General features: G+C 32.9%; 9 protein-coding genes and 1 long non-coding RNA gene across 14 annotated transcripts in view; 4 read left to right on the top strand and 6 right to left on the bottom strand.

The window, feature by feature from the left end:
* Positions 1-5,067: 5,067 nt before the first annotated feature.
* LOC100792060 (2-hydroxy-6-oxononadienedioate/2-hydroxy-6-oxononatrienedioate hydrolase) lies at positions 5,068-11,908 on the top strand. Of its 2 annotated transcripts, none has more exons than XM_003516316.5 (10): positions 5,068-5,602; positions 6,913-7,007; positions 7,091-7,188; positions 7,288-7,337; positions 7,942-8,037; positions 8,156-8,245; positions 8,758-8,850; positions 10,617-10,712; positions 11,371-11,436; positions 11,598-11,908. In XM_003516316.5, exons 1-10 carry the CDS (start codon positions 5,411-5,413, stop codon positions 11,751-11,753), a joined length of 1,032 nt encoding a protein of 343 aa, XP_003516364.1. In that variant the 5' UTR covers positions 5,068-5,410; the 3' UTR covers positions 11,754-11,908. The 2 variants fall into 2 exon arrangements, with proteins under 2 accessions (XP_003516364.1, XP_006573146.1); XM_006573083.4 differs by having other exon boundaries at positions 5,476-5,602; positions 6,918-7,007.
* A 9,721-nt stretch (positions 11,909-21,629) lies between these two features.
* LOC100789955 (PLASMODESMATA CALLOSE-BINDING PROTEIN 4) lies at positions 21,630-24,101 on the bottom strand. Its single transcript, XM_003516314.5, has 4 exons — positions 23,660-24,101; positions 23,110-23,349; positions 22,954-22,990; positions 21,630-22,284 (listed from the first exon to the last, which is right to left on the bottom strand). The coding sequence occupies exons 1-4, from the start codon at positions 23,709-23,711 to the stop codon at positions 21,966-21,968; spliced, it is 648 nt and encodes a 215-aa protein (XP_003516362.1). The 5' UTR covers positions 23,712-24,101; the 3' UTR covers positions 21,630-21,965.
* A 17,800-nt stretch (positions 24,102-41,901) lies between these two features.
* LOC100784647 (pentatricopeptide repeat-containing protein At1g26460, mitochondrial) lies at positions 41,902-47,653 on the top strand. Of its 2 annotated transcripts, XR_003266500.2 has the most exons (8): positions 41,902-42,697; positions 43,998-44,220; positions 44,327-44,806; positions 45,178-45,384; positions 46,106-46,243; positions 46,336-46,524; positions 47,261-47,414; positions 47,572-47,653. XR_003266500.2 is itself a non-coding variant. In XM_003516309.5 (7 exons), exons 1-6 carry the CDS (start codon positions 42,081-42,083, stop codon positions 46,519-46,521), a joined length of 1,851 nt encoding a protein of 616 aa, XP_003516357.1. In that variant the 5' UTR covers positions 41,902-42,080; the 3' UTR covers positions 46,522-46,524; positions 47,261-47,653. The 2 variants fall into 2 exon arrangements, 1 of the variants encoding a protein (XP_003516357.1); XM_003516309.5 differs by having other exon boundaries at positions 47,261-47,653.
* A 3,914-nt stretch (positions 47,654-51,567) lies between these two features.
* Positions 51,568-55,253, bottom strand: SGF14e (14-3-3 protein SGF14e). Its single transcript, NM_001251494.2, has 7 exons — positions 55,065-55,253; positions 53,555-53,861; positions 53,035-53,122; positions 52,816-52,925; positions 52,578-52,726; positions 52,170-52,216; positions 51,568-51,928 (listed from the first exon to the last, which is right to left on the bottom strand). Exons 1-7 carry the CDS (start codon positions 55,135-55,137, stop codon positions 51,923-51,925), a joined length of 780 nt encoding a protein of 259 aa, NP_001238423.1. The 5' UTR covers positions 55,138-55,253; the 3' UTR covers positions 51,568-51,922.
* Positions 55,254-60,795: 5,542 nt separating this feature from the next.
* LOC100811377 (probable arabinosyltransferase ARAD1) lies at positions 60,796-63,758 on the top strand. The gene is made up of 2 exons (XM_003517784.3): positions 60,796-61,770; positions 63,204-63,758. Exons 1-2 carry the CDS (start codon positions 60,796-60,798, stop codon positions 63,756-63,758), a joined length of 1,530 nt encoding a protein of 509 aa, XP_003517832.1.
* Positions 63,759-64,863: 1,105 nt separating this feature from the next.
* Positions 64,864-80,450, bottom strand: LOC121175277 (uncharacterized). The gene is made up of 3 exons (XR_005892532.1): positions 77,441-80,450; positions 77,194-77,346; positions 64,864-65,307 (listed from the first exon to the last, which is right to left on the bottom strand). It is a non-coding gene; the product is annotated as an uncharacterized lncRNA (long non-coding RNA).
* Positions 80,451-82,035: 1,585 nt separating this feature from the next.
* On the bottom strand, positions 82,036-93,558 carry LOC102660841 (uncharacterized). Of its 2 annotated transcripts, XM_026127858.2 has the most exons (5): positions 93,174-93,558; positions 92,906-93,061; positions 89,460-89,581; positions 89,219-89,342; positions 82,036-84,063 (listed from the first exon to the last, which is right to left on the bottom strand). In XM_026127858.2, exons 2-5 carry the CDS (start codon positions 93,041-93,043, stop codon positions 83,869-83,871), a joined length of 579 nt encoding a protein of 192 aa, XP_025983643.2. In that variant the 5' UTR covers positions 93,044-93,061; positions 93,174-93,558; the 3' UTR covers positions 82,036-83,868. The 2 variants fall into 2 exon arrangements, 1 of the variants encoding a protein (XP_025983643.2); XR_412685.4 differs by lacking the exon at positions 82,036-84,063 and having other exon boundaries at positions 88,824-89,342; positions 89,460-89,613.
* A 1,234-nt stretch (positions 93,559-94,792) lies between these two features.
* Positions 94,793-97,837, top strand: LOC100810305 (putative pentatricopeptide repeat-containing protein At1g26500). Its single transcript, XM_003517783.5, has one exon. It carries the CDS (start codon positions 94,946-94,948, stop codon positions 96,428-96,430), a length of 1,485 nt encoding a protein of 494 aa, XP_003517831.1. The 5' UTR covers positions 94,793-94,945; the 3' UTR covers positions 96,431-97,837.
* Positions 97,838-98,869: 1,032 nt separating this feature from the next.
* On the bottom strand, positions 98,870-107,829 carry LOC100781425 (probable methyltransferase PMT5). Of its 2 annotated transcripts, none has more exons than XM_006573078.4 (10): positions 107,594-107,829; positions 106,595-107,398; positions 106,278-106,413; positions 105,858-106,098; positions 105,418-105,643; positions 105,109-105,269; positions 104,696-104,999; positions 104,472-104,604; positions 99,550-99,730; positions 98,870-99,185 (listed from the first exon to the last, which is right to left on the bottom strand). In XM_006573078.4, exons 2-9 carry the CDS (start codon positions 107,104-107,106, stop codon positions 99,581-99,583), a joined length of 1,863 nt encoding a protein of 620 aa, XP_006573141.1. In that variant the 5' UTR covers positions 107,107-107,398; positions 107,594-107,829; the 3' UTR covers positions 98,870-99,185; positions 99,550-99,580. The 2 variants fall into 2 exon arrangements, with proteins under 2 accessions (XP_006573141.1, XP_006573142.1); XM_006573079.4 differs by having other exon boundaries at positions 107,502-107,605.
* An 11,632-nt stretch (positions 107,830-119,461) lies between these two features.
* Positions 119,462-121,691, bottom strand: part of LOC100780351 (COBW domain-containing protein 1) — a 4,127-nt gene continuing 1,897 nt past the window's right edge. The window contains exons 5-9 of the mRNA XM_003516303.3: positions 121,511-121,681; positions 121,302-121,421; positions 120,509-120,619; positions 119,678-119,759; positions 119,462-119,580 (exon numbers count right to left, since the gene is read on the bottom strand). Coding sequence (XP_003516351.1) covers positions 119,522-119,580; positions 119,678-119,759; positions 120,509-120,619; positions 121,302-121,421; positions 121,511-121,681 — 543 coding nt within the window. The 3' untranslated portion in view covers positions 119,462-119,521. The remainder of the gene's footprint in view (positions 119,581-119,677; positions 119,760-120,508; positions 120,620-121,301; positions 121,422-121,510; positions 121,682-121,691) is intronic.

Below are 121,691 nucleotides of genomic sequence, written 5' to 3'. Positions count from 1 at the left end.
ATGATTTTTAATTAAATTTTCATTTATCTCTCATATTTATGTTTGTTGCGATTTTTATTTTTATTTTTATTTTTGTGAATCACTAACTTAAAAAATTCTTATAACACGACAAATTCTTTTTTTTTTTTAAAAAAAAAGGATTTTCGATATAGCACGTGACTTGGATCGCCTGCAGGAGTGATGTGATTAGTTACAGGAATTACTATTTTATTTTTCCTGTATCTTTTTTCTCACACCACCACATAGTGTTAAAAAAAAAAGAAAAAAAAAACAGGAAATCATCTAACATCATTAATAATTTACTATAGTTGTTTACATCAAGTGTACGTGGAAATGACAAAAAAAAAATACTACCAAACCAAAAAAAATAATATTAATAGTAAAATTATAATACTCCTTATTTAAACACACTTTTTTTTCTTTTCATTTTTTTTACTCATCCTATCACATTTTATTATTAATAATTATGTTTTCATTCTCTCAATTTTTTAAAATTTTAATTTTAGTTCCTTAAATTTTTTTTTACAACATTTAATCTTTAATTAATTTGTTGTTAACATTTTTACTCTCTAAAAACATTTACTCATTTTTAATATCTTATTTATTTTTATTACTCAAAATTAGTTTTAAATATAAAATAAATAAATAAAAAACTAAAAATAAACAAAGATTAATTTTGAATAACAAAAATAAATAATCAAATGTCAGAAGTCACCATTCCCAAGGTCTTCTCCATTCCAATTCACCTTCCTAAACCCATTGCTATAAGGACAATAGACTAGACGCTTCTCCTTTTGATATCCTTAATAATTCGTTTTGGTTTGATATGAGAGAAAGTTAGAAGAAACAAAATAAAGAGAAAAAAATACGATTAACGAAACATTTTTTTTCTGTTTGTTTGGAAACAAATAAAAGCAAAAATTATTTTTGTAGATAAAAAATTTAAATTTTTTCTTCGAACCATTTTCTTTGCCATTCAAATTTTAAACTTCTCCCTTTTTTTTTTGTTTTCCTTCCATCCAACCAAATACCATAAATGCAATTGGGATGACACAGCTAGGGGAGCTCCTGGTCTAGCGGGAAGTGGAGCAATTTTCAGAGATTCTTCTGGTGCCACTATTTTATGTTTCTCCGCGTTCATTGGAGTGCAATCAGCTCTTTATGCTGAAATTTTTGTAGCAATGTTGGCCATTGAGATTGCTGCCAGCAGAAATTGGAGGTCTATTTGGCTGGGGTGTGACTCACACCTGGTCATTAATGCTTTTAACAATCCTAATATTGTTCCTTGGAGGTTGCGCAGGAGATGAGAAAATGCTGCTCTTTTTATTTTTTTTGTAAAGATTTGAATTTGTTTTACTCGCATATTTATAGGCAGGGTAACACATGTGCTCATTTGTTAGCTAACCGGGGTTGTTTTCCGGGTTCCTTTTTGTTGGTGGAATTTTAGGCAAATTATCCCGGTGGGTCTTTTTACAAACTATTTTTTAGAATGGGATTGTTTGTAAAGATTTTTTAATGAGGGGCTATTTTGGACGTGGAAAATGTCACCATGCATGTATATCACCAGCATGTATTGTGAGATGTAGGTGGGAGGGGATTTGTCATTTCTTCTGGCGATTTGGGAGGAGATTTGTCATTCCTTCTGGCGATTTAGGAGGGGATTCACCATTCCTTCTGATGATTTGGCATGTCTATGTCATTACTAGGTCTGGCGATCTGGCTTTGACCTGAAGAAGACGCAGGTTTGTGTGTAGAAGAGATATGTTGAAAATACGATTTTTTTTAGAAAGAAATACGCTTTAAAAAATGTCATTTTATTTAATTGTTATAAAAAAGGAAACATTAAAAATATGCTTTTTTTAAGAAGGAAATACGCTTAAAAAACGTTATTTTATTTAATTGTTATAAAAAAGGAAACATTGGAAATGCGCTTTTTTTAAGGAGGAAATACGCTTAAAAAAATCGTCATTTTATTTAATTGCTATAAAAAATGAAACATTGAAAATATGTTTTTTTTAAGAAGGAAATATGCATAAAAAATGTCATTTTATTTAATTGCTATAAAAAAGGAAACATTGAAAATACGTTTGTTTTTAGAAGGAAATATGCTTAAAAAAACATCATTTTATTTAATTACAATAAAAAAGGAAACATTGGAAATACACTTTTTTTAAGAAGGAAATACGCTTAAATAAAATGTCATTTTATTTAATTGTTATAAAAAACGAAACATTAAAATTATGCTTTTTTTAAGAAGGAAATACGCTTAAAAAAAAGTTATTTTATTTAATTGCTATAAAAAAGGAAACATTGGAAATATGCTTTTTTAAGAAGAAAATATGCATCATTTTATTTAAGCGTATTTCCTTCTTAAAAAAAGTGTATTTCCAATGTTTTCTTTTTTATAGTAATTAAATAAAATGATGTTTTTTTAAAGCATATTTCCTTCTTAAAAAAAGTGTATTTTCAATGTTTCCTTTTTTATAGCAATTAAATAAAATGACATTTTTTATGCATATTTCCTTCTTAAAAAAAACATATTTCCAATGTTTCATTTTTTATAGCAATTAAATAAAATGACGATTTTTTTAAGCGTATTTCCTCCTTAAAAAAAGCGTATTTCCAATGTTTCCTTTTTTATAGCAATTAAATAAAATAACATTTTTTAAGCGTATTTTCTTCTTAAAAAAAGCATATTTTTAATGTTTCCTTTTTTATAACAATTAAATAAAATGACATTTTTTAAAGCGTATTTCTTTCTAAAAAAAATCGTATTTTCAACATATCTCTTCTGCACACAAACCTGCGTCTTCTTCAGGTCAAAGCCAAATCGCCAGACCTAGTAATGACATAGACATGCCAAATCATCAGAAGGAATGGATGGTGAATCCCCTCCCACCTGCATCTCGCCATGCATCCTGGCGATATATATGCATGGTGACATTTTTCACATACAAAACAGTCCTCCATTGGAAAATCTTTACAAACAACCTCATTCTAAATAGTTTGTAAAAAGACCCCAATGGAGCAATTTACCGGAATTGTACGCTGTTTTTTTTGTTAGGAGTGAATCCCTTAGAAATAGACGATCTCTCCCTAAGTATATAGATTTTCCCGAGTTTGTTTCTCCATGGGTTTTGTCCTAGTCCCGTCCTAGTCTCTCCATTTCTTCTCCTTTCTTATCTAATCTAATGTTTTTTGGGGGATCATAAGTGGGGATACAAGAGAGTTTCGTCCTAGTTGGAATGCAGTTGTCCCTTAATGGTTCTCATTATCTTTTTAGTTACCTATTAATTTTTATAATTTTTAAATTTATTCCTTTTATTTATTATAGTTAATAAATAAATTTTTTAGTTTCTGAACTTTAATAAGTAAATTTTTTTAGTACCTAAATTTTATATTTTAATTTTCAACATATCTTTTTTCGTTAGTTTAACGTAAAAGGAAATTAAAAAATAAATTTAAGGAACTAAAAAATTTATTTATTAATAATAGAGACTAAGATAATTTTAGAAATTATTAAGACTAAATGGATAATTAAATTTTTTTAAAAAAAATGAAAAATCTAAAATCTTGTATGAGTGGAAACATTTTATTTAAAGTAAATTATTATTATTATTATTATTATTATTATTATTATTATTATTATTAAATGAAATTAAAGAGTTAGAATGAGATAAAATAAATATCCATTGAGGTGAAAATGAAATAAAACATATGAAAGAAGCTACTTAAGCTAGTTAGTAAAACACAAAATTTGATAGTAAAGAAATGAGGACAATAAAATTTGATAGTAAAGAAATGAGGACAATAGGTTCAAATGTGTAAAAAAAAAGTAACAAAATACAAAAATTCTAGATTTATATTAATATTTTTCTCAAAATAAATGATTAAAAAATTCAGCATAGATCCACCACCGCAGGTCTCTTCGGTGGAGTAATAAAAGTAAATATAAATAGCTAGGGTTTTCCATGCCTTAAGACTAGATATCATCTCCTCCCCCAAATTTTTTAACACCTAACATCACATTATTTTTCACTTCCCCTATTTATATCTTTTGTACAAAAATAGCTGTACACACAACACTTGTCATTTTCCAAATTAAAATGTTGTATGTATAAACACATTATGAGCCAAGTTACTTTACATCACCTGCCATTAAATATAGCAAAGAAAAATATTTGAACAGCACCGGGGTGGCAAAATCACCAAATTGAGTTTCTTTTACAAATTAATTACTAGAATGGGTTTGTTTCATTTTTATTTACCAAGGGGGTCTGTTATTTTACTACAAAACGCTTACCTGAGGGGCGCGTTCCACCAGAACGTGACACGTGGCGTGACTTGACAAATTGACCGGGAACGATGGGACAGGGGGGGTAGTGGTGGCCTGCCAGGCACGACCACTAGTGGACGCGCCTGACAGGCTACCACTAGTGGTCGTGCCTGGCAGGCCACCACTACTGGTAGCGCCTGACAGGCCACCACTACTGGTAGCGCCTGACAGGCCACCACTACCCCCCTGTCCCATCGTTCCCGATCAATTTGTCAAGTCACGCCACGTGTCGCGTTCTGGTGGAACGCGCCCCTCAGGTAAGCGCTTTGTAATAAAATAACATACCCCCTTGGTAAATAAAAATGAAACAGACTCATTCTGATAATTAATTTATAAAAGGAACTCAATTTGGTGATTTTGCCGCACCGGGTAGATGAAAGTTAGTTTACTTATCAATAGTACCAATAAATACTATTGAACAGGCACTGCTGTTCATTGATGTTGTGTTGGCAGAAGAAGAAAAAGGAGGATATAATAAGTGCACGTTGTTTTAGTACGTGTCTAAATTTAAGTTTGATTTAAAAGTATTTGGAGTCTTATTTTTTTTCAAAACTGGTAAAATTTTAGTACGTGTTTAAATTGCTTGTTCCAACCTCCATTTAATGCCAACTTCTGTTTTCAAGAAACATCATCTTTCATGTTTTTGCGGTATATAAAGGTGTGTTAGATTTTGTGTCACCGCAATTAAAACAGCAAAGCAAACGCATTTTTATTTTTAAACATGTTTTTGAAAAATAATTAAACATAATCTTAAATTGATTATACTCTTTAACATACTTTTGGACTATGATGCCGAAAGTTAAAGAGAAGGAGGGAAGTGGCTACTAGCTGGAACTAGAAGGGGTAGACCCCTACGCATGATGAGACTATAAACACACACACCCACATGAGGCTCACCAGTCACCACCTCCAAACACGTCTCTATAGTCTCTCCCATGCGTTAAGTACACACCAGAAAGAAACTCTGCATGTCTGACACAAACCACTTCTCTCTCACTGTGTGAGTGTGTGTGAATGTGATCTAAGACACGACAAAGGACAAACGCATCCTCGGTTCTCTCTCGTCCCTGCTGAATGAACATGTTTTTTTCTCTGTCCATTGGTTCTTCTGCTGCATTGCCCCTCAGATGCACCTCCAAGCTCACTTCTTTCAGGGTTGTTGCTGATGCGGATGGCTTCCCTTCATTTCTTCCCAGAGAAATTCACAACATTCAAGACCCTTTTGCCAGAAAATTCGCCTTGCGCATTCAGAGGCTACCCGTGCCTGTAAATTATTTATCTTTTTTAGTTTCTTCAATTTCACCGTTTCTTCATTTGTTCTTCTACATCACACCACAGTTGCACTTTTGTTTGCATAATCTACATTGCGTAAAGTAAGAAGGGTCCTTGAATCTATTATACTTTATTTAAATCAAAGGTGACTGTTATTTTTATTTATTCACTTTATTTTTACTTTTGGAGTGTAAATCTGTGTTTATGAGAAAGCCAGTTATTCAAGACTATTGTAAACTATAGTGTTGAAACTTGAAAGGTTTTTTTTTTTTTTTAAGTTTTTAAGTTCCCCCACAACTTTCTGTAATCCTGTTAGAGACACTGTTCCATTTAAAATATGTACACCTCTTTCAGGAGAATTCAATTTTTATAGTAAGAGACTAATTTCTTCTATTAAACTCAACCTTCATTTGTTTTTTATTTTTATTTTAATATAAGAAGGGTATACTTTGGGTCAGCTTTTTGGATATGAAATTTGGTTTAGTTTCAAATAATTTTTGCAACGAAAAGTTGTTTGGAAAAATTAGATTTGGAGAGGTGGAGGGGATTGGTAGGGTTTGTGATTTGGATTTAGTCCCAAATGATTCGTAAGCTACTATTGTGTTGTGGTTGTTTGAAGTTTTTAATATTATTTATGATTAATTAATAATTGTTGTGGGTCCTTTGACATTGCTCTGTGGAGTTCTTAACGATTAAAAATGTTTGTGCCTCTAGAATGCTTTTTTTTTGCATAATTTATTGTGTGATGTTGTTGGGTGGACTGTGATACCATGTTGCCATGGTCAGCGATGTTATTATACTTGATTAATAAAAGCATTCTCCATTAGAGGAGAGGTCTTCGCTTCACTTGTTATGATCACTGAATTCCTCTGTTTAAAATTGTGCTACTAGTTCTAACTTAATGCAAATTTTTCTCATACCACCTAGCATTCATTCCAGCAACTTTACTATTTAAGATCAGTTTTCACAAACAATCAAAAGCTTCAGAAAAAAATATTTACATAAGTTTCGGCACAGATTTTATTATTGTTTTAATGCATTTGAGATTTATTGTGTCTTTTGGGCACTGAACTAATAAGAAATGTTCCATTCATGAACTCAGTCTCATTCTTTGTTCCACCATGATGCAGATTATCTGCCAAATTTGCTTAGAGTACCAATAAGTCTTCCAAGCTATTTAAACCTTGTTCAGTTTCAAAAATTTTGAGTTGTGCACTTGTGCTTATAATGCAGAGCATAGGGTCATCTTACATTCATATTTTGCTGCTTATAAGTATCTGATTTATTCCATATGACTCAATTAGGTTAGGTTCTCAGAAAATCCCATCATGAGTAGTTGTGTGAAGCCACTGGTGCAGACCAAGGAAACCCCAGTTGTTCTTCTACATGGTTTTGACAGGTCCTCAAAATATGCAAGATACTAATTTAGTTTATACATTTTATGCTCAAGTTATCCTTGAATCTCACTGCATTGTTTTTCAGCTCATGTCTAGAATGGAGATATGTATTACCATTGCTTGAGGAATCTGGTATTGAGACATGGGCCATTGACATTCTTGGTTGGGGTTTCTCTGATTTAGGTTTGTTTTATTACTTTTCCTATTGTATGTTATTACTTTCCGCTTTGTTCATGAGATTTTTAACATGCTTTCTTCTCTTTTTCTTCTTCTATTCATCAGAAAAACTTCCTCCTTGTGATGTGGTATCCAAGCGTGATCACTTCTACCAGGTACTAATGTATTAATGTATCTGTTGTATCCCCCAGTAATAGTCAAACCTGAAAAATCAGTTGGAATCTGACCAAGTATAAGATGGTAAATGTTAGATTCCTTATTAAAACTAATTGGTATTAAGTGAAGTAAAGTTTCCTAACAAATAGATAAGCTCCACCCTAAGAATTGAGCCAGACAATGTAGGACTTTACAACACCCCTCCTTGCCTGCCAGAACAGGTGACACCCCTCATTGGACTATAGGCTCTAATAACATGTTAGATTGCATCTTAAAATCAATTGTCATTAAGTGACATTGGCTAACAGATATATAAGATGCACCCTAGGAACTGAGGCAGACAATGTGCAACTTTTCGACGGTAAATAATTCTGAAAAATGTACTTCACTTAGTAAATTGTTTCCCTTAACCATCAAACTGTGTGAATTGGAGTAACAACAGATCAGTTAAATTATAGACTTTGACTTGTTTATCAACTATGTTCTGAAGAAATGGATGTCTTCAATAGTTATTTAGTTTCTTTCCACATCTGTTTTGGTTTCCTTCCAATTGTTGAACACTTTGACACTGTGTTGAGGCTGAATTGGATATATCTATAACAGTTTTGGAAGTCTTACATCAGAAGGCCAATGATATTGGTTGGACCAAGCCTTGGCTCTGCTGTTGCCATTGACTTTGCGGTCAATTATCCAGAAGCTGTATGTGCCATCCAATAATTTAACTTCTAAATGTCCACCTTGACCCAGATTGCGTTAAAATTCTTCATCAAATGACTCTTGTGTGCTGTGGTCATTTATTTGCAGTTCATCTTTTCAGGTGAAGAAGCTTGTTCTGATTGGTGCTAGTGTATATGCAGAGGGAACTGGAAAGCTAGCAACCTTACCCAGAGCAGTAGCCTATGCCGGGGTGAATATCTCTCCAATTTACTATATTATTTCTGGCGATTATCAAGAAAATCACACAATATCCCATCTCTCTCTAGGCAATGTCTCCCTTGCTGAATAAGTTCATTTGTATATTCAATTATGTAGAAAATTATTTTCAAAATATTCATCAACCCCCTAAAGTAGTCAATGGAACTTTTTCTGCTTGTTATTTTTGGCTCTTTATGATGATACCTTTAAGTATAAAATTTCTTAATATTTTTTTGGTACATGTTCCTTTTTCTTTCATACATATAAAATTTCTTAATATGACATTTAACTTTTGGAAGTGGCATTTTTTTTTTCTTTTGGTTTACATTGGTTGGTGTAATTATGCCTTCCAAGTAACATCTCATAAGCCAATAAATATAAAAAAATTGATCTTTCACTTGAATTTTCTACCACTATTATGGGAGATAAAGAATGGGAGCATAAGGATGTTGAGGACTTCAATTACTCAAGTTACAACTCACTACTGGTATTCTTTTGCATCAGGTTAATTTATTGAAGAGCCTTCCGTTACGCCTATATGCCACCTATTTGACCTTCACAAAAATTTCCTTCAGCACCAGCCTTGATTGGACTAATGTGAGTTGCCTGATTCTAGAATTACTGTTTTATTATGTAACCCAGTGTACATATTTTTTTATGCATTTTTTGCTTCAAAGTGGGCCATTTGGCACATGCACTCTTGGATATCTCCACATGACATGGTCAAGCACTTTGTACAAGGTTGGTTGCAGGATGGCTGAAAATTCTAACAACTATTATCATGACACCTGTCACTGTTAAGAGCTGAAGATTACATGTCTATTGTGTGATCCCAATGTGCAAGCACCGAAGAAAAATAATTATAACTATACCTTTTCACAGGAATTGTTGGTAGGAATGAATCTTTGAAGGGTAGAAGAAAAAGAGATAAGAAGGAAAATTGTGCATCATGCCTTCAAGACATGGATAAGCACTTTTCTTTAGGCTTAATTTGCTCCCACCAATACCAAAACCTTAGATACAACTTGAGTATGATTTACATTCTCAAAACTCAAGCTAAGACAAAATGGTGTCTACAAATTGATAAAAAAAATTCTTTTGTGCACTCAAAGGTAAAACCAAACAAATTTATGAGTATATTGAGTGAATCTTGTGTATGGAGAATTTTTTATATATATGCACAGAGACATTTTTTGTTTATTCATGATTCATGAAGAGTCACATCAAATCATTATTCTAATCTATGTCATTCATGAATAGTCACATCATTCGACTTTATGTCTATTACTGTAGGAACATGTGTTGAAAATATGCCTAAATATTTTTAATTTGAAAATCAATAATTTAGTTTTTTTAGGAATATGTTAATTAAGGCAAGGCGCGTTAAATTATGCCTAAATATCTTTTGTTTGAAAGTAAATAATTTAGTTTTTTTATGAACTTTTTATTTATGTTTCAAATCATTAGGATATTGGTTAGATTTAAATATATCATCAATTTGTTTTTAAGAGTAGGATGTTGTTAGTATTTGAATTTTGTAATGGAGTTTAACTCTCTATATTGAGCCCAAAAATAGAAGTTTAACAAGCTCCTCTTCATTCGACTTTATGTCTATTACTGTAGGAACATGTGTTGAAAATATGCCTAAATATTTTTAATTTGAAAATCAATAATTTAGTTTTTTTAGGAATATGTTAATTAAGGCAAGGCGCGTTAAATTATGCCTATATATCTTTTGTTTGAAAGTAAATAATTTAGTTTTTTTAAGAACTTTTTATTTATGTTTCAAATCATTAGGATATTGGTTAGATTTAAATATATTATCAATTTGTTTTTAAGAGTAGGATGTTGTTAGTATTTGAATTTTGTAATGGAGTTTAACTCTCTATATTGAGCCCAAAAATAGAAGTTTAACAAGCTCCTCTGCATTATATATCTTCTCTTCTTTTAAAAAATATTTTTTCTACAAAATAGTTCAAGATGTTCCTATATTCAAATGATGTTTATAACTAGGTTGTATGAGGCGTTATATTTATAATAACCATTGGATTGAAACGAGACAATTCTTCAACTTGAATGAAGCAAGATAACTGTTCAATTTGAATAATTAAACAAGATGACTTTTCATGTTTTGGAAATATCTCACAGGAATTACATGTATAGCATCTCAATTCTCAATAGTCATTTTCTTACTGGATATGGGCATACAGCCATTTGGGAGCATATCTTGTCTATGCATCTCATGTCTGTCCAAGGATATGTACAGAAGTCCCTCAGGCTCATACACTGGACTTCAAATACTTTGTGATTTTGATTTTTGCAAGAATGAAGAGTGCTAAACAGTCTTCATATCATTTGTATAGGTGGGCCGCTTGCATTGTTTCTTGCCTTGGTGGGATGATGCTACAGTGGATTTTATGACAAGTGGTGGTTACAGTGTTGCTCCTTTGATAGGAAAGGTACATTAAGCTTTCCAAGTTGTTGATGAGTGCTGTATTTATTATGTTATTTTTATGGCATTTGGACATAATTTCATTAATAAATTTTTGTACATAATTTCAATTTTTCACTCATAAATCTTCATATATTGTAAGGAATATGCTTATGATAATGAATTCTACAATCAAATTTTTGTTAGTAAATTTTTGTATAAAGAATTATTAGATGGAAACAGTAAGGCAAATTTATCCATTTTCAATATAATTTGAGCTTTGTTGGATTTAAATGCTACATCTACATACACCAGGTTGTTTCTTGTTCGGAAGGTTGTCTGCATTATTATGATCACTGTTGAAATTTGCTGGCATGATCTTTTTAATTATAATTCAAGTGAAAGTATGTCTTTATTCATTGGGGATGTAAAATGGGCTTAACAGAGATATCAGTTTGCATAGAAAGCTAAACAGTGTACTTGAAAAATCCATTGGATGGGTTGTTCCCACCCATATATGCACAACTGTTAAAATCCATTTGTCTTGAGCGAAGAAGTTTCATTTCCTTGCCTCATATTGTTTCCAGTCCATATTTTGAGCCATGCTTGTATGGAAAATTCACACCTTAGATTGCATTTTTTTTATGATTTCCTTCTCAACAAGATGTTTTTATTTTGTTTAACAGGTAAAACAGAATACACTGATAATATGGGGTGAAAATGACCGCATCATCAGCAATAAGTTTGCAGTGGTTAGTTACCTTGTGACACTATTTTTACAACATGTTACATGATATGCTGGAAAGTCATGATCATGAAGCATAATTCTGTCTTTGTTTCACTTTATTGGATTGCTAGGGAACAATATTCCATGCAAATATTATAAGTGATGTTTACTTTTGAACTCTTGCAGCGACTCCACTGTGAGTTACCTGATGCAATTATACGCCAAATACCTTATTGTGGACATCTTCCTCATCTTGAAAGACCAGATTCTACTATCAAACTAATTGTTGAATTTGTGCAAAGAGAGAGTAAGACATTCAGTCAATGTGTTGCACAAGTATGAAGATTGAAAATCTGTTGGTGATATATAGAACTAATTAAGAATGCTCCTTCCCTATTTAGATGAAGATAGAAACAATGCTGCTGCAGTAACCTAATATTGTTAATATGATATGTCTCTTATATTATATACTGATATTGACTCTTTTGAATGTTAAACGAGTTTTACTTTAATTGGCTCAGTGAGAGAGAAAGAAAAAAAGAAACACACTACACCTTTCTGATATTGAATTGTTTCTGTGACACCCTCTACCCCTCACATATATATTAATAAAGGAGTAAAAATTCAAATATTAATTAAAAGTATTTTTAAAACATTTTAAAATACAAGCCTTTCAAATGGGTAAAAGGCTCACATTCACTTTCTTCTATATCATATTCAAACTTGTCCAAATAAATAATAAAGTCATCTCGGCTCAAAGAAGGTCATCTAAGTTTCATACAATTAATATATAACCTATATCCTAATGTCACATCCTATCAGAGCGTGTTGTTCCCGTGTCCTCTAGCATGAGGTTCTTCATAGTCATCCACCTATTCATCTGCTCCCCCGAACACAAAGTTCAAGATCATCACAGGATCCAAACACAAACACAAATAGCAAACCGGGAGTGAGTTATCACATTTCTAACTACTAGAGAGAAACAACACAACATATAGTAGCCAAATACAATTTACTTAGCATATCTCACACTATTTCATCACCTTGTCATTCATCAATCACACTTTTTAATCATCAATCACAATACACAGGAACCACACACTCCGATCAAGACATAATAACACATCAATTTCATAATAAACAATTAGCAAGCGTATGCAACAGTTATGCTAAGACTCAAGCCTATATGTAATGTGGTACCATGTCAGTGAAAAACCTCGTCGGGCGCCTAGGAGTACATGACAAGACAAACCACACACTAGCAAGTCAAGTCACTCTCACTAGGTAATATTATAGGGAGACCAGTCAGGGTCACAGTGTTTTGCAAGAATGCTCCAACCATATGGGATCAACATAGGCTTAAAGGAACACTCAAACCGTGTAACCCCCAAGGCCTACACTCCGAAGAGTCCGTCAGAGCCTCTCCCTCCTGATTCAGGTCCAACCCAGAAAACATTTTAGCACACAGACTCTATCTATGAACTGTACAAAACACACGACTCCTCAATTGTTCTCAAAATAATTTTAACTCGTCGCCCTTTAAGGGTCTTATCATTAACTCGTCGCCCAAAAAGGGACTTAGCATCAACTCGTCGCCCTAAAAGGGACTTAACATCAACTCGTCGCCCTTGAAGGGACTTATGATCGTGTGGTTGTACAATTCATAGTTCACAACTCAATGCACATATATATCTCAATCATATATATACTCAATTTTATCACATACACTTAATCCCAATCACAATGGTATAATCTCAATTTAACATGTTATCACACCTCATGAATCATATACACTTTACCTATGAACTATGCAATACACACATCTACTCAATTGTTTTCAAAATCATTTTAACTCGTCGGGTTCCCACAGTGGATCCCATCACAATACTCGTCGCCCTTAAAGGGTCTTACAATTGTGTGATTGCACAGTTCATAGTTCACAACTCAATACACACATCTCATCTCAATACACATGTATTTCATCATCCGTCACATGTTCAATTTATCACATACTCACAGTTTGAATCATCATTTCATAACCTCAACATAACAATTTATACAAAAGATTTTATCACAACATGGGATGTAAAACCTCTGAAATAGTTTCTCACAATTATATCAAAATCAATTAATCAAAATCATGGGTTAACACAAAGACATCAAGAGCACTCAAGTTTATCAATCAATTCTCATCAGGACGTCAATTGGTACATAGAACACAATAATATTGTATTCATAATCATAAAGAAAAATTATAATTCAATCAATATCCCAAAATAAACCCAAATTTAGTTCTCTAAGAATCCCTACACATGTTCATTCTAACCCCCAATTGCGATAAACCCATCCCTTACCTCTAAGAGGATTCACATGTCTTTCCATAGCGATAGTGTCATCTCTAGCGGTTCCCTAAAATTTCTCCAATTTTTCCTCCGACTGCTCCAGAGAAACGGAGAAGGGATTAAAGCCTCCATTTGGACTATCTTCATGCGATTCCTTTTTCTCCCTCCAAGAACATTATCTCGCAAATCTCAACGGTCAAAGCATGCGCAATTGAATTTCGAACAACATATCCAAAATTCACAACAATCCAACGGTTAACGAAACCGGGATCATAATTTTACCAAGACAGCTCTGGGTTTCTGCGGGAAAGGAAAGGCTACAATGCGAGTGGTATTTCTCTTAGCTCAGACATGATATCATAATTCCCAACGGTGAGAATGCTCGGAATCGGGTTGCAAATATGGTACTAAAATTTCTCGACGATCCAACGGTGAACGAGTCTGAGATCGTCGTTTTTCTGAGACAAGTTTGGTGGGCTGCGGGAAAAAGGAAGGGTTTTGAGAGGAGAAGGAGAAAAACGAAAATGAGGAAAAGAGAAGGCACCGTCAGTGTGAAAACTGACCTAACGCTATTTATAGCTAGGTTTACTCTATTTATTTATTTATTATTTTATAAAAGCAAACTTTATTTTATTCTCTATCAAACAAATAAATAAAATACCCTTTTTATTTTCTCTCAAATCATTATTTTAATTAACAATTATATCTCCTTATTTATTTATTTACAAAATCTTATCATTTTTTTTAAACTCTATTTATTTATAAATAACAATCCTTTTCAATCTAGTTTACGAAAATTGGGATGTTACAGTTTCCAGTGAATAATATTCTTCAGTGGCCATCCTTAAGTAGCCTAACTAGCACACTAGCATCACTTTATCATCATGTTTCCAAACTCGACCTAGTGATGATGCTTGGTAATCTTTTGTTCTTTTCAAGTGATTTCATCAACCATCATGATTTGGTAAGAGTAAAGTGCTATGATTTTTTATAAAAAAAAATACAATAGTACCAGAATCCTGGAAAGCAACCCATCAAAGGTGTGCTTATTACGTTGCTAACATGATTATTCGTTGATAGTGATAAAACAATTTAAAATTTTCTGAGTGTAGCTTGTGTCCCTTTTATTCAATTATTATTCTCTAGCTAGGATGACATGAAAGTGATAGTGTTTGGTGGCTAATATCTAACTCCAGATAACCAGAGATGTTGGTTTGTGATGAGAATCATGAAACTGGCCAAATACAGGCTAAAGGCCTAAGTGGAGAAGAACAAAGCCCCCAAGTGGAGAAGGATGAAGGCCCGGAGGCAGAGACACTATCAAGACTATTAATTGTTACTGAAGACCCAAACTAATTTGAAGACCCAAGTTAAATATGTTTTTTAGTTATAATTTTTATTTATTGTAATTTTGGCCCAAACTATTTAGAAGACCCATGTCTATTTTTATCTTTTGTTCAGGTACACTATAAGTATTGGTTTTTGTTTTCAATAAAGAAACTTTTGACATTTGATAAAATTTGGTGAGAGCTTCTCTCTGGGTTCTTTGTTGAACCAATCTCAAACTTATCAAGGTAATCTTTATGGCATCTATCCTGACTTATCTTCCTTCACTGGAAGTGGCGTCATCCAAAACTCCGTAGTCTGTATCAAACGATCCGCTCCTAGTCAGGTTCACATCATCTGGTATCAGAGCTTCGGCTCTTGATACAGGCTTTATCCTATCCAAATCTTTTTTTGTATTCTGTCCAGGTTTGTGTTTTTGTCCTTGTTCTGTTATTTGCGTTCTTGTTTACATCTTGTTTGCATCTTGTGTTTTGTTATTTGTGTTCTTGTTCTTGTCACACTCTTGTTCTTGTTGCTTGTGTCTTTCACACTGTGTCAAAAAAAAAGTTGCAGAAACTTTGAAAAAGAAAAAGTGGGTGTTTGTTCTTTGAATACGAAATTGAGGCATTTAGAGGTATTTTTTTTGGAAAGAAAATCGTGGATCAAATCCCCTATTCCAGATTCTCCTCTGAATTCTGAGCATTTTGATATATAGTGGGCCTCAAACAAACAACCGTAGCAAAAGTTATGAGCATTTGAAGTTCACTGGTCATATCTGTTATCTCATTTGTTATCTTATTTGTTATCATATCTATTATCCAAATTAAATCTAATTTGTTATCCAAATCCAATCTAATCTGTTATCCAAATCAAATCTAATATATTATCAAAATCCAATCTAGTCTGTTATCCAAATCAAATCTAATATATTATCCAAATCAAATCTAATCTGTTATCCAAATCAAGTCCAAGTTGTTATCCCAAATCAAATCTGTTACTCAATCTGTAATAATTATATTGTCTTTCCTTGTATTTTATATTACCTTGTGTGTCTAATTTGGTTCATCCAGGAACTTAAGAGGGAACACGAGTGGTAAAAGGCAAGAGTGAAAACATCACACAAAAGCCTATACTGAGAGCATCAAACACGAGTTAACTACCATCAAAGAGAGAAACACGTGAGTAGAGTGTGGTGAGGTCCTGAATCTTTTTTTAAATTACTGCAAAATTATTTGCTCCTTAATCATGGCAGGAGCGGGTGACAATGGTGGTGTATATCATCAACTGGACAGATCTCAGCGCTTATTACTGGACACAATGACTACACAAATGCAACGTTTGTTGAACCGTAACAATGAAGAGCTCTACAGGCGAATAACCAACTCTTCCTTGTTTATTCTTAAACCTTTATCCCTAGAAGTGTGTGATGACCAAATCAGAATGAGAGAAAAGAGAGAACAAGAGAAAGAAAATAGTGAGACACCACAGAGGAATAGGAAAAGAGTGAAACACCATAGAAGAGTCATACACCCGAGGGAAAGAGTGATACACATAAGAGAGAGAGAGTGATACACATGAGAGAAAATTTAATTATTTTGCAGAGGCGAGTGAAGTGAGGAAAGTGTTACCTGCTCATGAACCACTTTGTCTACAGTATTGCAAAGACAGTAAAATTTCTATTGATAATTCTAATGAGTTTACTATTTTTATTCCTCCTAGTGTTCAACCCTTATTGCAGGAATTTAAAAATGTCTTTCCTACGGAGATTCCTGATGGACTGCCACCTTCAAGAGGCATAGAACATCAAGTTGATCTCCTTCCCGGAGCTTCATTGCCTAACAGGCCAACTTACAACAGCAAGCTCTAAGAGACTCAGCATAAGGATGCACAGGCCAAAGTTGAGTATGTGAAAAAATTGTATGACCAAGTGAAGGTGCAAATTGCAAAGAAGAATGAAAGCTATGCCAAGCAAGCCCACAAGAAAAGGAAGGAAGTGGTAATTGAACCCGATGATGATCTTGGACATTTGAGGACAAATGTTTTCCAAGAAGGAGGGAATGATGAGAATCATGAAACTGGTCAAATACAGGCTAAAGACCCAAGTGGAGAAGGACAAAGCCCCTGAGTGGAGAAGGACGAAGGCCTAGAGGCAGAGACACTATCAAGACTATTAATTGTTGCTGAAGGCCCAAACTAATTTGAAGGCCCAAGTTAAATATGTTTTTTAGTTATAATTTTTATTTATTGTAATTTTGGCCCAAACTGTTTAGAAGGCTCATGTCTATTTTTATCTTTTGTTCAGGTACACTATAAGTATTGGTTTTTGTTTTCAATAAAGAAACTTTTGTCATTTGATAAAATTTGGTGAGAGCTTCTCTCTAGGTTCCTTGTTGAACCAATCTCAGACTTATCAAGGTAATTCTTGTGGCGTCTATCTTGACTTATCTTCCTTCACTGGAAGTGGCGTCATCCAAAACTCCGTAGCCTGTATCAAACGATCCGCTCCTAGTCAGGTTCACATCAGTTTGACATATTCGAGTAGACAATTTTTTTGTTTTCTATTTTCTAATACTAATAGCCTTGATTAGTTGTTAGATACTTATTTGACAGGGTACTATTGTTACCTCGGAAAAATAAAGGTTGGATGGGGGAAATCTCATTCTTGATATATATTATAATAGGCATCCCATATGCCTAATGTTAAGCTATGTGCATGCACCCATGAAAGCATTAGATATCTAGTAATCTAGATGGGAGTGTTGATCACATATACGATATAATTATATAATCTATAACCTATAATTATATTAACAATGAGATTATAATAGGCATCTCATTCCCATTCTCTTTCATCTCATTTCTTTATTGTATTTTCTTGTTGTTTTCTTACCCATCATATCATCATTGTATTTTATCACTTTTTTTTTCTTATCTCTTATTTATAATCTATAACCTATAATTATATAAAAATTATGCAGCCTTGGCCCGGACATAATGCAAGATTATTTTTTTTTTCTATTCACTTTTCTTTACTCTATCTTTCTCTCTTTGATTTTTTAAAAACAGTGCAACAGCACGGGTTTCACACATAATTTACTCTACTACGCTAAAAACGTGGTCAACGTTTAATAATTAACCATTATTTCCCTTCATTGGTTCTGAGTGATTTCTCCCTATTACGAAACTACAGATACATATAAAATAATAACTGATAAAATTGATGCATGATAATAAAAAAATATTTCATTAATTTATTAATTACTGAAGGAAAAAAAATAGAATAAAATACATTGATATCTTTTAAGGTTTCTTTAAATTACACATAAATTTTTTGATTTTTTTAATATTACAACAACCTCATTTACAAGCACTGCCGGATGCACCCACAACACTGCTTATAAGGATACACAATTTAATATTTTTAAACAAAATAATATTTTTAAACAATTAAGAAAAATTAATGTAAAATATAAAGCATATGAGTATAATATTTTTCAAAGAATTAAGCTAGTTAGTGTAGGAGTAAAAAAATGATAAATATCATACAAATTTAACGAGATCTCAAGCGTTTGTGTAATCTACTTAAAAAAGTTATTTATTAAAAATAAAAAATTTACCCTTATCTCCCTTCTGTAACCCAACTCCTAATTAAGTTCGAGAGTGAAATTTTAAAGAAAGAACATGAAAACAAAATTTCTATTTCTAACAAGTATTCTCAAAATTGATAATTTATATGAAATGAAAATAAATAAACTAATGTAAATTTAGTGTCTCAATCTTTTGTTTATTTTTATAAATGTTATATAATTTTTAAAAAATAATGTTCTATTTTTTACTTTTCTAAAATCTTGTTTTTATACAATGTTCACACTAAGATTTAATCTATAACTTCATACTAACTACTCAAACTCCTTTTTCATTTTTTATGGAATTCATTTCATTCATAATGTGTGAGAGAAGTGGGGATATAGTCAAAGACATGAGAGCTAGCATAACTCCCCATCATTATGCCTAATGTATTTCTAAAATCTCACTACTTCTTCCAGTTATACTTTTTTATAAATTCTCATTCTAAATGTTTCCTTTGAAGGGGGGCCAAGTTTACCTAAATCTCTCTGGTTTGAATACAATCTTTCCTTATTTTGATGCTCTACAAAAGGAATACATGACAGCCAAAGCATGCACCATTATTTATTTCATATTTGTCGGCCATGCATGTTGAACTCAATTATTCTCATTCACTCATTCGGTGGCTGTTGACATCTTGTTAAAAAAATAAAATGGTCCTCATCATGAATGATCATAACTCACAGGGGAAAGGGAAAAATATTAAAATCGCAAGTTATATTTGTACTGTTGCTATATTAAGCAAGTGATACTTAATTAGACCCTTGAATCACCATCACTTTTCACTCATACGTATTTGATTCTGTTGTGTTGGAGCCTTTTCTAGCACTAAAACGAACTAGTAGCAAAAGATGCATGGAGTAAAAATAGAACTATGAAACCCAACATTTTATTATTTTTTTTATTAAATATTCCACATATTAAGTGAAACACGTACTCTCACAAGTCACATCAACGTTATTTAATAACTTAGCTAAAAGAATATAGTGTATACACGTTTTTGTCAATTCAGTGTGTAGTGTACAATATAAATTTATGCAAGTATAAAGTTATAGATGCCTCAAGAACGCAGATTTATCTTTACTTTGTTGCCAAACTGAGAGCTTATAAAGAGTGTACACACTTTTTTATTTTTTTTTAATTCAGGGAGTGTTTGTATTAATATAAATTTTAGGCTTAATTTTTGTTTCGGTAAGTTTTTTTTATTTTTAATCTTTGTAAATTTATATCTTTTCAATTTTAATCACTTTAGAATTTCAATTTTTTTTATTTATAGTTTTCTCGTATTTACATAGATCAAAATTATAAAAACATAAACTTACAAAAGATTAAAAATAAATAAAATATTTTATAGAAACTAAAATAAAAAAAAATACAAATTTACATAGACTAAATGTGAAAAAATGCTAAGAACCAAAATTAAAAAATTATGATAAAAATCATATTTAAGCCTGAATTTTAAGCAAGTTTATTAATACCTTAATAAGACATATTTATAAAAGCCTAAATTTTAAGCAAGCTTATTGATACCTTAATAACACATATTTATCTTAATTTGTTTTGCCAAAATAAGTAACAGAAAATGTTTTTAAAACTGGATGGATAATTAAAATCAAATCAAATACGAACCACAGTTAAATGGTTAAACCATCAACTAAAAAAAAATAGTTTAACCATCATTTAAGTCAAACTGATCTTATTTAAATACATTTTTCAATTTTAAATAAATTATTAACTTAAATATATTTTTATTCTCATAAGTTTATGTTTTTTTTTCAATTTTAATTATTTTATTTATAATTCCTATAAGTTCATACTTATAGAGATTAAAATTAAAACGTAAATTTATAGTAAGTAAAATTAAAAAAATAAACTCGACAAAAAATAAAATAAAAATATTAACCAAGAATTAAAAAATCTACATTTTATTTATAAAATTAATACTTGAATATGTTTTTTTTCTTCCCTATAAGTTAACACATCTGTAAGTTCATTTAATTTTGGTTCCGATAAAGATATTTTGTCATTCTTAGATTTTATAAACTTTTGTTTTCTCCATTATGATACCTGTGAACACAAACTCACGGGACTATAAATGAAAATTAAATTTTAAAGAAAGTAAAATATAAAAAATATAAACTTGCAAGAAATAAAAATAAAAAAAATCAAAATTTTTAAAAAATTCTAACTTACAAGAATTAAAAATAAAAAAAAAATCAAATTTTAAAAAAAATATTCTAACTTACAAGAATTAAAATTAAAAAAAATGGACTTACATCAATTTTAACATATTTGCATGATTCCATTGGGCCACATTATATTCCAATTTTTATTTTTATGAAGACTAAATGGCTTATATAATCCTTTATCTTACTTTTTTATTTAATTTTATTTTTTATCTTTTCTTTAATTTAATCTTTTATCTTTTAAAAAAAAATATTTTGATCCTTCATCTATTTTTAAAAACGGAAGAAAAGGGAAGAAAAATGAAAAAAAAAATGACCAAAAATATCACTCAATCTCTTAAATAGACTGAATAATCAAACTAAAAAAATAAAGAACCAAATAAACTTTTTAAAAAAATAAAAAAACTGAACTCGGTATAAAAAAATTAAAAAAAAATGAAATTAAACTTTTCAAAATATAAAATAAAAGATCAAATAAATCATTTCCCTCTTACGAATACGAATATGACATCAGTGTCAAATGGAAAACGACGAACCAACTCACGGACTACAAATTAAACATATGAACATCAAATTTCACCATGTCGATTGCTGAAAACGATGTCAATAAATGCAAACCATGCCGAAAAAATAGTTCAAGAAAAAGAAAAAGGCATAGGGATCATATTATAGATTAAAAATTCAAGAAGTAAATATCACATATTAGCATATAATATAAGGAGCAAGGCTCAGTTAAATAATTAAAAAAAATAGTGCTTCTCATAGTGATAGATAGATAATATACAATGGAAACCCATCAAGTTTCACCCCATTAGTAGCTATATATTATCAAATATTCACCACTCAAAAGGAACCAAATTCCCTAACCTTTTTTCATTCTTTTTTCTTAGGAGTAGGAACAGAACAAAAACAAAGAGGCTAAAGTGGGGGTTTGCTTCTGGATGATTCCAAGCGATGAAATTACAAGAACACCCCTTCTACAGTGTGGCAAAATCTCATCCACATATAAAAACAAACCGCCCCAAAAGTGTGTTTTTTTTTTTTTTTACTTCCAAGAACTGTACCACTTGTTATTAGACCCTCAACAGCACTAGCAAAAGGGTGAGAACAAGGGACACTAGCAACATGCTCGTGTCTTGCAAATGAACCACTCCTTTGTTTGAGTCATTGAAGCCTCCTCCTGTTCCAGTTGAAGATGTTGGGCTCATTCCAAACACATTAGGGTTACCTGTGGTTGTGCCCGTGCCCGTGCCCGTGCCCGTGGTTGTTCCTGTGCCGGTGCCAATGCCTGGGGTTGTACTAGTGGGAGTGGTTGGAGTTAAGGTGGTGGGTGGTGTGCCTGTTGTTGGTGTAGTGGTTGTTGGGGTTGCTGTGGTGCCTGTTCCAGCATTGCTGCAAGTGGAAGCCAAATGAAATCGGCTTATAAGTTGTATTCTTCACATAGACTATAGTAGTATATTAATAATTTGTAACATAAACTATATGCTAATCATAGAAATAGTTTCATTAAATATTTTATGATCATAGATCAAGGATCAAGTTTGTGGGAATGAAGTGGACAAAACAAAAATAATTATGGAACATCATAATCATGGCAGCTAATGTATAAAGGGCAATCATGATGTCATGGTTCGTGGGTAAATCTGATTATTCAGGCGGTGGATACATGAACCCCAAAAATTGGTCTTTTGGCTTTCGTCTAATGTAAACTAAAGTATTGATTCAAAAAAACTAAAAGTATGTTGTACCAAGAAAAAATATCATAGGTTGCTTTTGCAGATGATCTAATCCAAGTTGAATCTAACCAAAGCCCTCCCTCTAAGGGCACCAAAGCAAAGTAGGCAAATTGGTTATGAAAAGCTAACTTCAATGGGAAAAAACAAGGACAAGGTCACCTTCATAGTCTGTAAATGGAAAAATTGGGTTGAATACACCATGGAAGCAGCCAACAACTTATCACCAGTGTAAAAAAAAATCTTTAATTTCAGAGAATTAAGCAATCATTGAGGATTAGTATATATGTATATAAAGCAAGATCTATTATAAAGAAACAAAACATACCTAGGACTTGAGGGGTAAACACATGTAGATGCTGCAGCTGTGGATCAAAGAGGCAGGAACGAGAAGAGAGAAAATATATATATATATTAGCAAAAGGGGATTTTAACAAAGATGTCCAAAGAAATTGAAGGTGGCTAGAAAGTGCAGCACACTTACTAGGTGGAGTTTGACTAGGGGTGGCAGCACCAGAAAAATCACAGCTTCCCTGAGCTTGACCCTTTCTCTGGAAATAGCTATTAACAGCATAGTTGCAGTGATCCTTCACAGTGTTGGGTTGAAAACAGGCTCCATTTTGGAGAATAGGGGTACAGTCAGCTCCAGCACCACATGCATAGTCTATTGCTTTCTGAAGAGCTTGATCACCCACACCATCTTTGCATACACAGTAAAGAGCACCTATTGGAGAAAAAAAAATAGAAAAAAAAAATAACAACAGAAACAGAAAAACAGTTAGTCCACACAAAATCCAATCTTTTTTTCAGCACCACTAGCTTGAAGTAAAACACAACAAAAACAGAAAAGATTCCTTGAACAAAATCCATTTTAAAATCTCAAGCTTTGTCAGAAAACCAAAACAGGAAAATCAGTAAGGCGAAGTAATCATGAGAACCCTTCTAAGAGATGGGATGTCATGATTAAAAACCCCATTTAACCAAAATTTGAACCAAGAAACTTGAAACAAACACAAGCAAATCCAGGTGCTTACTTGAATGGCCAGCGAGGGCAAGAAAAAGCACAAAATACATCAAAAGAGCCATGATTAATGATGATGATGATGAAGAATATTCAGAGGGTATAAGAGAAACTTATTTGATGGGATTTGAAGGAAATTGGAGAGGGTACTCCAGTGCGAGGCAGAGAGAGAGAGAAAGAAAATGAGAAGAGTTGAAGCAGTTTTGGAGAATGGAGATTTCAGTACAAGGGGGAGGTGGTGGGAGCCTGTCTGGTACACTACTTTTCAAGCATGAACATAACTATTATTGTATGTATTAATATAATCATAATAATTTATATAGAGTACTAAGTAATGTAACTATAATTTATGTGTGCTTCACTGGGGAGAGTGTTCTGTTATGGGGAATTGTACTAAAGCTGAAGCTTTTATTATTTTTTATTATTTATACTAACGTACAATATAATATGTCAAGAAACCAAGTGTAAGTATTTGATGATATCTAGTAATATACTATTTATACATTCCTCCATACATATTTTTTATTAAAATATATTAAAAATTATAAAATTAAAAAAAATTATTAAATAAGATATAAGATTCTATCATTTCTCATCTAAATAAAACACATTTAAATACAAGTCATAAGTTCTTTTGAGAATTATTTCTGAAAATATATTTTCAGAAAAAATTATTAAAAGAGTTTATGACTTTATCTATATGGGCACAATTTATTTTTATCTATTTTCAAACGGTCCTAAACATACAAGGGTAACTCACCTTGGTTTAAGGGTGGTGGTGGCATTGTGAACGAGAAATGGACAAGTGCCCCTGTGGGCCTAGGTACAAGGAAGATTCTCATAGATCTTTTGTTCTGGTTGTGCGTTGGCTCTAGAACCATCCAACAGCTACCAGTCCCTTTGGGGATGGAGTTTGTAGCAGCTGTTGATTAGCATTCCCTGTTTTGAGTTGGAACTAGTTATTGTTATTTGTTAGGACACGTTTAGTTAACTAGACTGTTCAACCTATTTTTTTAGAGCGTAAATTCAGTTTCATAGTACCTTTAATTATTATTAAAAATACGTTTGCACGTCAAAACTTTACTTAAAAACACAATTCAATTTTATAGAAGTAAGATTTGATTGCTTTTACAAACTTAAAGATATGTTTGAGTTGTTGTTCATTATGTAACGACACATATTATTAGATCAATCCTACGGACCAACACAAAAGACACCCTTCATATCCGTTCAGAAACACTTTTTTGAGGTCCGCAAATGGTTACTCAAATATATACTAAGTTCAATTCAAATCTCAAAACTTTTATCCAAACATATACTTATCATCACTTGATGAATCAAATCTCATTTAAGGTTGCAAATGGTAGTATTTGATTGTGACTTTTAACTGCAAAATTAAGATTTTCCAAGATTATTTATAATCTTATCTTGCATAATTGTATTAATATGTATTAATATATATTTTCAGATTGATCCTTTTGGGTCTTTTTCATAAACTTATTTTTAAAATGAAGTCCGTTATGAAACATATTTTAATTCCGTTGTTTCATAATGCATCATTAATTTGTTATTAGTTCATTATCGTATTTTACCATTGCAGTTTTGCTAATGAAATTGGCAAAGTTGAAAACACAATTTGCAATTGTTGATTAAGTGGAAGTCATATCCTTATTTTGCTTAATTTTTTTGCGCAAATAAAATAGCTAATCAAAATTGTTGATTCACCTGCTCTTTAGTCTAAAACATGCCCATATCAGTAATATATTTCATAACAAACCCATTTTAATAATAAGTTTATAAAAAAAACCCAAAAACTAATCACTCGTAGAAATTACTATGAAATCACATAACGACTGTAATTTAAAACCTGTTTATATTATTGCTATTTGTTTCAACTTTCAAGGAATTTTATTTTATTTTTGTTAAGAGTGCCTTTTGGTTGCACATTTTTGTTAAGTAAATTCAAAATTTACGTAGTGGATTCTTCAAATAAAAAAAATCTCAAGCAACATAATATCTTCAGTAAAAGAAAGAAAGAAAAAAAAAAACCTACGTTGTTTCCAAATCAGAATCAAAATATAGAAGAAAGATGACAAAAACATATGGAACTCAAAAACCAGCAAAACCTGTTCAGGTCGGCGTGAATGCTTTTTCATATGTTGATTATTAGCAATAATGAGATAATGGATTCGTTATACACTATTATGAAATGTGGTAAGGACTTCAAAAAGGAATAAGGAATTTTCTCCTTTTTGTGACGAGGGTCAAAGAAGCATTCCTTGGAATTTTACGGTTGCTTTTAGATCACTTTATTATGTGTCTCTAAAGTGCTTAATTGGGTTTAATAAAAAGGTTCGTGATGAATGAAGGGTGTTCACCCTCCAGGCTCTACTGTGTAAAGTCTATCCTTCTACTGAAAAGTCCATAACGAAAGTTGCTACTTTTCTACGCTTCTTTTTATGATCTGTACACCTATATTCTGATTTTTTTCCTTCAACACACTTTCTCTTGTTTTTTTTTTCCGATGTATATCACTTTGTGCTTTTATTTTCAATATACACCATTTTGTGCTTACTTCCGTACGTGATCCTTTTTTTTAATTTAAAATATAAATATTATATTATATAAATTTATGTTTAGTTGATTTTAAAATTACTTATTTATTAAATTAAATTTTATGATTTTGTTTTTAATTTTTTTAAAAGAAAAATATACATATAAAGAAAAATAAAAAATTAGATAAAATTAGAGTATAATTTTTTAGTTAAGTTGTATATAATTTTGTAGTTAAATTTATATGTTGTTGATATTTCTTTTGTTATGTTCATTAATTAAAAAATAAGAAAATTAGTTAATAATATTAAAATAAATTAAAAAACGCAGTGAAAAAATAATTGATACATCTATCTTATATAATGGATATAAAATTTTAATGTGTAATAACTGAAATGATAGTCGAGAATAATAAAATATATTAAAAAATATAATTACAACGTAAATATGACAAAACTAATGATGATCTGAAATATGTTGTGTAAGATACATGTCTTTTTCTATTTCGATTATTGGTTTGTTAAAAATAACCAAAATTTCTATCATGCAGAATCGTGTCCAAGAGTTGGATTGTGCTAACACCTTTAGGACGTCTTCGTCATTTTTTCAATTCTGTTATTTCATATTCAATTAAATTTTATGAATACTCAGCATGACCTGGTTTTCAAAAGAACAATAGTCTAACCAATTGTTATTCGTGAATTACATAAGGGGGAATCCCTATAGGTGTAACTTTCTTGATTAAATGCTTGAGTTTGTCCATGAATCTTATTGGATTTGTTCTAGTAAAGGAGTAACCCAAAAATCCACCTTGATGTGATATGTTCCACTTCCTGTTGTAATACATAATTACATCATGAATAGGAGTGATAGTTGATTGACGCAGGTTGAGTATAGCATCTGGTGTTTTAATGATGGTGCATAATAATTCTATAGAGCCAACACATGAGTATTGCTCATTGCACATAATAAATTCTATAGTTGATTGAAGTATGTTACTCCGCGAACTAACATTTCTCTCATTTCAAACAGACACCCGCAAATAGAGGTTGAGTATGTGACTCTGCAAATTAACATTTCTCTCATTTCAAACAGACACCCCTCAATTATAAGTGCCTACAACAACCCAACTAACTTATGGGTTCAGGACACATCCCATTTCTTTTGCCTACGCCACATTGCACAAAACTTTTTTTGCGATAACTCAAACTGCAAACATTTAAAGAAACCACTCATGCTGGCGAGTGAGAATCTATTTTATTTATTTGTTAAACTTTACTTTCAATCAAATTTTATAATGTAATAGATTGATTGAATATTTACAGGTTACGCATACACGGAGAAGATTCATTGGCGACATCTCGAGGATATCTGTGCAAATAAGCCAAGTGCAGCTAAATGGATTGATCAGTTACCCAAACAAAATTGGATACAATGCTTCGATGAGGGGAAACATTGAGGACATATGACTACCAATTTGTCTGAGTCTGTTAATTTCATGTTCAAAAACACAAGACATTTGTCGGTGTCATCGTTGGTTGAGGAGACGTATTTCAAGACCGCACAACTCTTTTCTATTAGAGGTCGACAAACTCAAGTAATGATCAACTCCAGCTCACAGTATTCTGAAGTCGTCTCTGATGCAATGAATAACAGTCAACAAGAATCTAATACACACATTGTAAATGAATTCGCCAGACACAATCACACTTTTATTATAACAGAGATCCAATCTCCACTTCAAACTCTCACACCACCTGGAAGGTTTAGAGTAACGTTACAATCCCAAAAGTGTGATTGTGGTGAATATCAGGCTAAACACTTACCGTGTTCACATGTCATGACTGTCTGTAAATCTGTCAATCTTGATCCCATGAATTATTTGTCGATGTTATTCACTTTACAACATATTTTGCACGTCTACGACAACTCCTTTTGTTTACTGTCACACAAATCAATGTGACACTAATATGAAGGAAATCAGAGGGGTCCTGATCCAAGGAGAAAGAGGACTGCAAAGGGTCGTCTTGTTTCAGCTCGCATTCCTACTGAGATGGACGAAGACAAAAATGAATGGAAAAGTAGAAAAAAATGTGAAATTTACCGGCAACATGGTCATAACAGAAACAATTATCTTAACATATCTCCATCTTAAGCTTTTTCCTTAGCCAAGTGTAATTGTTTAAGTATTTGATTGATAATGCAATATAATATTCTTCTATAAATAAATTGTTAAACAAAAAATTTTATCATTTTTAATTAAATCTAATGACATAAACAAACTAATTATATTTAGTAATATAATTATATTAAAAATAATTATATTAGAAAATTCATATTTTAAATAAAAATATTCACCTAAAAAATATGTTAAGTAAATTAAATAATAAAACAATAATAATTATATTTAATAATATCATTTTCTTTTAAAAAAATAAAAACAAAATTATAAATTTTAATTTAATAAATAAGTAATTTTAAAACTAATTAAAAAATTTATATAATATAATATTTATATTTTATAATATTTTAAATTAAAAAAAATAAAACAAAAAGGGCCACGTATAGAAGTTGGTGGCGTGAATAAAAGTACAAAGTGGTATACACTGAAAATAAAAACACAAAGTAGTGTACATTAAAAAAAACTACAAACAAAAAGGTGTATTCACGGAAAAAAAAAATCCTTTATTCTCGCCTAGATCCATACTTGTCCAATATCATATTTGAAAACATTTTTTTTTTGTTTTTTTTTTTAATCTTCAACGTTTCATGTTAGGATTTGCGATAAGTTACGTAGAATCAATGTTATAAGTTGATGTAATTTGACCTAAAAAAATTAATGTAATTTTAGATAAATATTTGCATATTTCATTTCATTTTGTGAAATTAATTATGAGTTTGTAATTGATTTTGAGTTAAAATAATTTAGAAAATTACACTAATATTTCCTTAGGTTATCACTTATTACGAGACATTCCCTCCTTGTTTTATTCCTATGCAAACCTCTTCTACCTTGTACAAGTATGTTACATATGCATCCCCTGTGCCATAACGGAAATTTTTATGTTAACTCAAACCCATCACATGTCAGGCACGTGGTTCTTTAATAAAATTTTAGTACCAAAAAGTCCTCACTTCTTCACTTTACCTACCCATTAAAAGCATTTAGCAGTATTTTCTTGAAAAATTGGTGTGCATGACAGGTTCTTCTTCGTGGGTTTCAAGTTGTTGCTGACAAAGGTTAGTTCTGAAGCACAGTTTCAGCTAAGTCTCGTGACGCATTGAAGGTTTGTTGTCAAGTTTAAGATTTCAATTTTCTCTTTTTTTTTTTCTTCCATTGAAGCACACTTTGTTCTTCAAACAAATAATCCTCCTTTCCAAATTTTGAAACAGCTAAAAATCTTCACCTTTGCACTCAAACCTCCACTGCCTACCAACAAACTCCTTCAAACAATTGCCCAAGAAATCACAAAACACAAAATTGTAGTGTCGTCGTCGCACCACTTCGGGATCGAGGATCAAAGCCCTCCTCAAGGTTCACTGGAGCTACCATTTTCGCAAATCATAACATAGCAAATTAGGACTTATGAAATAAACTCATAATACAACACGATAAATGAACGTGTGTGCTTAAGTGACAAGGCTAATTTCTACAATTAAAACAATTAACGGTAATGGTTCAGAAGAGACAAAGGAAATATAAATTTTAAGTAGGAAGTGTCTAAGTAAAAAGTGCTAACCTGAGGAGAGGGGAATTAGCGTGATTTGCTCTAATTTTTATGTTGGATAAAAAATTTATACTAAATTTTATTATTAATTTATTTTTAGAATAAAAACTCCAAACATAAATAAAATTACTTCAAAATGAACTTTACAAATATTCACCCAAGCATACATTTATAATTAATTTAGAATAAATCGTGTCAATTTATTTTATAATTGAATGTCATAAAAGTAAATATAAAAAAATTATAAAACTACCAAACCAATCCAATAGTAATTTGGTTAGATTTCTATCAGATTTAATATTAATTTTCATCAGATTTAATACTAAATTTAAGACACACAAAACTAAATTACACGTTATTTTTACATTTAGCTCGTATGATATGATTTTTCAAATTCCTACTTTTGTGTTGTAGTTTTTATTGTTACCATTGAAAGAAATGGGACTGTTTTACATTGCACACTAATTTTTGTTATTTGTTTTTTTTTAAAATATCCTTCACAAAAACTAATTTCTGTTATTTATAATCATACAACAAAGAGTTCAATAATCATATACCCACAAACTATTTTACACTATCATTCAACCATATCATTAATATGATTTTTAAAATAATTATTGTAGATTATAATTGGATAATAATATAAAATTATTTTGCATACATAACTTTTTTTTTCTCTACAACAAAAACTAGTTTTCGTTTTGCTGTCATATACAATGTAAATTGATATTCTTTTTTGTAAAACTTACAAAAAAATGGATAGCGTGAAGAGTAAAAAGGGGGCTTGATGTATGTTTTTTTATACAGGACTCAAACTTAGCATAGGAACCAAGGCTCGGGTTTAGTAAAAATGTGGTGCGAATAGCTACCCTAAGAAGAAAAAGAGAGAAACCTGAATTGTTAAAACCGTCAGGCTATTGTTCCTCCACTTTCCAGTTGTTTCCCGTACTCCAGTGCCTTTTGCCTTCGGAATAATCAATCTAAGGATTATTCTTTGGGTACCATTTAATTTTCTTTTACATTCAAGATATTTTAAAAAATTTAAATTTTATCCCTTTTTACTTATTTTTCTTCATTTATTTCTTTTTCATTTTCTTCTTACACCATTCACTTGCATTGGTTGTTAGCTAAGCTCTTCCTTCCATTGTGGTTGATTTCGTTAGGATACATTATTATGATGATTGGTTACCTATTGCATTGAGTTCATCATCATGGTCGGTATTGTGGTGGCAACGGTGGAGGAAATTAGTTTTTTACATCTGCCATATGAATTGACAATCTGGATTGGTAATTTATAAGAAACATGCAATCCGTATAAGTTAAAATAAATTATAAAAAAAATTATTTTTAATGTATTTTTTATAAATTTAGTTATATTTATTAATATATTTGTATAAATATTAATTATTACATTAAATAGTTTATTCAAGTGTATAAAATATGAAAATTTAGATACAATTTATTATATATATGCTTATCAATTTCAATGTAATATATTAGTATATATAGTAAAAAAATAATAAAATTGTGTATAGTATATGTTAAAAAACATATTTATTGATATATCTACACATGTTTTTGTCTAGTGTAGAAGATTTTAAAATAAATTTCAACATTGAAGTTTTTTAAAATAAATAAATTTATTTATAAATAATTAGAATAATTAAAAGTAATAACAATTCATATATTTTATTAAGAGATAAATTATTATTTTATGTATATAGAGGTATGAATTATTATATTTTAATCCGTATAGGCTATACGTATGGAATTTCATTAGTTGTCATTAATTTTTTTTTAATGTTTTGTTAAAATGGAGGAAGATCAATGAATATATGAGAACATTATGTCTAAAGAAATTAATATGAAAGAAGACAATGGAGATGAACCTGGTGTGTTTGAAAATATTGATTGTTCTGATGCCTTTAATATTTCTCAGGTATTAATATAATTTTGTATTTTGTTAAAGTAAGTAAATGAATATCCTAAGAAGACTAAACATGTATTATTTCTTTTGTAGGTGTTTGCTACCCGTGAAGACGTATTGCAATGGGCTCATACTATTGCGTATGATATTGGTTTTGTGACTTTAATAATGAGGTCATACACATCAACTAGAAAGAGAGGAAGAACCTCATTTTGTTTTAATTGGTTGTGAGAAGAGTGGAAAATATAGAACATACAAGAAAAATTTAGTATGAATAATGACTAGTACTAAAAAATGTGGGTGTCCCTTTAAGCTGCGAGCGAAACCAGTCTTGAGAGGTGAAGGGTGGATGGTGAACTTAATATGTGAGACTCATAATTATGCATTGGCTAAGTTATTCACTAGACATCCATATGTTGGTTGACTAACTGAGGATGAGAAGATTATTATTAGTGATATGACAAAGTCAATGGTCAAACCAAAGAATATTTTTCTCACTTTGAAGGAGCACAATGCCAATAATTATACAACAATGAAGCAAGTCTACAATGCAAGATATGCATATCGTTCTTCTATAAGAGACAGCAATAGTAAAATGCAACAATTAATGAACTTGAACGCGATCAGTATATTCATTGGCATAGACTGAAGGATGAAGATGTTATACGTGAAATATTTTGGACACATCTAGATGCAGTGAAATTAAACAATGTTTGTAATTTGGTATTTCTCACAGATAGTACATACAAAACAAATAGGTACAGGTTGTCTTTAGTTGACATTATTGGTGTGACACGTACTATGGTGGCATTTTCAATTGCATTTTCCTATTTGGAGGGAGAACATATAAACAATGTTAGATTGGTTCTTGAACAATTTAGAAGTATTTTTATGAGATGTGATGCGAGCCCTTGTAACATCCCAATTTTCGTAAACTAGATTAAAAATGATTGTTATTTATAAATAAATAGAGTTTTAAAAAAATGATGAGATTTTATAAATAAATAAATAAGGAGATATAATTATTAATTAAAATAATAATTTGAGAGAAAATAAAAAGGGTATTTTATTTAATTGTTTGATAGAGAATAAAATAAAGTTTGTTTTTATAAAATAATAAATAAATAAATAGAGTAAACAATAGGTCGTAAATGCCTCTAGTTATAAATAACAATATGCTAGGTCAATTTTCAGACAGCCTCCTCTGCCTCACAATGTTGTTTCTTCTCTTCTCCCAAAACCCTCTCTTTTTCCCGCAGGCCACCTAATCTGTCTCAGAAAAAACAACGATCTTGGACTCGTTCACCATTGGATCATCGTGAAATTTGAGCACCACGTTCGCAACCCATTTACGAGCATTCTCACCGTTGGGAATTTCTATATTATGTCTGAGCTAAGAGAAATACCCCTCGCATTGTAACATTTTCCTTTCCCGTAGAAACCCAGAGCTGTCTCGGTAAAACTATGATCCCGGTTTCGTTAACCGTTGGATATTTATGAAAATTGGATATATTGTTCAAAATTCAATTTCGCACGCTTTGACCGTTGGGATTTGCGAGATAATATTTGTGGAGGGAGAAAAATAAATCGCATGGTGACAGTACAAGTGGAGGCTTCAATCCCTTCTCTGTCTCTTTGACGTTTAGGAATTTTATCGGAGCAGCTAGAGGAAAAAAATTGGAGGAATCTCAGAGAACCTCTAGAGATGCTGCTATCGCTGGTTGAAGACACGTGAGTCCGCTTAGAGGTAAGGGATGCGTTATTCACAATTGGGAATTAGTGAGAACATGTGTAGGGATCCTTAGAGATATCAATTGAAATGAGTTTTGGGGTATTTTTGCAATTTTCATTTTATCCTTATAATTATTACAGTGAATTATATATGTTTGACAGACCAATTGTTGTGGAATTGATATGCTATTGTGTTGAGCGTGAATCTTATAAATCGAGTACTTTTTCTAATTAATATGAATTGATGAAATAAAGGAGAAATTTAGAGAGAGATATTGATTTTGTATTTTCTCTTTTTCTTGTTGTTTAGGTTTTTATATATAATTTAAAAAGTTAATATCATAATTGAAATTGACCAAAGTGTTCATATAATTATTTAGAATTTGTGCATTGAAAGCTTACTTTGTAATTTGTGATTCAATATGATGTATGCTAGCTTATATATATATAGAGGTTGTTATTTATATTAATAATTTATGTAAATAATATTGTAGAGTGTTATAGTATGATTCCAAAAATTATTAAGTGTTGGAGTTTGAAAATATTATGGTTAAATTTGATGAACATGTGTATGTTGTTCCTTATGAATATCATTATGAATGTTATGAGATGGTTGATGTGATGTTATGAAATGTTAAAGTGTGGACATGACATTCGATTGTAAATAAGTGAATGTGTTTAACACTTGATGTTACATTAATTATATCGTGAGCTATGAATTATACAATAACCCGACCAGTGTTTATGCACAGTGTTAAAGAGAAAGTATAGGTTCCTAGTTAGGAACCAGTGTTAAATTGTAGCGCAATTGTGTTAAACATGTTTGAAACATGAGTGTGAGGTCGTGGTATTGTATAGTTCATAAGCAGTGCTTATAAATGAAATATGTGATGAATTGTGGAATAATATGTTGCCTTCAGATTATAATATTGTTATTGAGATTGAGTAAAAGTGTAAAGTAGAACAGGTGTTGAAGTATGAGATACGTGAAAACATGTGATGGTGGATTGTGACATTATGAGATGTGAAATTGTGAATGAGTTTTGGTTGTGAATAAATGTGTGATTAATTCTTGATGTGACATTATTTGTGTTGTAAGTTGTGAATTGTACAATAACCCGACCAATGTTATCTTGAGAAAAGTGTAAATGCGCAGTGTTAAAGAGAAAGTGTAGGTTTCCTATTTAGGAACCAGTGTTAAAGAGAAAGTGTAGGTTCCTATTTAGGAACCAGTGTTAAATTGTAGCGCAATATGTTGTACGTGTTTAAGACACGAGTGTGAGGTCGTGGGTATTGTATAATTCACTAGCAGTGTCTGTGTGCTAAAATGATTTTAGGGGTTGGACCTGAATCAGGAGGGAGAGGCCCTGACGGACTCTTCGGAGTGTAGGCCTTGGGGGTCATCGGGTTTGAGTGCTCCTTTAAGCCTATGCTGATCCCATATGGTTGGAGCATTCTCGCAAAACATCGTGACCCTGACTGGTCTCCCTATGATTTTACTTAGTGAGAGTGACCTGACAAACCCATTGTGTGGTGTGTCTTGTTATGTACTTCTAAGCGCCCCAGGGTGGTTTTTCATTGACATGGTACCACATTACATGTAGGCTTGAGTCTTAGCATAATTGTCTCATGCGCTTGCTAATTGTTTATTATGAAATTGAGGTGTTATTATATCTTGATCAGAGCGTGTGATTCTTGTGTAATGTGATTGATGATTGAAAAGTGTGATTGATGGATGAAAAGTGAACTTTGAATGACAAAGTGGTGGAATTACGTGAATTACATGTAAGTAAGTTTTATTTGGTTTATATGATATGTATATCTAGTTGTCTTGTTTCTCTATTAGTTAGGAATGTGATAACTCACTCCTAGTTTGCTGTTTGTGTTTGGATCCTGTGATGATCTTGAACTTTGTGTTCGGGGAGCAGATGACTAGGTGAATTGCTTTAAGGAATATTGTGTTGAAGGACGTCGGGACACAACGCTCTGATAAGATGTGACATTGGGATATAAGTTTTTATGTTAATTTTATGATGTTAGTCTATTTTATTTCACCTCACTGATTTAACAAAATATTTTTGTAAATTTGACGGCCTTATTTTGAGCCGAATATATTTTTAATGAGTTTATTTGGTAATTAAAATGAATGTGAACCTTTTACCCATTTGATTTTTGTTTACCAATATATTTTATTTATTTATATATATGTCGGGGTAGAGGGTGTCACAACCCTCAAGTTATTGTTACTGATAGAGATTTAACATTGATGAATGCAGTGAAAACTATATTTCCTGAGGCGACTAACTTGTTGTGTTGGTTTCACATTGATAAGAATGTGAAGGCAAAATGTAAAATGCTTATGGATCAAAAAAGCGCATGGGGACTATATGATGGAAGCATGAGGGAGTCTTGTGGATTGTCCTATTGAGATAAAATACGATGACTGTCTTGTGAAGTTTGAAATTGCTTGCTCACCATGACCAATGTTTGTTGATTATGTGAAACATACATGGTTGATTCCCTATAAACAAAGATTTGTTAAAGCATGAACGAATAAGGTGATGCAACTAGAAAACACAACAACTAACAGGTATAAAATTGTAAATGTATATTGATTTTAATAAGAACACATTAATAGATGAAAAATAATTGTTTCTGTTTTTAAAATATAGGGTTGAGTTTGCACATTGAACCTTAAAGAGACTACTGCAAAATAGCCTTGAAGACCTATGTAGTGTTTGAGAAGTCATGAACAACATGATTACTCTACAACACACTAAAATTAAGGCATCTTTTGAGACAAACAAACATGTGATCGGACATGTTTTTAAAGTTACCTTATGTAAGAGACTAATTGACATAGTATCAAGGTATGTGTTAAACCAGATTATTGTTGAGTTTGAGCAAGTGAATTATGATGACATTGACAATTCTTGTTGTGGATGTATTATGAGAACTATTCTTGGTCTTCCATGTGCATGTGAGCTAGCTAGGTATGTTGTTGGTAGTATACCACTTGACACAGTCCATATGTTTTGGTGGAGGCTAAATTTTTCAGACCAAGGTTTATCTAAGCCTGAAGTCTGCATAACCGAAGAGATGGAAACTATATCCAAGCGGTTTGAAGAGCTTGATGTATGTGGCAAAGTGACTCTAAAGAATATATTTTGGGAAATTGCCTACCCTGATCTAAATTTGATGTGTGATCCTCCTAAAGAGGTCAAAACAAAAGGTGCTCAAAAGAAATAGATGACCAAACAAGAAAGATCAATGAAGTGTGATCTTTTTTACTGGTAGTATGTGGATGTATTACATTCGGTGCAAAATAGCTCATCCACACTGAAACGTTTTGCATCTTCATTTGAACAAACAAAACTGAAGAGGGAGATGCCAATGTTGGATCAATTTCATCCATGCATTCAAGATTTCATTAAAGACATTGTCTATGTCAAAGCTAATGGTAATTATGGATATCATGTAATTGATGTCTTATTAGGTATGGGTGAAGAGATTCATGGTCTTTGGTTTATAATCATTTGCGGAAAGAACTTGGGCAATGGTTTGATGAGTATATAGACCTGTTTGGTGGCATAGACAAATATGAGTAGTTAAAGCGGTCCCTACTTGTTGATGAATTATCCATGGTATATGAGTTTTTTGTTATGTATTCATGGATAAATATTTTTTGAATAATACTGCTTAAAGTGTTACATGTCGGTAACCATAAATAAGTGGATGAATATTACCAATATGGGTTATGTTATTGTATCAAGGTATAATCTCATCCTTGTTTCTCTTTTCCTCAACAAAACATGATGTTTTTTCTTCTTAGAAGTCAACCACCAAGAGATAATTTTGTTTATCTCATTATATGTATTGGTCATGTGTATGCCAATCATTTTGTTCAGGTATAGCAATGATAACGACATTCGTTAATTTTTGTATTATAACATGTGTTAGGAACATTTGAATGTGTACTTGTCATTGTAACAGGTATTTCTAAGAGATGGTTGTCCTATGTCGCCAACAACTTTGTTATGGTCAGCACATTCTCATTATATGTATTGGTCATGTGTATGATAATCATTTTGTTTAGGTATAGCAATGATAACAATATTTGTTAATTTTTGTATTATAACATGTGTTATGAACATTTGAATGTGTACTTGTTATTCTAACAGGTATTTCTAAGAGATGGTTGTCCCATGTCGCCAACAACTTTGTTATGGCTAGCACATCGTCATTATCAAGCGAAAGTGACCTACTCCTTATATTATTTGAATGCACCAATATAGTAATTACATGAGGTTGACCACACAATATGTTGATTTAGCATAAGATTGAACATTTTGTTATTGTTTACTTGTCTGTAACTTACATAGTTGCAATGTCATGGATAATGCATGTAACACTTTCTAATCATATTTGCATAATGAACATAGTGTTTGTTTTCGATTGAACATAATAGTCAATTACAAAATAAACACATATATTAACCATAGTTATATAGATAGTCAATCAAATAATATAAATATTAAACAATGCTCAGTCATAGTGTATACAAATATTAAACAATACTCAACCAATCCCTACTATTAAAATCATCGTCCACCACCATTTGTGTCTTGTGTATCCCTCATTCGTCTTAAGCGAACATAAAAATTTCCTTGCTCAATGAAAGCCTTGGCTAATGTTAAACAATGCTCAATTATAGTGTATGCATCAGTTCCAACAGTGGTCATCCTTATACTTATTATGTGTTCCAAGCTTTATGTTATCTTTTGGCAAGCAACCTACAAAATTAACAACAACATCAATATAATTACTTGGATTATGTAACAAAAAAGTATATTATTTGATGTGAACCTGATTAAGAGCATATCACTTGATATAGGCTACGAAGATTTGGATGACACCACTTCTAGTGAAGGAAGATAAGTCAGGGTAGACGCCACAAGGATTACCTTGATAAGTTTGAGATTGGTTCAACAAGGAATCCAGAGAGAAACTCTCACCAAATTTTATCAAATGCCAAAAGTTTCGTGTTCAAAGATCAAACACCCAATTTTTTTTTCCAAATTTTTTGCAACTTTTTTTTTTGACACAAAGTGTGAAAGACACAAGAAACAAAAACAAAAACGTGACAAGAACAAGAACGCAAATAACAGAACATAAGACGCAAACAAGAATGAAACAAGATGTAAACAAGAACGCAAATAACAGAACAAGGACAAAAACACAAACCTAGACAAATTACAAAGAAAACAAATAGGATAGGATATGATAGAACCTGTATCATTATTGGAATTGTAAATATATTATATCACTGCATGTCGAGGCATGTCTGTATCAACAACTACAGTTGGTTGTAGCATAGTTGCTGTGTGAACAGGCAACACAGGTGGATTTGGTATAATATATGTATCATGATGCACCGTGAGTGGATGTCTAGGAGGCTCCCTAAGATGTGGCGGACTCATGAATGGGTGAAATATCTTATAAAAGCACTCCATGTAGCCTACTGCACACTGACAAGGAAAACTACAAAACTCTCCAACCGATGCAAGGCATTGAGAAAATTGAAGCCATTTATCGTCTATCTCCTTTGTGGATAGAGATAAAGCAATAGGGAGTGGAGGAATGGTCTGACTAGGCGAACATATGCCCCTCTATGTTGCTTAGTCTTCTCTTTTGCGTCTTGTCTACTGACTTCAAGCAACTCAACTAATAAATCAACAACCTCTTCTACATCAATTGCATCAAAGGTATGGAAGGCGCCTGTAATAAGGATGTCACATCATCGAGGATTATAATCAGCTCTCCTATGGGTAGATGGAAATTGTTAGTTTTCTTATGCCACCTCTCTGCAAAAGTAGATAAAAATCCTCTGTCACCTGTCTCCAATGAACATGTAATCAAAGAACTTAATCTTGTAACAGCTACTATACCTTCAATCTTAGGTGCAAGCCTTCCAACTTTTTTCACCTTCATCCCATGAGAGGCCAACTTCAACTTAGTACGTTCCTGCAAATAATTAAAATTAATTAGGTAAATTAAAATGACAAAGTTATTTAAATATGTTATAATTAAACAAATAAGTACCTCTCCTACCTAAACTCTGGATGCCACATAATCAACATATGACGTCAACACTGATGTATCTTGGGGCCTGCCTGGAAAACCCTTCGTATCGGCACCTTCATGATCCGTAACTGGCTTGTGAAACTCTTCATGAACCTTGTCGGCAGCATGATCCATATGGTCAATATCCTCGACAACAACTACAACTACCCATTATCTACGTGTCGATGCTATCGGCCTTTGACGCTGAGGGGCTTCTTCCTTATCACCACTAACTTGTCTACCTAAGGCTCTACCTAAAGCTCAATGCAATGCTCTAGTTCTAACTATAATCTACAAATTCGCACATTAATATAAATTAATGTCATCATTCTATTACTCAAAAACTAACTAAAAAATTTACGATATTTTTAAACATATTTCGATTATGTTTTTCTTCTAACCTAAACACTTCATTCACCAATAATACACATTCATTTCAAATCAATCCACAACTTCAACCAAATAGTCTTAAATTAAAAAATAAAATCATATTAGTAAATATTCTAAAATCATGGTAGTATTCATTAAATATAGTATATTTAAGAAATGTAATAATTTTTTTAAAATTAACTTTAAATGATTAATCAAGCAAATTAAAATATAACATCAAAATCAATGTACAAATTTATTTTAAATATATTATAAATAACTATGTAATTATTTTATAAGTAACTATTTTAATACTTTTATATATATATATATATATATATATATATATATATATATATATTTAAAAGTCAATGTATAAGTTAATCTTTAAATTTTTTATACTTGAAATCACTATTTATAAAAATATTTAATATTATTAATGTAATAATATTTATACAAATATAGTCCTCATTAACATTTTTCTTATACAATAATACCTATTTTTGTTATTTAACTAAAATTTCAAAAAATAAATTATAAAAATTTCCGCATTTTCTTATTTAATTATTTTATATATAACTATTTTAAATATGTAAAAGTATTACAATAATTATTTATAAAATAATTAAATAATATAATTATTTTATACATTAATTTTTAAATATATAAAGTATTAAAATAGTTATTTATAAAATAATTAAAATATATAAAACTATATGGATTAACAAATCTGTATAGGTTCAATAAACTAAAAAAAAGCACAGAGTTACAACGGAACTCACGACGGCTTACGATGGTGATAGCGTGACGATGACGGACACAACAACAACCATAGACGGATTGGTGAAGATCAAGCATAGATTGAAGAAAAGAGGATGAGAGAATTTCAGAGGACAAAACTAAAAGAAGAAAATGGTGTAAGCGTGAATGGTGTGAGAGGAGAAACAGATTGAGAATTTGTATTTCACATTTTAAATGAGGGACAAATTTGGTTTTCATTTCGTATGCTGAGTGTAGAAGAAATTGGGCTAAAGCAGGAAAAAATTACAAAAATGTAAAATTAGATTCCAAAATGCATTCCTGTTTTGATTTTTGGAAAGTAAAAAAAAACATTATGAAAAATGTGTAGGAAGCAATAGTGGAACCATGATTTCCTAACCTTACCTAACCCAATTGTTAAGGGATTTTCTTCTTACACCCAACACCATTTCTTCTACACCCAACATTTTGAGTGGAAAACCAATTTTGTCCCTCCTTCATTGACACTTAAATGTGAAATACGAATTAAGAATCTGTCTGTTTGCACCATTCATTCATGCATTTTTTCATTTCTCCTCTCAAATTCTCTCATCTTCTTCTCTTCAATTTGTGGTTGTCTTCATCAATCCATGGTTCATCTTCATCAATCCGAGTGTTGTCGTCATTGGTGTTCGCTTTCGTTCCGCTATTGTCACTGTGAGTTCTGCTATCTGCGTTTTTTTTTGTATTGAACATATATGGATTGATAATCCATATGATCCAAACAGATTGTTAATCCGTTTGGTTCATACTGATTAGGCAAAAAAAAAATAAAATTTACTAATGACAATGCAACGCTACTTATGGTGGAGGAGAAGAGGAAACTCGCAGAGGATGACAAGGAACTGTTGGAGGAGAAATTAGGGAGGAACCACGAACAACAAACATACACCATGAAAAATACCAACACCAACTTAACAAAGGAAAAGTAAAAAAGGGCAAAGTTGGATGTAAAAGAAATTTGTCGGGTGTAGAAAGAATAACCCAATTGTTAAACTTGCAAGGCAGTTAGGCTTTGGCCGAATCCAATTCGAAAGGCTCAACCCAACCTGCAATCCGTGATTCACGGAAAAAGAGGGGAAAAAAACCGCCCATCAAATTTACCATTTCTACCCTCCATCTTCTCTAAAGTCTAACCCAAACAAATCTCAGCACACAAAACAAAACCCTAACTGCATTAAACCCTAACACACTCAGTTCCATCCATGGCGTCGCAAATGGCGATCCTCTTCCGCACGCGCACCCTCCTCTCTTCGAAACCCACCACCACCACCCTCATCAAAACCATAACCACATTCCCCTTCCTCTCACAAGAGCCCCAATTAGTGGACTCCACCCCACCACCTTCTTCCTCAACCACCCCTCTCCCTCCCAACCCCGCCTCCGGAAGCCCCCTCTACAACGAAAACTGGCGCAGCCCAATCCCGCCGCCACCGCCCGCTTCCTCCGCCGCCACCTCCCACGCGCTCGCCCCCGTGGGCTTCTACAACCGCGCCACGTCGGAAACATACGACCCCCGCGCCCTCCTCGACCTCTTCGGCGACTGGATGGCCTCGCAGCAGTGGCACGACGTCAAGTTCCTTTTCGAGGCCTGGGTCCGCTCCCTCGATAAGACGGGCAAACCAAACAAGCCCGATGTTAATCTGTTTAATCACTACCTCCGCGCCAACCTTATGCTCGGCGCCTCCGCCGCCGAGCTCCTCGACCTTGTCGCGCAGATGGCGGAGTTCGACGTCGCCCCCAACACCGCGTCGTTCAACCTCGTCCTCAAGGCCATGTGCCAGGCCAAGGAAACCCTCGCCGCTGACAAGCTCCTCCAACGGTTAGATCCATCGCCCATCGCTTCTCTGTTCTAAATTGAGAGGGAAAACGCTGCGTTTGATGAATGAAATTCAGAAACCCGTTTTTTGTGAGTGTGCTTGTGATGAGAGGAGTTGACCGTTGACTTGAAGAAGTTAGTTAAGTACTTAAGTATAGGAGACAGTGAGATGCTGATTTTAGATCAGTGGTGAAGTGCCTTTGCGATCTCGATTTAGAGGAGTTTTTAGATTCTAAATTTTGATTTTTTTTAGTCTTGTTTGGATAAACTTCTCTAGGTTAAATGAATTGAGCTTCTCTCATAGGTTAAAAATTAAAATTAACTTAATCCACTTAAATTTTATAAAAAGCTATAGCTCTCTCATTTTTTTTTTTTTTGGTGACTCATAGGAATTGAACTTAAGTAATTTATGGCAAAAGTTAATCAAAACAGAGCCTTAGTAGCCTGTGTCTGTCAAACCTAGAAGCAACATGAATGAAGTAGCTTTTGTGTGGGAGTTGTTTCCATACATTGTTTTCTGGAAATGAATGATAGGACCATTCTTGTTAGGAATACCTCATATCTTTGTGATGAATTTTTTTTTGAAAATAATGACGTCTGACATTGGTTGAATCTTTGTGTATACCCTTTTAAAGATCTGTTTGTTTTTATTAATTAAGAAAAGTCACCTGCATAATCCTATTACAAGTGTGTAGTATACTGTGCATGTTATATTAATTAGTTACTATGGGTTTGATTATAGGCAAGATTGTTGTTTTGTAATTGCTGGTAATACTGTTTACCAGGCAAGAGCTACTGGTGCTAGAAGAACGGTTAATGGTTTAACTAATATTACCTTAACATACTAACAACTAACATTTGTTGATAAAAAATTAAAAATGTTACCTTAACTAATTACTTAGTTAGTTAATTGTTATTGGGTTGAATTTTTTTGGTTAGGTATTCCTAAATTGTAACTGTTCCTTGATTTGTTTCTGTCTGTTGCCTGTTCTTTTTGATCTTGATGTAGAGGAGAGCCCACTCCTTTTTAAAGCCAAACTGTTAGGTGACACTAATTTAAAATTTTGAGTTTTGTGTCTAATTTCCAACTGATATGAGATTCTAGCTTCACTGTCAATGTCATATCCTTGCTTATATTATTGAACAGAAAGTTGAAATGCCAATAAGCATACAATGAGACAAACCACTGTCGAAATTACTCTAATTAGATTATACATGCCATTTGTTTGTATTTGTATGAGTAAATTGAGCACATTTGCTTCTTTATATATCTACCTTTGCTTTGTTATTATGATATAATCAGGATGCTGCAGTCAGGAAATGATGCTCTCCCTGATGATGAATCGTATGACTTAGTCATCGGAATGCTCTTTTCCATGGACCAGATTGACACTGCATTCAAATATATAGATTTAATTTTGAAATCTGGTAATGTGTTGTCAATGAAGGTTTTTATGAACTGTGCGGGCAGTTGTGTCAATAAGGGAAGGCTTGATACATTGGTGACAATAATTGAAAGGTGCAGGGTGAGTGATTAATTTTATTTATGCTTAATAAATTTTTCTGTACTAGGTTTACTAATAAGTTGATGATTCTTTTATTGATATTCTGAAATCACATTGGTGTTTCCAGGCATCAGATCAAAACAAAGCTCTTTGCCCCAACTGGGACTTGTGCAATTTTATTGTTGAAATTGCAACTCGGGAGGATAATAGCAAATTAGCTTTTTATGGCCTGGAGTTTATGGCTAAATGGATTGTAAAGGGTGAACGTCAAAGACCTCCTATATATATTTCTGTAGATGAAGGTTTAGTTCTGTCAGCTCTTTTGACTGCTGGTAGAACCTATAACACTGACCTGCTAGTGGCATCATGGGCTGTTTTGGATCGCTCATTGCGTAAAAAGAAAGCTCCTAATCCAGAGTCATATCTTGGAAAGATATACGCACATGCATCATTGGGGAATCTACAAAAGGCTTTTGGTACTCTGAATGAATATGAGTCAGCTTATGGGGACTCTGGTCAAGAAGCTGAAGACTTGTTCTGCCCATTTACTTCGTTACATCCATTGGTTGTGGCATGCTCCAAGAAGGGTTTTGAGACTCTAGATAATGTATATCTTTCTTTCTGTTGAAGAAAATAATTAATAGTACCTAGCCTTTAGGATTGTTACTAATCCAATCCTGTCATGATTTGTTACATATCCAATCCTGTCGTGATGTTTATATTTTTTATTTCCTTTACAAAGTTTTCCATTTGAAATAAATTGTGCAACTTTTCATTCTTAACATAATAAATATGTATTGTCCTAAATACATCTATTTAAAAAACTTCCATGTTGCTATGACATATGTTGCATTTATACTTTCTTTTTGCAACTGTTCACATGCATGCAACACAATAAATTTCCACCTTGATCTTTTTGGTTTTTAATAATGGCATATTCATTTGCAGCTTTGTCTAATCATGCTTTGTTCTATTTAGGTTTATTTTCAACTGGAGAATTTAAACCGTGCAGAGCCTCCTTATAAATCTGTAGCTGCACTAAACTGCGTCATTTTAGGATGTGCAAACATATGGGACCTTGATCGTGCTTACCAAACTTTTGAATCAATTGGATCTACTTTTGGGTTGATCCCTGATATTCATTCATACAATGGGTTGATATATGCCTTTGGGAAGCTCAAGAAGGTGATGATTCTTTCTCCCTACCCTCCTCTTTATGTATATCTTTTTGCCTATCTTCTCCTCTTCTTCCACTGCCCCCACCTTTTGAAAGTCTGCATTAGACTTTAAATCAGTTTTGCCTGAGCTTTGCATGCATGTCCCTATATATATAGGAGCCTTTTGAGGAATTTGTTTTACCCTTTTTATTTTTAAGACTCCTTCCAAATTGTCTCTGACATTTATTTATTTATTTATACCAAAATACCCTTAATTACCTTTCAATTTTTTTTGTCAATAAACAATAAATGTTGTAAATTATTTCTTGTATGAGGATCGGGGAAGATGACTAGCCTCAAACATTAATTAATTAGGTAGAGTGAGATGACAAGTCCCAATAATTTGAAGGGTATATTGTTAACAAATTTTATTTTTAATGCCACTAACTAAATTAATCAACTTTCTTAGTTCCCATGAATTAGTCAAAAACTTAAAATGGTCATATATGTAGTGACATATGTAGTACATAGTTGCCACTCAGTCTAGCTTTTCTTTGTCATTTCCATTGTTTGTGATTGCATAGGATGATAGGAAAGGATGCACATGCCTGGTTGGAAGCTGATGTTGTAGTGGGGGGGCACATTTCCTTTTGATTGTTCTTTTGCTGCTAAATTATTATGTACTGCAGCAAGTTTTGATGTGTCAAACAAAGAAAAACCCACTTATATCTTTAATTATCTTGTGGCAGACACATGAAGCTACAAGGGTGTTTGAGCACCTAGTGAGTTTGGGTCTGAAGTCTAATGCAAAATCATATTCTCTACTTGTTGATGCCCACCTCATTAACCGGGATGTCAAATCTGCTCTGGCAGTGATTGATGATATGGTAACTGCATTGTTCTTTTTTTTTCCCCTTAATTAAAAAATTAGTATATTTTGCCAGCAAAGGTAATTGATGTATATCAAACTCTTTGACAGAGAGCTGCTGGATATGAACCATCAAAAGAGATGCTAAAAAAGGTCAGACGGCGATGCACACGAGAAATGGACAATGAAAGTGATGCCAGAGTGCAATCACTGGCTAATTCCTTGAATTACCAATTGGGTTCAGAAAACCGACGGGACATTCTGTTTAATCTTAATTACAGTATGGGTTATGCTTGAATGGTGAGTTTTGACACTTGTAGATAATATTTTGGAAAATTTAGGGGGGGGGGGGGGGGGGGGGGTTTAAAAAAACGGAAAAAAAGGTTCTCTGTTTATTTTTCTTCCTGTTTTCACTTTTAGTTATGTCACCTTTGTCACTTTGTTTGCTGTTTAAAAATATCACTTTTTCTTTTATTGTTTTCACTATTTATTATACAAACTTTTGAAAATCGGAAACAGTGAAAATAATACGGTACTTTTGTAATTAAAAGTGAAAAAAAATAAAAACAAAAACAATTTTCTTAATTCAAACGGTCCTTTATTTTACACGAGTGAAAATATTTACTTTTGGAATGTAGTATCATTTGGTAAAGTCTTCTTTGGAGGATTTATCTTTCCTCTTGGATGATATCTTTGAAGTCGAATGCTGTTTAGTACTAAACCTACTTTTCATATTGGTATCTTTTTGTCTCTTTTATTGTTTTCACTATTTATTATACAAACTTTTGAAAATCGGAAACAGTGAAAATAATACGGTACTTTTGTAATTAAAAGTGAAAAAAAAAATAAAACAAAAACTATTTTCTTAATTCAAACGGTACTTTTGGAATGTAGTATATACATTTGGTTAAGTCTTATTTGGAGGATTTATCTTTCCTCTTGGATGATATCTTTGAAGTCGAATGCTGTTCAGTTTGATGTTCAAATGAATTATTTGAACTATTTGGCATATCTTTTTATTGCACCCATTTCCTAGGAATACCTCTGTATATTAGTGGATGCTGCTCAAGTTGGCGGGTCAGGATGATTCAAGAACATCTTCGCGCAATCTTTATTTTTGTATTTATGTGTTTATGAAGCGGGGAGGATGCTGATGATGGAATTAGCTTTCTTAGTGAAAACCCAAAGCAGTGAGTTTTTCATCAAAGTTGTTCGAAATAATAGTAAGATTGATCCAATTTTAGTAGAGGATAGAATCAAGATCGACACTTATCTCATGGTTCTTATTTTTTTTGTTCTGTTTTTTGGCACTGCCCATTCTTTACAATCTAATGTGGCAACGACTAGAAGCTGCAAGGATTTGGAAACTGCTTTTGTGGTGCTGTGGTTGTATTAAATTCTACTTCAAATAATGGTAAATCTTCCAATCGAGCGCACGTTTTAATCATTTGTAAAAGTTAGAGGTGTAAATGTCCATTTGTATATAGAATATGCTGTGTTTGGAAATATTCACTTAAACACTGAACTTGAGTCGTTTGGATGCTAATATTACTTAAAAAGGAGGGATGAAAGAAAATAAATAAGAGAAATAAGGTGAGAAATTGGGTGGAAAGAGGTTTTTTGGCCGAAGAGAAATAGGATTGTGGTACCAATTCCATTGATGCTATGCTTGTAGCAGTGGAGAGAGAATCAATTTCTTGGATGCAACACTTACAAGTTATAGAAGTGGAGAGAACGAAATGCAGGCTTGCACCAATGAAGAGTTTTACAAAAATTTGTTCCTTTTAGCATGGAAGAATTTATTGTGGGACCCATGGTTTTTTTTTCTTCTAAAACTTTCCTTCTCTGCTGCCTGACGAAACCACTGTCAATTTCTCACTTCTCTCTCCTCTATTTCTACTCAACCAAACCCACCTGTAGTTTTTTATTTTTACAAGAATAGTGTTTGCAAAATGTTTTATTCACTATGATGTAGTACTTATATGTATGAGTTTCTGCACAAGTTTGTTACATATTTGAATTTCAAAAGGAGCTAGTTATACATATTCTTAACGAATTTTCAAATTAAGCTGGTTGCACATCAGTTAAAAATTAACAACTTAAAAACCAAATTGATAATATTACAGTCTTAAGATTCAGGTATGATGAAAATTGAGATTCAACTATGATGAAAAACCAAATTGATAGGCAACTTACTGCACAAAACAAATATGCATGATGCCAAACTAGTCTCCACTACAACAAACTTCACTTTTACAGGCGATGCTTCTTCGGTTGATCAACATGACTATAGGCAAATTGTTGGATCTCTACAATACTTGTCAATCACACGCCTTGATATTGCATTTCCTGTCAACAAGGTTTCCCAATATGCATGGAACCATTCTTCACATGCAACCTACAAAAAGAGTTTTTCACTATCTAAAAGGGTCACTTGACTTCGGCCTGCATCTTTAACTTTCTTCTGATTTTCACCTTTGTGCATTTTGTGACTCTGATTGGGTTGGTGACTCAACTGATAGGAAGTCCACTACTGCCTACATTACTTACTTGGGTCCCAATGCCACCTCCTGGTCTTGTAAGAAGCAAATTGTTGCCAAGTCATCTACTAAGGCTGAATATCGGACTATTGCATCCACTACAACTAAACTTCTTTGGTTCTGTGAAGTTTTCAAAGAATTGCAATTGCCTTTGCATAATCCGCTACTCATATTCAGCAATGGTGCCACATATCTTTATGCCAATCCCATTTTTCATTCCAGCATGAAATATCTTACCATTGACTATCACTTTGTGTGTGATTAGTTGCAAATGAGGAACTCGAAGTGTCCCATGTGACATCAAGCCATCATCTAGCAAACTTGCTAACCAAATTATTGGAAACCTCGACACAATTTCTCAATATTTAAGATTGGTGTTGTTTCTTCCACCACCATCTTGTGGGGCGTGTTGGCATCATTGCTAAATCTTAATTTTAGTCTTTGTAACGGACCGTCATATTATCAATTTGGTTTTTCAATTGTTAATTTTATCTGATATGTACAACTAGCTTAATCTGAAATATTCATTATATGGTATGTACAACTAGCTCTTTTTGAAATTCAAAATTCAAATATGTAACAAGCTTGTGCAACAACTCATGTATACATATTTCTATTCGTAGATTATTAGAAATCCATTATATGGTTTTGCATCAGAGTGAATAAAACGTATTGGAAATTTCGTTCTATGAAAATAATTATATGTAGCGCATATTTCTATTCGTTGATTATTATCTATTATCAAAATGTTTTATTAAATATTAAATTGATAAGTTTAAGGATTTTTTTTAAAATAAATATTAATTAGATTATAAATGAGTTAAACAAGTCAAGATCAAACTTTCATTTTTTTTTTCAACAAGTTAAGTCCAATCTTTTAGTTAGACTCTTTAAATAAATGAGTCAAGCTAAAGTTATTATTTGTTTTTCACAAGTCAAACTTAAAATCTAATATTCAACCTGACTCAACGCGTTTACACCCTCATATGCACGAATCACATGCTAAATGGACCATTCTCATGTTGCAGCTAATATACCTAACTCTAATTGTAATACCCCAAAATATATAACTATAATATAATATTAATAATAGCAAGTAACGTTTATGCGACCTCCATTTATGTTCGAAAACGAGGAGTTTTTTTTTCCCATCACAAACACTAGATACATAAAGATTTAAAATGCAATGTTATAAAATACCTAAAGTTGGCCTCTTCTAATAAGATACAAATTTCGAAGTGATAGAGTTGCCACTGGTAACACATTGGAAAATCCTAGCAAGCTTCTATTGTGCCACGTTGATGTCAATTGCTGCTATATCTAATAGGGTGGGGGAAGCACACACAAACAAGTAGGAAGGTATGTATCTACCTAAAGCATCATGTGGTAACAAAGCAAACAAGGGAACCTAATAATTAATATGGCATACAATCACCATAGAAATTAACCAATCCACGCAAGTATATCAAATTACAGATGATATTCACATGCAACGGATGGATACACAAATGCTGACTCGTGATTAGACACGCTGGATGATGGCTTTCCAACAATAGAGTAGCATAATCTGGAGTTCTTACTCCATCGAGCCATGCATGCTAATTTATATCAATATCAATTTGCAGGAAGTTCCTGCACGTAATCCTTACTTTCAATCAGCCATTTGGGATTTGAAATGTTAGTCACTTAATAAATTTTAAGAGTGGAATTTACCCTAAACAGAATAGCTTACCTTTTAATGTATTTTTAAGTTTTATGAAATTCTCACTATACACTCCATTTTCCTTGATTTATTTTATTAAGTAATTAAAACTTATTATTATTAATAAGCATTAAAATCTTCCTCACTCGTGAAGAATATTTGAGAAAATTTATGTCTATGATTAAGCCATTATAAAGTTTTAGTAGGTACGTTATTTTAAATTAAAAAATGATTAAGTGTTTCACATTCTTTATTTCTCATGGATTCAATATATACACGTTTATCACTTGTAGCATGTAATTAATTCTCCCATTACTAATTTATTATTATTATTATTCTCACTATGATATATAACTTAATTATTTCCGTTCAGCTACTTGTGAACCTTCTGGTACTGCCTTATTCAATGTTTGTTCAATTACTCTTTTACCGGTAAATCCAATATAAGCATTTGGTTCGGCGATAATGATATCCCCAACATGCCAAAACGATAATGATATCCCCCAACATGCCAAAACTAGCTAGTCACCCCCCGGTGGGAGTGGGAGATGATGTAAGTATGGATACAGAGAAATAAACTTTTATTTGATAATCATATAAAGCAGAAGGAGTGTAATAAGAAAGAAGTATAAATATCAATGAGAACTAGCAACACCATTTGAGAATGCATGTATCAGCTTAAGCAAAGTTATTCTAAATTAAGCAATAATCTCAAATTTGAATTTTGGATATGTAAATTGTGTTAAATATTCAAAATAAGAGTTTTGCTCCCCACAATTTTTTTAACTAATAACACGTTTTTTAACATATTACTAATAACAATTACCTTCATACTTCTGTTTCCTGTCTATGGGTTATATATATTTATTGAATCGTGCTCATATTACACTTGCTTTTGGGCTTTGCTCGATCCATTTTTTTTTCAATCAGCCATATTTGTTGCATATTTGCTCTATATGTGGCTATTGTTAATTAAGTTAATCCATTTAACAAGTATGAAAAAACTACTCATTGGGACCTTGAGGTTATTTCTGTTTGGTAGAATTTTGGAGGGGAGAGATTGCATGTTAGGTGCAATCTTCTTGTCAGGAGACAGCACGATTTCTAAACCATTGTTGAATGTTTTGTGTACTATTTAGGAGTATATAGGAAACACAAACATCTTAAGCAAAATAAATCCAAACATAATGAACGAAGGAATGAAGATGCTTATAAGGGTAAATGTAAATTGTTCATTGCTTAACTGACCATTTTACTTAAAACAGAGAGAAGGTAATAAGAAAAAAGTTTGAAGGAAAAAAAAAGGGTGCAGATCTTCTAGCTTTGGTAAAGATATTAAGAGAGCATAAGAATTATGAAATGGCCACCAACCACAGTCCCTATTGTCCGGGTCCAAATCCATTGCTAGAAAATGTCCTCTTTGAGAGTACCTTAGATTTCTGACTATTGAATCACATCAATGCTGCAAAAGTAATGTCAAAATAAGAAACCTTGTTTATTATAAACAGTGACTAAAGAAAAAAAATGCAATATTTTTTGTAATTATTTGAAAAAATAATGAGAAAAAAATTTCAAACTAGACAGACCCTAAGTCATTTTACATATACAAAGAATTTACTTATTTTCTACAAAGAATAAAATGGCTTTGTGCAAATTTCTGAAGAAAATCATGTATGCATAGCCAAAACTTATAATGCACACACCTCAGGCTCAGAAGGTTTGGTTTCTTCAGCTTTTATGCTGTCCTCACCTGCATGAGAGCATCAACATTTTAGCTTATAAACCAAATAACAAGAAACATAATTATGCAGTTAATTAAGAGTGACTCAGCTGAAGACAACCAGTCTTGGAACAATGACATTGTTCTTCATGATAATCAACCCAAGAGCATGCAATTTTTTTTCATTTTCCATTCATCCTAATTTGATTGTTTCACAAGGTGGAGGGGGACAAAGTGAGTGGAAGATAACAGTTGCAATGATATTGTACAAACTATACATAATCACTTCTGTCTCTAGGACATCATTATTCAGCAACATATGGTGCAATATTTATTGCTTTCCCTATGCAAAACTCAAATGCATCTTATATCAAGTGTCAATCATTCTCACCTCCATCCTCAGGCAAATCAGAGGTCCAGAGAGTCAGGTTGTCTCTCAACAGCTGCATGATCAAAGTGCTGTCCTTGTATGACTCTTCACTCAGGGTGTCCAACTCCGCAATTGCCTCATCAAAAGCTTGCTTAGCCAAATGGCAGGCCCTGTAAGTTTCAGTAATGATATTCAGACAAGAGCTAGCAACAAAAACAATTAAATGGATCCATGCAGAATGAGAGAACCAGTAACTTACCTTTCAGGAGAGTTCATTATCTCATAATAAAAGACAGAGAAATTGAGTGCAAGTCCAAGACGGATTGGATGTGTTGATGGAAGATCTGTGTTTGCAGTGGCTGAAGCAGCCTGATAATTAAAACATTAGTGAAAATCAAATGACGGTATAGTGTATAATATAAATAATTTATGAGCTAGTTCAGTGCTAAAACACAAGATCAAACAGACAAACACGTACCTCGTATCCTTTCAGTGACTGTTCAGCTGCCTCTTTCCTTTCTTGGTCAGTCTTGAACTCAGCAAGATACCGAAAATAATCACCTTTCCTGGATCAAAAGAAGAATAAAGGAAATCAGGGATATCAAAGAAAAGTATGTGGTAACCAACAAGAGATGTTGTACAACATTAATGTTGAGAAGAGTATAAAACACAAATCCAATGACTCATTCATAGCACTGGAGTCCCTATAGAACCAAGAACAACTCAAGCAAAGAGTGTTCTACCCACTGTATGGAAAAACAGTACATGGGGCACACAAAAATAAGTAATCAAATCATCATATTCATACAGATTCTATGCTTTACCAGATCCGTACTAATACCTTTCTTTTAGCCTTTAACCAGAAAATGCAATTATATCTACTCAAGGGAAGAAAATACTCAAAAAAGAATATGGAGATAAAGGTAATTGCTGAAAGAACAAGGAAAGGAATTGAATTCATCAAGCAAGTAGCACAGCAAGGTAGCAACATGACTCACATCTTATAGTAGAAAACACTAGCTTCTGCTGATGCGGAAGAAGGAATCAAATGCTGGTCTATAATAGTCAGAATGTCCCCACAAATTTTGGAGAGTTCCTCCTCAACTTTTTGGCAGTAACTCTTGATCAGTTTAACATTGTGCTCATTTCCCTTAGACTCTTCCTTCTGCTCAATTGAGGACATGATGCGCCAAGAGGCCCTTCGTGCACCAATCACATTTTTGTATCCCACTGAGAGGAGGTTCCTTTCTTCCACAGTTAGATCAAGATCAAGTTTTGCTACTTTCTTCATACACTCAACCATTTCTGCATAATAAACATTAAGTTTCAGAGCACAGATCAAAATATTATCTATTTGTATTTTGTAAACAGTTCATAGCACAGATTACTGGCATGCACTATGCATTATGCAACAATTAAGCTCACAATGTAGATTCTGAGCATAAAACAGACTTTGTCTAACCAGGTCAAAAATCAGACAAAATTAACTAAACAACACTTAAAAAAAAATTAATCAGGCAAGAAGTTGACACTCAAAAGGTAAAAGAAATAAAAAGAAGTGTATTCATATCTTCCCCCTGCCATCAAAAGAGTAGCAATGTAAATAGTTTATCAAATAGAGGTAGACAGGTTCAAGATCCAAGAAAAAAGGACAGTATTTCATTCTTTATGATTCACTGCGAGACAAAACAAAACATAAATTAAAAAGTCTTCCCCATTGGCCCCATGACAACACATTGGTAATCCGTATTCAGTTTTGAAACTTAGGGCACATTTGATTCTCTTCTCACTTTTTGAATATAAAAACTATTTTCTAAAACAATTTCACATTACTCGTCAATCAATTTCTCATCCAAAATCTAATAAGTTTTGAAAATTGTTCCCAAAATAAGTGCTTAAAAAACCAAAATCAGAAACAGCATGGAGATGTTTTCTCATTTTCTTCTATTTTCATCATGTTCAATCTCTCCTTCAATTCCACACTGTTTTTTCTTTGCCTTACACCACCCTCCACCAAATCTGAGCAATCTTATCTAGTTACACTGTGGAAACTAAAAACAAATTTTGAGAATAAAAATCAAACATACCCCTAGTTGTTCCCCCCTTTTAATTTTTTTCCAGACAAAACATCAAATCCAACAATTAACATGTCAAATCCACTACAATGCCACAATAAAAAAACAATTACAACATAAATCTAATCAACAAATTACAAATCAACAAAAATAAGGGGGGTCACACGGAAAACGATCTAATCCACAAACTAATCCATAAAAAAATCAAAACCCACATCTCAAAATCAAATCTTTTACATATCCATCCACATCCCCAACCAATCCAATCCAAAAAAAAACCACCAGAAAACAATCCAACAAACAGATCCAGACCAATGCCAGCATCAAAAACACAAACCCCATCAAGAAAAACATTAAAAAAAACAACACATTAAAAAACAAAAACAAAAAAACTCAGATTATAAGAAAAAAAAAAGCGTAAGTGTAACAAGACCTTCGTATCTCTCGGCCTGCTCGGCAAGCTTGGCCAAGTAAACCTGGGTCTCTCTCTCTTTCTCGGCGGACATGGTTGCAGAGAGAGATCACAAAGCGACGAACGAGAAGAAAGAACAAACAACCAAAAAAAGAAACACAAAAGGGGGCGAAGAAAAAATAGATGAAGGGAAACAACAAACAACGACGCAATGAAGGAAGAAAAATAGAAATGAGTGGAGTGATTATATAGTTAAAGATGCGAGCATGTTGTGGGGGTCAAAGGGAGACCGAAATCTCAACCGTTTGATCTCGTAGTTTGAAAGAGGAAGCGCGCAAATCGTGATCGACTCAGAGAAGAGAACAATGCTTATCTGTAATTTTTGCTATTATATTTATTTATTGTAGGATTGTCTTGTTGTAGGGTGTTCGCAGTGGTTTGGTTTACTGTATAGAAAAAAAATCATGCAAATTAAACATAAAATAAAAATATAATTTGATTCAGTTGAATTTAAACTTAATATTAAATTTAAATGAAACAAAATTAGTTTTTACAGTTTTGTTTGCTTTGGTGATTTTTTTTATTTTTTTAATCATTACTATAATTTAAAATTTTCTATTAACAAAAACATATATAATTTTATTTTAAAATGATATTATTAAATTTTTTGTAATATAATAATAATTTGTGTATCACTTGATATGTAATATTATTTTTTAAAAATATTAGTATATCTTTTTTTAATACATGAAAGTAAAATATGTAATTTTCTTATTATTAATTACTACACTAAAAATCAATATAATTATAATATACAGTTTATTCAGTTTGATTCGATTTTTTATAACAAGAATAAAAAACCAAACCAAACTATAAAAAATTTGCAGTTTTTTAGATTTAGTTATTTTTGTGGTTTTTGGTTTAGGTGGTTTTCAATATTTTTGAGATCGGTTTAGTGATATACAAATAATTTGGTTCACTTTTTAACATTTTTAACTTTTTAAGATATATTTCTAACTTGTCTAATAATTTTTGTATGATTTTTATATTGTCTAAATTTTTTATTTTTGATTATAAAAATATTTACATGATTTTATCAAACATTGTCAAAAAAGAAAAAAAAAAGGTGTTTTTCTAGTCCTTTAAAGTAATTTTTTTAAGTTCTTTAAAGATTTTTTCTTTAGTCTCTACTATCAAGTTAAAATGCTAGTTTTGCTTCAAATTACTTACCACAAAGTCAGAAAAAGAGAAAGTTTCTATTATGGTCTCATTTCCTTTGTTGGTTTTATACATCTTTTTTTTGATATAGTCTCATTGAAAAAAGAAAACATGTTTCTATTTCTATTGTTCTTCGAGGAGTGCTAGAAAGATACTTCTCCTAATACACTCTCTTATTGATTAAAATTTAGGCAAAATTATATTTTTGGTCCCCATAATTATCTTCAATTTCGATTTTAGTCTCCCTTTAAATTTATTCACGAATTTAGTTCTCCAGTTATGTCAAATCTTGTAAATGTGGTCTCCAAGTCCAAATTTGAATGTTGACTGTCACAAAACAACGTTGACTGTCACGTGTCACATTCTGATTGGACGATGAATGAAAAAATGTTAGAGTTGACTCTTGGGCACACCTTTTCATGTCTAGTCAGAACGTAACACATGCCAGTCAACATTTTTTTGTGACAGTCAATGTTCAAATCTGGGCTTGGGGACCATATTTACAAGATTTGACATAACTGGGGGACTAAATTCGTGAATAAATTTAAAGAGGGACTAAAATCGAAATTAGAGACAACTAGGGGGACCAAAAATGCAATTTTGCCTAAAATTATTGAAAACTATAAAATTATGAGAGAAAGTCATTGAATGAGACTCGAGACTCACTAAATTTTGTGATTTCTAATCAATTTCAACTAATAGAAGAATGTATGTTCAAAATAATGTGTTAGAGAATGTGTTCCTAACATTTCTCTTGTTCTTGCTAGTGTTTCTTACTTAAAGTTGCCATATCACTAATTCTATACTATTTATTGTTGTGTAGAATCATTTTTAAAGTTTCTTACTCAAGAGTTTTGACAGTAAAATTGAGTGATAAATGGTAAGAATGGTGAGGATATCAAAGGAAAAAAACCAATTAAGACAAGCGACTAAAACATATTTTGAGGGAAAACATGTAAGAAAGTGATTGTGTGAGAATTTTATTTTTCTAACTCAATGTTTGTAATACTTTAATCACGGGTGAGTGATAAGGAGGTTGATCTCAAGTTGTATATGAAGGTTGTTCAAGAACAATTCAAGGCTCTAAATGCAAAATTTGATGATTTGCAATCTACTTCCAAGTCTAAGGTACCTCTTATAGAAATCATGATAAGGAAGAAGAAGAGGAGCATTATAATGAAATCACTAGAAGGAGAAGAAAAGGTGAATCAAGAAAAAGATGATCATTTAGGAAATATTCAAATGACAATCCCATTATTCCAAAGTAAAAATTATCCTTAACTATATTTAGAGTGGGAGAGAAAAATTAAACATGTGTTTGACTATCATGGTTTGTTAGAGGAGGAGAAAATAAAATAGTGATTTCTAAATCATTGATTATCATAGCATTTGGTGGGATCTATTTGTAAGTAATAGGCTTAGATATGGGAAAAACCTTTTTGTACATGGAAAGAAATGAAGACTACCATGAGAAGGAGATTTATATCAAGTCAAAGAATTTTGCACAAAAAATTACAAAGGTTCTCTTTTGTTCACAATGAGCATGAAATTATTCATTTGTCTACAAAGCAAGTCTTTGAAGACCAAATAAAGACAAGAAAAGAAAGAGAGTGTGAGAAATCAAAAGAAAAAGATAGAGAAGAAAAAGAGTTGAGGAAAATAAGTTGAAAGAAAAGGAGATAAAAAAGAAAGAATTGAGCGAAAAAGATTAAGGAAGGGAATAATAATTTTGTTTATAGTTTAACTCATTGTTTAATTATGATGAGCTTCTTTTGAAAGAAATTGAAGAAGTTCTTTCAAATAAGGAATGTGAAGTTTTATATTCTAAACCTTTGTTTATAGGTGATGATAATCTTTTGAAGAACTTAAAGAACTGATTTTAAAGGAGGAATGCAACACATATAATGAAAATAAACTTGAGCTTTCAAAAATGCAAAAGCCTCAAGGCTTAAAGGACCAAAATGATTCTATTTTTTGTGGTTGTGACAAGTTCTTTAAGATGGCACAATTCATTGGTTGGCATAATATAAGTGATTAAACTTATGAACTTTTTTTTCATGGTAAGTATCAAGTAAATGTTACTTTTATGGTAAATGACTTATCTTTGTTTGATGCATATGCTAAACTTGATTCGTGGACGAATCACTTTGAAGAGGAAGGGAATGATATGATCTTGTCAAGATCCAATTATTTCAAATATAATTTGCAATGGTTGGAAGACTCATTAATAAAAGTAGAAGCTAAAAGAAGCAAAAAAAATTTTCAAAGCTTAATCATGGAGGTGTAAGCTAAAGAAGATTTAGCTAAACTAGAGTTTAATCTAAAAATTGTCTCATATCTACCATTTAAGGATTATTTTAATAAACATAAAGACAATAATTTAGAGAGAAAATGAGTCCAACACTTTAATACGCAAAATGCATATGTGAGTTGGAGTTTATTTGGATGAATTACTTAATTATTTTTAGGGTGAATACTTAATTAAGTTCATTTTGTTAATTTCATACTTAATTTTGGGGGACTAAATTTAAATGTCTTTTCATCTTTTTCTATATCAAATTTTAATATTTTTAGGCTTCCTAAACCATTATGATGGTTAGTGGAAAGTAATTTTTGGTGGAAAATAAATGCTTAGCGGAAAACTTAGTAGGAAGTAATTGTTACTAGACAATTAATACCCGATAGGAATACACTGCTACATGTACTTCAAGGGATGTTATGCTTAGCCTATAAATAAGAATCTCTTCTAAGATTTCAAGACAAAATTTGTATTTCCATTCATTGTAATTGGAGAAAAAAATTATCCCAAATTAATAGCAATTTTAATTTTTTAATGTAACATTAATTACTTTTTTCCACTTATATTACTTATAATATTAATGGTGAATAACAAAATCCATAAATAAATTAATGATGATATAAGGTTAATTTTATCAAAATATTACCGTTTATTGTTTTTTTTATATGTGCAAAACAACTTAAAACGGCTATTCTTTTGGGACAAAGGGATTAGACTAATCAAATTTAATGTTTCTCTATTGAGAGCGTCCACTTTGTTCTACACCCGACAAACCACGGTTAGGGTGAAGTTTCTCTTTATTTTTTTTATACCCATTTTTAAGACAATCCATAACTAGATTCATATTATTACTTCCCACTAACTATATTTATATTTATCAATATTATTATTGTTATTAGGCATAATTATGTTTTTAGTCTCTCAAATTAGGAGAAAGAAGTCTATTTTTTAGTTCTTCAAATAAAATTTCACACTTTTTAGTCCCTTAAATTCAAAAATTGCTTTTTTTAGTCTCTCTGCCAAAATATGAAGGACTAAAAATATAATTTTTATTTGAGGGAAGAGATTAAAAAAATATTTATTAAATTTGAAGGACTAAAAAATAAAAAAATTTGGAGAAATAAAAAACTTCCTAATCGACTAAAAATTTAATTAAGCCTTTGTTATTTAACTCTAAAATTTGTTTATCAATAGTGAATATATAAATTTAATATTTGTTTATATTAAATGTTACACTGCAATGCAATTATATCTTTTACTCATGAATTGTAATTAATTTATTCAATCGAAATGTTATTTTTAAAATAATTAGGTTCTTTCATATTTTCAATAAAATATTAATAAAAATGATTTAATATTTGACTATTACAAACATGAAAAATTATAGTTATCCTTGTTATTATGATAATTGACAATTATGAATGAAAAAGATTTATTATTATAACTTTTTTAAAAATATTTGATTTTAATAAAATAAAATAATAAACATTAAGCATATTTCCGTCTCAAAACTAATTATTGATAAGAAAAATTTAATAGTATATTATTATTATTATTATTATAAATCTATAATAGTATTTAAGATTTATAAAAATAAAAACTAGTCATTAGTGAAAAATAAAATAAAATATAAATAATTGTTACCTTGTCACCTCAAATCTTCTTTCTTTGCAGAAGCTATAGATTCCTAACAAGTAAAAAGAATAAGAGACACAAAATAGTGGAGTTCAAAGCTTAGAAGCCCGCTTCCACCGTTAGACCCTATTCATTCGCTCTTTTCTTGCATTCCATTTCATTCCAACTCTACACACATTGTCACAGAAACTAAATAGTCTTTTCTTTTTTTTTATGTCAACAACCACAGCTACACCACTAAAGCAACATCTTTTTTTTTTTCTTCATGTTGCTATTATGTTGAGATAATAGGAAACGTGGATCTCCTTGTTTCTAATCTCAATTGGGTTTTGACACAATGTTTATCTATGCAGCTAGTAATCACTCATCACATCTCGGTTTGGTAATTTCAATGAATGGTGAATTGTGCTATTAATGTCATCTTAAAAACTTTTCATTTGTGGAGGTTCATGTTGTATTGTTTGTGTATGATCATACCCTTCTTCATTGTCTTTGTAGTTTGTACAATTTCTCTTAAGACATTGCAAAGTTAACCATGGTTTATGATTGTGCCAAATAGGGGAGTGAAGTGCTGAAATAGTAATTTTGAGTACTATAACAATGGCTGAGAGAATTGGTGCTTCTTCCCTCAAGGTTGTTTCTAGAAAGTCATTGCTTTTCTTCTTCATAATGACATCTGTTCTGTTCATCATGTCTTGGTTCTTTGTTCTCCGATCCACGAGTCGTCCTCATTTCATTGACCATAACTTGTTGCCCAATTCAAAGCTTTTCTCTACCTTAGATGGTTCAAAGTCTCATATGCAGAAGCAAAATGTTGAATCTTCGTTTGGGAACCGAGCGATTCTTGTGGATAGTGAAGATGTAGAAGAGGCAAGTGAGACAAAAGCTCGTAATGGGAAGGAAAAACTAGTGAAACATGATGGAAAGAAATGCAACAGAAATGATGAGGTTGTTCTCAAGGTTTTCATGTATGATTTACCTCCAGAGTTCCATTTTGGACTCTTGGATTGGAAACCAAGTGGGAATAGTGTGTGGCCTGATGTTAGAACTAATATACCTGGTTACCCTGGGGGTTTGAATTTGCAACATAGTATAGAGTTTTGGCTTACATTGGATATTCTTGCTTCAGAATTTCCCCAAGCCTCTAAGGCTAGGACTGTAATCCGAGTTCAAAACTCTAGTGAAGCCGATATTATATTTGTGCCATTCTTTTCATCTTTGAGCTATAACCGCTACTCGAAAAGTAAACCGCATGTAAAGAAAAGCAAGAACAAGATACTGCAAGAAAAGTTAGTGACGTATTTGATGGCTCAAGAGGAATGGAAGAGATCAGGAGGAAAGGATCATTTGATTTTAGCACACCATCCCAACAGTATGTTGGATGCAAGAATGAAGTTGTGGCCTGCTACATTCATTCTTTCAGACTTTGGGAGGTATCCTCCAAATATAGCTAATGTTGAAAAGGATGTGATTGCACCTTATAAACATTTAATCAGTTCCTATGTCAATGACAACTCCAACTTTGATAGCCGACCGACATTGTTGTACTTCCAAGGGGCAATATATAGAAAAGATGTATGGCCTTCATGCTCTTTATTAATATCTTGGTTGTTTTGGCTTTTCAGAAAAGATAGTTCTGCATTGACATCTAGAATTCATTTAAGTTAGCGAACAATTTACTTCTCTATTACAATTAAACAGTGTTTAAGGGGGCTAATGGTGTCCCTATTCTGTAAGAGTCACTGGATATGTATCTTATATAGCAATCTTTGACGATTTCGCATACATTCATGAGGGTCTGCTACATTCCCTCTAGGCTATTCAGACATAACAATATAGAGTCAATAATGAAGGAATCCTATCAGCTAAATTAGAGTATTTATGTGGCTCAACGAGTCTGAAATTGGTGAAATTTGAGCCCTTGAGTTTCTGTATACACTGGTTGGTTGAATACCAGGTTCTTGTCATGTAATATGTTCTATTACATGTTTCTTTGCTTCTCCATGCTTCCAACATATATGCTAATGACCATATCTTTGCTTAACTAAGTTTTAAGTACAGTAGGAGGAACTTTTCTGAAGAATATCTTTCTTTGGGAATTATGGTGAAATATCAAGTAAATTTTATGTACAAGTATTGGTCTGATGCAATATTAATTTCCAGAGGAGAAATTTCTTGTCTAAAATATAAAAAAATGATGTTTTGATCATGTTAGTTACAAAATCTTATGCAATTGTTTGATAAAGTTAACTGTCTGAAAGAATTATAAGACGGAGTGTTGTGAAGTCAAAATGATATCCACTTTATTATTGTCTGGCGTCTTATTCTGTTGCAATTTTTGTTCTCAATAATCTAAATTGTACATATGTTTTGTAATTTAGGGGGTAAGAAATGGAACAAACCAACCTATTGTTTTGGAGATGGTATTTTGTTTCTGAGACAACAGTTGTCACATGCTACTGTGCATTCTTGTTTACTTCCTAAACACACCAAGAAAAGAGTTGATTTTTTTTTTTATCATGCTTGTTACATACCTAGACTTATTTCTTTTGAGATTTGATTTTTCCCAATTACCCTCAGTTACTACACAAATGAACCATATCTCCTAGCAGGATTATGGATTCATGTTTATAAATGCTCCGTGTCCATCTTATTTATAGCTCAATCTAAATTGGAATCACATGGCGTCTCTTGTGTGCCTATACAGTTCTTTATATTCAAAATTTTGCAAATTCACCATTTATTTCCTTCTACCAATAAGTAGTTGGTCCGAGTAGTATTGAATTCGATTCTCTTAAGCAAGGTTTCGGATTCGAACTTTATAGATAAAAAAAACGTGATTGAGAGGAAAAACTTTATCAAAGGTGATCAGTTAGATTCCCAATAGAGATTAATTATCGGCAAAACTGGTAGATTGTACCATTTATTTCCTTCTCTTGCTTACATAATATAAATTATGCTTCGAAAATGAATTCTGCATATCTTGACTTTCTTTTCCTTGTGATCAGGGAGGTTTAGCGCGGCAAGAGCTATTCTATCTTCTGAAAGATGAAAAGGATGTGCATTTTTCCTTTGGAAGCATTGGGAAAGATGGAATCAAGAAAGCAACAGAAGGCATGCGTGCTTCCAAGTTCTGCCTCAACATAGCCGGTGACACCCCTTCATCGAACCGATTGTTCGATGCCATTGCTAGTCACTGTGTCCCTGTCATCATCAGTGACAAAATTGAGCTACCATATGAAGATGTCATTGATTACTCTGAGTTCTGCATATTTGTTCGTACTAGTGATGCCATCAAAGAAAAGTTTCTAATAAACTTCATCAGGGGTATTGCCAAAGAAGAGTGGACCCGAATGTGGAACAAGTTGAAAGAGGTTGAACATTTCTTTGAATTTCACTTCCCTTCTAAGGAAAATGATGCTGTCCAAATGATTTGGCAAGCTGTTGCACGTAAGGTTCCTGCTATGAGATTAAAGCTAAATAGGTTTGAGAGGTTTTCTAGGTCCCCTCCAAGTACGGACGAAGGACTAAGATCAATACCTGTTCCAAAGAATTTTTGGTGAAAATGGTACTATTGATCTGGATATGAAAAATGTCAGTTTTATTTTTATTTACATTTGGAATTGTGAGAACATTTCTTATATATTGATATTGACATTTTAACATTTTTTTCTTATTATAAAGTTCTCACTTCTGATTTTGATACTGACGTTATTGTATTGCTCTTACCAAAAGATTTTTAATAGGAAAGATGTTCATTTCTAGTTGGGGTATATGATGAAGATTTCTTTTATGTATCATTTGTTCAAGTAACCAGTGAGTCATATGTGCACAAGATTGATCCAATTATAAATGAGATCTAAAATAAATATTAAAAAAATGTTTTTATTTAAAATGAAAAAATTATATATTGAATCATTTACCAAGATATGTGATATTTCTTTTAATAAATATAATCTATTTTGCTTTATAAAAATTAAAAACAAATGTTTTTTTATTAGTCGACCTAAAGTATGAACTTTAATTATTTTATCTTAGGACTGATCTGAGTGACTGTGCATTTGCACGGTTGTATTTGTCTTTAAACATATTTTAAAAAAAACTTATATATTTATTCGTTTAAAAAATAAATAATAGAGTATATGTTTATATTTTATTTTGTGAGACAAAACCAAACATTATAACAATATAGAAAAAATCTACTTATATTTACAAACAAAAGATTTTAAATATAAAATTATACTTCACTTGCAGTCTACTATGGTGGGAGAGTAGAACTTGCCTCGTACAGGGACATGCAGTGGAGTGTGACGGTGCCAAAAAATAAAAGAAAATTAATCTGAACCGTTAATTTAAAAATGAATATATATCACCATCTAAGATTTCTTTCCCACAATGAGAGATGTTGGATTAAACACTTACCACTAGGCCAAAAGTCATAGCTGATAGTCAGGACACAATTCTTTCTACTTATGAGCGTAACAGCCTTAGCACCACGAGTCAATTGTGACCTAACGCATTTGGGATTCTGCCATGAGATAATTGATGCCACAACCCAACAAACAAGAGAATGTTCTGCTCTCCTGTCTTAGTCAGCGTCCAAAATTTGTGTATCAATCTCATGATAATGAAAAACAAACTTGACTCGCATTTTACTTGAGACTAATACAGCACCCATGCATACCCACGGGTACAGCCTACTGTTGTATATGTATAGAATATGATATAATCTAAAACATTAGTTACTTTCGGAAATGATATAAGCTAATAATGTCATGAAATACTTTACTGTGAAAATAATAAATTGATGATAGAGTAACTTGTATTTATAGGTAGTCCACTATAACTGGAAGTATTATACTTTCTATAGCAGCAAAACAATTGTTGAATCTTACCCTATACATGCCTAATTTTGCAGTATATGGAAAGATTCAATAGCTTAAATATAACAACAAAAGGCAGATGCATGATATTGTTTAAAGATTAAAGGCTCAAGATAGAAACATTTGTTTTCGTCATATAAGACTGGTCAAAGTGTGGTTGTGGAAGTAAAATGTTGCTTCAGTATTGAATTCTGCAATCCGTGTGACTTGAATCTTGCCTCCCAAGGATCTGAGGTGATAACAATTATCATAAGTGCATGGAGTTCATAAATGATACCACTGAAAATGTGAAGTTATTAAGAATGTGAAATGATGTCAGGTTTGAATCACAACCAATTAGATGTTAAAAAATGAAGTTTAGAAATTGTTTTTTTCGTGAATATAGGGTGGAACAAATGAAGGTGATATAAAGTGTTTGTAGTTCTGTTTACAAAACATAAATGTACTGGTCTTAACAATAAGCAACACATTTAGATCAAACAACGGAAGCAGAGAAGAAAAATAATTTTCAGAGATACCCACCTCCGACCATTGCTATCGACCTTCTTAAGCCTTCACAGTTTTAATTTTTCAGACCCTCACTCGCTCAAACTCAATGGTATGTTTTATCTGAAGAGAGAAGTAGGTTTGGTGATCAAAACTGAGAGCACCCGGTTCTATATATAGAACTCTGCTATATATAGAACTCTGCCTATCACAAAGCTCAACCTTAGTGGATCAAAACGTGAGTTGTTGTTTGTTGCTGAATGTTGTAGAAGATAAAGATTGAATGTGGGAAGAAAATGGACCATGTACAAAAACTCACTTCCCATAAAAATTGCAACAGAAAAACAGTCTGAGGATATAAGAACTGAAAATTTCAACATTCTCCCACTTGATCCATTTAACCCAACATTAGTCATAACAAGAAACAAAATAGGAGTCACGATGATAGGTCCTCTAATAATGAGTGTTATCTTCCATGTACCACAATATATCAAGTCTCTAAATGCTAGCTCTCAACTTTATGAATAAATCATATATTTATTCCAAATCTAAACTTAATGATATTTCTCAAAATAAATAAATGAATATGTGCACAAAACCATATGAGAAAACATCAAACTAAATAAGAGTTTCAAAAAATAACAACTGTACTACAATGAAATCACATCATGGAACCAAGTCTCATTCGTACTACATGATCCTTAAAATTCTTTGGTGGCATGCCTTTAGTCAAAGGATCGGAAATCATCAACTCAATGCTAATGTGTTCAAAGACCACTTTCTTTTCTTTAACACGTTCTCTTATGGCTAAGTGCTTGATGTTAATGTGCTTACTTTGACTTTCACTTTTGTTGTTCTTAGCCATGAATATCACAACAAAGTTGTCACGGTATACAACTTCAATGGCCTTGAAATAGAGTCCACAACTCTAAGTTCAAACACGAAACTCTTCAACCATACACTATGCAAGGTAGTCTCAAAACAGGAAATGAACTCAGCCTCCATAGTGGAAGTAATAGTCAAGGTCTGCTTGACACTTTTCTAAGATACAACTCCACCAACTAGCATAAAAATATAACCAGATATTGATTTTCGTGAATCAACGCAGCCAGCATAGTCTGAATCTGAGTAGCCAATCATCTCTAGGTTGTTTCATGTAAACTTCTTTCTCTAGATGACCATTAAGGAATGTCGTTTCACATCCATCTGATGTAACTCAAAGTCAAAATGAGCTACTAATTTTATAATTACTCGGAAAAGAATATTTCTTAGATACATGAGAAAATGTCTCTGTATAGTCGATTCCTTCTCTTTGAGTGAACCCTTTGGCAACAAGTATCGCCTTATGTCTTTGAATGTTGCCTTATGAGTCTTTCTTTGTTTTAAAGACCCATCTACATCCAATGGTTTTTACACCATTAGGTAACTCGACGAGATCCCAAACTGGGTTAGATGACATAGAATCCATTTCATCTTTCATAGCATTGTACCACAAGTTTGATTCCTTAGAACTCATGACCTATGAAAATGATTCAAGATCATTTGCGACTCCAATGTTGTAGTTCGATTCTTGCAGATATACCACATAATCACTAGGAATTGCTGACCTTTTGACTCTAGTAGACCTTCTTGATGCTGCTACGTGATCTTCATGAGGAACTTGTTGTTCCTCATCAGCAACTTGATCTACAGGATCATTTTCAATAGTTTGTGGAATTTCAATCACTAGTTGTCTAACACCCATTTGTACTTGAGGGGTGTGAATGACAATCAATCTATCATTTGAGCCAGAGGGTTGAGCTTCATAGTGATCATTTTCAGAAGTAATGTCCTGAAATTGGCCACTCCCATTTATCAAGTCATTCTCAAGAAATTTTTGCATTTCTCGATTTCACAATCCAAGTGTTATTTGATGGACAATAGAATCTATACCCTTTAGACTTTTCAACATATCCAATGAAATACCTATTGATAGTCCTTGACTCTAGTTTCTTCTCTTGTGGGTTATAAATTCTCACTTCAGACTGGCATCCCAAACGCGTATATGTCATATACTTGGTTTCCAACCTTTGAATAACTCAAAAGGTGTCTTTGAGATAACCTTGGTTGGTACTAGATTTAATATATACGGATTCGTCTTTAGTGCTTCAATCCACAAGAATTAAGGAAGTTTTCTATTACTCTTCATACTCCTCACCATGTCCATTAAAGTTCAGTTTCTTCTTTCTGCCACACCATTCTGATCCAGAGAACCAGTCATAGTGTACTAGGAAACAATCCCATGTTCTTGAAGAAACTTGGCAAATAGACCAAGTGCTTGTCCATTCTCCGTGTATCTACCATAGTACTCTCCACCTCTATCAGATCTCATGATCTTAATTTGCTTTCCACATTGTTTCTCCACTTTGACCTTAAAAACTTTTAAGGCATCTAAGGCTTCACCTTTAGAATGAAGTATGTAGAGATACATATATCGTGAATAATCATCTATAAAAGTGATAAAGTATTTCAAACCACTTAAGTCCATGTCTGGACAACAAATATCAATGTGTATGATTTCTAATAGGTTTGAGCTCCTCTTTGCACCCTTCTTAGACTGGTTAGTTTGCTTACCCTTAATGCAATCTACATAAGTTTCAAAATCAGCAAAATCTAAAGCACTAAGTACTCCTTCATTTACCAATCTCTTAATCCTACTGAAAGAGATGTGTCCTGATCTTCGATGCCACAACATAAAGGATTCCTCATTCACAACACATCATTTTAACCCAGCAGTATATTACATAAAATTATAGGCAACATCATTTTGCAATTCAATAAAGTAAAGCCCATCAAGTAATGCACAAGAACCAATAATTCTAGATTTACTAATTAAAGAAAGACCAAAATCCGAAAAGTTAAAGGAAAAACCCAATGGTGCAAGTTTTGATACAGAAATTAAATTCTTAGAAAAACTTGGAACGTAAAATGTATTTTCTAAACACAAAATAAAACCGCTTAAAACTAAACTACATGTCCCAATGGCTTCCATATGCGAGCTCATCTTGCCTCTTGAATATATGTACTGATCACTTCCCACTAGCCTCCTTAGGTTTTCCGTACCCTACAAGGTATTAGAAACATGGATTGTAGAACCAAAATCAATCAACCATGTATTATGATTAACATTAACCATATTAGATTCATAACAAACATAGGTAAATGAAGTATCTTTCTTATCGAGCCAACTTTTAAATTTTGAGCAGTCTTTCGTCATGTGACCTTTTTTCTTGCAAAAGAAACACTTTGACTCTTTCTATATGACTGGTTGAGCAAGAATCTTGCCCTTATTCTTGGCTTGATCTGCTTTCTTCTTTCCCTGAGTAGTCAAATATACCTTTTCACCTTCTTCCATTATCAACCTTTCCTCTTCTTGAACACAGACAATCAATAACTCATTAATTGACCACTTATCCTTATGTGTGTTATAAGAGATTTTGAAAGGGGAATACTGCATAGGCAAAGTACATAAAATATAGTGTACTAGGAAAGAATCTGACATGGTAACTTCCAAAGCTTTCAGTTGAGCCACTATATCCCTCATGCACATGATGTGATCACACACTCCTTTTATCCCATGGAGCTTTAAGGATGAGAATTGCATTATAAAGGTGTTGGCAAGGGCCTTATCAGATGTAACAAATTGATCATCAATGGGCTTCAAAATATCCTTGACCTTTTCATGCTAATCAACAGAACTACGAATACTAGCAGATATATTGGTTTTTATGAACATCATAGAGAGGCGATTATATCTCTCCCATTTTTCATAAAGATCAACATCATCTCGAGTGTTAGTTTCAGTAATACCTAGTGGTTCATTTCTTTTCTAATGGCATAGTCGATATCCATCCAGCCTAAATGAAGGAGAATTTTCTCCCTCCAAACCTTATAATTGTCCCTTTTTAATTCCAGAATGTCACACTTAATATCATAATTAATTAACTGCAAAGTGCAAACATACATTCTCATTATTCATAATTTGAGACTAAATAAAATATTATGTTTTACCAATGTAAAACTTGTATTAGGTTATGAACCTAGTGACATTAAACCAGGCATAGTGACATAATATTATGTTTTTTTTTCTTAATTCCTATGAGTAAATTAAGAAATATAACCTGATCTTTTATCCTAATTAATCATACAAATATAATAAAATTTTTGTGGGTAGATTATATTATTACATATGATTAATCACAACTAATGTTTTAAATATGATCTTAACACTTAATATATAGAAGCCTAATCAATTAAAGATGTTATGGCTATTCTCTAATCAATTAAAATATATTAATCACTTAACATTAAGTAATTCTTAATAAATAGTTAATATTTGCATAACATTCTCAATACTGCAAATAATTGAATAACATTGCATAAATATTATTTAACATAATTTTGCACATACAATAATCATAAAATCATACATACAAAATTCAGGAAATAAATAAACAATATATGCATATCATTATTCAATAAAAGAAAACACGTAAGCTCTCTAATGATTAATTTTAACCTGCATAAATTATTTAACTTAATGTTGCATGTTTAAATAAATATCAAATTCAAACATACAATTAAACTAAATAAACAGATAATTTAAACACATTAAAATGCACTAAATAATTAATAACCATATATGTGCTAAACCATTCAATTTAAATATTTAGCATAAGTATAATCATCAATAAAAATTATGGCATATGAAAAGGGAAGACAATGTTTAGCATATGTTATTCAATTATTTAGCAAAACCCCCGTAGGTATTCAATTATTTAGCATATGTAGATAAAAGGTTCAATTATTTAAGAAAGATGATGGACTTTTAAAACCTTTACGTATGGAAAAGGCAAAAAATGGACTTTTAAAAGAAAAAAGATGGTCCATTACGCTGTCATATGAAAAGGGATATTGGAGTTCAATTATGTAGAAACAAAAAGAGGGCCCATATTGAAAATAAACTATTGGATTACAAAATGCCAGTAGCGCAACATCGTCTTCAACCTTGAGTTGTGTCACTTTGATGCGGTTGCAACCTGAGGATCCAAATGGAAACTCAATGGTTTTCAACCATTTATGAAGCCAAAATTATCATTTTAAATCACAGATACAAAAAATTGATTCCAATATGATTTTCAGTTTTAAAATGAATTAAAACGTTCAAAAAACAGAGTGCTTGTATCTAAAAGAAACATATGAGAGCCAAAAAGAAGCAAGGAAGAGGCAAATAAGGCTTTGATACCTAATATAAAACATAAATGTATTGGTCTGAACCATAAGCAACATATTCAAACCAAACAAACAGTGGAAGTAGAGAAGAAAAATAATTTTCAGAGGCACCTACTTCTAGCCATTGCTATCGACCTTCTTAAGCCTTCACATTTTTAGCTTTCTAGACCCTCACTCCCTTAAACTCGATGGTGTGTTTTATCTGAAGAGAGGAGTAGGTGTTAGAGTTTTATGGTCTTAGTTCCTTTGTCCCACATCGCTTGGTTTGTAAAACTTGTGTCTCATTAGTGTTATATATAGAGACACCTTGTAAGCTTTAAAAGGTGCAAATAACAAGAAAGTTTTCTTAGTGTAGCCGTGGACGTAGGTACATACATTGTGTGCCGAACCACGTTAAAAACTTTGTGTCTTCTCTCTCTTCTCCTTTTTCCTTTCTCTTCTTCTCATTGCTTTATACTAACATCTGGTATCAAGAGCTTTTGGTTACTCCATGGGATTTCCTTAGTTTAGAGGAATTAGTGGGATTCTTCTCAGTTTAGAGGAGACAATGGGAGCAATGGCATTAGAAGAAGGGAAGGTGAAGATCGAGAAGTTTGATGGCAGAGATTTTAGCTTTTTGAAGATGCAGATAGAGGATTATCTATATCAAAAGAAGTTGTATCAACCCTTATCAGGGGATAAGCCAGACGACATGAGGCAAGAAGAATGGAAGTTGTTAGATCGACAGGCTCTTGGCATGATCAGATTGACATTAGCCAAGAACGTCGCGTTCAACATTGTAAACGAAAAGACTACTGCAGGCTTAATGAAGGCGTTATCAGATATGTACGAGAAGCCATCTGTAGCCAACAAAGTATACTTGATGCGCCAGCTGTTCAACCTCAAGATGGGAGAAGGTAACTCTGTAACTGATCACATTAATGAATTTAATACTATTCTTGCCCAGTTGGAGTCAGTGCAGATTAAATTTGAGGATGAGGTGAAGGCATTGATTCTATTGTCATCATTACCGGATAGTTGGGCTGCAACTGTTATTGCAGTTAGTAGTTCTACAAGGGAGAACACATTAAAGCTTAGTGACATTCGTGACTTGATCAGATGTTCGCAAGAGAGATTCAGGAGAATCTTCTAGTCATGTTTCCTATTAAGCATTGAATACTGAAGACAGAGGAAGGACTACGCAGAAGGGTCAGATTGGTCGAGGCAGATCAAAGTCAAGAGGGAAAGGTCAGAAAAAATTTCGAAGTGACAATATCTGCTGGAATTGTGACAAGAGAGGTCACTTTACCAATCAGTGAAAGGGACCAAAAAAGAACAAGACTCACAAAAATAAGAAGTGCGATGATGATGAATCCGCAAATGCAGCAACAAATGAATTTGATGATGCATTAATTTGCTGATTGGATAGTCCTATTGATTCATGGGTTATGGACTCAGGTACATCATTCCACACCACTCCCTCTAAAGATTTATTGTCTAACTATATTTTTGGAAGGTTTGGGAAAGTTTACCTTGCAGATGGAAAATCTCTTGACATTGTCAGAAGAGGTGATATTGACATCAAGACCTCTAGTGGATCCCTATGGACATTGCACAATGTTAGACATATTCCTGCCTTAAAGAGAAATTTAATATTTATAGGGCAGTTGGATGATGAGGGGTTTTACACCACTTTTGGAGATGGAGCTTGGAAGGTAACAAAAGACAGTCTCGTTGTGGCTCGTGGAAAGAAGCGAGGATCTCTTTACATGATTGTAGATGAGGATATGGTAACAGTTACTGAGGCTGTCAACAATTCAACCTTATGGCATCAAAGACTTGGACACATGAGTGAAAAAGGATTGAAGCTTATGGCGGCAAAGGGTAAGCTATCAAGCCTGAAGCATGTTGATGTTGGTGTTTGTGAACACTGCATCTTTGGAAAGCAGAAAAAGGTTAGCTTCTCAAGGGTAGGGAAGACTCCTAAAGTTGAAAAGCTAGAATTGGTGCACACAGGTGTTTGGGGGCCTGCCCCAGTGAAATCTGTTGGAAACTCACGCTATTATGTCACCTTTATCGATGACTCTACCAGAAAGGTATGGGTTTATTTTCTTAAAAATAAATCTGATGTGTTTTCTGTGTTTAAAAGGTGGAAAACAGAAGTTGAAAATCAGACAGGTCTAAAGGTTAAAAGTCTGAAATCTGACAATGGCGGGGAGTATAATAGTTAGGAGTTTAAGGACTTCTGTTCAGAACATGGGACCAAAATGATTAAGACAATACCAGGAACACCTGAGCAAAACGGTGTTGCAGAAAGGATGAATAGAACCTTGAACCAAAGAGCGAGGTGTATGCGGATCCAATCTGGCTTGCCTAAAGCATTCTGGGTAGAAGCAATAAACATAACAATATATCTCATCAATAGAGGACCATCAGTTCCTTTGAATTATCAGCTACCCGAAGAAGTTTGGTCTGGAAAGGAGGTAAAACTTTCACATTTGAGAATTTTTGGTTGTGTTTCATATATATTGATAGACTTTAGTAGTAGAGATAAATTGGATCCGAAGGCGAGGAAGTGTTATTTTATTGGTTATGGATTTGACATGTATGGCTACAGGTTTTGGGATGACCAAAACAAGAAAGTTATTAGAAGCAGGAATGTCACTTTTAATGAGAACTTATTTTATAAGGACAAATTTTCTGCAAAATCTACATGTGTAGGTAAACTGTCAGAAATTTCTAAGGAAGCAACTCTTGAAGAAATTTTAGAAAGTGATGTAGCCAATAGAAACCAGAGTACAGGCGTAGAGGTTGAGACAGAACCAAAACCATCAACTCCTCCAAGAAAATCTAGCAGAATTTCAATACCACCAGATAGGTATTCCCCTTCATTGCATTATTTGTTGTTACTTGATGCTGGTAAGCCAAAATGTTTCAGTGAGGCTATGCAGGGGAATGACTCTATTGAGTGGGAGCTAGCAATGAAAGATGAGATGACATCCCTTCAGAAGAATAAGACATGGTCTTTAATTAAATTTCTAGAAGGAAAGAAAGCTTTGCAGAATAAGTGGGTGTTAGTCGTTATTTACGACCAACTTTTGTATTGAAAAGCTTTATGAAATTTGTCTTTTCCCCAAGTTATGGTTCTTTTTGTAGGTTTGTACATATTTTTATGTTTAGTTTAATTTGTGCTCAGTAGATACTCCCTTCATTGTGAATTAATGTAGTTCAACTTCAAGTTCAGGTGAAAAGATGAAGAAATAAGAGGTTGAAGCAGCTGGTGTCTCGCTAAGCAAGGCCTATGCGTTTAGCGAGCAACATCCGCTAAGCGAGGCACTCAGCTCGCTTAGCGAGTTAGGAGAATTTGGAAGAGAATCTGCCAAGCATGCATGCATTCTGCGCGCCATCAGCTCGCCCAACGAGTCATTTGTCTCTTCTGGCACTCAGCGCGTCTGGCTCGCCAAGCCAAAAATCACTAACTCGCGCTTAGCGTGAAAATGGCACTAAGCGAGCCTTCGAGGACAGAAATCCCTTAAAAGCTGAAGTTGGCAAGAAAGGAAAGAGCTTTTTAGAGAGTTTTGGTAGAAAACACACAGAGCATATACGTGAGAGTTTTGATAGGGCAGGCTAGAGAACTGTACGTCTGGACACGGAGTACAAGGATTTTAGTTTTTAATATGTTGTGATCTTAATGCAATTCCTTTAGGCTAAGTTCGACGAGGGATCCAAGAACAAAGTTTAAATAGGATTAGCCCATTCATGCAAGGAATTATGGTTTAGGATAATTGTCCTCAGCATAGAACACAGAAAAAACCTTAGATAGAGAAACACATTTAATTACATCAAGTTACTCAGTAGAAGGACTCAACATTTTAATCATCTGTTTATCTCTCACATTAAGTTAGTTAATTTTGTAGTTAACTTTAGGATTATAGAAAATATCTTTGCTTATTTCTATTTCCTGGTTTTATACAAATGTCTACCTATTGAATGAACTCTTTTCTAAATGAAACATACTCCTTGTGATCGATACTTGGTTCGTACCATTTTATATTACTTGTGACTCAGTACACTTGCTAATAAATTTTGCAGTAGTGTAGACTGTTCGGAATAGTGGGTCTATAGGCTAAAGGAAGAATCTGACGGTTGAAGAAGATACAAGGCAAGACTTGTGGTGAAAGGGTTTAAGCAAAAACAAGGAATTGATTTCATAGAGATCTTCTCTCTAGTTGTAAAGATGATTACCATCAAAGTTATTCTGAGTATTGCAGCTATAGAGAATTTTCACTTGGAGCAGTTAGATGTTAAAACTACATTCTTGCATGGGGATTTAGAGGAAGACATTTATATGACCCAACCGGAAGGTTTTGAAGTGCCAGGCAAGGAGAATCTTGTGTGCAAGCTTCATAAAAATTTATATGGCTTGAAACAAGCACCGAGGCAGTGGTACAAGAAGTTTAATGAATTTATGAGCATCTTAGGATTCAACAGATATGACATGGACCATTGCTGCTACGTTAAGAAATATACTAATAGTTATGTTATCCTTGCCATGTATGTTGATGACATGTTGATTGCAAGATCTAGTATGGCAGAAATTAATAGGTTGAAGCAACAGTTGGCAGGAAACTTTGAAATGAAGGATCTTGGTCCAGCTAAACAAATCCTTGGTATGAGAATTCTTAGAAACAGATCAGAAGGAATTTTGAAGCTGTCTCAGGAGAAATATATACACAAGTTGCTTGACAGGTTTTACCTTGAAGATTCTAAGACCAGGAATACTCTTTTGGGATCTCATTTGAAGTTTTCAAAGAAGAAATCTTTGCAGATAGATGAAGAAAAATGTTACATGTCAAGAGTACCATATGCATCAGCAGTTGGGAGTTTGATGTATGCTATGGTGTGTACCAGACCTGACATAACACATGCAATGGGAGTTGTCAATAGGTTCCTATCAAATCCAACAAAGGAGTATTGGGAAGACGTAAAGTGGATACTCAGATATCTGAAGAGTACTTTACGGATGTGTTTGTGCATCAGAAAAGGCAATCTCACTTTACAGGGATTTTCAGATGCAGACTTGGGAGGAGATTTTGATACCAAGAAAAGCACCACAGACTACATTTTTACTTTGGGGGGTACTGCTGTGAGTTGGAAGTCTAAACTTCAACATAGAGTTGCTCTCTCAACCACGGAAGCCGAGTACATAGCTATCTCAGAAGCAACTAAGGAGATGATTTGGCTAAAGAATTTTCTCAATGAATTTGGGAAAGAACAAGATAATGCTTCAATGTTTAGTGACAATCAAAGTTCTATAAGTCTTGCTAAGAATCCAGTCTTCCATTCTAGATGCAAGCATATTCAATTAAGATACCATTTTATTAGGGACTTGATAAATGATAGAGACTTACCTTTGCTGAAGATCTTAGGATCAGAGAATCCAACAGATATGTTGACTAAAGCTGTTACAACTGACGAACTGAGGCTTTGCATTGCCTCAGTCAACCTTCGAGGATAATTAAAGATGAAGGCGCTACACTAGGTAAAGAGTCGATGAACTCATTGCTTACAAGGAGCTGCTAGAGTTTGGAACTTAGACCCCAAGTGGGAGAATTGTTAGAGTTTCGTGGTTTAGTTCCTTTGTCCCACATCGCTTGGTTTGTAAAACTTGTGTCTCATTAGTGTTATATATAGAGACACCTTGTAAGCTTTAAAAGGTGCAAGTAACAAGAAAGTTTTCTTAGTGTAGCTATGGACGTAGGTACATGCATTGTGTGTCGAACCACGTTAAAAACTTTGTGTCTTCTCTTTCTTCTCCTTATTCATTTCTCTTCTTCTCATTGCTCTATACTAACAATAGGCTTGGTGATCAAAACTGAGAGCATCTGGTTCTATTTATAGTACTCTACCCATCACAAAGCTCAACCTCAGTGGATCAAAACGTGAGTTGTTGTTTTTTGTTGAACGTTGTAGAAGATCAGGATTGAATGTGGGAAGAAAATGGACCATGAAAAAAACTCACTTCTCATAAAAATCGCAATAGAAAAATAGTCTGGGAAAATAAGAACTGAAAATTCCAACAGTACTCACATTCCAGAGAACATAACTTAATGTGTCTACCACAAAGGATTACAAATTATATACCAGAATGAAAAATAGATGTGCCTGCTAGTTTCTAACAAACACTCGATCAATACCTATACACATAGAAAATTTAAATAGCAGCAGCCATTAATTGAGTTGATATAATCATAACCAAGGTTGCGAGTGCCACTGATAACTAATTGCAAAGTTTACTCCAGGGTACCTAGTTTTTATTCAACACCAACAATTGCAAAATGGTAGGAAATGTAATTTCTGCTATGTGAGTTGATCATACCTGAAATTGATCACAGGTTTAACTTCCACAGAAAGTTAGCAAATGTAATTGCGCCTTCTTTCCAGTGAGCTAAGCTTCACTTTGAAGATAGTATTATGAAGTGACGTTTCATAAAACAATTGGCTTCAACTGCTTAATCAAAAAATGAAGCACCTGACATATGACATTATTATAATTGAATGTTAAAGAAAATTTGATTGTATTATGTACATGTGTGTAGATGAATAAAAGTAGTTTGGAAAGATACCTTCAACCAGGCCTTCTTCCAAAAAGCTTAGAAATATGGGAGATCAAAAAATCTGATTCACAATAAAAATATATGAATTTTACTAAGGTATAAAGTTGAAAATATAAAGTATTGGAAACAATTTAAATACTACTAGAGATTTTGGAAAACTTCCTTAAACATAACATTGGTAGTTGTATTTAATGGTTTTCCTTCTTGATCATGGATTCATATCTTCAATCTGGTCTTACTTTGCACTCTGGATAAAGCTACATACAATTGGCCATGGCAGAATACTAGTCTTGGCAAATACAGTCCAATTGTTTGCAATGATTGTCCTTGAGACTTGTTTATAGTCATAGCATAAGAAACAATGATAGGAAACTGCCTTCTAATCAGCTCGAACGGCCATGGAGATTCGAGGAACATATATTAAACTTCCTATGTTTTTGCTAGCTATGATTTTGGCCTTAATGACTTGATTTGCAAGTCGAGTGATTGTTACTCTTGTTCCGTTGCATAGTCCTTCAGCTTGATCAATATTCCTTATAAGCATTATAGGAGTACCACTTTTTAACTTGATGCTATGGTTAGGAATACTTGTTGTTTTCAAAGTGTTTAGAAATTCAGCTGTAATTGCTTCAAAAGCTGGGCTGTCAACTGTGTCAGACATGTCTACCAAGTCAGAGCTAAGATATTCTATTTCCTCTCCTAGAATTTGTTTCTAAATGTAATCATTAATCTTATCAACAACTTCAATGTTTGATGCTAGAATTGATCTGGATTGAAGGAAATCAATATTCAAATATTGATTAGCCAAATTTGGATAAATTGTTTGAACAATAGCTGGTATAGGATCAGTGTAATCCTGAATGAGAAACTCATAAGGAATTTGTATGTCTGCATGACCATAATTAGGTAAGGAAATCTGACCATTACCTACTTTGAGCAACCAATCAAAAAACTCAGCTAGTCCTTGTAAGTCCACATTGTTTGATCCACATGTTTACTTTTAGTTTCAAAACTTGACAAAATTCCCATAAGTATGAGGAGTTAATTGTAGCATTGATGATATCTGAGCGGCTTCATCTAGGAATAACAGGGAGAATTTGTTCGAAGTCTCCTTCGAATACTACAATCATGCCTCCAAATGGGGAATCACCATGTAGTGAAAAACTCATGATGTCTCTAAGTGTTTTGTCTTATGCTTCAAAGCAAAATTTGTGAGACAATGAAGTCTCGTCCCAAATTATTAGCTTTATAAATTTCAACGGTTCAACAACCTCACTTCCCTGATGTATGTTACATGTAGAGTTTTGTAAGGTAGGAATTGGGATACAAAATTTAGAATGTGCAATTTTGCCTCCTAGCAACAACAGAGACGCATTCCGTTGGATGCTACATTTAAGACAATATGACCCTGCAAACGCAATGTAACAGATAAAGTTCTCCACATAAATTTTTTGTTGGTCCCTCCATAGCCATAAAGAAAAAACATTTGTCCAAATTGTATGCTTATAGCATTCATAATTGTATCATATGTTTTCCTTTGCTCCTTTGTAATAGTTAAATAAAAGTATATAAATAGTTTATCCTTTAAAAATCCATATATAAATATTCTGCAATGACAAGTAGTAATATAACTTGTTAAAGATTCAAATAAAGTTTTAAACTCAGTGGCAAGTTCTGGTTTGTTGTAATTCCTCTGTGCATATATCAATTTGTTGCCAACAATGTTAGATACATATCTTGTTGTATATGGCATTGGAGGATAATATCTCAAACTCTTCCTATTTGCTTGCAATAAACTCTTAATGTGCAACACGACAAGATTCTTCAAATCCACATCATCTAAAATCTACATCATATATATGAATAACTATATTAGATACAATAAATGTAGAAATATAGAGGTATTGTTTATGAGAAAAAAATAATAATTATAAGTTGTACTTACCAGGTATGTTAGATACCCTGCTCTGCTCATGCAAAATAGCATCAATTAAATGGTGTCGAGTTTGTTCCCAGACATGCTCAGGCCTATTTATGCTATTTGATATAAGCATGGTAACAAATAATTTTCTTAAATAATGTCCCGAACCCCAACTATTAGCTTCTTTTATGGCATCAATATACTCTCTATCATCATGTAAAAAGCTCATAGCAAAACATGCATCATGAGATGTAGGATATACTGTTCCAGCAATAGTTTTAATCTCCTCATAGCTGCAAGGTCCCTTAGCAAAAAATAACATCATCCTTAGATAAAACAATTCACCTGAGGTTGGAGGCACCCAGTACAACCTCCCAATAGTGTAGACAAATTCCAACATCTTTTTGAAGCTATGTAGACAAATTTAGAGACAAATCCTGGGTAAGTCAGATTTCTACCTTCTTCATAAAATTTGTTTGCTTGGAACCAAGATGTAAACATGGACTCCTTAACAGTTGGCTTTGATAACAATGAATCCAAATCTTCATCATCACCAAAATAAATAGACTATTGACTGAGGAGATGAAAATACAACCGTTCTACAGTAGGTGTTCTTCCATGTACTGGGAATGCAAATATTCTCCAACTGGCTTCACTGGGTGAAATGTACCTGTACATGGAAGAACACCATCATTTGAATGTACAATGGCAGTAGTGATGCGATTGTAACCCTTGTTAATGTACTCGAATAAGTACTTGATTGATGTACTTTGGTTGCACCACTCAACATTTATATGAGCTCTATATTTGAGCTGCAGGTGAGGATTATAAGGGACCACATAACGGTTGTCAAGCTGAATACCATTTTTCTTGTTAACATTTCTATCATTCCTTCTTTTGTAAAGAGCATAACCATCCTCATCCAATTAAGTACTTGGCTAATACTTCTTCGGGAAAAACTTGGAACAATGACCATCTTTGAGATATGGTGATTTCCTATTAGCTATACCACAAGGACCGTGAACCATGTGATTTTTAACACATTCATACAAGTCAGGATCTGAATTTTTATTCGATATCTCAGTTGAAATGATTTTTTCAATGTCCATAGGAGATGGATACTTGTTGGAAGAATGTAAGAATAAAAGAATGTGAGTGTGTGGCAAACCCCTCTTTTGAAATTCTATTGTGTATATATCTGACAAAGTTTTTTTTTTATAAAAAAAATTACATATAAACATGTAATTGTATATACAACAATAATATATTTAAGGATGAAATGTATAAATTACATGCAAGAACCTTGCCAAAAAAATAGTCTTTTTTTGTCAAGTCTAGGAGAACTTGGTCCAGTTATAATTTCAAGACTCTAGAGGCGATATCCGGATGATCAAAAGTTGTCAAATTCATGGGAGACAATAATCTATGAGTTTCTGGCCATTGGGGGTTACAAGTCAAAGTCAAGAATAAATCTGGAAACCCCATGTTAGGATATGGGATGTGGTTATGCCTTTTCTCTATGGAAGGATATGGTAGAAATGTATGATAGAAATGATGAGAGTAGGAAGAAGATGAGTTTTCAGAAAATTGACACCTTAACTTGAATTGTGCTTATTAGCTTCTTGACTTACATTCCATGGCTTGCTACAACCTATGCCTTTATATAGGTTACATAGGTGATTTCTACACACTTCTATACTACTTAGTCCTAGAGTCTTCTAGATTCATCTATCATCTACCATCCATCTCTATAATGTTCTAGGTGCTTCTATAAGATATTTTTCTACATCCATTAAGAAGTTTCTACACACTACAACATCTCCATAGGGGTAGAACTCTCTAGATAATGGACCACCAATTATACATCTACACTTTTATAGATTAATCTTCAACACCCCACGTAACTTCATATTGCCATCCCATCAAAATAGAGTTGGTCTATATATCATCTACCACCAACAAATGATGAAGGTAACACTATATGTTTTCCTTGAATTGATGGCTGAAACTGATTTTGTTCCTGAGAGGTATTCAAACAACAGTATTTGTCAACACAGAGATTCTTTTGATGACTCTTTATGTAATGTAATCTTTCATACTCCTTCATGTTGTAGCCATCCACCACAAATTGTTGAAAATGTCTTCTTGACCCGAGCAAAGTTTGAGCCTCATTTTTCCTAGTTTGTAGTCTGAAACATAGGAATTCTCTCAAGGTAACTCTATTCCTTTTCCTTTGTTGTGATTCATCCATACTCCTGTGTTGGACATCACTCATATATCCATCTTCTCCATAGGGGAATAAAATTGGATATTGTAACCCCAACCCCAAGTAATTGCCATGGATTTCATTTATTCTCTGAAGTCCCTTACTTTATGTTTCAAGTATTATGTCCCTATTCATTGGAATTTCCTCATCACCTACAATGAGGGTAGTAACCTCAGAGACTGTAAGCAAGTTATAAATTCTTCCATCCATTTTTTTTTTTGTCTAAAATCAACTTTAATCTCAAATCATTGACATCATTTTCTGTAAACCTTTCCTTTGTCATTCTGAAAGATTTTGCAAATACATTATGCTTATCAAGCCTATTTTTTAAGTTCAATACAATCTATTGGGTAATACTGCTACCCTTACTGCTAGAAATAAGTTAAATTCAATTCAGAAATATATTAATATCAACTATTAGTATGAACAATTGAAATAAACATTAAAAATCAAATTTATACAATGATATAACTAAATAACCCGAGTCTTCCTACATGATTCTGTATTTCATTTTTTGTATCATAGATATATAGCCGAGTGAATGTGAAAGCTTGTCCAAGCAGAGGCAATAAGCTGCCAATTAGATGACAGAATTGACCTTGCCTTCTGAATGATGGTGGGAGCCTCCCATTGTTTAATGAGTTGTCAAATTTTGCTTCGGGTGATGTAAAAGAAAACATCATATTATAAGAATGAATGTGCTTATGATAATTCTTGCTTTCATTGGAGTCCTGATCATATAGGAGACGTTGAAGAAAATTTAGTGCTCTCTTCAGCAGAGGAAGTTGAATCTTTCCTACTCCACAACAGAGGTAGAAATTTGGATTCTTGGTTTTTGTATTTTTCTAATTTTTTTCTTGTAACCACATGGCAGCACCACATAGTTGACATTCAAATTGTGGATCTCCAATATCCATATATCCTTTGGATAAGAAAATAACAGGAATAACTTTGGCTTATAAAGGGAGTAAGCTGGTAATGATAGTAGAATTATTAACTGAATCTTCTGTGTTTATCTCAATTGCTGGATCAAGTTGTACATTGTCCCCATCATCTTCAGCCTCCTCATATGCTCTATCATCAGTTAAAAATTCATGTGTCTAATAAATAATAAAAGCGTTTAATGATTATATATATATATATGTATGTATGTATGTATGTATGTATGTATTATAGTAGTAAATTTAAACACCAATTATGGATAACAACTAATGTTACCTGAGTTTGTAACACCAAATTTGATACATTGAGTCAATGAAATGTGTTTTGACATAAATTGATTTTCTCTAATGACATGCTTCCCTGGTTTACAAAAATTTCTTCAATTTGAAAATTTTTCACCTTGAACACCGTTTGACTTAGATTGTTGGTTTTCAATATGAACACCATGTTGCTCAGTGTTTGCAGAGCTAGAGCTGATATTGTTGAATTGCTTCAATAGGTCAACATGCATTTTTGACATGCCGGTGAATTTTTTCTCTAGTTACTTTGACATAGAAATTCGCTTGGCTGTGTGTGTATGTCTGAAGATGATTTTTTCAAGCTAAATGTTGCAAAATCGTTATTCAAAATTATAGATGATATGTCATTCAAGGGAGTTTGATGTAAATCCATTTGCACAAGGGTTGAGGATGGATCTTCAAAGTTTTGTTTTGGTATGAAATTCAGAAAATGGAATGGATAAGGAGAATGAAGAAGGTGGTTGGAAGAATCACTCCTTCGGAATTAGTGTCACACACAAGGTGATGTTCCTTGATAAACTAATTTTTTGAATCACTCAAGTAACTAAGGAGATTCACTCTCACACTTTAAAAGATGATTAAAACTCAATTCAAGGTCTATTTTTTATTAGAAAATGTGCAACCCACAAATAAGAATGACATCAAGTTGGTTACACAAGTGAGAAGATGAAATGATCACCAATAACAACAATTGATGGTGTCATTATACCTAATTAAAACTAGAATTAAGACAAATGATCACCAATAACAACAATTGATGGTGTCATTATACCTAATTAAACTAGAATTAAGACATAAAAACATGTGGAAAAATCCTTTGCTCTTGGTCAGCCAAGAGGCAACCACAAGCCTAGAGTTTCCACCTTATTAAACCTTAATTTCTTTAAATTAAAACAAGTCCATAGGTGGTGAAAATCCAAAGAGAATTGACAACCACTTTAACACAAGTTTGGACCTTTATTTCAACTAACAAAATGCTAATAAAACCACTCAACAAAGGTGACACCCTCTACTCTTCTTGGAACATGGTGCAATTGACAATCCGAAGCTTCTCCACTTGTAACTTGGACCTAAATTCAAATAACATGGCTAACACTTGTTGAAGAGCTTCCTTGGCCTTCTTTGTTCTAGCCCATGGCATAGGTCTTCCAAGTCCTTCTAAAGGTTCCTTGCCCTTTGTCCTTATCATGTCCTCATCAGAATTCTACATCCAAATTGATTTCTTAGTCGTGTACTACTCCCCAATTCTATAATGGGTGATTCATTAGAGCTAGTTGTGAAAAATGCATTTTTTAAAAGAAATAGCAACTCCAGTTGTAGTAGGAAGCTAATAGTTTTGTTTTGCCATTCATGAGGAACTATTTCGCTTTTCATTCATTGTCATTTTCCTCTTTAATCACCTGTCTACTGGTATTGGATTTTCTTTACTCTCTTCCTCCATCTGGCTATGAAGAATTTGCAGTAAGATGAAGGGTGTTGCTAGGTGCACCCATCATTTTTTATTAATGCCCAAAAAGTATGTTAAATTATCATTTGTGCATTAAAATTTTTTTACTATTAAAAAATTTAATATATATTAAATTTTGCAATAGTAAATATTTTTTATTTATAAAAAAAATATACGGATTAAATAATTCGTATGATTTATATCAAAATTAATTGTCACAAAATTTATTATTTAAATTTACATGCGCATTAAATGTACATTAGAAATTTTAGTGTTATGTATATCAGCATTATTTATTTTATAATGTAATTGGCTCATTAGTTCAATTGGTTAAAGTGTTATGTTAATAACATGAAAGTCACAGGTTAAATGAATTCGTCACAATTTTTTTTTCAAAGAATATTAAAAAAAACTTTTGAATTGGGCTACATTTATATGAGTCACTACATCCGTATGATGAAAGGGCAAAATTGGAAAAAATGCAAAATTACTAACAGTAATTTTGTTGGGTGCGCGTAGCAACACCTTAAAGATGAAATGCAAAACAAAATGGGCCTGAGATATCTAACCTATATTTTTGTGACTTCGAAAATTTAACTTTAGGTAAAGGAATCCATGACAACTGATATAGAGGGATTTGTGCTGATTTGTATCATTGTATGAGTATATGAGGTTTTACTTTAATAAATAAGGATTGAAATTCAAAATAGGGAAAAGGATGGATGCTTCTGGATAGAGAGAGCCAAATGTATTTGGCAGGCCAAGGGTATATAACTTGTTTTGTAAATGGGCTTTAATAAGTCAATCTTTACTTCATTTTATTAATAGTGTTTTTACCATTACTTCCAATGTCAAAAATTGTTTTTACATTTGGGCATAGATATAAATTGTGAATAACTAATAATGAAATGCGCAAAATTAATTAGAAGCCCTAGTCAATATTTACCTTACTATATGACAAAGCTATTATGACATGTAATTTTTCGTAAACTAATTTAAAAATGATTGTTATTTATAAATAAATAGAGTTTTAGAAAAATGATGAGATTTTTATAATTAAATAAATAAGGAGAAATAAATTTATCAATTAAAATAATGGTTTGAGAGAAAAAAAGATATTTTATTTATTCATTTGATAGGAAAGAAAATAGAGTTTCTTTTTATAAAATAATAAAAATAAATAAATAAAGTAAATCATAGGTTGTGAGTACCCTAATTATAAATAGAGACATGTTAGGTCAATTTTTCGGACTGACGATAGCTTCTACGCCTCATCTTCCTCTCAATTTCGTTTTCCCTTCTCCTTCTCCCAAAACCCTCTCTTTTTCCCGCATACCACCAAACCTGTCTCAGAAAAATGACCATCTCATATTCATTCACCGTTGGATCGTCGTGAAATTTGAGCTTCAAGTTAGGAAATAATTTTCAAACATTCTCACCGTTGTGAATTACGAAAACATGTCGAAGCTGAGAGAAATATCCTTTGCATCGTAGCTTTTTCTTTTCCCGCAGAAACCCAAAACTGTCTCAGTAAAACTGCGATCCCGGACTCGTTAACCGTTGGATTGTCATGAAATTATGATATGTGATTCACGATTCATTTATCCACATCTTCACCATTGGGATTTGATAGATATTATCTGTGGAGGGAGAAATAATCATCACACGTAGACAGTGGAATGGAGGTTTCAATCCTTTCTCTTTCTCTCTAATGTTTGGGAACCCTATTAGAACAGTCAGACGAAAAACTTGAGGAATCTCAGGAAACCACTAGAGATGCCGCTATTGTTTTCACAATACACATGTGAGCCCGCTTAGAGGTAAGAGATGAGTTTATCGCAATTGGGGTTAGAATGAACATGTGTAGGGATCCTTAGAGGATTAATTTGGGATTTATTTTGGGATGTTTATTGAATTATAATTTTTCCTTTATGATTATAAATACGATATTGATGTCCTGATGCGAATTGGTTGGTAAAATTGAGTGCTCTTGGTGTTTTCGTTTTTTTATACCTATGATTTTGATTAATTGATTTTGATATAATTGTGTGAAATTATTTGAGAGGTTTTACTCTTTATGTTGTGATAAATCTTTTGTATAAATTATTATATCGGGATTATAAAATTGTGATTGAAATTGTATATAAGTGATAAACTGAATATATGATGAATTGTAGAATAATATATTACTTTGAAATTATAATATTGTTATGGAGATTGAGTATAAGTGAAAAGTTGAATGTATTAAATTGCGAGATACACGTAAACATACGATGGTTGATTGTGACATAATGAGATGTGAAGTTGTGAACATGAGTGTTATTTGTGAATAAGTGTGTGGTTAACACTTGATGTGACATTACTTGTGTTGTGAGCTGTGAATTATGAAATAACCCGACCAGTGTTTATCTTGAGAAAAATGTTGATGCGTAGTGTTAAAGGGAAAATGTAGGTTTCTTAATTAGAAATCAGTGTTAAATTGTAGCGCAATGTGTTAAACGTGTTTGAAACACGAGTGTGAGATCATGGGTATTGTATAATTCATGAGCAGTGTCTGCTTGCAAAAATTGGTTTAGGGGTTGGACCTGAATCAGGAAGGTGAGACCCTAACGGATTCTTCGAAGTCTAAGTCTTGGGGGTAAAGACACTCGATTTGAGTGCACCTTTAAACCTATGTTAATCCCATATGGTTGGAGAATTCTCGCAAAACAGAGTGACCCTGACTGGTCACCTTATGATTTTACTTAGTGAGAGTGACTTGACATACCCATTGTGTAGTGTGTCTTGTTATGTACTCCTAAGCGCCCAAGATGATTTTTCACTGACATGGTACCACATTGCATGTAGGCTTGAGTCTTAGTATAATTGTTGCATAATACTTTTTAATTGTTTATTATGAAATTGATGGGTGTTATTGCATCTTGACTCTAGTTTGTAATTCATGTGTAATTCATATGTAATGTGATTAATGATTGAAAAATGAATTTTAAAGATAAAGTGGTGAAGTGACATGGGTTGTATTAAGTTGAGTTATGTATTAAATATTTCCATAATTTATTTTGATTACATCTTATTTATTTTTTTGTTATTTTTTTGTGTGATAACTCACTTCCGGTGTGCTATTTGTGTTTGGATCCTGTGATGATCTTGAACCTTGTGTTCGTGAGAGCAGATGACTAGGTGGATGACTTTAAAAAACCTCGTGCCAGAGGACATTGGCACACAATGCTCTGATAGGATGTGACATTAGAGAGGAGTTTTTATTTTTATTGCATAATATTATTTTATTTTATTTTATCTCACTGATTTAACAAAACATTTTTTTTGTAAACTTTGACGATTTTGTTTTGAGCCGAATATGTTTTAATAAGACTTATTTGATAATAGTGAAGTAAATGAGAACCTTTTACTTACGTGAATTTGTTGACCAATATTTTTATATATTTTATTTATTTATATATATGTCAGGATAGAAGGGGTCACACAAATAATAAGTAACAATGAGGTAGAGAAATGAGACCAGGTCAGAAACTAAACACTAAAGAAATCACTAAAGAAGAAAGACACAAAGTAATGTTTAAATATAATGCTAAAAGATCATACCTGCTTCTTGATGAAATGAGCAGGTTCTATCTAAAGAAGAAAAATTGAAAGAGAGAAGCAAGAGAAGCCCCTTGTTGCAACTTTGTGAAAATAGCAAAAGAGAAGAAAACACAACAACTACAACTCTCTATTTTTCTTGATGCACGTGAGAGAACAAAAGTAGCTAACCAAAGATGGGCACAAATAGTCTATTATAGCCAGGAAATGAAAAAAATAGCCTTAGGTAAAGATGTGTTGTCAAATCACTTAATATAATTATGAATAAGTAAAATATTCATAAAAAAACAAATGTCTCTCGGTTATCATGACACTACATGCAAAGACCCACTTATTTCAATTTGACATATTCAAATTAGTCATATTATGAATGCAAAGATATACTCGTATATTGAGACCTTTTATTTGTGTTTTGGTTAACAGGAAGTTAAAATCTATCATATGGAGTGACAAAAGATTAATTATGTTAACATGTTGTTTGAAAGAAAAAAATAACTTTGAAGATGAAAACCATTTTTATTTGTCATCCTGATTAAAATGTGGCAACTGAACTGTGTTATTTCTTACTTTTTTTCTTACTCTTAACTTCTGTTCTCATATGAATATATTTATTGGGTTCTCGTTCATTTAGTTTTAATCTATTTAGAGAACTTTGAGCTGGAAAGCTAAACAGAAGCAAGATCTTCCACACTAACATCATGAAACTTTGATGCAGAGGATAACCTTTTGGTTGGTTTGAAAGATTCCAACATTTCAGGATCATAGTTTGCACTACTAGATACAATTTGTTGCATATTTTGAAATAAAATACAAATATCACATTTTGTTGACCAGATAGATCTACAAACCTAATTATAAGAAACATACACTCATTTGACTATCATCAAAGCTGTACCCAAAGGAAACTAACTTTTCTGCTTGTGTGATAGACAAGTATTGCATATAGTTGGAATCAAATGTTTGAGTTTAACTACAACAATAAAATTTGTTTCACACTTATACTTTATATATATAGATACAATATTTCATGACCTGAATCACTTGAGGACCTCCAATTTTTTTCAGTGCTAATGCAGTAAGTTCTTTATCTTCACATAATTCCATAACAAAAAAGCAAAAACAGTTTGGAACAACTTTAATTTTGAAAACAAATTGTCTTTTGAGCACTTTGTCAATTGCCTCAGGAAATGACATTGGATCAAATTTTTCGTTCCACATGAACATATTTGAGATATGCATATTAGGGAGAGTTTAATGTGTAAATTACGGTAGTGATATTTGGTAATGAAACTCATTCTTGACATATCCATACCTCTTGAATCAACTGATTCTTGATGGCAGCATCAGTTTGGTTAATAAGTAGATTGAACTCTTTATTCCACATGACAAACTTTAAAGAATCATTATGGTGTGAGACTTTGACTTCCAACCTAAACCTATACAAAGAAACAAATTGCTTAATAAGTACTTTGACAACTAACCTGAACCTCATCACCCATGTATCAATAATTCCTAAAAATTGAAAACACATAATGGAAATTTTAATTAATTACCTAAGCACTGTACTTGAATTTTCATTCTGACATCCAACACAAATGAAAGGGAACAACTTCTCTTCGCATTTCATGTTACACTTGGGACAACCTTCATAACACCAACCATTGGCTACCAAAACCTTTTCAATAGTTTCAACAATTACAAAGTTACCTTGTTGTATGAACCAAGAAAAATTTGTCAATATAGTTCCAACAGACTAAATATTAAGCCCAAATTTCAAATAATATGTTGTAATTATACAATTTAATGATAAGCTTTTGGATTTCAGCCAGCTCACTTAAACTAATGACCTAAAAATTCTAAAAAAACTTATCCTCAAAGAAAGCTTTGAGATATATGAACAATTCTTTGAATTAAGCAAACATCATAGTTATCACTTGGTTCCAAACTACATTAAATAAATACACACAATGTTAATAGCATTAGTAAATCCTAAAACACCATTCAACTATCAAAATAAGAAATACCTTTTCAAGAAATCATTAATCTCTTTGATATCTTCATTAATATAAAGCTGTGACCTATACATTGAGTTTTGAATGCCAATATAATAATGTGCAAACTTTGGTAATGAAATCACAATAGACCAAGATCAATATAATTCATGAATAGAATGACAAATACTATATGCATTAACTTATTACTACATAAAATTTTCCCTCTTTGATCTTAGACCGTTGCAACAAAATGACAATAGGTCCCTACCACAACAAATATATAAATTAGATTGACTTATTTACATTGTCGCATTTTCTTCAAACGTATTGACTGTAACATACCTTGGGTTTCTCAGAGAGAGAGAAAGAGAAAAAGTGAGTGAGTGAGTGAAAGTGAGTGTGAGAGTGTGTGTGTGCGCGGAGGGGGGGGGGTGTGATGCGTGTGTGTGTGCATGTGCGCCATACAAATATTATTACTGTATAATGTGTATATGATTCATTAGACGTGATTAATTGTTATATTGAGATTATGAAATTGTGTTTGGGATTGTCTGTAAGTGATAAATTGAGTATGTGTTGAATTATAAAATACATGTATATTGAGATTTTATACGCATTGAGTTGTGTGTTATGAACCGTACAATCACACAACTGTGAGACCCTTTAAAGGCGACAAATATTGTGGTGGGATCCACTGCGGGAACCTGACAAGTTGAATCACTTTGAGGTGCAACGAGTTAAAATAATTTTAAAAACAATTGAGTAGTTGTGTGTATTGCATAGTTCATTGGTAAAATATGTGTTTGTGTCATATATATTAATATTGTATGATGTGTATATAATTCATGAGGTGTGATAACATGTTTTGGGATTATAACATTGTGATTGAGATTGTGTGTATGTGATAAATTGAATGTGTTGAATTATAAGATACATGTGTATTGAGATATTGAATGCACTGAGTTGTGAGCTATGAACCGTACAATCACACAACTGTAAAACCCTTTAAGAGCAACGAGTTAATGCGCGTTAAGTATTATGATGAAATTTACTGTGGTGAGTTTAATCGCTTTAAGGCACGAAGAGTTAAAATTATTTTGTGAACAATTGAAGAGTCGCATGTTTTATATAATTTATAAATAGAGTCTGTGTGTTAAAATATTTTCTGGGTTAGACTTGAATCAAGAGGGAGAAACCCTAACGGACTCTTCAGAGTCTAGGCCTTTGGGATAAATACACCCGATTTGAGTGCTCCTTTAAGTCTATGCCGATCCCACATGGTTGAAGCATTCTCGCAAAACAGTGTGGCCCTAATTGGTCTCCCTATGATTCTACCTAGTGAGAGTGACCCGACTTACCAATGTGTGATCTGTCTTGTCATGTACTCCTAGGCGTCCAACGAGATTTTTCACTGACATGATACCGCGTTGTATATAAGATTGAGTGTTAGTGAATCTGTTGCGTAACATTTGTGTAATAATCATTGTAACTTGTTACGTGATGGTGGATAATGAATTGTGAGTGTGAGATGTTGTATTATACTTGAGTTGTGTTGTTCTAAGCACGTGATTAATGTGAAGGTGTGTAATGTGTTTTTGTGATTAAATCCTTGGAACAAGTGATGTTACATAATGAGTGGTAAAATGATATGAATTGTGCTACGTTGAACTTGTTATACTTATATTATATATATATGTGCCTTCGTATATCTGTACCTCTTTAGGAGTGTGATAATTCACTTCTTATGTGTTGTTTGTATTTGAATCCTATGATGATTTCAAACCTTATGTTCGTGGGAACAAATGACTAGGTGGATGACTTTAAATAATCTTGTGCTAGAGGACGTTGAGACACAATGTTATGATAGGATATGACATTGAAACATGGATTTCTGTTTCAATTACATGATATTCTGAATATGTTATTTTACTTTATTTTATTTTGCTGCTTAACTTGAGTTCTTTTATAAACTTGAATGCCTTGTTTTGAAACAAAAATATTTTTAATAAGTTTTATTTAATAATAGTGAAGCGAATGTGATCCTTTTACTCATGTGAATTTATTTACGTGATTTAAATAAAATTACTTTAATTAAATTTTATATTTTTATATATTTTTCTTATTTATATGTATATTGGAATAGAAAGTGTCACACCAATGATATCTGCATTTTTAAAATGTTTAATGAAATAAAAAAATAAATATTAGTTAGAGATTCTTATTTCATAAAAATCAACAAAATCTTACTTGATTGCATATGTAAACAAAATTACCTATAAGGTAATTAGATGAAACAGCCTTGTTTGTAATTAGCTCAAACTCGGTGAACCTATAAACATCCTTAGGTATATCTACAATATTTGTTTCCTTCACAATGATTGTTTTGATAAAAGATAGCTTCTAACGATGATTTGTTGCCCTATAATGGCATGAGTTCATCTCAGCTTCAAAGTTTTGGACAAAATAAGTTTTGCCCTCTATCAGCATGGCTTCCCATTTATCACTAAGTGGATTTTTTACACAAGCTTCTATTTTGCCCCCCTACATTTTGCACCAAGACAACACACGAAACACAAAGATAATATTTAAATGAATGCACAACCAAAAAAATCTATTAGTAACATCCAATTTGAGATAATAAAAAAATAGTGTATAAGTTTCATAACTGTCAAGAGAATAAACTAAAATAATACCGTCATAGAGTTAATGACCTCACTGTTTCACCATTTAATGCTGAATGGGGCTGATATTGCTAAAAGGCACAAACTTTGTGTCTTTCAAAGCCATTAAGAAAATCTTTATAACCAATTAATTTGCAGTAGACAATCTTCACAACAGTTTTAACACTTATTTTCATGCATGGAAACCATTTAAGATTGTGAAACCACTTAAAATTACTGACTATTGCAGATTTAGAGTGTCAGAAAACATTGCTCATAGCACACAACGCAAACCATTAATTTTAGGTCACTTTGCAGAGGCATAAAAGTACTACAGTGACAAACCTTGTTGTCAAGAAAGATCGTTTCTATAAAGGGCTTCGGAGACCTCTGTTTAGTCCATAGGTGGGTTATTCGAACACCCAGTTTCCACGTCTCTTTGGAGTCATCAATGTCTGCAATACTGTTAACCTTTCGAGACATTCTCGCTTAGACCAGCACCTATAACAAAGACAGAAATTTACTATCGATGGAGAAAAGAAAATCACTGAAAAAGAAAAAATAGAAGGAAAAAAGATTGAAAAAGAAGAAGGAAAAAGCACCAGAAACTTACTATATGGATTGAGGGAAGATGAGAACCGAGAAAATGAGAGAGTGAGCCGAGAGAGACAACAAGTAATTAAGGTTTATTGGTTTAGAAGACCTTTGAGAGATGAAATTAAATTTTAAATGAAAAGTGATTTGACACAATGGCTGCAAATTTGTGTGGAAACGGATGAGAAGCCAAATTTGGCGGCGAATGATCAAATCAAAGCAGAAGCAATAGGGTGTAAGTAGGACCTGGCTCATGGTAACTAATATTTGAAGCCATTAGTTGTTTGTTTGACACTATAGTAGAATGAAACCAGCTCCTAGCCCATTGTAACCAACACCAACAATATTAATTAATTTGTAACCAGATAGTTGTTGTAGAAGAGTGGGATTGATTTGGGCAAGAAATTAAGGAATGAGAGGATGACATTTGTCAAGGAAACATTGCTTTTATGATAGGCAATAGATAGATGTTTCTCCATTCCCACAAAGGTAATAAGGACAAAAGCCAAATGATGAAACATTTTCCTAACTTCTAATTTAGAATTTGCAATTATTTTACACTCCTACCTTCACACACACACACAAACAGAAAAAAAGAAGATATTAAAGTGAATTCAAACATAAGTCAATTCGGCCTATTAAGGGTTTAAGTTGGATTATAACATTGAAGTTAAATTATTTATTTGATTTTTATAGTTTCATGATTTATATCTTTTAATTTTGATAGTTTGAAAGTGATTTTTTTTTAATTCTTATCATTTATATTTTAATTTTTTTTAGTCCATATAATTTAAAAGTAGTCTATTTAGTGTTTATTGTTTGTATTTTAATTCTCTTTTAGTCCCTATAGTTTGAAAGTGATCTTTTTAATCCTTATAATTTGTATTTTAATTACTTAGTGCCTATAGTTTGTATTTTAATTATCTTTTAGACCACTTTCAAATTATAAGGACTAGAAGAGAATTAAAATCCAAATTAGAAGGACTAAAAAGAATTACTTTTCAAACTATGTGACTAAAAAAAAATTAAAATGTAAACTATAGGAATTAAAAAAAATACTTTAAAATTATAAAAATTAAAAGATATGAAATTATAGAGAACAAATGAATAATTAAACCTAAAATTTAACATTTTCATAATTTTGATCGGATAGTAATTCAACTTATTTAACTTACGGGCCAAATGGATTCGAAACAAGTTAGTTCATTTAACCCAATAATTTTTCTTAAAAAAAAAAGGAAAACAAAACTAGTATTCTTCAACAGCATCATTAAATCACTTGTCTACATTACTTGAATAGTAATGTTAGAGGCTTAAATTGTATCATTTAGACCATTTTATTTGAATTGGGTTGTTAAACTTTTTATTTGTCAATTGTCATGTGAATCATAAATTACTTTATACTTAAAATATTATAATGTTATTATTTGTTTTTGAATCATTTGAATTATTGAATAACTCAACAAGAAAAATGTTTTTTTTAAAAAAGAAAAAATATTATTTATTTTTTATTTTTAAAAATTTGGTAAGTAAACTTGTTAACTCACCAATTTACGGTGGGTGGAGCCGGATTGTGATTTTCTTAGCTCAATACAAAATGAATCAAATTGGATTGATTTCTTTATAGGATAAACCCAAGGCAAGCAAGGCTAACCGCTTTGACACCTCTAAAAAAATATACTGCCTTAAAAAAACCCACCTCAAACGGGCCTAATTTCCTCAAAACACTATGCTTCAAAGTTTAAATCTTCCTCTCAAGTCTCAATATCTGACTAGTTTTACCCGAATGAAATGCTTCTTCTCCGTCGAACCGCCACGCTCATATTCTCAGCCCCCCTCTCCGTCCAACCCCTCCGCCGCCACCACCACCACATTTCTCCGGTGAACCCCGACCACCTCCTCCGAGTGTGTACCATCCTGTACCAGCAGCAGAACTCGCCCGAGCCACGACTCACCTCCAAACTCGCCTCGTCCGAGTTCCAACTCACCCACGAGTTCTTCCTCCAGGTATGCAACAAATTCCCCTATTCATGGCGACCAGTTTACCGTTTCTTCCTCTACACGCAATCCCTCCCTCACTTCACCCACTCCCCCGTCTCCTTCAACAAAATGCTCGACGTAGTAGGCAAGTCCCGCAACATCGACCTCTTCTGGGACCTTCTAAACGACATGGCGCGTCGTCATTTCGTCAACGACAAGACCTTTGTCATTGCTCTGAGGACTCTGGGTGGTGCCAGGGAGCTTAAGAAGTGCGTGGAGTTTTTCCACTTGATGAATTCAAACGGGTGTGAATACAATTTGGGAACTTTGAATAAGGTGGTTGAGGCAATGTGTAAGAGTAGGCTTGTTGATGAGGCCAAGTTTGTTGTTTTCAAGTTGAGGGAGTGTGTTAGGCCTGATGGGGTGACATACAAGAATTTGATTATAGGGTATTGTGATAAGGGTGATTTAGTTGGGGCTTCTAAAGTTTGGAACTTGATGGAGGATGAGGGGTTTGAGGCTGATGTTGATGCTGTGGAGAAAATGATGGAGACCTTTTTTAAGGTGAATGAGTATGGTGAGGCTTTGAGGCTTTTTGAGACAATGAGGTTCAAGAGGATGAATGAGCTTGGGGCTTCCACTTATGGGCTGGTGATTAGGTGGTTGTGCAAGAAGGGGATGATGGCCCGGGCTCATGAGGTGTTTGAGGAAATGCGCGAGAGGGGTGTTCGGGTCAATGACTCGACGCTGGGGGATGTTGTGTATGGGCTTCTAACGAGGAGAAGAGTTAGAGAGGCTTATCGGGTTTTTGAAGGGATTGAGGTGCCGGATTTGTGTGTGTATCACGGGTTTATAAAGGGGCTTCTGAAGCTCAGGAGGGCCGGTGAGGCGACTCAGGTGTTTAGGGAGATGATAAGGAGAGGTTGCGAGCCGACTATGCACACGTACATAATGCTGCTGCAAGGGCATTTGGGGAGGAGGGGGAGAAAAGGGACCGATCCACTTGTGAATTTCGACACTATTTTTGTTGGGGGGATGGTGAAGGCAGGGAAGTCAAAGGAAGCTACTAAGTACGTGGAGAGGGTGTTGAACAGAGGAATGGAGGTGCCAAGGTTTGATTATAATAAGTTTTTGCACTACTTTTCAAATGAGGAAGGTGTGCATATGTTTGAGGATGTGGGAAAGAAGTTGAGAGAGGTGGGGTTGGTTGATTTGGCAGATATACTTGATAGATATGGGCAGAAGATGGCTACTAGGGATAGGAGAAGGGACAGAAGTCCAATAACTGAAGATTAAAATGACTGATATCAGACACTGTTAATCAGGCTGTGTAAATCATAGACTATGTAAATTTATGTCAAAAACCAAATTTTATTGGAAATAAAGTAGGTGATTGATGAAATCTAAACATTTTTAAGCTTAGTAACAGTGGAGCAATCTGCCCTGCAAGGAGCACATGATTCAGGTTTATGTGCCCTTAAATATTATATATCACTATCATCATTGATTTTCCAGTTTCATATACAAGCTACCTCTCCCTCTCGCTCTCTCTCTCTCCAATTATTGGAGGTTTCTATGAAACCATAATTTAGAAATAATGGTTTAGGGTGAGCATGTGGCATTTACTGTTTCTGAAGATCAGTTGCATACTTTCATTTGTTGTTCTTATTCTTATATTTTTTGTGAGTTACGATTGATTATTTTTTTAAAAAAAAAAAAAAACTCAGGGTAGAAAGACATCTACAACTTTCTTGTTTCCAAGATAATCCATCCTCAAAAGATCACTGCAGTATTGCTTGTCCTTTATGGAACGTTTATGTCAATCATGCTTTCCTAATTTTAAGTAATTGGAATAAACACGTACTATGTAGGCTTTAAAATTTTGTACTTAAAATGATTAATAACAAATCCTTTGGCTTACTTTTGTTTTTGCTTCATTAAACTTCTAATACAAGTAGAGTGATACTAAAACCTTACGGGATCGACTTTATTGCATTAGTGGATTCTTGATTTTTGTATCAACCTTTTTCTTGAACGGTATTTTTGGTTCTGTATGGTTATTTGTCGCAATCCTTTCAACCTGTTAATTTCCTTGAGCACAATGTCTTGTTCTAAGTAGGTTCATAAATGTGAGTTATTTATTTATTTTAAAATACATTGAATGCCAATCAATACCCATTCTTTTTCTTCATATATTTTTTATTTGTCTGATCTCACAATTTGAAAGTGGTATGATATTGTGATGCAACGTTATGCATATTAGAAAATTGAAAATGGCAGTGTTAAAGTTGAATTCATTTCTCAAACATGAAGATTGAAGAAGGTGCTGCTCATTTATTAAGATTCAGAAATGTATGAAAGAGCACTGTTGCACTCACTACTCTTCAGGTGATTACTGGTTAGACTTCCTTTAGTCAGTTGATCTTAGAAAGATGATTTTCTGCTGGGAGTTATGTTGCAGACCAAAATAATGGAGTGAAAGACTCTAGCAAAGCACCCCCAAATTACCTATGCCAGATTTGGATAATCATTTCAAAGATATTTATTTTGGATTGAACAAATCTTAAAAGCTTTTGGAAGCATGTGAAAATGGTCAAGCATTCCACATGAGAGCCTATGTATGAGAGAATCCTTGGACAACTAGTTTTAGATTTTATATGAACACTTGTGCGCTTGTATGTTTAAGAATGACAGTATGAATCACTTTGTTTTCATTAATATGTATTGCCTCAGTCCCAATATATTGTTTTTCTTTACTGAGTTACTTGTAAACATCTAATTTTTCTTTATAAAATTACCGGTAACGATATGTTTATTTGCGGATTTCCTGCCAAAGACTGCTGTGTGCTCTATTTTAACAGTTGAGCTATGGGGTATTTTACATGGTCTTGAATTAACCTGGGAACTGGGAAGAGATCTCTGCGATTAAAGTGTTCTCAAACTTTCAAGTAGCCTTGAACTAGTTACCCAAGAGTTGTTATCATTTCCATTCTTGCTATAGTCTAGTGCAAAGGATCCATAATATCTACTAGCTTCAACGACATAACGTTTGAGTTTGGGGTAGGGGAAATTATTTTTTTAGTTCCTAAACATTTTAAAATTTTTGTTTTTAGTCCCTGAATTTTTTATTTCTGTTTTTAGTCTTTTAACTTTTTTTTTGTCCTTTAAAAAAGTTAAGGGACTAAAAATAAGAATAAAATAAAAGTTTAAGAACTAAAAATGGATAAAAAGAAATTCAAGAATAAAAACATAAATTCTTAAAAGTTTAAGGATTAAAAAGATAATAAATCCGTTTGGGTTCGTGTTGTGAATGAAGCTAACCAAGTTAGTTTGGTTAAAGCATGGAATGAAGTTAATGGGTCAATTTCATGTGTGACGTAGTGCCAGATTTTACATGCAAATCTAACTTGTATTAGCTTCTCTAGAGGCTTTTTTGGTTATTCACAAAAAAAAAATGATTGAAAAATGTTATTTATACAACTTATATGTCAATTTGTACAACCAAGAAAAAGAGAAATGAGATAAATGAATAAAGTAATGAAGAGAGATAACTAAAAATAATAATTATACAAATTGCTGTATGAGTTGTTGTATGTGTAATACAACTCATAATAATTTATGTAATTTATGATAAATACTTTATTAAGAGTTGCTCTGTATATCCCGTCAACAGAAAAGAAAAATGTTCTGTGTATGGTGAACACTGGCTCCAACTGTGTTACAATCTTAAATTCATTTTTATATTTCGTGCCCATTCATATTCTTTCTTATAAAAATCAGTGTGATTGTTTAACAAGTTGACATTTACGTCCAAAGTCCAATGATCAATAAAATAAATCATTAAGCCAAAAAATGCTAACAAGATATAAATGAATGAATTACTACAAACACCTCTGACCAATAAAACGAATTGGAGCCTGAGTTCAACTTGAACATCCACAATCTACAGCTTCCACAATCCTCCTGCCCAATTACGCAAAAAGATGGAAAAATGTCAAGGCTCCGTGCAATATATACAAATACAACCTGTGCCTGCTGAACAATCCATTCCCTGAAATTGAAACAAAAACAAAAAAATGCAGTTCATTATGCAGATAAGTTTCAATACAATCTGATATGCTGCAGAAGAATTGAATTTGCATATTTGTTGGAATTGATTTTTTGGCAGGTTCTCAGCTTAAACATCATAATTTAAAAGTAGCAATGCTTCTTGTAGAGTAAAGTCATCATGGATGCTTAGATTCCATCCCTCACAATTTTGGAAGCAACATTAAAAGGCTTAGTTTGACAAAAACACATCCCATGTCCTACATGATTCTAGAGTTTTACAGCATCCAATAATGTTTGATTTTGTATTGAATTAAATGCCACCTACAGTCCTCTCAACAAGTACAGTAGAAGATAAGAAGAATTACCACAGGGTGAAACATAACAGAGTCAATCCAATCATTTTTTCAGAAATGGTTTCTGGCAAACAAGAAGCCGCTGATCACTGCCATTCTGAAGGTCAATTATCCTTGCTTCCCAACGTACTTGTGCAGCAAGTGTGCGAGCCATCTCTATAGCTCCCATGTTATCAGAAAGAATGACCCATCCCTACCAGGTCATGCAATGTTATGTCAGTATTAGGATTCACAGATCATTGACACAGACAATTAGTTTGTTGATAAGTTGGTCCACATAACTAACAAATTTAAGCTGGTAGTTAAAACAGTTGTAACAAACTTAGTTGGTAGTTAAAAACAATTGTAACAAACTACTAAAATTAATGAGCTGTCCATTTGTAAAAACCAGTATAATTAGTTCAACTACTGTTTAGATTGAGAGTGATTCTTTTTCAATTCTCTCTAGAAAACTCTTGGTAATCTGAAACTCGTCCTTAGAAAGAAATTATGATTTTTTCTGCGTATCATTTTCTGTGATACTTTGTAAAGTATGAGGTTGAAAAATTCACAAGCCAAAATGATTTTGGTTGGTTTATGGCGATTGAAGATGAGAGCATTACCTGTTCATCAGGGTCTTGAAGAAGCTTAGCAAGGTGAAACCGCTCTTGATGCAAAGCTGAAGGAAAGGGATAAGAAGATCTTGATGGATAAGGCTCAAAATGCAATCATCTTGAGTCTTGGAGACAAGGTACTAAGATAGGTCTCGAAGGAGAAGACAACAGCTGAAATTTGGTCGAAACTGGAAGGTTTGTACATGACCAAATCTCTGTAAATCGTCTTTATCTTAAACAAGCCTTATATTCATTCAAGATGCAAGAAGATAGAACTATGGAATCTCAATTGGATGTCTTCAATAAACTGATTCTTGATCTAGAAAATATAGATGTGACTATTGATGACGAAGATCAGGCCCTGTTACTATTGTGTGCTTTACCAAAGTCTTTCTCTCATTTTAAAGAAACTCTCTTGAATGGGAGAGAATCATTGTCCTTGGTAGAGGTTCAATCAGCCCTGAATTCAAAGGAATTGAATGAAAGAAATGAGCAAAAGGCTTCTGTGAGTGGTGAAGGTTTAATAGTCGGAGGGAAACGAACCAAGAAAGACAACCATCTTGAGAAGAAGAAATCAAAGCCGCAGTCTGGAAATAGTGGAAATGTTCCTAATATAAGATGTTACCACTGCAAAAAGGAAGGTCACACTCAAAGATTTTGTCCTGAAAGGCAGAATGGTTACAATTCTCATAGATCAAAGGAAGGAGGAAATGCAATGATAGTCCAAGATGGTTATGAATCTGCAGAAGCTTTAATGGTAAGCTCTGGGAAATCTGATGGAAAATGGATTATGGATTCTGGGTGTTTGTTCCATATGACACCAAATAAGCCCTGGTTTGAGAAGTTCACTGAGCTACAGGGAGGGTCAGTGTTACTTGGAAACAGTAAGCCATGTAAAATTTAAGGTATTGGATCAATTGGATTAAAATTGTATGATGGGATTGAAAAGATTATCCAAGATGTGAGATTTGTTCCTAATCTTAAGAGAAATCTAGTTTCTCTTGATAAACTAGACAGAAAAGGTTATCTATTCAGAGGTGAAAATGGCACATTGGAGGTTATGAAGGACTCAAGGATTGTCATGAGGGGTGTGAGAAAGCATGGCTTGTACTCATTGGAAGGAGAGGTAATAGCTGGGTCACTAGAAGGTTGGGGCATGTGAGTGAAAGGGGTCTGGTGGAGCTTTGTAAACAAGGTCTGCTATATGGTGACAAAGTGGAGAAACTGAATTTCTGTGAACACTGTGCTTATGATAAGGCCTATAGAACAAAGTTTGGAGTTGGTCAACAAGGAACTAAAGGCACCTTGGATTTGATACATGCTGATCTATGGGGACCCTCTAGAACTCTATCTCATTCAGGTGCAAGATACTTCCTGACTTGTGTAGATGATTTCTCAAGGAAGTTATGGATTCACATTCTTAAAACTAAGGATGAGGTTTATGAGACTTTCAAGAATTGGAAAACAATGATTGAGAATCAGACTGAAAGGAAAATCAAGAGGTTTTTTACAGATAATGGTCTTGAATTCTGTTCTGATTTTTTCAGTGATTATTGCAGGAAGATGGGAATTGCTAGGCATAAATCAGTTGCTAGAACACCCCGGCAAAATGGCCTAGCAGAAAGGTTCAATAGAATCATACTTGAGAGGGTTAGATGCAAGCTCTCAAGTGCTGTCCCATAGACCTTTTGGGCAGAAGCTATGACAACAGCTTGTTTCTTGATAAACAGATGTCCATCTACAGCCTTGAACAAGAAAACACCAGAAGAAGTCTGGTCTGGTCATCCTCCAACCTATGACAGACTTAGAGTGTTTGGTTGCGTTGCCTTGAAGTGCATGTTTATAGGGTATGCAGAAGGTGTCAAAGGCTATAAGCTGTGGTGTCTGGAATATGGACATAATAAATGCATTATAAGTAGAGATGTGGTGTTCAATGAGTCTGAAATGGCCTATAAAACAGCATCAAATACTAACAAGGTACAATCAGATCTAACTCCAAAAAAAGCAATGTTTGAGGTGGAGCCTACTGATACAGCTTAGAGTAAACAAGAACATACCACTTGAGGAAGAGTGTCTAGAAGGAACTCAACCTGATGTTGAAGATGAGACAAATGATTACTTGTTGGCTCGAGATAGGACCAGGAGACAGATGAAACCAACCGAAAAATTTGGTTATGCTGATCTGATGGCTTTCTCCCTTGTAGCTACTAGTGAAGTTTGGGATGATGAGCCAAAAAGCTACAAGGTTGCAATGGCGAGTACGGAAAAATTGAAACGGGGAAAAGCTATAGGAAATGAAATCACTCCATGATAACCACACATGGGAGTTAGTGAAGAAACCAGTTGGTGCCAAGTTATTAAGTTGTAAATGGGTCTACAAGATGAAAGAGGGGATTCCAGGAGTTGAACAGGACTAGTTGCTAGAGGCTAGTTGCTAGAGGCTTCACACAGAGAGAAGGCATTGATTACAATGATGTTTTCTCACCAATTGTAAAGCACAGGTCTATAAGGATACTCCTAGCTATGGTTGCAAAGTTTGATTTGGAGCCAGAACAAATGGATGTGAAGACAGCTTTTTTGTATGGAGAGCTGAAAGAGGTTATTTACATGAGACAACCTAAAGGATATGAAGCAAAAGGCAAGGAAGATCATGTCTGTAAGCTGAACAAATCCTTGTATGGTCTAAAACAATCTCCCAGACAATGGAATAAGAGATTTGATGATTTCATGTCAAGAATTAAGTTCAACAGAAGTAAGTATGACAGTTGTGTTTACTTCAAATTCATCACACCTAATACCTTTGTTTTCTTACTGTTGTATGTTGATGATATCTTGCTAACAAGCAATGACAAGAGTGAGTTAACAATGATAAGAGTGAGTTTGAAATGAAAGATTTAGGTGCTGCTAGTAAAATTTTGGGAATTGAGATCAAATGGGACAGAAACAAGAATACTTGTTCCTATCTCAAAGTCATACTTAAAGAAAGTGTTGGACAGGTTTGGAATGTCTGGAGCTAAGCTAGTAACCCTACCTATATCCCAACAATTCAAACTGAGCAATGATCAAGCACCTAGTTCAGAAGGAGACAAGGAATTTATGGCTAAAATTCCTTATGCAAATGCAGTAGGCTCTTTTATGTATGTCATGGTGTCTACTTGACCTAATATAGCATACTCAGTGAGTTTGGTGAGTAGGTTCATGTCAAATCCAGGGAAGGTGCATTGGCAAGCCTTAGAAGTGGATTCTGAGATACATCAAAGGTTCACTTGGGAAGGATCTGGTTTATGGTGGAGCTGATAAGAACAGTTACAGTTCAGCTGCCATAGAAGGGTTTGTGGACTCTAATTATGCTGGCTGCCTTGACACCAGGAAATCAATCACAGGATATATTTTTACTGCATTTGGAACTGCAATTAGCTGGAAAGCTAGTCTTCAGAAGGTGGTTGCATTGTCTAGAACTGAAGCAGAGTATATTGCTTTGACAGAAGTAGTAAAAGAAGCACTGTGGTTAAGGGGAATAGCTCGAGAGCTGAAGCTGCAAGATCATGCTATCACTGTCCATTGTGATAACCAAAGTGCTATTCACCTTTCAAAGAACCAGGTTTATCATGAAAGGACAAAGCATGTAGATGTGAAGCTACACTTTGTGAGAGAAACTATTGCTGAAGGAGCTATGTTGGTGAAGAAAGTCTCCACTGAGCATAATCCCTATGATATGATCACTAAAGTTCTACCAAGCAGCAAGTTTTTCTACTGCCTGGACCTTATAAATTTGAAGTAATGTCAGCTAGTCTGATGTCAAAAAGGGAGCAACCATTTTGATCCTTGTTTAGTTATGTAACCAAGGTGGAGAATTGTTGATAAGTTGTTCCACATAACTAACAAATTTAAGCTGGTAGTTAAAACAGTTGTAACAAACTTAGCTGGTAGTTAAAACAGTTGTAACAAACTACTAAAATTAGTGAGCTGTCTATTTGTAAAAACTAGTATAATTAGTTCAACTACTGTTTAGATTGAAAGTGATTCTTTTTCAATTCTCTCTAGAAAACTCTTTGTAATCCGAAACTCGTCCTTAGAAAGAAATTCTGATTTTTTTTGTGTATCATTTTCTGTGATACTTTGCACAACATGATTGTATTAAAAAAATAAAAAAAAAATCTAGATTGTGCATCACACGAATAAGTGAGGATGCATGACATGAGTCAAATAGTCAAATACTTAGAAATTTTCATCATGCTGGAGAATATGTCAAAAGAATGAAACTGTTGAAAGAGGAATGAAGGTGCCACTTTGATCACAATACCAATAAACATGACAATAAATATAAGTGGGAGAGTGTACCTCTGGACGCAGTATTCTGTCCATCTCCAAGAATAAGTTCATCAAGCTGCACCTCTCTGAAGTGAGATGAGAAAGAATTCCATTTGCATGAAGCATATCATATGTCCGGGGGTACGTAGGGAAAGGTTCACACCTAAAGATCAATCCCCAGATCACATATATGAACCATTTATTTCACAAGAGTTTCCACAACTTGCCTAGACCAAGAACAAAAGGCAACTTACCAGTCATGCATAACACCAGCAAAGCCTCTATCTAGTAGAAAAGGAAGTGAATTAGAAGCAGTTGCAGGAACAACGTTCATAACCCAAACTGATTTTTTCTCTTCTAGAAGGGCAGTGTTCAACCCCCCAAATTTTGTACTCATGTCCATCACATTACGTATCATGTTAAATGGAGGTAATGGATCTTCATCTCCTGGTCTCTTTGGATGATCGGAGAAAATTAGTGGTGTAAGCAAAGACCAATAGTTCTTGAGAGCTGATCTCCAGAATTGTAAGTCTTCAAAAAAATCTTCAGGCTGAACACCTGCTAATAACTGAGAGATGTCAATGAAAAGACAAAGGAGTACAAAATGGGAATGACGTTAGAAAGAGGTAAAGCAAATAATGTGAAAGGATTTACAAACAATACTTTCCATTAATTTTAAGCTCAGCTGAACTCAATTCTGATCCAGAGGATCTATTCTGTATTGCAATCCAGCGCTTGCTAGAGGTCCCACTTATACATGGTTGAAGAGGCCGATAATATGACTGAGCATCATCATCTTCCTTGCATAATGGTATAGCATGCTTCTTTCTACAGTGTAAGGGAACATGTCACAAAGAATTATGGTAGCAGACTACTTCAAGAGACCCATGGAGCAAGCCTTTAGCAGAGCTAATGGTAGTCGATATTTGTAATCTCAAATAAACAGTTTATAGACAATATTATCAACTATCTTTACCGATATGCATAGCAATTAACATCAGCAGTCTTCTGCCAGATGAATGTCTCATCTTGCTGAGCTAGAAGAGTCCAACAGAGTTGCTGGGTCAGCTCTTCCATTGGCATCAACATGTTCCTCCTTTTCATTTGTGATGAACTTCCCTGTGACCTGCTTGTTGGTGAGGTTAATACAAAGTATCCTCCAGGTTTAAGAACACGGTCAACTTCTATAAGGAACCTTCCATCTGTTCAACATGTCAATGTTAGAGAGCAAAAAGAAAGACAGAAGTTCATAAAGAAGCTCAATGTTATTAGCTATGGTATAGAGCAAGCAGGCAATTAGGAAAGAAGAGGGAAGTATTTTTTTTAAAACAAATAATCCACAGTGAAGTCTACTACTTAGGAAGCAAAGATGATTTGTGAATACCCACTAACAATAATATAATATAATATAATTACCTTTTCCATCCCAAATGATGCCACATTGAGCACAATGAACCATGTCATATGATAATGAAGGATATGAAAGCTGTCTTGCAACGAAGTTGCCAATCACAGCAGGAAGGCCTCTCTCAAGGGCCAACTGAACCTGGCTACCTGTTGCCTCATATGGAGCAATGCAAACTGTCATTATTTTCAATGATGCCAAATGAGCTGCAAAGCTACCAAATCCACAATTAATGTCCAGTATAGTGCGAACCTGCCATAAAGTGATCAAGCAGTCACATATAATATGCAAGAAAAACATCAAAATCCTTGAGAATGAAAAAGAGACTTTACTAAGCACTAGACCATTTTGCACAAAAATCAGCCTTGTCAGACATTATGGTCCCCGAAGGAGAAGAACAATTTGTGAATGATGATAAATGGAAGACTTACACCAGCTTGAGGAAGCTCGTTGTCACTTCCCAACCCTATCATCTCTGCAAGTTGGCGAGAGTAATCTTTCATACCGTCATAGATCAGTCCATCCTCTGAGTGGAAAGCAATTTGATTCTCTTCTAGAAGCATTAACCTTGATAATTTATTGCAAAATCATAGAAACAGAAAAACCTTATTCATTAATAATGAATCGATAAACTCCTTGCAAAAACTGCAGTACTTTTCTTTAAGCAGTCAATTGTTATAGCCAAAACACTATTTTGGCCAAAAGAGGGTCAACTTCACTCTAGCAATCAACATAGAGAAAGAAGTACCTTTTGGTCATACTTCCAGATGCAAGAAATTGGTTTTTGGTTATCTTCACATTTCCACTCCATATGACATCCCTGCCAGCTGGCCATTGCAGGGGAATTTTATATTCCTTAGGAGGGCGAACCAGACACCTCTCTGCTTCAACTAACAGTTCACAATGCCGGTCAAACTCCTCTCCGTCTTTAAACCCTGCTAACAAATTGGCTGAAACATTGTAACAAGGCACAAAATTCTCTCTTTCCTTGCCACAAAGATCAAATTCTCTTTGTCTAGAGACACCCCGTGCCACAGACCTTAACTCTAAATAATCAACCACCGCCTGCTCCTTAACCCTCCTATAGTTTGTGTAGATGAGAGAAACCGGAATATCAGGCGCCTGATCATCAATATTAGAAGAAGATGAACCCAGAACAACAATCAGCACAAGCAGGCTGATTAGGCACAAGAATAACCAGTTCACAGGAGGTCTAGGGCCAATAATGATTGACAATTTATTGAACCAGGAGCTTCTCATGTCCAAATCCTTGAACTTCCTCAGACACACAGAATCAAAACCCACACCAAATTCCACCAGCCCAGAATTCCAAGAGCAGCAAGCAAAGTAAAAAACCACAACCTATCATAACATAACACAGGATTCTATGAAACCCTCAATATCCCTGCAATCATTGAAACAGTAGCTCACATTCCTTCCCCAATAACGAAGGAATGTCAATGGATTCATCAAAACCCAAAATATGCTGCAAAAGGAAGGGCTAAAACCTCTCAATCCAAAGTCCCAATTCTGACAGAACCAATCAGATCACCTGCAACACAAATTCAAAAGAGATTCACTCCATCAATCAATGTACACCCATTTCTCATAAAGAAAATAAAAATCTTAGAATAACAAAAAAATTGAAAACTAACACAGATCAGATCAAAGGTGTTAATTAAGTGCAAAAGAACAAGGGAAACATAAAAGACAAAGGGAAATGGACAATTAGGGTTTTGGTCGGTACCAAGAAGAAGTTGAGTTAGTTAAGAAGAGAGTGAGGCTGATTGATAAAGCAAAATTGATGGAATTGAGTCCAATTTTTGTTGTGATGTCATGTTTGTCTTTTGGCATTTATATGCCAACAATCATTCATAAAAAGATCCATAAGAGAGAAAAAAAGCAATAAGCATTCATAAATGTTCTGGCTCAACGAAAACGAACAAGGAATAATTGCTCTTTAATGATTTTTCCCCCCACTACGTAGCTTCAACGTTAGGGAACATCTATTATGTTTTTGAAAAGGTGACGAATATGATAATTTAACTGTAAAGTTTATTGAAATAAATTTTAAAAATAATATAAATAGAATAAATTATATTTATAATTTTAAATAAATTTCTTCTAAACTCTTCTAGACATCCCTTTGCTAATGTTCCTAAATATTGAATAAAAAGAATAAATTACAATAGATGTAGTGTATGTACGATATTTGTAGAAACTAATAGTAATGCATTATATGATTATATTATATATAAATGTCATATATTGACATGAAAAATCTAGTTATTAAACTTATACTTCATTAGTATAATTTTGTCTAACAAAATTTAAATTATTAACATAAACTTTCTAAATCAATATTAATAATATGATGTAACACATTAACAAAATAATTCATCAATAATATGTTATTTTATACTAGTAAAATTATTTAGGTTTAATGCTAAAATCTCTATTTTTTAATTCACTATTTAAATTTTCCTAAATTTTAAAAATTAGAAAGTTGATCAATATTTTCTTAAAAAATAAAAACTTAAAAAAGTATTTAGTAAAGGATCAGAGTCAATGTCCTTAAAATGAGAAATATATTTTTTAACCATTATACTCAAATACTCATTTGAATATTTGACACAAAATATAGTATTAATATATATTTTATGTGAAAATAGTTTAAAATTTAAAATTTATTCTTTTTTTAACTTATTATATTTTTATAATTTTATATATTATCTTTTAAAATATAATATATAAGATTAAATTCTATTTTCACATAAATTAGAATATGTATACTTATATAAATTTTATTTTTATTTTATATATTATATTTATCTTTTAAAATAATACTTATGATTTAGTGACAATATTTTTTTATGTATATTAAGATATTCATGTGATTTATTATAATAAGATAAAAAAAATAATGTTAATAAATTACTTACATAAATATTTTAAAAAATAAAAAATAATATCATTTTATTTAATTATATATTTTTTCTACATAATTTAATTATTAATAAAGATGATGAATATTTGAAATCTATAACATAGTAATAACCCAAATTGAAGAGGAATGTTGTTGACTACACTGAGCTGGGAACTATTCTGCACGATTACAGGACAAAGTTATCTCATAATCCAACTTTTAGTTTTAACTTTTGTTAAGAGACAACTTTTAGTTAGTAGTGTCTCAGTTTCTCTTAGCCTCTATGCCGGTTATTTCATGTATTGATCAATTGATTACAAGCTAAATTATATAAGTATCTTTCCGTTAAAAAAAAAAAAGGATTAACCACACGAATGTATAAGTTAACAAAAGAAAACGGTGATTTTTTCAAAGAAAAAAGGGTTAACAGAATTTATTAAAAAATCTTAAACGACAAATAAAACATTGTAATCACTACAAAGTTATACTAAATTATTTTCATTTTTGCAAAAGAAATGTATTTTTTTGGTAAAATATGTATAAGATCACTATAAAATTTAAAAAGTATTAATTTTATTTTCATACAATTTTTCTTATTAACTTAGTCTTGATAAAAAATGAAACACATTTTCATCCGTCCTTAATAATAATTCTATTAGACAATAATTTAATATCGAATTAAATAATTTTGTGCTATTAAATCCCCTAAAATAAATTAAATAATTCCTAAATATATTTAGTTTTACAGTAATTGATAAAATTAATATTTTTAAAATTTTTTACTGGACTCTAAACATATTTTATCTATTTCTTTTATCAAAATACTTAAAAATGGAATAATAACATAGCCTTTGCTAGGTTTGGAATTAAATACTACTAGTACATAGAGACCAAGTTGCGAAAGGCATGACAACTTGGCGTCGTGATTTTAGTGCATTTGGTGATCTTTCTGTCAGCGAAACGGACGGCTAAAAAATGAACAAATACGTGTACATGTTGGGCTAGATGGGGACAAAATTTTTGTGACACCCAATGACATATTAGTCATTGGTCATTTTTCTGTTTTTCACCTATTTGATCCTTTTTCTGTTTTTCACCTAGTCTAAAACGTGACTCATTAGTCATTATCTTTATTTGGAAGTTACTGTATATCTCAATCACCTTGACAAGTTAGAGATCCTCTTTATTTTACATAAATTTTCATTAGAAGAGAAAGAGACACAAGGTGTACGAGAGAAAACTAATGCCACCTTAAAGACAAGCTCCTATTTGAAATTTATGCGTGTTGATTTTTTTATCATCTTATTAATTAATATAAAATATTCATTAATTTTATTAATAATTAATGATTATTGAAAAATCTGATTAATTATCTTTCTATGTGTTAATTTGTCATTGTAACTTATATTTTGCAGAAAATAAATTAATCATTATTTCTTGTTTACGTGTTTGAGAATTTTTATGTTAACGGAAAATCAAACTAATGAATTATCAGCTCTAAAAATATCTTTTGAAGTATTTTAAATTCATGGTAAATAATACTATACTCTTCGTAATGTGATTGAAAATGTTACTAATTTGATATTTTGCTTTCGTGGTATGCTATGCAATTACATACGCAACATCGCAGCAGTTTCTTTTATCTTTTCAATGAAATATTAATACACATATACATATGGTACAGTTAAAGAATATTACCCTTTTTTATCTAAAAATTTATTCACATTTTCACTTCTCTCTTATTCTAACATCCACTTCTGCAAAGAAATAAAAGCAGCACCCACCAAACAACTAGTACTTTAGTTAACTTTTTAAGTAAATATATTGATAACTGATTATACAACTAAATTATAAAATAAAAAAAGTGTTTGGCTAGTGTTATTTTTATTTTCTACAATAACTGACTATTTTTATTTGTTCAAATGACTTAATGGTATTTATATGATCATTCAGTCTTTTTTTTTTACTTAGGTGATGATTCCATCTTAATTAAGGATTTCAAAATGTAACTTGAAAACACTGCCGGCGCATGTGGATCATAAGTCGTTGTTGCTTCTTCCGTTGTTAATTTGATTTATTTAAGTTTACAAATGCAATAATTAGAGATTCCGATCCCAACGAAACTTAGAAACTTCTCCAAGAGCACGAGCTAATTACTATTGTTCTAAGTCAATCAACATCCAAGTAAAAATTTGCTACATGTTTAGATTTGATTATTTCGAGAGAAATTGTTTTGTTTATCAAAGGTTCTCTAAAAAAATTGAAAACGAAATATTTTTTTTTTAAAAAAAATAAATTAAACTAAATATGACATAACTTAATTTGGAAGGTACTGGATTACTCAACTGTGTTTTCAGGCCCATTCTGTTATCTTGCATCATCAGATCATATATAGATTGTAGAACCATGTTGTTAATCTATCTATGCCTATTAGTCATGATAATGCTCTCTTTATCCGGGCTAATAACTAAGAAGAAACTGTAACTATTGTCCAGATCCCCATAAACATCTCTAGAAAGGAACTCCAAGAGCTAATCTCTCTCCAATGGGTGATCAATTACAAGAAGCACAAAGAGAATACTAAACTTTTTAGTACCTCTCAGCCCACTTTCAGAAGATCTATAGATGGGCTTGTGACCACAACCTTCAAGAGGCTAGATGAAGCTAGTAGCAGCAACTCTCCAGAGGTTTTTCATTCTTTAATGATAAAACCTAAAGTCAAAGAAGATAGTAGGATGCCGATATTTGCAGTCAAAGCAGATGGAAGGGTGGTATATACGAATAAAGTGAATGGACACTTTATTTGGGACATTGCTCCTGAAATGTGTGATTCAGACTGTTCTTGTCATGAACATGATGGAGACACAAACGATGAGGCAGATGATAACGATAAAAGTGAAGGAAGATGGAAGCCAGAACCCAGGCCTTGTAAACCTCCTCCACCACCACAAAGAAAAAGTGTCCCAAAAAATGTACCACAGACAGGGATAAAAAAGAAATATCCAGAAGATCCTTTCTGGAAAGAGAAAAGAATGGCTGAAATTCTTGGATGGAATCATCCATCTTTGAAAATCCTTGAGACACTTATACCTTGTATGATGTTTTCTTCCACATCCTATGAACAAGAGTTTTCATTTCTTGATAGAAAGACAAACCCAGTAACAAAGGTTTCAACTAAGCCCCCACATAATTCCTAAAGAGGTAGGACCAGAAGGGAAGCTTAAATCTCCTAGCCAAGTTGAAGAAGTCTTAAACTGGCAGACTGACAATGCTAGAGCCCAAAATCATCTCTTGAAGAAGATAGATGAGAAGATTGACAAGATTTATACCTAAGTAAGCACAAATGATGAAAAGTTACAATGTATGTCTGAAAGGATGATGAAGCAATATCATCAACATTCCAAAGACATTTCTCATCTTGAAGAAGAATGGAGAAAGACTACTTTTGGGGCAGTTTCAGACGCCAAAGAAAGAGAAATAAGGAGGCTTAAAGCCCAAGTTCAGGATTTGGATCGATACATAGAATCAAAGATGAGAGACAAACAAAAATTTGTATTAGATCCTTACTCCTTTTTAGCCCCTCATTCTCCTACTTTCTATTCTCCTTTCTAGAACCCTCCAGATTACTTTTTTCCCAAAGCTAGTTCATCATGGTCTTTACCTAGAGCTCCTGCTTATAAGAAAAAATCAAAACTAAAAAAGGAACCTACAAAATTTAATATCTCTTCCCAAGAGTCATCTGAATCTCTCACAAAATTAGGAGATACTCAAAGAAAAGATCCCCATGACTTTCAAGACTCTCAAGATCCTTATTCTCAATTATCAATTAGAGAAAAATCATAAGTTCAACCAGAAACTTCAGAAGAATTTGATGAAACTGTGCCAGAATCATAAGATTTTATAGCAGAATCAGATGAATTTAAAGAGCAAACTGAGGAATCTTCGACAAAAGCAGAAAAGTATTATTTTGATGAAGATGAAGAAGCTGGGTATATGGACATCTCAAACATTTTGATGGCTCGTTCCACAGAAGAACCATTCTATGACTCTCCCATAGAAGAAGACCCATTGATCTCAAGAAGTTCATCCTCCAAACCAAATGCAGGACCTTGGTTTACTCTTGATGAAACTCCCCCAAGGGAATGGAAAAAAAAAACTCATTGAGATGGTAGCATGGCTCGATACAAAATTCATGAAGGATGCAGATCCTTACAAAGTAATTGAAGAATTTTGTTGCCGAATGACAGGAACCCTGAAGGAATGGTATCACAATCTAGGAGTTGTTTGTTAAAACCAGTTCCATGAATTAGGATTTACTACAGCTGTTCTAGGAACTCCATCAGAAATTTATTGGAGAAGGGAAAATCATTGAAAGGAAGATCAGACAAGAATTTTTTGAGATGAGGTGTTGTTCGTTAAAGATAAAAGACTTGGATAGACACTTTCAAAGAATGAATCAGAGATTTTATCTTCTCAACGATCTCAATGATCCTAGTCTAAAGAATACTTATGTGGCTTCATTATAGAGGAAATACAACTAGAGTTAAATAAAATGGTAGCAGCTACCCAGATGGATTTTCTACAGTGTCCATGGGACAAATCCATCAATTCACTCTGGAGGTCATTGACAAACTATGTAGACAACACTAGTATTTCTCTGATATCATGAACATAAAAACCAAGTATAGAAAAGCATGCAAAAAACCTTTCTTGGAGATTAAATGTAAAGAAAAAGCTTGTCACTGCTCACTAAAGAAAAAGAAAGCCCTACCAAGTGACGTTATGGGGAAGAGGAGGCCATTAAAGTTTTTCAGAAAAAGCCGAAGGAAAGGAAAGGCTAGGGGACAAAGATGTTTTATCTGCAATCAGTCAAGACATTTTGCAAAAAATTGTCCTAAGAAATAAAAAAGGTCATCAAACAAATTTCTCATCTTCAGATTGGTGAATATGATGATATAGAATCTTTGTATTTAGAACAGAGCAATCTAGATGAAGAAATTGAGTTTGCCTTAAATCAGACAGATTCTTCTGATGAAGAGTCTTCAACCTCTCCTATCCCCATCTTTTCTATCTAAGAGGAGTAGTCTACAAGACCTGCAATTCCTCAACCATGCGTTAAAATTCAAGTGCTAGCAAAAAAGTTCGAAAAACTTATCAAGGTTATTGCTTTCATAGACACTGGAGCCCAAAAGACTATGATGAATCCGGATATTCTTCCTGAAGAATACTGGAAAAAGGAAGTAGCTTACTTTGTAGCAGCTGCTGGGAAAATCTTCAGAACCGACCTAGTAACTCATGCTCCAATAGGCATCAAGTTTTTCCCTGATTGTATCATTTGGACCAAGGTAATTGAAAGTAAACTGCCTGACAGAGATCTTCTCATAGGAATGAATGTCTATACTGTTGTCAGTAAACTTCAAATACATTCTACCGAGATCAAATTCAAAAGAAATTTTAAGCCTTTTCAAAAATTATGAGGCTTTTCTCTTTAGTAGAAGTCCCACTAGAAGTTGGAGAGTTTAAACAAAACATTTCTTCTTTATGTGCTGACAATCATGAAAATTTCAAGCATCCATATCCTTCATGGAAAAATAAAGAATACTTTGTTGATCTACCATTTAGATTAAATGAAGATATCAATCCAACAAAGGCAACACATCCCGAGATGTCAACTTCAGATTTACAAGTAGCTAGACAAGAATGCCAAGATTTGCTAAGACAATGATTGATTGAGCCAACCCAATCAAATTGGGCATGTCAAGCTTTCTATGTAGAAAAAAGAGCTGAAAAAACTTAGAGCAAAGAAAAGGTTAGTTATTGACTATAATCCTCTTAATCATTTTCTCAAAGATGATAAGTTTTCAATCCCGAAGGCTTCTTCACTCCCAACCTTTATCAGAGAATCAAACTTATTTTCGAAGTTTGATTTAAAATCAGGTTTTTGGCAACTTGGCTTAAAACTAGAAGATCAGTATAAGACAACCTTTTGTATTCCAAATGCTCAGTACCAATGGACAAATCCTTCCGTTTGGTCTAAAGGTAGCACCCTCTCTTTTTTCAGAAAGCCATGACTAAGATTTTAGCCTATTTTGGAAAACACCCTTGTCTACGTAGAGGATATCCTTCTATTTTCAAAAGACATTGTCTCTCATAAAAACTTGTTGAATCAATTTTTCGAGATAGCCAATGAGCATGAGATCATGCTCTCAGAAAAAAAGATCCAGCTAGCTCAATCTCAAATTGATTTCTAAGGGATGCATTTTTCCCGAGGAACTTATCAACCTCAACCTCACATAACTCAAGAGCTGTTAAATTTTTCTGATGAATTCCTCACAGTCAAACAAATTCAGCAATTCTTGGGAATTTTAAATTATATCATCCCCAGAGCAGCCCAATATACCAGCTCATTGTCAAAACTTTTGAAGAAAAATTCTTCTCCATGGTCAGAAGAGCAAACAATTGCAGTTAAGGAACTCAAGAAGATTGCTCAAAAATCCCCCAGCTTTGAAGATTCCTGGAACAGGTCAGAGGATATTGCAGACTGATGCGAGTGACCATTATTGGGGAGCTATTATGATAGAACAAGAGGGAGAGAGGAATTACTATTGTGGTCATGCTAGCGGATAATTTAAGGAAGCTAAGAAGCATTATCATACTACATTCAAAGAGGCATTGGCGGTAAAAAATAGAATCAAGAAATTTGATTTTCATTTGAGAGGACATCAATTTCAGGTACACATGGATAATTCTTCATTTCCAAAAATTTTGGAATTCAAAAACAAGATGCCTCCGAATCCTCAAATTTTAAGGCTTAAGGATTGGTTCTCTAGATATGATTTTTCTATTAAACACATAAAAGGGAAGAATAATTTGATTCCTGATTTTTTATCTAGACCAAGCAAGACTATCAAGGTGATAACTTCTACTCACTCCTTCCTTTTGATATTCATGGTAAAACCCTTAGTTGAAATAGCCAAAACCATTAGGGATTTCCCTCCAGGGTTGGTTATCCATACTCCAGCAGAAATTCTTCAATATGCTAAGTCCCATTACTTCCATTTCTATCACGAAACCATGAGATTCAAATACACTCCTACATAAATATTTGACCCTGAGATACCCTTTAGAGCTATATTTGAACTTTTTTGTGAGATTGGATGGGATTTGTGTGAACCAACCATATAGGCTATTTGGTGTAATACAGTTCAATACTCTATTCCCATCGCCTTAAAGCCCCTGATGACATACCACATCTTGACCGATCCATATAAAGATGAATATTTTGTTGGACCTTGTGGCCTCAATAATCTTAAGAAGGATAGGCTTAGAATGCAAAAGAAGCAACAACAATCAATTTAACAATGTTCTTTAAATATGCAAGACACAATTGATTGCAACAAAATAAATAAGATAAGGGAAGAGAGAATGCAAACACAGTTTTATACTGGTTCGGCCACAACCCGTGCCTACGTCCAGTACTCAAGCAACCCACTTGAGATTTCCACTATCTTTGTAAAATCCTTTACAAAGTCTGAACCACACAAGGACAACCCATCCCTTGTGTTCAGATGCTTTACAACAAGAGACTCACAGTCTCTTAGCCAATCTCATTGAATAAGAAGAATGGAAGAAGAATTCTCTCTTCAAGAGAAGAATATTACAATAAAGATCATGTAGGAATCCTTATAGATTTTGCAAGTGTTTGGCCAATGATTTCTTTTGAGAGAGCATTTGACAATGAAGTTCTTTTTGGAATCTCTCTCATTGTCTTTTGAGAGGATAAGACATTTTTGCCAGCAAAACTCTCTCAATCTTTTGAGAGGATAAAACATTTTAATAAAAAAAAACTCTCTCATAAAATTCGTGCCCAAGTCACCTATTTATAGGCCTTTGATGACCATTCACAAATCCATTGAAAAGATGTGACTGTTGGCAGATTTTCTGAAAACTCTCCACTGGTAATCGATTACAATGTCTGTGTAATCGATTACACAGTTATAATTTGAAGGGTTTTGACTTTTGAATTTGAATTTCCAAAGTTCTGTTGCTGGTAATCGATTACAGACATATGGTAATCGATTACATGTTGAAAATTCAAATTCAAAACATTTTTCAACAGCTATTTCTCAACCCTGTCTTCTGGTAATCGATTACACTTCCTGGTAATCGATTACCAGAGCCTTGCATGTCTTGAAAGCACTTTATTTTAAGGCAAGGCTTGGTCTTTAGTGAATCTTGAAACAAGGCTTTGTTTGTTGAAGCAATCTTGAATTATTCTTGAAGCAAATGCTTATCATTTGAAGCAGCCTTGTTAGATTCTTCTTTGACATCATCAAAATCATGTATACATACATTCACATATTTTTTTATGGATAATGTTAGAATTGTTTTCTCCTTTAACTTGATGGTGTATGAAGCTGAAACAGATTCTAGACACTGAAAGGAAAAGAGGAATTCTAGAAGATCACATAGAATATCTGGTTTCTATCGTGATTATTCATCGTCCTTATTTTATGGAATAAGGACAACTTTGGTCTAGAAATGAAGCTCAAATTTAGGGAACGTTTGAAGTATATCCTTTAGAAGAAAGTTATCGAATCCAACTGGCAAGACACCTCTGTGAGATTAATAATTATTCATGCAGACCTCTAGACCCAGACCTACCAAGTTCACCCCAAAGGGCAATGGACTGTTATCCTACTGATAGAATAATACTTTAGAATGCTAATGACAGTCAAATTCGCACAGAGATTTATGTTCCAGATCCTGAGTTCCAAAAGATGGAAGATCTAGCGGATGACAATTTCGATTTAGAACAAGACTTGGAGGACTACAATGCTTAATTGATGGAGGAGTTATTACACAAAAAGTGATATCCTTATTATCATCCAGTGTATGGAAGTCTTACCCAGTCAAAAGTGCAACATTACAACTTCTCATTATCTACCATATCAGACTAATGGGTTGCTAAAGGAATCTTGTATAAAGGTGTGCAGTAAGAGAATGACTTTTCAGGATAAGGATGGCCAAAATCCTATCCTTCTCAACGTGTGCCGCATATCTACTGTCAAAATTTGCTTTATGTCTCAACCTTATCCTTGAGTCTGCTTTATAACTTAGCCTTATCTTACTTTTAGAAAAGTAGATTCTTTGTTATCTTCTTTTGTAATCCTTCTCGGGATAAGACATTGTATATTGGTGTACGTCCTCTTCCTATATAAAGAGGACTAGTTTGTATGTTTAGACACACTGAATTCAATAACACTTTCTTCTTACTAAAATGTCTATTCTCTATGCTCCCTTTTCTCTGAAACTTTGAGTTATATAATGTTTATCATCTGAAACTCTCACTAGCTAGTATGCTCTTCACTAGCCTCTTTGATGGTCTTATGTATCAGAACGCTGAATATTGATATTAATTGTGAGTTATTTCTATGGTCTGTAGAAATCTTGAGTCGAAGTTATCCAAAGATGCTTAATGCCCAGGGGTGGCTCAGAAAAACATAATGGATATACTAAAATAATAGATATCTATGAATCAGTTGAGACAACTGAACCGAGTGGTATCAGAGCCATGCTCTTATCTCAATGAGTTTTTTTCTCCATTCCCTTAAGGGAGTTTCGTCAAGAGTAAATCAAGGTCCTGCATTTGGTTTGGAGGATGAGCTTCTTGAGATCAATGGGTCTTCTTCTATGAGAGAGTCATAAAATGATTCTTATGTGGAACGAATTGTCAAAATGTTTAAGACAACATTAACAAAGAAAACTTGTACTTTATACATACTTTATGTGCATGCACATTTAATTTAATTATAGGTTGACACATTCCTAAAGAGTTACTATTTTTAGGTTGTACTTGTGAAAGTTAAACATCTTTAATTAATTGACGATGTATAATTTGATGTAAAAAGGAAAGAAAATGAAATCTTTAGTATTAAACTATTTTGAACCGCTCAAGTTTAGTATACATAACATATTGTGATATTCGTAATGAATAGTTTTCATCTCATTATTATAAAGAAAAAAAGTAAAAGTGGTGCTATTAGGTAATATTATATATATATAACTATAAAAATCGCTAATCTCAATCGTTATATTATTTAATATGGACCAACAATTGTCTAGACATCTAAGAGCTACGTAACCTTTAGTTTGAAAATATTAAAAATAAATCAATTTGTTCATACAGATAACGACTTCGAAATTCGTCCTCACGATAATCGATTATTTGGCATCAAAACCAATTTGATTTTGGTAAATTTTGAAGGATTCAACTAAATCCAGAGACCATTTGGCCTGAGATTTTTTTTTTTTTCATTTTCTACTTTCTATTTGTATAGGAAAGTAAAAACCAAAAACAATAAAAACTTATTTCACTGTTTCTATATAAACTTTTGAAAGCAGGAAACAAGATAAAAATTTTGTAATTAAAAGTGATATTGAAAAGAAAAGGAAAACATTTTCTTGAACTAAGCCCCTACAAGTAGGTAATTTCACAATTGTGTTGGCACAGTTTAAGGTGAATGTATTTGTTGTCGTGTATTTTTCCTAAAAAGTCTTTATGAATGTATTATTTAACTAAAAAAATCTTTATGAATAGAGCATAATGATACTTCAGAACTTAGCCTTTTGATTTTAAAAAATGCCTAAAATTCAAAAACATGATGGTGATTTGGTTGAAACTCAAAATTATCATCAAATCATTGATTATTGAACTATTATTACCCACACAATGGGAACAAATACAGCTCAACAAGTTGCACGATCTCTAAAGGAGTTAATCAGAATATCTTCTTTCAGATTATGACCTGTCATTCAGAAAGAAAAAGGAAAGAATGTTAACAAGCTGAAGAAGGCCTTTTTCACTCAAAATTGTGTTAAAACTAGAAAAGTAGATCAAATTACCAATAAACACTATCTTATTTATGCGTTTCTCTTCCTTTTCCCACTTGCGAGATGGAACAATCTCATACAGTTCCTTCACTGCCTGCAAGTTTTTTTACAAATAAATGATTTAACAATAATACACAATAAACAAATAGAAGAACCTTTGGTAACAAAACTAACATTTGTCGATAAAAAAAAAAAAAAGAAAAACAAATAGAAGAACATATGAGAGAAAGTAACTCCATTACCATACCAATTTCTTCGTAAGCATCTGATAATAAAATAACAGATACGAGCCCATGAGGTATCTTAAATAAATTTATCAAATCTTCAGAAGCAGTTATGGATTATACAAAACCCTTTTATCAGCAGGTTAGGATCTGGTGTTCTAAAATCTAGATGCTTGCTAGAGGTAAATAGACAATACATAAACAAATTAATTATCTCAAAAGATTTTTCTTTTCTTAGTTTTGAGATAAACAATGCCCCCCTCCCAAATTTTCCTTATACAATAAGGAATTAAAATCAATCTGCAGAACCTACAATTAGGAATTTAAGGTAGATGGCATCATAGATTGGTATTGGTGATGTAACAAATTTTAATTGTCAGTTTAACACATGGAGGTGGTTTTTTATATACTAAATATTGTATCAAACAGTAATGGCAAATGAAATGGTACAATTAATTATAAAACATAATCAAAATTTTAATGTACAACCAATGATTAATGTAATCAACAAAACCTACTTGGATACAGAACAACATGAATACAGCCACTCAAGTCTTACACATTGAGGTAGCACAAGAAAACCTGTGGTAAAATCTGAATGGTGTTAAGTATAATTTACCTGCAAAGTATGAAGTTGATCAGAATTTTGAACACTTAACACTCCTTTGCAACGGTATACATCCATATCATATTTCTTCTCCCAGAGAATCTCCTCAAGCCATATCCGAGTCTGTAATGGTTGTAAACAATATATAAACATATAGATACAAGACAAAACAGAAAAAGGTTTATTCAAAACACTGAATTGAAAAAAGTGAATTCAACAAAAGACAAAATTCACTGTTATGCATTACAGAAATGAACAATGGAGTGAGATTAAGAGAAGGAAAAAAAAGTACTCTAGCTGCATAATTTATGCCTTGAGGTCTCTGATTATAAACATTGTTTTAATCATTTTCCACTCTTTCCTGTACCAAGTGTATTTTTGGTTCAGCTAATTTTGAAGAAATAATCATCACTCAACTTTGCTGGGTTTCAGAGAGAAGTTTGAAAAATAAGCAATTATTTCCTATATTTAAGCTATTACAAACAAGGACATAGTGCAGCTGCTAATTATTGAATAAACTATGATGATACTCAACTAGAAGATATAGAAAAACGGAAAACTATATATGTGTGTGTGGATGTATTCAGTGAAAAAGTTCATTTTTACAAGAGTGAGAGGAGCAAATCTTGGTCGTAAAGCTACACATTGATGGTAGATATTAATAGTTAAAATCACATGATCATCCTAAAAAATTACATGTTTTTATATTTTAAATTTAATCATTCGTGATAAGATCTAATGGTCAATATTTGTCCCTCTTACAACAAAAACTTTTCTCATTTGATGGGTCTCATTATATATATACCTTATCAAGATTAATCATCCGTGTCTCACAAATGCATATGGTTCTCACGTCACTATCATGAAGCTTTTTGGTAGACAAAGAACGACTTTCTTCTAACAATGCCTCTAATTGTGTGGCACGCTGAAAAGAGAAACAGCAAAGGTAAGTAGTAGTCACATGGAGGTGGGAAGAAAAACTACGAACGAAGAACAAAAATATGTAATATTAACTGCGGTATCATAAGCTTGGCGGTTCAATATCTTAGACAAGTCAACTTGACATCGAACAGAATGTATTATCTCTGCAAGAGAATTAATGTTATGTATTTCCACCTCAAGTTCCTCCAGAGCTCCAGAGCTCTCTACAGATACCAAATCAACCTTGTTAAGAATTATAATGTCCTGAAACAAG

The sequence above is a fragment of the Glycine max genome, chromosome 1 (genome assembly GCF_000004515.6).
Source record: "Glycine max cultivar Williams 82 chromosome 1, Glycine_max_v4.0, whole genome shotgun sequence".
NCBI lineage: Eukaryota > Viridiplantae > Streptophyta > Magnoliopsida > Fabales > Fabaceae > Glycine > Glycine max.
This window is presented reverse-complemented; position numbering and strand designations above follow the sequence as displayed.

Bases quoted from the DNA above. Each gene is read 5' to 3' on its own strand.
- LOC100792060 (XM_003516316.5), top strand. From the start codon at position 5,411: ATGAACATGTTTTTTTCTCTGTCCATTGGTTCTTCTGCTGCATTGCCC. The intron at 7,008-7,090 runs GTCCTCAAAATA...ATTGTTTTTCAG, and splicing joins CTTCTACATGGTTTTGACAG to CTCATGTCTAGAATGGAGAT. The intron at 8,038-8,155 runs GTATGTGCCATC...TCATCTTTTCAG, and splicing joins CGGTCAATTATCCAGAAGCT to GTGAAGAAGCTTGTTCTGAT.
- LOC100789955 (XM_003516314.5), bottom strand. From the start codon at position 23,711: ATGGCTCTTTTGATGTATTTTGTGCTTTTTCTTGCCCTCGCTGGCCAT. The intron at 22,991-23,109 runs GTAAGTGTGCTG...TTTGATCCACAG, and splicing joins CCCTAGTCAAACTCCACCTA to CTGCAGCATCTACATGTGTT. The intron at 22,285-22,953 runs GTATGTTTTGTT...TTCCACTTGCAG, and splicing joins GTTTACCCCTCAAGTCCTAG to CAATGCTGGAACAGGCACCA.
- LOC100784647 (XM_003516309.5), top strand. From the start codon at position 42,081: ATGGCGTCGCAAATGGCGATCCTCTTCCGCACGCGCACCCTCCTCTCT. The intron at 42,698-43,997 runs GTTAGATCCATC...TGATATAATCAG, and splicing joins GCTGACAAGCTCCTCCAACG to GATGCTGCAGTCAGGAAATG. The intron at 44,221-44,326 runs GTGAGTGATTAA...TGGTGTTTCCAG, and splicing joins CAATAATTGAAAGGTGCAGG to GCATCAGATCAAAACAAAGC.
- SGF14e (NM_001251494.2), bottom strand. From the start codon at position 55,137: ATGTCCGCCGAGAAAGAGAGAGAGACCCAGGTTTACTTGGCCAAGCTT. The intron at 52,926-53,034 runs GTACGTGTTTGT...TTTAATTATCAG, and splicing joins AGTCACTGAAAGGATACGAG to GCTGCTTCAGCCACTGCAAA. The intron at 52,217-52,577 runs GTGAGAATGATT...GCTCTCATGCAG, and splicing joins TGATTTGCCTGAGGATGGAG to GTGAGGACAGCATAAAAGCT.
- LOC100811377 (XM_003517784.3), top strand. From the start codon at position 60,796: ATGGCTGAGAGAATTGGTGCTTCTTCCCTCAAGGTTGTTTCTAGAAAG. The intron at 61,771-63,203 runs GTATGGCCTTCA...CCTTGTGATCAG, and splicing joins GGGCAATATATAGAAAAGAT to GGAGGTTTAGCGCGGCAAGA.
- LOC102660841 (XM_026127858.2), bottom strand. From the start codon at position 93,043: ATGTCTCGAAAGGTTAACAGTATTGCAGACATTGATGACTCCAAAGAG. The intron at 89,582-92,905 runs GTTTGTCACTGT...ACTATTGAAAAG, and splicing joins CGATCTTTCTTGACAACAAG to GTTTTGGTAGCCAATGGTTG. The intron at 89,343-89,459 runs GTAATTAATTAA...TTCTTTGTATAG, and splicing joins AATTCAAGTACAGTGCTTAG to GTTTAGGTTGGAAGTCAAAG.
- LOC100810305 (XM_003517783.5), top strand. From the start codon at position 94,946: ATGCTTCTTCTCCGTCGAACCGCCACGCTCATATTCTCAGCCCCCCTC.
- LOC100781425 (XM_006573078.4), bottom strand. From the start codon at position 107,106: ATGAGAAGCTCCTGGTTCAATAAATTGTCAATCATTATTGGCCCTAGA. The intron at 106,414-106,594 runs GTACTTCTTTCT...TAAATTATCAAG, and splicing joins TCTGGAAGTATGACCAAAAG to GTTAATGCTTCTAGAAGAGA. The intron at 104,605-104,695 runs GTAAGTTGCCTT...ATTGATCTTTAG, and splicing joins GCTGGTGTTATGCATGACTG to GTGTGAACCTTTCCCTACGT.